This window comes from Symphalangus syndactylus, chromosome 11, assembly GCF_028878055.3.
Source record: "Symphalangus syndactylus isolate Jambi chromosome 11, NHGRI_mSymSyn1-v2.1_pri, whole genome shotgun sequence".
Classification (NCBI taxonomy): Eukaryota; Metazoa; Chordata; class Mammalia; order Primates; family Hylobatidae; genus Symphalangus; species Symphalangus syndactylus.
This window is the reverse complement of record NC_072433.2, coordinates 32,585,556-32,729,734: the sequence shown is the minus strand read 5'-3', so window position 1 is coordinate 32,729,734 and position 144,179 is coordinate 32,585,556.

Below are 144,179 nucleotides of genomic sequence, written 5' to 3'. Positions count from 1 at the left end.
TCCATCACATCTCCATCTTCTACCTTACTTGACACCATTACCAGTCTATATAGTAGGCATTTATGAGTCATTGAACATTTACAACAAGTTACAAAGATGATTAAAGCTATTATTGAAGGAGATGAGAGTCCTAATTAGTCATACCCAAGCCCACAACCATCTGACTGGTACTTATATGGATTTTTATTTTTATGTGTATTTTCTCCACTAAATGAATACCATGGTAATTAGGCTTATGTCTTTTGCTGGCCATACTCTTCACTTTGCCAGACATACGTCTTGTTTTTGTTTCTGTTTTTTTCCCTTCCTTCTTACGTGCTTTCCTTCCACATTCATATTAAAACCATACCTGGCTTTGAAGGTCTCACACCATTGTCTTCCTTATCCACTTGCCTTACTTAATGCAGTCTTCCCTTTCCCCATGATTTATTATCATTTCAGATGTATTCATCTCAATTTATAAAACAAGAAATGCATGATAAAATGCTTTGAGGATTACCAGCTCTAGGATCACTTGGGTCCTATATAGCAAGTTACCAAAAATGGGTCTCATGGAATAAATCATGGCTGAAGACTTCAACATCACCATTGTACCAGAAGTGGAGAAGAGGGAAAACCTCTCAGAAACAAGGTGGCGAGATATCTGTATGGGAGCTCTGGAAAGTTTATCAGCTGTGCAAGATGTTTACACATTTCTGAATGCAAAAGGTAAAGTTGAAAAAGAGACATAGTTTTGTCTTTTGTCATTCAACAAACATTAGTTAAGCATTCACTATGTGCCAAACAGGTTGTTAGGCTCCAGTTTCTTGGAGGTCGGCAAAATATCTTAAATGTATTTTGAGGAGGCAAGCAAGAAAGTAGTAGTAGGACAATTTTAGACAATGGTAAATGATGCATAAAAAATAAAACTGAGTGATGTGTTCACGTCTGAGATTACATAGTCAGGGAAGATTTCACTGAGGAGATGATGGTTGAGTTAAGACCCTCATGACAAATAAAGGATAGCCCAAACCAGGACCGAGATTGTGGGAAGAGAGAGGGCAGTGTTCCCAGAAGAGGAAAGTGTATGTGCAAAGGCCTTGGGGTGACAACATGCTTGGTGTGTTTGAGGGTACGGAAGGAGAGCATGGGTATTCATGAGGATGCCCTGGAACTTTACAAAATATCATGTGAGAGGTAGGCTGAGGCTGCATGTCATGAAGTATTCACAGCCATAATGAAAACTAATTATGTTTTAACTCTAATGACAATGAGAAGCCACTAGAATATTAAACAAGTGTCTATTGTACATAATAGTTTTCTCTTTCTTTTTTTAAAAGTGACTTCTCTCCTCTCATTCTTATTCTCGAAGCTTCCCAGCATGGCCACAGATACTTTTTGGCAATAGATGTGACTCATCTTTTTTTTTTCTCTCTCTCCCTTTTCCTCTCCTCTGCATTATGTTTGTGTGTATATGCATACGTATAATATTTTATTTATGTCTTATGAGATACTTCCATGAACATGTTGCAGGTTCTACAAATATACAAACTAAAATATTTAAATATGTTCAAGCAGTAAAGTTTAGTTTATAGTCAGCTGAGATAATAATGAAACACCATCTAAATGGTGATAGATGTTGGTAGAATAAACACCAACACTATAGGTAACAATTCAAAACAAAGCAAAACAAACAAAAAAAAAGTCCCCAGAAATTGCAGTCTATGTCTTTTTCATTGTTGTTTTGTTTTGTTTTGTTAATGCTATGGTTTCAGTTCCTGGGAAAGAAGATTAGGCAGTGACACATTCTCAGCAAGACTCATATGATTCCTCGGGAGTTCTGAAGATGCAATGACCCTTTAGATCTGTGTCACGTTGGAACAAGAGGGTCTGGATTCTGTATCTCCACATGAACTAGTCATTGGATTGAGGCTACTTAGAAAAAGAGATAGACTTCTGGGCAAAGCAATTATCGAGGAGGGTTTACAGGTGGAAACTGCCTTTCAGCAACATCAGCTGCAGCTGAGAATACAAGCCCTTCATTCCCGAATGGGGATCTGGGTAATATATCACGGCCTTCACTCTACTCCACTTAATCTTCAAATATTTCTTAAACATTATAACTGATCTCCAAATTATTTCTGAAACTACCTAAGATTTCCAGGCGGTAAGCATGGAGAATGACCCACCAAAGATGTCCACATTCTAATCCTAGAGACCTATGTTAATTTATATGGCAAAAGGGAATTTACTAAAGTAATTAAGCTTAAAGATTATCCTGGATTATAAAGACAAAATTTCTTATATTTGGTTTCTTATATGACTGAAAGTGATACGGGTGACTTGAAATCAGAAAAAGAGATGTAACCACAGAAGCAGAGATCAGAATGATGCTATTACTGGCCTTGAAGATGGAAGGAGGCCATGAGCCAAGCAATGTAATTAGTCTCCAGGACCTCTAAAGGACAAGGGAATTGATTATTTCCTGGAAGCTCCAGAAGGGAATACAGCCCAGGCAACACTTTGGTTTTAGCTCTGTGAGACCCACTGTGGACCTTGGAACTCTAAGACAAGACACTTGTATTGACTTAGCCCACCAAATTTGTGGTAATTTGTTACAGCAACAATAGGAACCTAATACACACACCAAGACTAGCTTTTCATCTTTCGGGGCTCTGTTTTTCCATCATGTCCTACTTATTAAACTCTCATGCTTCACTCTTCCAATCTAATCATCCAATCTAAATCAATCCTGTTTACTCATGTTAGCAAAACACCCAGCTTCATCCTTGGGCCTTTGAAAAATAGGTGAGAGAAGGATAAGATATTTGGGGTAGTTTTGTCAAAATCACACAGCTTTTATGCAGGTATCTCACAAATGAAACAACATCCATAATATATATTGTTGGAGGGGTGGCAAATAAGGTGTTATTTAATACATTCATCCATTCAAGAGGAATTTGTTTTATCTATACTATATGCCAGGATCTATACCAGACAAAGAAGATACAAATTAGGCCAAATAGAAATATAATTACAGCTTTAGTATCTATTGGAGAAACCAAGAATCTTTTAAATGCCTGTCATAGTACAAGAATAACAAATGTTATATATAGAAGTAGATCATGCTGTGAATATCAATAACAAGGGAATTTGTCACAAAAAGCAGGACAGCTTGAAAGAGGAAGTGAGGATTAAACAAAGATCTGCCAGAAAATGAGGAGTTAGATAGGTAATGAAGTAATAAGAGAGTGTTCCAAGGAATAGGCATGTTAAAGATTCTGATCTTTATTCTAATGCTAATAAGAAAATACTGATGTCTTTAAAATAGGGAGGGGCATGATTATAGATGCCTTGTGAAAAGCTCATTCTAGTCTAGCTGGAGGGATCAGAATAACAACAGACTAATTAGGAAACAATTTTAAAAATCAAAAATTACATTATAATAGTTGTACTAGGATGGTGGTGGTATTCAGGAAGATAGGAGGAGGTTAGCGGTTGAATACAGGTATTTGCAATCTTTGGTGGTAGAGAGAAGACACCCAGCACTACGCTTGTTCCATTTCCTCCCTGGGATCCACTTCTCTGTCTTCTCTACCCTCCCCTCATCCATTACAGGCTGACCTGTGCAGATCACATCAATGACTCTCTTGTCTTTTGTTTCTGACTGAGTCCAGTTAATAGAAAGCATCAATAGGAAAACCAAGGATTTAAGATAATCAGGTATGGCTATTTATTCCTCTGATTACCACCCTGCAGAGTCACCTTGGAAGGCTGCATTCTCAACCAAAATTACTGCTCCTCTCAAGGCAGCAGATCTGCAAGACTGTCCATATGGATTCCCGAGACTCTTTTTGTGGTAGAGGTCATAAAGAGCCCAGAATACTATCTTGTTGCTCATGGTAGCCCTGTACCCTGTCCACCCCTCATAAAGACTCCCATAATCAATATATTTTAGAATTATTTTAAATATGAGTGCCATCTGTTTCCAGTTGGTAGCCTGACTAATTGAATGGATAAGGGACATTAAATATCAAGAATGACTCATAGCGTTCTGCCTATATAAGAGGATGGATAATTGTGTAATTCACTGAAATTAGAAATACAGAAAGATTAACGTTGAAGAGAAACATCATGACTGAATGAATGTATTCTGGAAATGTTGAGTTATGGCTTCCTTTTATACATCCAAGTGGATATGCTTAGTGAACCATTGGTTCAATTATAAGACCAAAGCTAGTCAAGAAAGCAGCATAGGACTTCCTGTTAACTATCAACCATGCCAAAAGTGGTCCAGAAAGGAAACGGAGGCAGAATGCTAGTAGGAAATGGGCTTAAATAACCCAATAAAACAATCTTTGCCTTCAAAGAGGTGATTATTCCTTCTGCTAAACTAAAGTTGAAGCTTTCTGTGGGACAGAAGTATGTCTATTTTTTCCTAGTGCTCATTTTTGAATTGTGTACATTTGCTGTATCCATGCAACTGATGACATAGAAGCAATCCCCTAACACCATGTCTAACATAAAGTAGTTGCTGTGTGTCATCTGAATAAATGAATTTTGTACTATGTGTGGATTTTAATTATCCACAATACAAGTGAACATGGAAAACATGGAGAAAGCATTCCAAATAACACCCAACAGACTTAGCAACAACTTTAAATGTGCCTTTAGTTTTCTCTTGGAGAACATTAGCTTGCTTTTTTGCCTACACTGCCATTCCAGTCAGAACAATCACATGAAGGCATTGAAACCTAGTCTAAGGTTTTAGTCCTCAGCTGAAACTTCTAAGTCTTTAAAGTTCAAATTTCCTAATTTCACATTAAGAAATTAAATAGCAGGGCCTTGAAGTGACTTGTCCACAGAAATGCAATGAGTTACCAGAAGAGGTAACATTAAGAATGTAAATCTCTGAACATTCAATCTAGGCAATCTTTTCACTTAAATGTATTCCTCTCTTCTTTTTTCTTCTTTAGTTATGTAATGTTATGTTTTCTTTTGATAAAATAGAAAGACCAAAAAATACAAAAATAAGTTTAAAATCATCCTTAAACACACTAAAAAACTCAACAAATTGTGAAAGACAGGATAATGCCCCTCCATGAAAGATGTTCATGACATAATCCTAGGGTCCTCTGCATATATTACCTTAGATGGCAGAAAGGACTTTAAAGATGTGATTAAAATTAAGGACTTTGAGATAGATAGTGCTGAATTATCAGGATGGGCTCAATAGAATAACAAGCATCATTTAAACTGGAAGAAACATGTGGAAGAGAAGCCAAGGTTAGAGAGAGATTTGAAGATCATAAGATGGTGGCTTTGAAATTTTCCTTCATGTTCCCATGACCCAGGAAGACAGATGGCCTTTGGAAGCTGAAAAAGGTGAAGAAACAGAATTTCCCACAGAGCCCTGAACAGGAAGGTAACCCTGCGGACACCTTGATTTCAGACTCCACACCTCCAGAATGGTCAGACAACTAATCTGTGCTGTTTTATGCCATGAAATCTGTAGTCATTTCTTATGGCAGCAACAAAAAAATATATAGTTATCCACAATGTAATCTAATCATACAAATATTTAAAAGTGGAGAAACTTTCCTGGCTGCAGAGAATCAGCAAGATGTTATAAGAAAGAGAAAAAATGCTACTGTTTAATTTCTTGGTGTATAGCTTTCTAGTCTTTTTAAATTAAAAAACATTTTTCAGAACTAGAAATATTTGTGAGTTTTAGTTTTATAAGAATTATTTATATATGTAAACCATTTATGTAACCATTACTTTTGTAATTTTTTTATTTAATTTGAATTTTATTCTATTTCTAGATTTATACATATTTTAGTTATTTATGCTAACATATAATACATTAAAATAATTTCTTGATTTTTCCAGTAAGTTTATAACCAAACCTAAATATCAAGTAAATATTTCCTTAAAGTGAGAAGAAATCTTTATTTGTGTTTTATCCTTTATTTAGGTAATCTTTTAAACCATCTGAAATGTACATAAAAGAGGCAAGATATTTGTTTTTCCAAATTTTCAGAAATATTTTCTTGTGTGTAATCTGTCCTTTCTTTATTAATTATAGTGCCACTTTTATAATATATTAAACAGATATACCTGGGTACATCGTAAAGAATTTATATTCTGCTCTATTAATATTTCTTTTTATATTTTGGACAGTGTTATATTATTTGCAAGTACTTATCTTCATTATGCCTTTTTACATTTGCCAATGTAACATTTAGCTTTCATGTACTTTTTTGTTCAAATTTTTGCTGTTCTCACATCTTTATGAATTTATATATACATGAATATATTATGCAACAGCAATAAAGACTTCAATGTATTATTTCAGAAATAAAAAATGATTTAGCTTAATTTAGAGAATTGTCATTTTAATAACATGGCACTTTCCTATTCATGAACTAGGAATATTTCTCCATTTATTTGTCTTTTATATCCCTTAATAATGCTTTGTACTTTTTTCAGAAAAAAAAATTGCACATTCCTTATTGAATTTATCCCAGGATATATTTTATTTTTAGATCTATTATGTATGGTAACTTATCCTCTCTGTTATGATAGTTATTACAGAATATAGACAATGTAATGATACTATATACTGACGAGTTAACAACTCCCCAGTTGAACTCTCTTGTTACTTCTAAAAATGTTCTGTTGGACATCATGGGTTTTGGCCATTATTCCAAATTTTTATGCAGATATGTTCATATCCTTTGCCTGGTCATAAGCAATTAAATATTTTGAAAATTGTACTTTTGGTGGCAAGAGGACCAGAATACCCTGACCTGTGATATTTGTCAGGCATCCATTGTAAGTATGGAATATTATTTTAGTCAATGAGTAATAAATGCTTGGTGTGTGACTAAATATATTCCACAGTTATTTCCAAGGTTATCTTATATGTTTTGGTACTGTAAACCATTTCCAAATTAAAGCAAGTGTTATTTCTGAATGCTAGACTAAATGTGAAGGCAAAATGTTGTCTTACATACAGTAATTTTGATTCACATCAACATATTTTTGCCTGCTGATTCATTTGTCAGTACTGTAATACGAGGTTCAATCAAGCTTAATGCTTGTAGAAGTCATAGAAACTAAAAGTAAGCAATAATTTTGTGTCTAAATCTGGAGTCATAAATACTGCCGAATCTCTTGTCACACTAGTAATGCTAGTATTTTTTATTTAAAATGATAGCAGTCTCCTCTAACTGACTTGTACAATAGAGCAGTATCAATAAGACAGATTTTTTATTTTTTTGGCAGCACAGATATCATATAATGCGTTACTAATCTAATTGCTACCTTAATTTGTTACAACTAGGTTTTAAGTGGGAATTTATATTAAATCACCCACGCACATGTACCTGTATTATTTCATCCACACAAGAATTTTTCACAGTTTCACATATGTAATTATGTACGTAATTTCAGCTTGCTTCTTTTCCTATTTTTATTAAACTCAGGTTTTGAAACTGTTGTCTATTACAGTCATATAATCAGGACCATAATATAGCATTTATCTGCCAGCTGTGATACTCTTTCTTTATTTACTCAAATACATTGTTTTTGGTCAATGTGGGCTTGGGAACAATGTGATGAACAAGAGAAGATGATGCTCTTTCTTTGAAATGTTGGTTGGTTGACAACCAAGCTTCTTAGCTTAAAACTGCATACAAGTTGGCACTATTAATATCAGATAGGGAAGACAGGAGGAGGAACATATGTTTCAGAGTTTCTTTAGTTCCTTTATATTTTTAGATAACTTGCCTTTTTGTTCACATTATATTATTTCATAGAAAAATGCATGTATGTGAATAAAAATGTTGACTAAATACAAATCACTTATGACACATTCAGATGATACATTGGCATGCTATGTCCATCTTTGAATGATTGTGAAGAGAAAATGCCAAATACTGGTGGGCTACTCCTTTTTCTGCCACCTAAACTGATGGCCTCACCTTACTGGTATGATTAAAGAATAGAAAGAAATATTTTCTTATAGTAGGAGCTGACCATATTTGCTAGAATCCCAATTTAATGCCAAACTTCAAACTCTACTACCATTGGTTTATTTCTGCAGGTCAGTGAGAAAGAAGAAAAACAAAAAAACAGGTTTGCAGACTCCCAGAACTTCTCAAGAACCTATCCTTGGACTTAAATACGTATTCCTACTGCATACTATTCTTATTTTTACTCACTTTTCTAACTTCATCAAGGTTTTCCAACCAGTCATTTTTCTATTAGGCTGTAGTACATTCCTAGTTAATCCTACAATACTTCCTACATCCATGTCAAAATTTAAGCTTGTATATCCATAATATTGTAAAATTATCTTATTATAATACACACAGTATTTTGTTGTCCTAAGTTGTTAGGTGTCAGAGAAAAATTTCTTTGGTGGTAATTTTAATACTAGTTGGTTAGCTTTTAAATGCAATCAAACTATATTATGTTTATGTGAACATTTTGCCAAGAGTCAGATGTTTACTTTTTGTGAGAGTTTATGCACACAAGTATGTATTGAAATAACCACTTTATTCTTTCTTCCTTGTACTTTTAATTTTATGTACAAGTGTATGAGTTTGTGTGTGTGCATGTGTGCTAAGACAAATTTTATTCAGCTATGCTTATTTATGAAAGTAGATTTAATGACACTTCTAAAATATGAAGAATTCCAGGACTTTATGTTCACAATTTTTATCCATTATGCATTTCTTCTATTGTTGCACAAATCAGTCATATGTAAAGAAGAATCTAGAGAGAAGCATGGGAAATTTTGATATGTATATTTGACCTGTCTCGAGCATCATTTCAGATTTTCTCATCCAACTCCTATCTTTCTTTCCTCTCCCTATCCTTCTCTCCCTCTTTCCTCTCTCTCTCAGGACTCTACACTCACACAGCACCTACATTCATTGGAAAAGCATCAGGGCATGGGATTTGGCCTCCTGATAAGCTGCTGAGTGGTTAGAGGCTATAACCTAGAGGAGTACAAATTTTAGTATCCAGTGGCGTGAGATATTGAGCAATAGAAAGCAGGAAATAAAATGAAGCTTGCTAGATTGAATCATATTTATTTCTACCATATTTGGATTGCTCTAAGATGGTACTGTTTCATGCAACTCTTTCGGGCGGAGTCCCAGGTGTTGAGCAAAAATGCCTACTATGTGCCTGTGCTCAGAGCTGGCTGGTGTGATGATGCATCCTATACCATCAAATTTGCATCTTGCCTTGCCTTGGTTCCCTTTTCAAATTTATCTTTACTGCCCTGGAATTTCACTACTGAAACACAGGGATAGCATTTTAATATTTGTCCAAGCCCTCTTCTTGGAAAGCTGAGTCTGATCAATGAAAGAGAAATACATAGAACAGAGCAAACAAGGTTTTCAGGAAAAGGTGCAGTGCTACGCTAATGATGAGGTAAGGCAAGAATCCATAAAGCCTAAATGACTAGGATGCAAAGGCCAGATGCAATAAACAAGACACTAGGATGAAAGGAAGGATCATAGGGAATAGGCAGGAGGAAACTGAGGGATAGAGAAGAGCCTGGGGCTTTGAGAGAAAATGGAGAGGACTTTAATGATATCATTTGGATTGAGAGGTTTGGAAAGAAAAGCTAATAGAAATCAGACTGAGGCTAAGTACATTATTATCAGTAGATTGGAGTAGAGGATAAATTACTGAGGACAGAGAAAGCAGAACTGTCAGATGGGAAACAATACAAATGTTTGAGGATAAGGTATAAAAACTTCAGGTAAGAGTTGCTGAGAAGTAGCTATATAGAAGCAAGGACAGGAAAAGTATCATACCTAAGACATGTCAGGTGAACAGAGTTAAAAGAGTAATAATAATGACAGCAAGGAAAAGAGGAGGAAAAGAAGAAGGAGAGGAGGAAGACAAGAAAGAAGAGAAAGCAAATGAGGAGATGAGAGAAGGAGAAGGAAATACTGCAGGTTTTTTTTTCTTTCTGGAAGTCTGACCTCTCCTTTGAAAATTGGAAAAGGGGTTATGACTTTCCATTGGAATGATAGCCCTCAGTCTCTTATCTTCCAAACTTAATTTTTTTGATTGTATAAGTTAAGCTACACTCTTTTTGTATGTCCATTTATCTTTCCCCTAGAAAAGCTATGCTCTATTAAACATGTGGATAACACACTGTGGATTTGGTTCTTCTGGCTACCTCGAGGGCCACGCTATACATTATGATAATTTTGAAACCTGGCTTCTGACAATTAGTCAGGTAAATACATCTAGTGTCTATATTTTTTTTTGTAGCTTCTCTTGTTCTGTTGGAATAGGTCATGACATTTTTCTGATAGCAACTTCTATTTTTCATCCTTGGCCTCGAAGAGTTTACCTCTAAGTTTTTCAATGATGCTGACACTTCAGTCTGTTGCTGATCACATAGTAAAGTATCTTCTAGGACCTTAATTCAGGAATCTGATGGGATTCCTTCCTTTATGTAGTATGTACTCTCTAGTGTATGTACTTCTCTGAGTCTTTTTTGTCTTTTATTTTCTGTCACAGCAGTTCTGGCAGTCCTTTTCTGTAAGCTAACAAGGCTTATCCTAGGAGCCTGTTAGGACCACCTTCCAGTGTCTTTGCCAGCATGTTCAACCCGGTATCATGCAAAAGTTTTCCCATCTTGCTAATGATATTTTATTTTAACTGGAATCCTCAGGATCTGGTACCCAATCATTTTTTTCAATCTTGGACAGTACATGTTGGGGAGTGGGGGGGGCGGTCCTGAAGAAATAGTGCATTTCTGCCTCAGTTATGTTGAGACTTAAGCTTAGTTAGTTGTCTCATGGCCTGGGTGGGTAGCAGTGGTAGATCCTAACGGAATATATGTCACTGTGTGTGGCAGAAGGTGCTTTATAACAAAAAAGCAAAGCCAGGAAGTAGGGGCTTCAAGATTTACAGCTAGAAGACCTCCATAGACCCAGAGGGTTCTGTGAAGTCTGGGGATTTTAAGACCTTTGGGTGCATTGATTGCATAGATTTGTGTATCCCCTTCTCAGCCTCAGAATCTCAGTTCTTCCTTATCAGGGCTCTGACTTTGGCATAGCAAACCTGCTGGGATTGAGAATTCAGCCTTCTCTGGAGCTCTGCTAATCCTATCATTAAGTTTTATACCTGATTCTCAACATTCATGAGACTCTGGCTGCAGGAAAGGAGCGTGTCTTTGTATGAAACCAAAGAAGTCCTCTGTAATTGACACTTAACCTTTATTTGTTGAATTTTCACCAACAATCTTTCATTGTTCTTCACCAGTTAATTGACTACTTCCAGAAATTTTCACCGAATTTATTCATTCTTAAATTACTGTTTTCCTTCTACTTCTACAACATCTGAATCATTGCACTTACCACTATATTTCCTTCTACTGGCAACCCATCTGAATGTGACCTGCTGAATGTTTTGATGGGTTTGCTGCTCCCACATGACAGAGGCTGACGGTACTCCTTCCACCTTCTAGCAAGGATTGCATTTTGGAGTGTCAGCCTGCCAGCCAGGGAGCCATCTTCAACATTTCATTTTAGACGCTGCTTCTCAAACCCTATGCAAATGTCAGGTATGAGAAAACAGGTTCTAAGACAAATATTTATATGGAGAAATTTTACTGGTGAATGGCTTTAGCATCGACATCTGTGGTGAGGTGAAGGAAAGAGGACTGTTGAGGGAAAAGCTGTACTCTTGTTGAAATGCTAAAAGAAACGCATCATGTAAACCCATAAGGAGCTCAAAAGCTGGGGAAACTTCAAATTATCCAAAAAGCTATTCAAGTCTTTATATTCTTGCATTGAGTAATTATTTCATATAGGTTGCCTTTGAACGAAGCATAGATGTGGGGTAAAGTGGCTCACTGGAAATTTCTAGAGAGTGACTTAAGCAATATATTTCATCAATAACCCAGAAGTTTGTGAGACTGAGTGATTTGTCCTGAGAAAGTGGATCTGGGAAATACCTTCATTTATATATTCAAGAAGTAAGGCAAATTCATTAAAATAAATTTTTAAGGTAAAGCCAGTATCACAAAATAGCCCTGCTTTTTTTGTTGCTGTTGAGCTGCAGTTTTTTCTTTCAGATTTTTACCAGCCTGAGTGGAGAGATGATGGTGATAAATAAAAAGATTAATATTATCCATAAAAGTAAAAACAAACCATGGCCAGCTCTCCTGGACATTAGAACCCAAGAAGAATTTTTTTCTGAGCTCTCATAAGTAGGACACTATGCAATTAATGTACAATATTTTAAATAACATCTTTATGATAAGCAATATGGAGTTTCATGTAAGCATATCTATAATATCTCACAATAAGAATCAGTATCTCAACTCATTCTTAAATCCATTAGAAGTCATCAGTCAGTATAAGCTATAATGAGAGCATGACTCTCAAATGACCTGGTTTTAGCTATTGATAAATTTTTGAGTACCTCAAACTGTGCATCCATCCAGTATTTCTCTCCAAGTATTGTTCTTCTCAGCATAGCCTACTTTTAAATACTCCGTAAACTAGGATAAACTTCATTGTTTTAAGAACAGAATTTCTGGTGTGTTTCCTTGTCAATCCAAATTAGGTACTCTTTTTCTTTTTCACACAGGTAGTATTGACTATATTTGTCACTAAGTAGAATGAAAAAGAAAATAAATTTCTATGAGAATATAAACAAGTACATTCCCATAGACACATGAATGCAAATACACACATAATGAGTTTACCTTAAAATCTCACATGTAACAAGTATTTACAAATTTACTGGGGTCAGGGAGAAGAGTAGACCATGTCAAACATTGGTCTGTGTCAATAATGTTTCTGATCCAAGAATTATTTTTCCACAATATATTAAAACTTGCAAAAAGAAACCTTATTTTATTTATAGGAACACAAAGAGATATTTATTTGAGAATACCAACTCATGCTTCACTAGTTAAAAATAAACATCCATGTAAATTTAAGTTAAAAATAAAATCAATGTAAATAAAGTATCATGTGTCCTTTTTTGCTTTTGCACACAGAAAACTTAGCTCTAGTCAGTAGCTCTTAGCTCCTCAAGGGATGTAACCACATCTTCCTTAATTGTTGTAGGAGTGTTTGGATGTATATGATTTCTTTGATGCTGGTACCAGATTAGATTTTACATAATTTCAAAAGTAGTTGGGAAAAGTTCCATCAGATACAGCAAACTGGATTTACCATTTGGTCTGAAAAAAACAAAAAAGACAAACAAAATAATATTTTTCTTGTATGCTTAATGAATAAACTTTATTGTTAGAACAGTATCAGGTTCACAGCAAAATTGAACAGAAAATACAAAGAGTTCCCATATACCTCCAGTCCTCCCCCACGCACATTACCTCCTCTACCATCCACATCCTATATTACAGTGGTACACTTATTACAATAGATGAACCTACGTTGGCATTATTATCACCCAAAGTCCATAGCTTACATTTAAGGTTTACCCTTGGTGTATATTCTATGGGTTTGGACAACTTTATTATTTCATACATCTACCATTACAGTATCCTAAATAATATTTTCCCTGACCTAAGATTTTCCTGTCTTCTATGTATTCATCCTTCTCTCCCTCCTAACCCCTTGCCAACCACTGATCTTTCTACTAGCTCATAGTTTTGCCTTCTCCAGAATGTTACATATTGGAATCATACAGTACATAGCCTTTTCATACTGCTTCTTTCAAGTAGTAGCAGGCATTTAAGTTTCTTCCATGTCTTTTCATGTTTTGCTAGCCCTATTTTTCTTTCCCTTCCCGTTTATTAAGGGTTTAATAATATTCTATTGTCTGTATGTGCCAAGTTTATTTATCCATTTACCTACTGAAGGTTATGTTGGTTGCTTTCAAGTTTGGGCCATTACGAATAAAGCTGCCACAAACATCCATGTATAAGTTTTATATGAACGTAAATTTTGATTTCATTTGTAAGAACACCAAGGAACATAATTTGGGGTTTTCCAGCTACCTTTCTACTACTGATTTCTAGTTTAATTCCATTGTGGTCTGAGAGCAGACACCATGTGATTTCTATTATTTTAAACATTTAATAAGATGTGTTTTATGGCCCAGAAAGTGGTGTATTTTAGTGACTAGTTCATGTAAACTTAAGAATGTGTATTCTGCTGTTGTTGGATGAAGTAGTCTATAGATGTCAATATCCCATTGATTAATAGCACTGTTGAGTTCAACTGTGTCCTTACTGATTTACTGCCTAGAGGATCTGTCCACCTCTGATAGAGAGGTATTAAAGTCCTCAATTATAAGTTTTATACGTTTGCCTTACAGATTTTGATCTTTTATTATTAGGCACACACATTAAGATTTTTTATGTCTTCTTGAAATATTAACCCCTTTATTATTATATGATGCTCATCTTTATCCCTGATAACTTTTCTTGCTCTGAAGTTTGCTATGTATACAATTAATATAGCTACTTCCATTTTCTTTTGATCAGTGTCACCATAGTATTTTTTTCTCCCTCTATTTACTTTTAATCTACATGTCTTTATATTTAAAGTGGCTATTTTGTAGACAATATAGATTTGAATTCTATGTTTTGCCTTATTCTAACAAACTTTTTTAATTGGAATATCTAAACCATTAAATGTTTAAAGTGATTATTGATATAGCTGGATTAACATATTTGTTACTGTTTTCTATTTGTTGATCTTGTTTTTATTTCTATTTTTGTCTTCTATACTTTTTTTGCCTTTTGTGGTTTTAATTGGGCAGCCTATATCCTTGTATTTTCCCTCCTTTCTTGGCATATCAACTATCTTTTTTTTTTTTTTTTTAGTTTTTGCACTACAGCTTGCATATTTTCAACTAATCTAAGTCCACTTCCAGGTAATACTACGGTAGTCCCCCCTCATTCGCAGGGGATATTTTTCAATACCCATAGGTATTGCCTGAAATCACAGATAGTACCAAACCCTGTATCAACTACGTGCAGCAGTCGATGCAATAACTGAGACAGAGTTTAAGGGAAAATAAGTGCCTGGTTAGGTGCCCTGGACAGCATGGATGTGCTTGATGTAAGGACAGTTCACATCCAGAGCAGCAAAGGGTAGAATGGTAGAAGATTTCATCATACTACTCAGAATAGAATGCAATTAAAAATTGGCCGGGCGCGGTGGCTCACGGCTGTAATCCCAGCACTTTGGGAGGCCGAGGCGGGCGGATCACGAGGTCAGGAGATGGAGACCATCCTGGCTAACACGGTGAAACCCCGTCTCTACTAAAAATACAAAAAATTAGCGGGGCAAGGTGGCGGGCGCCTGTAGTCCCAGCTACGCGGGAGGTTGAGGCAGGAGAATGGCGTGAACCCCGGGGGGCGGAGCCTGCAGTGAGCCAAGATCGCGCCACTGCACTCCAGCCTGGGTGAAAGAGCGAGACTCCGTCTCAAAAAAAAAAAAAAAAAAAAAAAAATGATGAATTGTTTACTTTTGGAATTCTCCTTTTAATATTTCCAGGCAGTGAATGACAGCAGGTAACTAACACTGTGTCCGAAATTGGTGGGTTCGTGGTCTCACTGACTTCAAAAATGAAGCCGTGGACCCTCACAGTGAGCGTTACAGTTCTTAAAGATGGCGTGTCCGGAGTTTGTTCCTTCTGATGTTCTGACGTGTTCAGAGTTTCTTCCTTCTGGTGGATTCGTGGTCTTGCTGGCTTCAGGAGTGAAGCTGCACACCTTCACCGTGAGTGTCATAGCGCTTAAGGCGGCTCGTCTGGAGTGGTTCGTTCGCCGGGGAGCAGGGGGCGGCGCCCGTCGGGGAGGCTCAGGCGCGCGGGAGCCCACGGGGGAGGGGTAGGGGGTGGGACGGGGGAGCTGGGGGGTGGTGGCTCGGGCGTGGCGGGCTGCAAGCCCCGAGCCCTGCCCCAGGGGTAGGCGGCGGAGACCCCGCGAGTATTTCAGCGTATTGTGGGCCGGCCAGCACTGCGTGGGGACCCGGCGCACCCTCCGCAGCTGTGGGCCCCGGTGCTGAGCCCCTCACTGCCGGGCGGGCGGCGCTGCGGGCCACTCGGAGTGCGGGGCCTGCTGAGCCAGCGCCCACCCAGAACTCGCGCTGGCCCGCGAGTGCAGCGCGCAGCCTCTGTTCCCGCCCGCACCTCTCCCTCCACATCTCCCCGCAAGCAGAGGGAGCCGGCTCCGGCCTCGGCCGGCCCAGAGAGTGGCTCCCATAGTGCAGCGGCGGGCTGAGGTGCTCCTCAAACACGGCCTGAGTGGACGCCGAGGCCGAGGAGGCGCCGAGAGTGAGCAAGGGCTAATAGCATGTTGTCACCTCAATACCGCAGAAATTGAAAACAGAGATAAAAGGTGACTACTGTATATCAGTTCAAGGTCAGTGTAATTACATTATAATAACAAAATACTCTTATTTTCTTTCTCTAATCCCTTACATAATTGATTCATTGGTCTCATTAATTTTATTTTTACATAAGAAAATGTATATGTGTAGGCCGGGCGCGGTGGCTCAAGCCTGTAATCCCAGCACTTTGGGAGGCCGAGGCGGGCGGATCACGAGGTCAGGAGATCGAGACCACGGTGAAACCCCGTCTCTACTAAAAATACAAAAAATTAGCCGGGCGTTGTGGCGGGCGCTTGTAGTCCCAGCTACTCGGGAGGCTGAGGCAGGAGAATGGCGTGAACCCGGGAGGCGGAGCTTGCAGTGAGCCGAGATCGCGCCACTGCACTCCAGCCTGGGGGACAGAGCGACACTCCGTCTCAAAAAAAAAAAAAAAAGAAAAAGAAAGAAAATAGATATGTGAAGTTTATATAAACATACATAATTGAACACATTGTTTCTACTATAATTTGAATATGATCTGGTAGATAAACTAAGAATAAGAAAAAATATGTTAAGATTTTATTTTACCTTCAGGTGTTCATTCTCTAATGCCCTTCCTTTCTTTATATAGATCTTATTTTCTGACCTATGTCATTTTCTCTGTGAAAAATTCCTTTCAACATTTCTAGCAAGACACATTTACCAGCAACAGATTCCCTCATATTTTTGTTTTTATGAGAAAGTCTTCATTTCTTCTTTACTTGTGATGGATAGTTTTGCAGACAAAATTTTAGTCTTGTGGGTTTCATTTTTATTTTTGTTGTTCTTTTTCTCTATGCTTTAATTAATTCTCTCTAATCTCATTTTGTTTGCATGGTTTGGGAGGATAGGTAAAATGTAAGTTTTATCGTTGTCCTTCTTCAGATAAGATTTTTTTTTTTCCCTTCTCTGGCTTCTTTCAAAATTTTGTTTTGTTTTTCATTAATATGATATGACTAGTTGTAGGTTGTTTATTTTGCATTTATCTCATTTGGTGTTCTCTGAGATTTCTGAATGTGTGAGAGTTGATATTAATTTTGGGAAAGTCATATTTACTTCAAATATTGCTTCCATTTATCTCTTCCTGTCTTCCTCTTCTGGTGTTGCAATTGTGTGTTAGGGTTTTCACGCTACACTTTTTGTAGTTGGCCCACAGTTCTTGGATATACTGTTCTGCATTTTCCAGTCTTTTTTTTCTCTTTGTCTTTCAATTTTGGATATTTCTATTGTCATATTTTCAATCTCAGAGATTTTTTTCATCAGCCATACCCTGTCTTCTAATTAGCTCATCAAAGGCATTCTTTGTTTCTATTACAATATTTTTGGTCCCTAGCATCTTTTTTATTTCATCTCCCTGCGTACATTTTCCACCTGTTTTTTCATGTTGTCTACTTTTTCCATTCGAGCATTTAGCATTTTAATTACAGTTGTTTTAAATTTCTGGCCTAATAATTCCAACATCATGGCCATTTCTTTTTCTGGCTTTGATTCTTTTTCAGTTTCTTCAAACTGTGTTTTTTTGCCTCTTATTATACCTTGTAATTTTTTCTTAAAATCTGAACATAATGGACTACATGAAAGAAATTTGAAAATAACCCTTTAATAATGTGGTATAAGGTATGGAAAGAGAAAAAGTGTTCTATATCCCTATAATTGTCTGAACATTTCAATGAGCCAATGTCCCTGGATTGTGAATGTTAATAGTGCTCCTCAGTCACCACCTACCTTTAGATGGGACAGAATGGCTAAAAGGGGCTGGAGTTGGGTATTATACTTACCACACATGGAGGGCTAGAGCCTGCTGTAGCTGGCTATTTCCCTTCACTCAGGTAGGTTAGGCTCTGATAAAACCCTAGCAGGTTTGACTCTGGAAAATAATTTCTCCTGAGGCCAGAGCTTGTTAAAAAGAACAGAATGCTCAGAAATATTTCAACATGATTAATTTACCTTTCTCCTGTTGAAACACGATTTTTTTTTTTCATATTCATTGTGAGGACCTAGTAGAGCTCCCACAGGTAAGGTAAAAACTTAAGAAATTGTGGGACCTCTCTGTGACTAGGGCTCATTGGAGGTTTAACTCAGATTTGTCGACATCGATCGCCTAGAAATTTGTTCATTACAGTTAGACATTCCCAGCTGTTTCCCATGGAACTTTCTGCTCATGGATTTCTGCTTCAGTAAGTTATGATTGTCTGTATCGGCACATACCTCTATCTAACAGTGGTTTGTCTTATGACCTTATTTCTCTAATGGATGTAAAGAAAGTTGCTACTTTTAAAAAAATTGTTCAGCATTTTCCTTGTTGGTAGGTTGGAGTGGTGACTTCTAAGTGCCTTTCCAGACCAGAAACTGAAAGCCCAATTATTTGAACAAACATTTCAATAAACTGGATACCAGGCAATAAAGGACTGTAATCCCTGAGAGACAAGAAACAATCAAATTGTGCTCTATGATTGCCCCAGCTTACTGTTTTAAGAGAGTTTACAGGCACTAGCAAAGAGGAGAAACCCGTGCAGATCTCAGTGGATTCCCTGAGGTGAGGGGACACAGCTGAGAGTTCAGAGTGATGAGGGTAGCTAGAGTTTTCGGGACTATTAGGTAGGAGAGAGCTGTGCACACATATACAGAGAGAGAACTCTTAAGAACTGCAGAGGAGAGTTAGGAAGTATTCAGCTGAGTTCAAGGGAATGCATGAGGCAACTACTTAAGGCTAAGAAAGAATCACCACCTGAAAGGATTAGAGGCAAAAATGCCAGGTACTCCAACAGGACCAAGATTAGTTCCTGTTTCCACCAGCTAAATTCGACAAACTCATGATTCGTATGTCACTAGATAGAGTATGAAAAGGATCTTGCCTAATTAATGTGAAATAATTAATCCTAGACTGAATGCTCTATTGGTTCTGGCTAAGGTATCTTAAAAGCAGACACAAAGGTATCAAGCTGTTTCCAAGTGACTTAACTGAATTCCCGAAGCTTAGAATATTTATTGTAATAAAAAATATTCACCACTCAACAAGGCAAAAACGTATAGTGCCTGGCATCCTTTCAAAAATTATCAGGCTTGAAGGCCGGGCATGATGGCTCCACGCTTGTAATCCCAGCATTTTGGGAGGCCGAGGCGGGCGGATCACGAGGTCAGGAGATTGAGACCACGGTGAAACCCCGTCTCTACTAAAAATACAAAAAAATTAGCCGGGCGTGGTGGCGGGTGCCTGTAGTCCCAGCTACTCGGAGAGGCTGAGGCAGGAGAATGGCGCGAACCCGGGAGGCGGAGCTTGCAGTGAGCTGAGATTGTGCCACTGCACTCCAGCCTGGGCTACAGAGCGAGACTCCGTCTCAAAACAAACAAACAAAAAAATTATCAGGTTTGAAAGAAGTAGTAAAATATGACTAATTATGAGGGGAAAATGTTAATTAATCAAAATCAACCAGCGCTCTCAAAATGTTAGAATTAACAGACCAAAACATTAAAATAGTTATTCCAACTGCATCCCATATGCTCAAAAAGCTAAGTAGAGATATGGGCTATATAGATAGATAATAGCCACCTAGCTAGATACATAGCTACATAGCAAGCTACACAGATATAGATATGCCACCTTAAAGTTCTAGATAAGAAATCCACAATATCTGTGAGGAAATACTCATTGGGTGGGAAGAAATGATGATTAGACATTGCAAAAGAAAAGCTTAGTGCATTTGAAAACATATTAATGAAAAGAATATTAAAACACAAAGTAAAAGAAAATTTTAAAAGTGGAAGACAAAAATGTTTGAAGAAATAATGGTAATTTTTAAAATTTGAAACTGTAAAGTCATATATCATAGAAACTTAAAGAACATGAAGCGTAATAAACATGAAAAAATTATATAGGACTGTCATAATCAAAATGTTCAAAAGCAATAAGGAAGATAAAAGCTTAATGTGAGCCAGAAAAAAAAGACATTATATACAAAAAGCAAAGATAAGGAAAATAGATTTCTTTTTAGAAACAAAGACAAGTGAAAAGATAGTGTAACATCTTTAAAGTACTGAAGTCTTTGCTTTTAAAATCAGTAATAAGACAAGGATGTCTGCTCTCATCACTTCTATTCAATTTGTACTAGATGTTCTAACTTGAACAATGAGGTGTAAAAAAGATATCTAAATGGGAAAGAGTGAATAAACTGTCTCAATTTTCAGACCTCATGATTATGTATGAAGAAAATTCAATTAGATCTACCAAAAAGCTACTATAGCAAATGAGTGAGTACAGCAAAGTTTCAAGATACAAGATGCATAAGTGAAATCAATTGCATTTCTACCTATTAATAATGAATATTGCAAATTTATAAATACCATTCAAAAGAGCATACAAATATATCATATAAGGTTGATTTTGACAAAAGATTTGAAAGTTGTTTATATATGTACACCAAAAATCTATGCAATATTGCTGAAAGAAATTAAAGACCTAAAATTATATATAAATATATATCATATGCATATACACACACACATACATGCACAGTATACATTTATATAGTATTCTTAAGTTGGAAGACTTAATAGTGTTGAGATATACTTCTAAAATTAATCTACAAATTAAATAAAATTCTAGTCAAAATCCAAACAGGCATTTTTTGTAGACATCAATAAACTGATTATAAATTAATATGGAAATTTGATGGACCTAGAATAGCCAAAACATTTTTGAAAAAAATATCAAAAAAATATCAAAGTTGTAGAGTTAATACTACCTGATTTCACATGTCATTGTAAGGCAACAATACTAAGAAAATGTGGTATTGTAGCAAATATAGATAAAAGATCAATGGAACGCAATGGAGAGCCTCAAATAATATTATGCATACATTTGAAGAACTAATTTTTTTGATGTAAGTGTAAAGGCGATTCAGTAGAGAAAGGATTGCTTTTGTAACAATTTGTCCTGTAAAATGAGGAATCATATATATAGACATTCCAAAAGAAAAGATTAGTGCACTTGAAGACATATTAGTAAAGGCAATTTGAAATTAAAACACAAAGTAAAAGGAAATTTAAAAAGTAGAAGAGACAGATATTTGGAGAAATAATTTTTTTTATTTGAAGCAAAGTATAAAGCTGTAGATTATTGAGGCTTAAAGAATATGAAGCACAATAAACATGAAAAAAATTATATAGGATTGTCATAATCAAAATGTTCAAAAGTAGTAAGATATATAGGTGACTTTATTAAATTCTTTGGATTCTGTGCAATTAACTCAAAATGGATTGTAGACTTAAACATAAAACTTAAAACAACTATAAAATTTCTGTTAGAAAGTATAGGTGAAAAATGATGACCTTGAGGTAGACAATGATTTCTTAGACATAAAACTACAAAAATAGTCCATGCACATGTATACCTGTATAACAAACCTGCATGTTCTGAGCATGTATCCCAGAACTTAAAGTAAAAAAAAAAAAAAGTCCATGAAAGAACAAATTGATAAAATGGACTCCATCAATATTAACAGCTTATCATCATTGAAAGACCCAGGTAAGACAAGAAAAGGCAAGCCATAGACTGAATGAAAATTTTGCAAAAATAATTATCTGGTAAAGGACTGATTTCCAGAATATGTAAAGTACATTTAAAAACTCCATAAGAAAAACAACCCAATTAAAAATGGACAAAGTATAGGAACAGACACTTTACCAAAGAAAATACGTGGATAGGACATAAGCACATGAAAAGATGCTTAGCATCACTGATCTTTAGGGAAATACAATTTGAAATCATAATGACATACCACTGCACACCTATCAGAATATCCAGAAAATAAAAACTGACCATACCAAGTTTTGGTGAGGATGTAGAGAAACTGAGATTCTGATACACTACTGGAAGGAATGTAAAGTGGTAGAATCAATTTAGAAAATATTTCAGCAGTTTTTTTAAAAGTTATACATACACCTACCAGATAATCCATCTATTTCACTCCTAGATACAGTTTACCCTTGAACAATGCTGGGCTAAATGGTGCCAACACCCTAAGCAGTCGAAAATTCATATATAATCTTTGACTCCCCCCAAAAACTTAACTATTAAAAGCCTACTTTTAACTGAAAGCCTTACCAATAAGTTAAGTGGTAAATTAACACATATTTTGTAAGTTTTATATATATATATATATATATATATGGTATACTGTACTCTTACAATAAACTAAGCTAGAGAAAAGAGCATATTATTAAGGAAATAATAAGGAAGAGAAAATCTGTTTCCTATTCATCAGGTAAAAGTAGCAAAGGTCTTCATCTTTGTCATCTTCACTTTGAGTAGGCTGAGTAAGCTGAAAAAGAGGAGAGAGGGAAAGGAGGGAGAGAAGGGATTAGTCTTGCTGTCTCAGAGCTAGCAGAGGCAGAAGAAAATCAATGTATAAGTAAACCTGCACCTTTCAAACTCATGCTGTTCAAGGGTCAACTGTATTTACCTAAGAGAAACCAAGGCACATGTTTATACAAAGAATTGCAGAAGAATGACTATAGTGGCTTTATTTGTAAAAGCCCCAGAGTGGAAGCAATATCAACAGGTGAATGGACAGACAACCTCTGGTGGATCTACACAATGGGACACTATTCAGCAATACAAATGGACAGACTATTGATATATACTACAAGACAAATTCATCCAGAATAATTATGCCAAGTGAAAGAAGACAGACCAGTAAAAGTACATACATGATTGTTCTATTTGTATTAAATTATGGAAAGTGAAAACTAATCCATTGTGATAGAAAACAAGTAAGTGGGAAGGATGAAGAGGAGGAATTAGTGAGCTGAGCTTAAAGTGGATTACAAAGAGACACCATCAAACTTTTGGAGTAATCAAAATGTTTATTATCTGAATTTGGTGATGGTTTCATGGGTATATACGTAAGGCAAACTTATTAAATGCCTTAAATGTGTGCAGGCTGGAAATCCAGCACCCTGGAAATCTGGAAGAATTGATGTTGCAGATTTGTTTTCACATATCAGTTGTATCATAATAACAATGTTAAAATATTTAAAAAGAGATGAGCATGTAAACCGTTTATAACAATAAATTTGAAAATATGAATTAAAAATTTTCTAGAAAAAAGATAATTTTAGTTACAGTGAAAATAACTGAGTTGTCAGTTTCTAACATGCACACAGACACATAAACTTTTATACAGATTTATGATAGGAAAGACAAACACTGTTTAATTGCTATTTTCTCTTTTTATAGATCAAGGAAACAGGGCAGAAGAAATATGGCGATGCAAATAGAGAAGTTAAAAATAATAAATAAATACATAAACAGCTTATTTTTTGTGATTTTTCTCATCTTGATCATAGTCCTAGGGAGAATGGATTGGCCTTCCTCTTTTGATTCATTATTTATTTAAGCATTTTATAATAGGTTTCTTCTTTTCCTTTATTCTTTTTCAGATTATTTTCTATGTCTATTACCAAAACATTTTTTAAGAAAATTGCACCAGGGAAAAAAAAACACAATAATAACAGCAACAACAACAACGCTTTCCTGAGATGTTTACTTGGGGTCTTTCAGCTCTGGTTCATCAATAAATGGAAGCACTTTTCTAAGGCAGAAAATAGAATAATAGGAAAAATGTTTCTGAATCAATGATAAGATGAAAGGAAACGTATTTAAAATTCAGTTTGAAAAGTGTAAGTTGGAAAAACCAGATTTGTGTTTTTCTTATGCTAATTGGCATCTCTGTTTTGATACCTACCTATATTTTAAATATAAGTCTCTAGAAGCTTGAACTTACCTTTTTCTCAAACCTTCTCTATTAATAGTACCTTATCTACTTAAGCAACCAATGACAAAATATTTAGATCATCATTTCTCTCCCTACTTACTCACCTAGAAATAATTGATCCTGTCTTCTAAGTACTTGTAATAAATGTATTAAAGAGGTAAACTTGTGGAAAGTGATCAAAATATAACTTTAATTTTGTATTGTACTACTCTTTAAAATGTATTCGTTACTGAAAAAAATCCCCTCTGTTATTGCATAAAATCTCTATGGCAGATTCCATAATTTCTCTGCTTGCTTTAGATGATAAAATATCTTATGTTCAATTTTTGCTGTAAACATCTTCATTGAGAAGTCATCAAATCCTACATTGATTAACATTTCAATATTCTATTAAGATCAACGTTTCTCCCACCTCTATGACTAGGACTGGCTTTGAATTTGGCACCTTCTTCTAGACAAAAGAGTGTAGCCAACTAGTTCTCTCTCGTTCATTTCTTCTCTCAGTAGCTCATGGCTATCAGTGACCTCTTAAGTACTGACACATGCAAGAAAAAAAAGAAGAAAAAAAACACGGCTTTACTGACAAGATGCTGTTTATATTACTCAGTGTTCTCCAGGGAAAGAGGACCTCTAAGATAGATAGATAGATAGATAGATAGATAGATAGATAGATAGATAGATAGATAGATAGATAGGCACACACACGTATGTGTGTATGTAGATATATGTGTGTATATATGTCCATAAATATATGTGTGTGTGTACACACATGCACACATGCATATATACAGTTGACAACATGGGTTTGAACTGTGTGAGTCTACTCATACATGGATTTTCCTCCACCTCTGACAACCTTGAGATAACAAGACCCCTCCTCTTCCTACTCCTCAGCCTCCTCAAATATGACAGTGAGGATAGAAACATTTATGATTATCTACTTTGACTTAATGAATAGTAAATATATTTTCTCTTTCTTGTAATTTTCTTTTCTCTAGCTTACTTTATTGTTAGAATGCCGTATACAATACATATAACATACAAAATATGTGTTAATACACTATTTGTGTTTTCAATAAGGCTTTGGGTCATCAGTAGGCTATCAGTAGTTGAGTTTAGGGGCATTCAAAAGTTATACACAGATTGTTTGACTGCATGGGCATCACCACCTCCAATGCATGCATTGTTCAAGGGTCAACTGTATATACATATAAGGAATTGGCTTATATGACTATGGAGACTGGGAAGTCCAAAATCTGCAGTGTGGTTTATCAGGTTTAAATCCAGAAGACTTGATGTTGCAGATTTGTTTCAAAGGTAGTTTCTGGAAAATTTCCTTTTGCTCAGAAAGGCCAGTCTTTTTGTTCTATTCAGGCCTTCAACTTACTAAATAATGCCCACGCACATTATGGAGGGGAATCTGCTTCAATGTGCATTAATTTAAATGTTAATCTCATCCAAAAAACACCACCAAAGTTGACACATAAAATTAACCGTCACACCATTATAAAGGGACTTTACTCCCACTGAGCTTAGCAGATGCTTAAAACTGATGTCTTATTTAATGATTTCTGTGGAGCCTTCCTTTGATAACTGATGTACTGTGTCCCTTTGCCTACATCTACCCATTCAGTCCCTAGATGTCTACAGATCATTTTTGTTCTTTCTTGGCTGTATTCCATTGTCCTTCCCACATGTGCAATGGGGCAGGAGTCAAGCAGTACTAGGGTACCTACCTTGTGACTCATTTCTGCACCCCCCCAAAAATCAAATATCCTGATATCCTGTGTCCTTGTCTCATATATTCAGAAACACTTGTAATCTAATAATTAAGTGAAGTTTCTAATAAAAGATGTTCATTTAAAAATTATAAAAGAAGCAAGGAAGGTACAATGTCAAGTAGAAGAAAGGAACAAAAACAGAAGTATGAACTGAGTTCTGGCTTCAAGGTATCTAGAATACCTTATTTAGAAAGAAATAGATGGGTAATAATCTTATGTTATTAGTGTAAATAACTTTGCAAGACCATCACCAAATAAGTTATTGCATACTATCTGTGTACAAGAATATGAACAACTTTCCACCAAGCCAGCAAAAACAATATTAGAGAATAAATAGCTTAACTTTTAAGAAATGTTAAAATCACTCAATTGTAGTGTAGTAAAATAAATGTGCTGTTTTAGTTCTAGTATAAGCATCAGGACTATCCTGAAATTACAGCAAGATCAAAAACATAAACCTGCATAATGTTCCTAGTGTCTAGTCGTGTGAATTTACTACAATGAAACTAGCAGAATTGGAAAAAATAAAATCAAGTATCACAAACCTGTTTAAATTCCCATCCCTGTTACATTTTGGAACAAGAAAAAAAAGGTATTAATCAGTGTCTGTATCTCACATGATTTTTATACTTTGCAGTCTTATGGAATAGTATGATTTTTTCCACTATGTTTTATAAGGTGATTTCCCTGAATGATACAACATAATTTTTCAATCTAAAATGAAAATCTTGAATCAAAGGCTGCAAGAAACACACACACACGTGCACACACACACACGTGCACACACTTCCCAAATGACAACATTGGATATAGGACAAAATGATGTTCATTTATTGATATAACATAAAACAATATTTTTTGTAATTTTTAATTTTTGTGGGTACATATTAAGTGCATATATTTGTAGGTACATGAAATATTTTGACACAGGCATACAATGTGAAATAATCACAGCAGGCTAAATAAGGAATCCATTCCCTCAGGCATTTATCCTTTGTGTTACAAACAATCCCATTATATTCTTTTAGTTGTTTTTAAATGCACAATTAAATTGTTACTATTGTCACCCTGCTATACTATCAAATACTGAACCTTATTTATTATTTGTAACTATTTTTGTCCCCATTAACCATTCCCACTTTCTCATCATCGCTCCATTACCCTTCTCAGCCTCTGGTAACTATCATTCTACTCTCTATCTCTATTAAACATTTAATTTTTAGCTCCCACAAATAAGTGAGAACATGCAAAATTTGTCCTTTTGTGCATGGCTTACTTCATTTGATATAATGACCTCCTGTTCCATCCATGTAGTTGCAAATGTTAGGATCTCATTCCTTTTTTAAAAAAAAAAATTTTTATTATACTATAAGTTCTAGGGTACATGTGTTATATATGTATATATGTGCCATGTTGGTGTGCTGCACCCATTAACTCGTCATTTACATTAGGTATATCTCCTAATGCTATCCCTCTCCCCTCCCCCCACCCCACAACAGGCCCCAATATGTGATGCTCCCCTTCCTGTGTCCATGTGTTCTCATTGTTCAATTCCCACCTATGAGTGAGAACATGTGGTGGTTGGTTTTTTGTCCTTGTGATAGTTTGCTGAGAATGATGGCTTCCAGCTTCATCCATGTCCCTGCAGAGGACATGAACGCATCCTTTTTTATGGCTGCATAGTATTCCATGGTGTGTATGTGCCACATTTTCTTAATCCAGTCTATCATTGTTGGACATTTGGGTTGGTTCCAAGTCTTTGCTATTGTGAATGGTACCGCAATAAACATACGTGTGCATATAGCTGAATAGTACTTCATTGTATATATGTGCCACAGTTTCTTTATCCATTCCTCTGTTGGACACTTAGGTTCAAATCTCGACTATTGTAACTCGTGCTGCAATAATCATGGGAGTCAAGATATCTCTTTGAAAACTGATTTCCTTTCTTTTGGATATATACCCAGCAGTGGGATTGCTGGATCATATGGCAGGTCTGTTTTTAGTATTTGAGGAAACTCCAAACTGTTCTTCATAGTGGTTATACTAATTGACATTTCTGTCAACAGTGTGCAAGGGTTCCTTTTTCTCCAGATCCTTGCTAGCATTGGTTCCATAGTCTTTTAGATAAAAGTCATTGTATCCGGGGTGACATGATAGATACCTCATGTTGTGATTTGTATTTCTGTGATGGCCAGTGATGTTGAGCACCTTTCCATATACCTACTTGCAACTTGTAGTCTTCCTTTGAGAAATATCTATTCAGGTCTTTAGCCCACTTTTTAATTAGATTATTAGATTTAGTCCTATGGAGTGGTTTAAGCTCCTTGTATATTATGATTATTAATCTCTTGTGAGATGGATAGTTTGCAAATATTTTCTCCCATTCTATGGATTGTCTCTTCACATTGTTGATTGTTTTCTTTGCTGTGAAGGAGCTTGTTAACTTATGTGATCCTATTTGTTCATTTTTGTTTTGGGCACCTGTGTTTATGGGGTATTATTCAATAAATCTTTGCCTAGTTTAATGTCCTAGGATGTTCCTCCAGTGTTTACTTTTAGTAGTTTCACTGTTTGAGGTCTTAGGTTTAAGTCTTTAATCTATTTTGATTTCATTTTTGTATAGATGAGAGATGGGGTCTAGTTTTATTCTTTTGTATATGAATATCCAGTTTATTTTCAGCACCAGTTGTTGAAGAGGCTGACCTTTCCTCAATGTATGTTCGTGGCATCTTTGTCAAAAATCAGCTTATTGTATATACATGGATTTGTTTCTGGGTACTCTAATCTGTTCCAGTGGTCTATGTATCTGTTTTTATGCCAGTAACATACTGTTCAGTTTACTATAGCTCTGTAATACAATTTGAAGTCAGATAATGTGATTTCTCCAGTTTTGTTCTTTTTGCTCAGGATAGCTTTGGCTATTGTGGGTCTTTTGTGGGTCCATACAAATTTTAGGATTATTTTTTCTATTTCTGAATAGAAATACTATTGGTATTTTGATCTGAATTGCACTGAATCTGTTGAATGCTTTGGATAATATAGACATTTTAACAATATTAATTCTTTCAATCCGTGAACATGGAATATCTTCCCATTTTTTCTGTCCTCTTCTGTTTCTTTCAACTTTTTATAGTTTTCATTGTAGAGATCTTTCAATTTTTTGCTTAATGCCTATGTATTTCATTTTATTTGTAGCCATTATAAATGGGATTACTTTTTTCATTGCTTTTTTAGATTGTTTCCTGCTGGCATATAGAAATGCTACTTAAAAAAAAAAAAAAACAAACTTAGTATCCTACAAATTTACCGTATTTGTTTAGCACCTTTAATAGTTTTTTGGTGAATCTTTAGGTTTTTCCAAATATAAGATCATGTTATCTGGGAGCTAGGGCTTAGAATGGGTGCCTCAGGACCCAGCCTGGTGCCCTGCTGTGGATGAGCTGGCATCCAAATTTCAAGACAAAGTCTTCTTTACTCTTCCCTCTCCTCTCCTCCATTCGAAGGAAGGAGTCTCTTTTGAAACTCTGAGCTGTGCGAAAGGAGTGTCACAAGCACTCTCTTGGCCATCCTGGCTAGTGTCTCACTAGGTCATATGCTCCCCACGTCCACTGGCTCCCAGAACAACATAGCACTAGGAGTTGCCTAGGAGTTACAGTCCTTGTGGCCTAGACTGCCTTTCAAGTTTATTTATGAGCCCGGAGCCCTTTAGCCCACAGTGTCAAGGCTTGTCAAAACTCAACTTCTAATTGCTTGGATATACTATGGCTAAGACTGATCTAAATGCTCTCTTCATGGGTACTGGCTGAGTTCTGCCTGTTGTTTCTTTCCATTGTAACAGGTCAGCACTGAGTTTTAATGCAAAGTCCCACAATCTCTGCATTCTCCCTCCCCCTTGCCAACAGATTCTCCCTGTCACGTGGCCACTGCTGGGGAATGGAGGAGGAGTGACATTGGCAATTCAAGACTGTCTTTCCTATTCTCTTTAGTGTTTCATTCAGTGATATGAAGTTAAAGCCAGGTACTGTGATCACTCACCTGATTTTTCATTTTTGGAAATGTGCTTTCTTGTGTAGATAGTGTGTTCCTGCAGGGAGGATGATCAGTGGAAACTTCTATTCAGCCATTTTGCTCTTCCTCCTCCAATGATATTTTAATTTGATGTTTTTGAACTGTGCATTTGAGCAGTGACTATTACCTAGTGTCAATAAGCTAAATGTTTTACATATGTCATATCATTTAATTCTTGTAAGCACCCAGTGAGGTAGGTGCAAAGATTGGACTCCATAGGAAGCAGACTATGAGATGGAGATTAGCATGCAGAATGCTATTAAAGAAACCTTAAGGTTAAAACCCCTGAAAGGAGATGAAGAAGATGGTATTGGCAGAGAGATAAGTTGAGGTGTGATACAGGCCTAACCTACAACAACAGAACTAGAACTACGGCCAACCTTACCAAGGGCTCTAGAGTTATAATGACTTTTCATATTTTTCTTTAGGCTAAGATTGGCAAGTCTTTATTATCATGTATCAGTTATTGGATGGGAGTCAGCTCTGAAAGGGTTATGAACTTGCCAAGACCTTTTGATTCTCAGTGGCTGAGGCAATCCCTGAAGCTGCTGATGGTTGATAGCCATCAGCAGACAGCAGCCCCAGCAGTAGGAACAAAAGTTTTCAATTGGTTGAGGTCTTCATGGTAAAACAGGGTAAACTCAGAGTGCAATCACAGTCCTCCCTTTGGTCATTTGAAACTACTTTTTAATATAAATTCTAGGATCAGGACTTCTAGAAGTCTGGTGGCTCTATCTTACTAGGGAAAACTTAGAAGAGGAAGGTTTTTGGATTGACCAGAGTTACTGAGTGTGATCTTTGAGCCACAGATAATTATTGCCATCTCTCTTCCCCACTATTGATATGAGATTTTCTTCACCCTTCTCTAGCACCTCTTCTCTGCTCAGTGGCTTGATCCAGTGGCATGGCCACACCTTTATCAATCATCAACGTCAGGGATTCTTGCCTTTGTTTATTTCTATCAAAATTAAGTAAAGGACTACCAAAACACACCCAGTTGGATTACTTGGCTATCAAACATACTCCTCTCTTCCTCCATTTGTAACATCAGCCCTACCCCCTCCTAATAATGAGAGTTAAATGCATTTCCCCGAAGTGGTAAGTTCCATTCTTGCTGGCTAGTTCCTTAGAACAAGGCACTATTAGTTTGCTGGAAATGCAGCAACAAAGTAGCACAAAATGGGTGCTTGAAATAATAGAAATTTATTGTCTAAATTCTAGAAGTTAGAATTTCAAGATCAAGGTGTTAGCAGTATTAGCTTATTCTAGGACTAGTGGTAAAGAATTTGTTCTATGCCTTTCCCTTACCTTCTCATGGTTTATTGGTCATCCTTGACATTCCATGGCTTGTAGATGCATCACCCAGATCTCTGTCTTCATTTTCAAATGTCCCTTCTGTTTCCATATATGTGTCCAAATTTACCCTTTTTAGAAGGGCACTGGTTGTATTGGATTAGGGCCCACCGCAGTGATCTCGTATTAACTTGATTTTCTCTGGAAAAACAAAACCAAACCTATCTCCAAGTAAAGTCACATTCTAAGATACCAGGGGTTAGGAGCTCAACATATTAATTTGAGTAGGGACTTAAACACATAATAGAGTCCAAAGTGCCCAGGGAGTATTCATATGAGGCTCTCTATCTTGTGGTATTATCTCAATGGGAACTCCAAAACGGCAGAACCTAGATTATAAGAGACAGAAAATACATATTCCACAAATGGGTCACTGGAAATGATAATAATGTGGTCATTTGCTTCAATCCCTTAGTTTCAGGACCAATGCATTTTTCTTAATATTGACAGAACATCATATAAAGGGATTTGCTTCATAGTTTATATTGCATCCTGGAGAATGATTATATTCTCTTGAAGTATTGCCTCTAAGCTCTCTATCTGTACTTTACAGCCCATTCTAAGGCTGGCTGCTTATGGATGGTGAGGCATGTGATACAGTGAACCCTAGGCAGAATTTCTCACTCTCATACCATTTTTTTCTGTTAAGTGGTTCCCCTGTTATGTGGCTTCCCTGTCATGTCACATTCTGTGCTGTGAATCAAGCACTCTGTAATACATGCATATTAGTGCTTTCTGAGGTTCTTTAGGAAGGAAAGAAAAACTAATACCTAGACAATGAGTCTATTCCTGTAAATAGAAGGTAAAAACATAAGAAAACATCGTCAACCACAAAAATAGAAAACAGCAACAAAACTGACTCTCCCAAGTAGAATAAATTCATTGTACTACACTAGTTGACAGTGGCTGAGTGAGGGGTGGTACAATATTAAAGACTCCATGCTGTCCTTTGGGTTCACAGTTTGGATATTAGGTGGCAGCAGTAGGTAGATTATCCCTGGCATTGGATCCTCCATTACTTCCACTTTGGCTATAATGTTTATGAATTAATTGTGCCAGTTTAGGGTTGGATTACACAAGACCCTGGCTAATTTCAGTAGGCTGAGTCATTTATATTTGGTTGTTTAATTTTTTTTTTACATGGCATGTGCTCTCTGAAGGTGATTAACATGTAATGTGAAGTTCTTCATAATTTGTGCCCACTAATTTACCCATTCACAAGTTGCTACTCTAGTTCTCTGTGTTCCAAATTTCCAATATTATTCTTCAAGGAACCTGACCAAACAACTAAGCCTTTTGCCATTGCCCAGGAGTTCATATATTTCTTGAACTCGAGTTCATTCTCATTAAAGATAAAGAAGGTAACCCAGGTGCCCTTAGAGAAAATTGTTTCTTGTCACTGGTGCATCTGCCTTCCATTTATGGCTTCTATTCATGTACCAGGCTGACCAGTTAATTCATTAACGAAGTTTGGAGTTCTTTTTCTTATCAACAAGTCATAATGAATCCACATGCACCCATAAGTTTGAGCTGAAAGAGAGCGGTACTGACACTATAGCAGTAGATGACCTAGGAGTTTGAATTACTTGATTGTTCCCCTAGTCCTACTTGTACTTGATTCGTCTTTCAATGAGTTGTTGCTGGGTCCACCCAGCCTCATGATCTGACATTTGATAGAACCCAGCTAATGAAAGGCAATTTTAGCTACATGGTTACTTGACATTTGATGGTTGGGTATTCCATCTCTACCAGGACTGCTGAGAGTTATTTGTTAAAATGTGTTTAAATCTCAGATAGAGATGGCATCATTTTAATAGAAACCCCTAAGGTTCTCTGTTGTGATTGTCTTAGTGGAGCTTACTATAAACTACATACCACGTATTTTCCCACCACTGATACCTCTAATACTGTAGAGTTTGATGAATTATCTAGTGAAAGTGGGAGGATGACTTGTTCCAAAGACTGGATGGTTTGATCTTTTTCCTGCTTTTGTCTCCATTCTAAACAAAACATTTAGAACATCCCCCTCTCTTTACAGACAGTTAATTCAAGTAGATTGTCCTGGTTCATTTGGGGAAGTACTGTGGGGATCAATATTATGTAACTTATTAACATTCTGTAGATCAGCTCCACACTTCCATGGCCAACTGGATCTTACCATGTATTATTATAATTGGTCTCACCTAAATTCTGAAGCTGCCTGAACTTTTTTGGGGGGATCCTATTATGCGTGATGGTATCAGTGTCCTCATTTTATAATGGCCCTTCCTACCATGTTTTTTTTTTTTTTTTTCCAAAGGTATGTTGTCTCAACTGCTAATAAGATTTGACAATGGGACCTTATTCCACAGGGCATCTGTGCTTTACCAACAACCAGTGATAAATTTCTTATTGCCAAATACATGGCAAATTATGCACCTTCTGATTTTGCCTTGTCACCTTCTGAATCAGACCATGTCTAATACCAACTGTCACAGATTTGGTTCTTTAAAAAGCAGCCTCTGAGTTACATTTGGCACGCAATATGGTCATTAATGAGTGCTGCTCTAAGGATCAGCACCTGTGGAAAGGAGGGGAAGATAAAACAGAAGCAAAGGCACAGGAGGTCAAGTTTCAATGCAAGCACAATAATAGCTTCAGCTTACCCTACAGGAGTTCCTGAGTCATAAGAGTCTCTAGAGCTTTCCCAGTTGGGCCAAGATTTAATCTGGTGTTTATCTGCAGAGGCTGCACATTTAATCTCTGTGCAATAAGTCTCTAACATATGTATAATTTCTTTAAATCATCTTAAAATGTTCTACCTACTTTAAATTACTTATTACTATCATATTTAGTTTTAAATAATTAGTCATTCCTTGGTGATAATTATTGTTTTTTTTTGTTTTTTTTTATAGTTTTTTTTTTATTATTATACTTTAGGTTTTAGGGTACATGTGCACAATGTGCAGGTTTGTTACATATGTATCCATGTGCCATGTTGATTTCCTGCACCCATTAACTCGTCATTTAGCATTAGGTATATCTCCTAATGCTGTCCCTCCCCCCTCCCCCAACCCCACAATAGTCCCTGGAGTGTGATGTTCCCCTTCCTGTGTCCATGAGTTCTCATTGTTCAATTCCCACCTATGAGTGAGAACATGCGGTGTTTGGTTTTTTGTCCTTGTGATAGTTTACTGAGAATGATGTTTTCCAGTTTCATCCATGTCCCTACAAAGGACATGAACTCATCATTTTTTATGGCTGCATAGTATTCCATGGTGTATATGTGCCACATTTTCTTAATCCAGTCTATCGTTGTTGGACATTTGGGTTGGTTCCAACTCTTTGCTATTGTGAATAGTGCCACAATAAACATACGTGTGCATATGTCTTTATAGCAGCATGATTTATAGTCCTTTAGGTATATACCCAGGAATGGGATGGCTGGGTCAAATGGTATTTCTAGTTCGAGATCCCTGAGGAATCGCCACACTGACTTCCACAATGGTTGAATTAGTTTGCAGTCCCACCAATAGTGTAAAAGTGTTCCTATTTCTCCACATTCTCTCCAGCATCTGTTGTTTCCTGATTTTTTAATGATGGCCATTCTAACTGGTGTGAGATGGTATCTCACTGTGGTTTTGATTTGCATCAGAAATGATGCCGCATATCTACAACTATCTGATCTTTGACAAACCTGACAAAAACAAGAAATGGGGAAAGGATTCCCTATTTAATAAATGGTGCTGGGAAAACTGGCTAGCCATATGTAGAAAGCTGCAGCTGGATCCCTTCCTTACACCTTATACAAAAATTAATTCAAGATGGATTAAAGACTTAAATGTTAGACCTAAAACCATTAAAATCCTACAAGAAAACCTAGGCAATACCATTCAGGACATAGGCATGGGCAAGGACTTCATGTCTAAAACACCAAAAGCAATGGCAACAAAAGCCAAAATTGACAAATGAGATCTAATTAAACTAAAGAGCTTCTGCACAGCAAAAGAAACTACCATCAGACTGAACAGGCAACCTACAGAATGGGAGAAAATTTTTGCAACCTACTCATCTGACAAAGGGCTAATATCCAGAATCTACAATGAACTCAAACAAATTTACAAGAAAAAAACAAACAACCCCATCAAAAAGTGGGCAAAGGACATGAACAGACACTTCTCAGAAGAAGACATTTATGCAGCCAATTATTGTTTTTAAATAAATGTTTGTTGTTAATAAGTTTGTTTAATTTTTTTAATTACTTATTTTTTCTTTTAGGTTCAGGGGTACATGTGCAGGTTTGTTACATGAATAAATCGTATGTTGTAGGGATTTGGTGTACAGATTATTTCCTCTCCCAGGTAATAAGCACAGTACCCAACAGGTAGCTTTTTGATCCTTTACCTGTTCCCACACTCCACTCTCAAGTAGGTCCTGGTGTCTAGCATTTTCTTCTTTATGTCTGTGTGTACTCAATGTTTAGCACCTATTTATAAGTGAGAACGTGCAGTATTTTGTTTTCTGTGCCTGCCTTAATTCACTTAGGATAATTGCCTCCAGCCCTATCCATGTTGCTGCAAAGTACATAATTTTATTCTTTTATATGACAATAGTATTCCATGATGTATATGTACCAAATTTTCTTCATCCCATCCACTGTTGATGAGCACCTAGGTAGGTTGAGTTTATGTCTTTACTATTGTGAACGGCACTGCAATGAACATACAAATACATGTGTCTTTTTGATAGAACAATTTATTTTCCTTTGTATATATACCCAGTAATGGATTTCTGGGTTGAATGGTAGTTCTGTTTTAAGTTCTTTGAGAAATCTCCAAACTGCTTTCCACAGTTCACAGTGGCTGAACTAATTCACATTCCCACCAACAGTGTGTAAGCATTTCCTTTTCTCTACAACCTAGCCAGCATCTGTTACTTTTTGACTCTTTAACAATACTCATTCTTACTGGTGTGAGATGGCATTTCATCGTGGTTTTGATTTGCATTTCTGTAATCATTAGTGGTGCTGAGCATTTTTTCATATGCTTGTTGACTGCATGTGTGGTTTGTTTTTTGTTTATTGTTTTTTTTTTTTTTGAGAAGTCTCTTGTTATGTCCTTAAGCAAATTTTTAATGTGGTTGTTTGTTTTCTGATTGTTAATTTAAGTTCCCTAAGGATGCTGGATATTGGACCTTTGTCAGATGCATAGTTTGCAAATATTTTTTCCTATTCTGTAGGTTGTCTGTTTACTCTATTGATAGTTTCTTTTGCTATGCAAAATCTCTTTAGTCTAATTAGATTTCACTTGTCCATTTTTGTTGCAATTGCTTTTGGAGTGTTCGTTATGAAATCTTTGCCAGGGTCAGTGTTCAGATGGTATTTCCTATTTTTAGGTTTTACTTTTAAGTCTTTAATTCATACTGAGTTTATTTTTTTACATGGTGAATAATAGGGGTCCAGTTTCATTCTTCTGCATATGTCTAGCCAGTTATCTCAGCACCATTTACTAATGAGTTACTTTTTCATTGCTTGTTATTGTCAGCTTTGTTGAGGAGCAGATAGTTGTAGGTGTGTGGCATTATTTCTGGGCTATCTATTCTGTTCCATTGGTCTATGTGTCTATTTTGATACCAGTACCATGTTCTTTTGGTTACTGTAAACTTGTAATATAGTTTGAAGTTGGGTAGTGTGATGCCTCTGGCTTTGTTATTTTGTGTGGCATTGCTTTGGCGATTTGAGCTCTTTTTCAGTTCTGTATAAATTTTGGAATAGTTTCTTGCCCTCCCTCCCTTTGCAGTGAGTAACAGATTTGGTCTCTATATAATCTCGTATTTCTTGGAGGTTTTGTTCATTATTTAAAATACTGTTTTTCTTTATTTTTGTCTGAATTGATTCTGGTCTTCAAACTCTGATATTCCATCCTCAGCTTAGTTTATTCTGCTGTTAGTACTTCCAATTATATTATAAAATTTTTGTAGTGAGTTTTCTAGCGCTAACAGATCACTTTGTTTCGTTCTTAAAATGGCTAGTCATTCAGTTCTTGTATCATTTTATCAATTTCCTTATATTCCTTGGATTCAATTTTAACTTTCTCCTGAATCTTGATTATCTTCATTGTCATTCAGGTTCTGAAATTCCTGTCGGTCATTTCAGCCACTTCAGTCTGGTGAAGAACCATTGCTGGGGAGCTAGCGGGGTTGTTGAGAAGTAAGAAGACACTCTGGCTTTTAGAGTTGCTAGAGTTCTTGCACTGGTTCTTTCTTATCTTTGTGGGCTGATGTTCCTTTTACTGTGGCCTAATTTGAGTATGATCAGTTGGCTTCATTTCTGGATGTTTTCAAAGGGCCAAGGTTTTGTGCAGTGTCTGTATGTGTGGCTGAATTCTTGCCCTTGATTTCACAGAGGGATATATTAGCAAAGTATTTTTGGTGTTGTAGTTTGGGCTGAAATCCAGTAGATGGTGCTTGAGAGTAATGGCTGGTAGATAGGCTCTTAATCAGCCACGTGACTCCCTTGTGTTTCTTCACGTTTGCAGGCCATGCTCCCTTTCAGTGCTCTGAGGGTGTGGGTTCTTCTCCAACTCAAGTTCTGGTCAAAGATCGTGGCTTGGCACTACCAGGCTGCACACTGCATCCCTGGAGCAAGCTCAGGCTTTTTGTTCCCTCCCTAGCTTGGGGACAGCATGGGCAGAGACCTTGGCAGTGGCAATGACATAGGGCCTGGCACTTGCCTCTAGGAGCTCCACCCCAGAGAAACACAGAGCCACTGCTAAGTGGAATGATCAGCTGTGGGTGGAGTGGCTGTGTTGTAGGCTCAAGGTGGGGTCCCTGCCTGGTGAAAAGCAGGTGGCTCAGGAGGAAGACAGTCTGACCCCCTCTCTGGAGGGCAGCTGTGGCATGCTGGACGTGTAAAGCACCCAAGCTCTTTTTTCTTTCCCCAGCCTAGTGGCAGCAAGGGCAGGTACCATAGCTATGGTAGTGGTACAGGGACTGTAATTTGTCGCTGGGAGCTCTACCCCAGAGAAATGCAGAGCCACTACCAATGGAATGTTCAGCCAGCAGTGGGGTGGCTGTGCTACAGGCTCAAGCCGGGACCCTGCCTGATGAAGAGCAGCAAGTAGTGGGGCTCAGGGAAAAGACAGTTTTGCCTCTCTGTCGGGTGGTTGTGGCATGCTGGAGGTGTGAGGAGAGCAATCAGCGTCTTTGTTTTCTCCCTAGCCCGGGAACAGCAAGGGCAGGTATCACTGTAGCAGCAATAGCAGAGAGCTGGTCAGTTATCTCCAGGAACCTCACCCTAGAGAAATGCAGAGCTGCCACCCACTGAAGTGAACAGACAGAGGTAGGGTGGCTGCACTTGGGGCCCAGGATGGGAGGCCCTTCCCTGTGAGGACGACTAGCAGGGACAAGGAACACTGTGGAAAATATTTTGGTCACTTTTCCTTCTGGTAGCCGCGGTTTGCTGTAGGCCTAAGACAGTTCTTGGGCTCTTTGATCCCTCTGCAGCCTGAGGACAGTAGGGGACAAGAGGAGGGGAGGGGATGAGGAGAGGAGATGTCACTGCAGCAGCAATCATAGCAGGCCTATCAGTTACCTCTTGCAGCTCCGCCCCAGAAAAATAAACAGCCATGACCAGCAAGTGTTCAGGTGGTTCAGGCTGGCTCCGCTGGGGTCCCAGGCCAGTGGGCTTTGCCTGATGAGGTACAGCAGAAGCAAGGCCTGCAGTTCATCTTCTCCTCAGCACTGTGGATGTGGCCCCTATCCTGGGGGCATGTAAGAGACTCCTGCCTCCCTAGGTGATGTGGTTATGGCAGCTGACACCAAGGTTCTCAGGAAGTCAAGGATCTTGGGGCTCCATGGGGGCCGGAGCAGCAGCTTTGGAGCCTCAGTCTCGATGGAGGCTACGGGGGACGGGGGCTCAGAGAGGATCTCCCATGCCCAGGATTGCAAAGGTCAATGGCAGAAGTGTGGGGCCCTGGGGACTCTTGATCACTCGCTGTTTCCCTGCAGTGGGGTCTCCCTTCATTTTGGACCAATCCCTGGTGGACGGCTGTTTTGCCCTGCTCCTCTCTGCTCTCCTTGTTTCATCATTTGCTTCCTTGATGCAAATTCATCATTGCTTCCTGGATGAATCCCAATGTGCCCTCCTGGACAATCCACTTGAAGACCTGTTTTTATTCACCAGTCTATCTCCTCTCCATGATAGCCACGCAAACTAGCTACTTTTAGTCAACCGTCTTGGTGCCAAGCCCAGTAAATTTTTTAAATGAACTCCTGGCTCTGTTCTTTTAGAAACAGATAGGATTATAAAACAATACATGTAAATATTTACATATTTATTATTTATTATTCGATAAGATATAGTATGCTGTTATCAATTATAATTTTTTAGTGAACAACTAATTAAGCCTTTAATCATCAGCCATCCATTTTTTTCCTCTACTGGACATTGATTTGGTTATTCTTCAACATTTATGAACTTACCTGCATGGACCGTAATAGTAAAAATGAGCCTCACCAGTTTTTTAAGTGTTACATTTTCAATCCTGCACATTTGAGTGCTTACTAGAAAATATTTTTAGTGCTTGTTGTGTATTAATACCTTTGCCCATCACTGATGATCCAAAGCTGAAGAGAGCAAATTCTAGTCCTTGATACTAATAATGTTATTATATTCTGGGGGAGAAACAGATGAGTAACTCATTGATAATAATGCACTGTGATCACTGTTATGGTTTAATAATATTCATTCCAGATAATTAAATATATGATATATTTAATATTTAAATTTATAATAAATAAATATGTTTGATATAAATATGTAAAGTTATATGTATTTATGCATGTAAAATGTATGACTATATGTAACCCTATATAATATAATTAAATATATATGTATTTAATATCTATTTAATTATAGACATATTTTATTTATAGTTCCTTAATTCAAAGTGACATAGGGGTAATTCCATCTTTGAAGCAAGTTCACTGTGCACTGGTTACCAACTTATCTGAGTCTAGTGATAGAGAACACATAGGCAGCAAGTTACATGAAACAAATGTATTTCTTCCGGATACACAGCAAGAGACAACAGAAGCAGAGGATTCAGGACAAACTGGTTCTCCAAGGCTAGGGAAGCTGCTTGAGGCATTTGGAGGCTTGATTGAATGTGCCTTACTTGGATCACAGATGAGGAACCCTGAAAGTGCAGCCTACTTGGGTTATATACCTCAGGCAAAACATGAAACACTGGACCAAACACTGAAGGACATTCTGTTGCTGGAGGGCCCTGAAGCAGAGCTAGGGCTGTTCCAGCAAGTTACCCTCCTATCTCAAGACATTACATTCTCAGTGCATTCTACATTTATCCTTGAGAATTACAAGTGAGAAAGAGGAGAGAATGAGTCTGTTCAAGGCCTCCTGGAGAAGTTTCCTGAACCATCTGATTTGCTTAAAATAAAGATTCTCTAATCTTTAAATATTCAATCAATTGTTCTAAAATTGTGTTTCTTATATATGATTTTGGAGGCTGTGTGTATTTGTCTTAGTGTTTATTAAGAAGAAAATCAGAAAATTGGGTCTCATTTTAATTCCCACATTTGCCTACCTTTCAACAATGTTGAAGTGCTAATAAATATACTATTATATATATTGTAATGCTAAATGAAGGAGAAATTTTTTTATACAGATGTGGTTTCTTAAAAACATGAAGAATGCAGGCTTTTTTCCAAACTCAAAAAAGTAATTTCTCAGATTTAAATATCCAGGTATTCAATATTACTATTTTATTGCTCAATTGTTTATTTTTATTAATGTATTTGGCTATGAAATATCTGTGTCAATTGAAGAAAAATAATAATAATGCAACTGTTTTAATATGTATTTTAAACATCAACAGAACATTATAGGAAAATCAATGCAATATGGAACTGAGAATTAAGACTTGTTTCTATGTATATTTAAGTCACTTATTTGTAGACATAAAAAATACAATTTTTATAACTATGATTGAAATTGAATCAGGTCTCACAAACTTTACCATAAAGATATCTAGAGAATGTCAGGTTTAGAGTGATTTGGAGACCAAAGTATACAACTCTACTTGGTTCTAAATTAGAACCCGAATTGTCAACAAGGCTTTTACTAATGTAAAATAGACTCTATGGGGAACAAAATGAAAGATAGTGATTTTATCTTGATTAGCAAATCTTCAGATTGTCACCTAGAAATGTGTTGGATAGCGTCAAAATACCCAGAACAAAACAATTTTGACTAGAACAAACAAATAAAAATCTCTGCAAAATTGTTTATTTTGACTGACTTTATAGTTATATAGGAATCTCAATTGGATTAAACATGTGCTTTTTTCTGAAACCAAATGTAAGTTTGACTCATAAATATTAGTTATGGTATCTATCGTAGCACTTATATTAACGCTTAAGAAGAAATTAGTTTCTGGAGCATAATCAGTGAAAAATCATGGAGAATGCATTTTAAATCGAAATACAATGTGCTCCTCTAGGAATAAACATTCCCATTTCTTTCAAAGATAAGACATTTCCCAGTTTCGAATTCTCCAGCTCAGTTAACAGTTTCTACTTTGTACATGCTATCTCAATTCTCATCATTTAAATTTCCGTATCTCTGAAATCTACTCATTCTTTGCTATAGCCCTTTTCTTGGTTCAGACCCTCATAAATTCTCCCTTGGATTGCTGCAATAGACTCTGAACTGATCTCCCTGACTGTTTTGGCCCCTACATCAGTAGGTACTCCACATGGCAGTACATATCAGACCATACACTGCTATGCATGATACCTTTCAGAAACTTCTGTGATCTAAAGGTTAACATCCTTACATTTGTATGTAACTTATTTCATAATCTGTTGCATTTCCAATAACTTTTCTATATGAGTCCTAAAGTGGAGCCACTCACAGCCTGAGTTCTTATCCCTTTTCCCCACTCATCAGTGATGTGATTTTGAAAAAGTTACCTAGTATGTTTGTGCCTCAGTTTTCTCACTTGTGAAATGATTATCAAATGTTTTTGACACACAGTATTTTGGGGGAAGATTAAGTAAATACTACTACAACTTACATGATGATAATGATAGCAGTAAAAAATATTTAGTAAGGAATGACTTACTGCCTGGTACAGTTCAAAGCATTTTATATGCCTTTTATGTGGAGTTCCTCAAGTATTCGTTTGTCTCTGTCAAATCTTGATACCTTTCTACAGGTTGTATTTTCTCTATGAGGTGATTTTTCTTTTTTTTTTTTATTATACTTTAAGTTCTAGGGTACATGTGCATAATGTGCAGGTTTGTTACATATGTATACATGTGCCATGTTGCTGTGCTGCAGCCATTAACTCATCATTTACATTAGGTATATCTCCTAATGCTATCCCTCCCCACTCCCCCCACCCCATGACAGGCCCCAGTGTGTGATGTTCCCCTTCCTGTGTCCAAGTGTTCTCATTGTTCAATTCCCACCTATGAGTGAGAACATGCGGTGTTTGGTTTTCTTGTCCTTGCAATAGTTTGCTGAGAATGATGGCTTGTTCTTTTGCTTAGGATTGTCTTGGCAATGCAGGCTCTGTTTTGGTTCCATATAAAGTTTAAAGTAGTTTTCTTCCAATTCTGTGAAGAAAGTCATTGGTAGCTTGATGGAGATGGCATTGAATCTATAAATTACCTTGAGTAGTATGGCCATTTTTATGATACTGATTCTTCATATCCATGAGCATGGAATGTTCTTCCATTTGTTTGTGTCCTTTTTTATTTCGTTGAGCAGTGGTTTGTAGTTCTCCTTGAAGAGGTCCTTCACATCACTTGTAAGTTGGATTCCTAGGTATTTTATTCTCTTTGAATGGGAGTTCACTCATGATTTGGCTCTCTGTTAGTCTGTTATTGGTGTATAAGAATGCTTGTGATTTTTGCACATTGATTTTGCATCCTGAGACTTTGCTGAAGTGGCTTATCAGCTTAAGGAGATTTTGGGCTGAGACAATGGGGTTTTCTAAATATACAATCATGTCTTCTGCAAACAGGGACAGTTTGACTTCCTCTTTTCCTAATTGAATACCCTTTATTTCTTTCTCCTGCCTGATTGCCCTGGCCAGAACTTCCAACACTACGTTGAATAGGAGTGGTGAGAGAGGGCATCCCTGTCTTGTGCCAGTTTTCAAAGGGAATGCTTCCAGTTTTTACCCATTCAGTATGATATTGGCTGTGGGTTTGTCATAAATAGCTCTTACCATTTTGAGATACGTCCCATCAATACCTAATTTATTGAGAGTTTTTAGTATGAAGGGCTGTTGAGTTTTGTCAAAGGTCTTTTCTGCATCTATTGAGATAATCATGTGGTTTTTGTCTTTGGTTCTGTTTATATGCTGGATTACGTTTATTGATTTGTGTATGTTGAACCAGCGTTGCATCCCAGGGATGAAGCCCACTTGATCATGGTGGATAAGCTTTTTGATGTCCTGCTGGATTCGGTTTGCCAGTATTTTATTGAGGATTTTTGCATCAAAGTTCATCAAGGATATTGGTCTAAAATTCTCTTTTTTTATTATGTCTCTGCCCGGCTTTGGTATCAGGATGATGCTGGCCTCATAAAATGAGTTAGGGAGGATTCCCTCTTTTTTTGTTGATTGGAATAGTTTCAGAAGGAATGTTACCAGCTCCTCCTTGTACCTCTGGCAGAATTCGGCTGTGAATCCATCTGGTCCCAGACTTTTTATGGTTGGTAGGCTATTAATTATTGCCTCAATTTCGGAGCCTGTTGTTGGTCTGTTCAGGGATTCAACTTCTTCCTGGTTTAGTCTTGGGAGGGTGTATGTGTCCAAGAGTTTATCCATTTCTTCTAGATTTTCTAGTTTATTTGCATAGAGGTGTTTATAGTATTCTCTGATGGTAGTTTGTATTTCTGTGGGATCGGTGGTGACATCCCCTTTATCATTTTTTATTGCGTCTATTTGATTCTTCTCTGTTTTCTTCTTTATTAGTCTTGCTAGCGGTCTATCAATTTTGTTGATCTTTTAAAAAAACCGGCTCCTGGATTCATTGACTTTTTGAAGGGTTTTTGATTTTTCTACCCTTATCTAACTGGATAATTCTAATACATCCTTTGCCTGATGCCTTGTGAGGCAGAGTGAGAGTCCTTTTTCTCTGATTTCATCATCTAAACTTTCTACTCGTTGTCTTGAAGCTACTTTGGTTAAGAAATATACTATGCACTCCTAAGCAGTGAAGATGTTCTCTTTTCTCTGAGTTCTCAATATTTAGTATAGTTTAGAATCGATAATGACTATAACATAAATTATTAACTGAATAAATAAATAAATGATACAAATCCTAATCTTTAGCAAATGTAAACATTTTCTGAATTTCATATTATATTGAAATTAAGAGAAAGAAAAGAAAGGTCAATTTTATTCAACAGCTATACCTTAGCTTTCATTTTTAAAAAAATCTTAGGTATACCCTATTATGATGCATGTTCTTAGTATGCACAAGGTAATAATTCAGAACATTTCGAGGATAATTCAGAACATTTCGAGGAAATCTTACTAAACAAGGAATTATAACGTCACACCCCTAACAACAAATACAAAATAATTTCACACATAATCACAACTTAATTTAGATCTCTTTAATGGACTCTTTCCATCCTAAAGGCTGTGTGTGAATATGATAATTTATTTATTATGGTATAAAATTTAACATATAGAGACCAAAACTATGTGGCACACTAGATGGCAGATTTGTGGTCTGTGCTGTTTCTCTTCTCTAAAATATGTCCAGATTTTGTCAAAGAAATTTTGAAAGTTGCTCAAACGTTTTAGCAGCAGTGCAATTGGCAAAATAACAATAATAATTAAACAAATTGAAGTCAAGTTAGATATATTCAACATTTTAAACATACTTACCTGTTTATTAGTACATTCCAATTCTGTGAATCCCACTACTACAGAAATAGTTGCTATAGCACATTAGCACATAAGGATATATTTATAAATATATATATGAAAGTATTTTTTGGGAAAACTACCTGAGGCAACCTAAAGGTACATTAGATTGGAGACTCTTTAATGAAAGTTTTCTTTCGTGTTATTTTGTTTATATCACACTTAGCAAATGCTGCCTATGATCCTCTTACTTCAGTAATAAACATTATTAAGAAAATAAATCCAAGGGTAAATGTATAAAATGAAGTAAGTTTCTCCATGAAATCTTGAGCAAAGTCCTAGTAATGCTCATATTCTTAGGTATTTCCAGAGCAAAATCTCTGATGAGCAGGAGGCAGATCCAGACACATCTTATTGCATAAAGCAATGCCTAGAGAGAAGCAACCCCCAAATCCAAACATTACATTGACAATTCAGGAGAGAAGGGAAAAGAGAAAGTAAAAGAAAGAGAGATGGGGAGACAGAGACTGAGTTAGTTCTCCCCACTCACACCAAAAGCTCCATCTTCTATACTTGTGTTTCATTTTTATTCATGCCCCACAATTAGCATTCTTCTTTAGAGAAGAATAAAGTAGGAGAGATGGAGAAGGTGAGTGTAATTTCCTTACTGAGGCCAATACACTTGCCACTCATTGTTGGTATTAGCATGGAGGTTGAACCTAGGAGATTCAGGCTCCTCTCCTTTCCAACATTATAAATTTCCATTCTTAGTACTAAAAACAATAAATTTTGAAAAAAGTGTAATAAAAAAATTAACACACGTAAAAATAATTTAAATTCTACTTTATTTCTATTAACCACTGTAATCTTCTCACATTCTAGCTCAAACTTCCTTCACTTAGAATTTTCTGTAGATGGGGTCCTTATTAAAATTTAAGACTAGATTGAATCTTGACAACCACAGATCATCACAGTGAAATGAATTCCATAATAATTAAGCCCCTTTGCATTTATCACATTTACTTTATCAAATACAAATGAGGGGAATCATTACCTAGCAAAACAGAAAAATCTGGAAGTAATTCATACACGTTTAAGGCTGGATTTGGAAAAGTAAGGGTTTCTCAAGGAAACTTCTATTACATTAAATCATACAATTGATCCTGAAAAAATAAATATTAATGTCATTATATTTTATCACAAAATCTATATTGTTATGGAAATTATTGTGATCAGTGGTAATTTGCTTTTTTCTGGTATTTACTCACAAGTTACATTACTGTCACTGCCAAAGGGATGTTAGATTTGGTTAGTAGCTCCTTATCTTACTAGGCTTTACCTATAATAGACATTTAAAAAGGAAAGAAATATACAACAAATATGTACCTATAAAAATCCAAAACAATTTAAAAATAGGAAGGAAATATAAATTTAAGCTAGTTATTTTTAAGCCGTGGCTTGTATCTAAATAAGGACACATCTTCAAATGTCCTAATGAGTTTTTTAAGAGCTGAGTTATTTGCAATGTAATAAAAACAGTCTCCTAAATCTTGTCTTTTCTCAAAACTTTCAAATCTATGGATTCCATTAAAAAAGAAATACGAAAAGAGTAGGTAAGACTTTACATTATGTTAATTAATTAATTAATTAATTGTATAATAGGGGTTGGGGACTATATAATGTGAGGCCAAACGATTTGAATTTCTTTAATTCTTTTTTGAAAGTTCCCCAATATGACTATAAAAGTAATGAAGCTCTGATGAAATGTGCATTACTATAATCTCTTGACTAAATCCAAGTTAATATTCTGTCCATGTTATGTTTTCAAACTTGCCTTTTCACTTTAGTGAAGAAAGCCTGAATGACATATTTGAAGAAAAAATGAAAATGAGCTGATAGTACCATAGAAGTGTTGAGTTCAAATCTGGGGTTCATTGTTTCCTTACTGTGTGACATTGGGAAAGATTAAATAATATTTCCAAAACTAATATCTTTTTACATGGTATTTAATTTATCTCGCTGAATGAAAAGATGCAGATGCCTGTTTCAATGTCTGCTATATAGTAGATAATCATTAAATATTTGTGCGTCTCCCAATGGATACATTCATCTTATGTCAATATTCTTAACACTTTTGTTTTTATTCATATGAATGCCTGCCAGCATTCAACCTTGCAATGTAATAAGATTTTCTTTAGCACCATTTTTAGACTTATCAAAATTTCAAATTTTGTATCCTTTTAAGAGTTGTTAATTGTGTGAGCTCTCATAGTGAATGACACACAATTACTTTATTAACATATTAGGACAGTATCCCTGCAATGATATAAATTCACTAATTTATATTACTTAGAAATTACTTTTTAAAGTTAATTCATTTAAATTTTATTGCTAAGTTTACCCAGACAATCTAAGTAGACAGTTCCTCAATTGAAAAAAAGTGTTCCATACTGTATTTTTTCTGAAAATGCATCTTTGAGTGTATATTCCTGAAATTTTGAAAGTGATTCTCCTCTAAAGTTCTTTATAGAAAATTGAGTGACTGCTTTAGATAGATCATATTTAAATTAATTAGTATTAGTTGATAAAAGAAAATGTATACCTGTGATAGTGATCTGTAGCTCTAATTCCAAAACCATGTTACTCTGTATTGAGAGCTTCACTGAGAATGACAAATTGTTAAAGTGTATTTGCCTCTTTTTTTAACACATAAATCCAAAATGAATTTGCTCATTTTATTAGAACTTAATTTTGTTCCTCAAAATTTTCTATGCATTTACAAAATATAAGTTGCATGTGGAATATATAAAGTATGACATGTTGATATGTGTAATGTTATAAAACAGATTAAATAGTTTCGAGATGTATAGTATTGACTTGGAGTTAGATATCAGTGGGTTTTCTTCTAAAAAATAACTCCAGAAACAAAATTAAGTTGACCATATCTGTCAATTTGATAAAAAACTATAGTGACGGACTTAAAAAAAACTATTTTATTTTAGCCAACCCTGAAATTAAGGCACTTGCTTTTGATAATTCTGTCTTAAAATAAGTTTGCAGTCAGAAAAATTTAAAACTCAAAAACAAGTTTTCATTTTATGTGCCTTGTTTGTTGTTTCTAATAGTTCGTACCTGTTATTTGATAAATAGTAAATAAATTATTCTTTGTCATAACCTAGAATTCATTCTACAAATCAATTAGAGTGAAATATTGTTTATTATTTTACAATTTAATTAATTTTTAAACATGTTTTATACCATGTTAGGTATTTGTTTTTCTGAAAATTTTGTTGTGTTTAGTTTTGGTATTTTCTTAACTAATTTTCTTATAATAAAATTGAATAATATAGTCTTATCATGTTAGAAACAGAAATGTAAATACCTTACAATTTTCCCTAAGTGATACCATTTATGTTCCTATGAGAACTCTTTTACTTATAAGGCTGCCATATTTAGGAATGTGTGGGGTGTGTGTGTGTGAAAATATGTGTATTGTGTGCACTGTGGATGTGGTTAGAGGTGGAGTTAGAGCAGTAATCCTGATTTTCACCTTAAAAACTTCTCTTTTTTATAAAACTACATGAACACACATATACACACATACACACACATAAAGACACATGAGTAAATGTAACTGAGGTAACTGGTACCTGCAGAGGTAAACATATTGACATTGCATAACAATATCAATTTTGTCTCCCAATTCTATACCTTTAAATATATTTAACTTTGAAATAATGTTGGAAATATGGTCTTTGAGGATCTTGATCAATAGTTCTCAGCCTGGTGATGTGATAATAGTATTAGTAGTAGAAATAAATATAGAAAATGAAGAAAGGATTTGGAGATAAGATAACTGGTTTTAGATGTGGTATAGTGGAAATAGCCCTGCTTTCGAATGCTGAAAATTTTTATTTCGTTCTTGTTCATGCTGCTGACTAGTTTTTGACTTTGGCAATGTCACTTCTGTGTTCTGTCTCAGTTTTTTTATATATATGTAACAGTATTAAAATATACCTCTATAGATCTTCAAAATTTTATAAGTCAATGATTTATCATTGGTCAGTAATTATATTTAATAGGCACATGGGTGCATTGTTTTCCATTTGTCTCCAACCACTTGTTAACTATGAGTCAGTTGCATTGGCATGGCTAAATTCTGAAGGATAAGCAATAATAAGTGAAAATTGTTAATGAATCTACCATATAGCCCATTAGGTATTTTGCTGATGCAACAATGTTTAAATATTATGATTAATAATATTCTTTTAGTATCAGGAGATGTGATGAAGTAAGCAGTACTCATCATTAACAACCATCTCAAATTAGGTAGCTCCCATTTTATATATATATAGAATATCAAGGAAATAGAAAAATTGAAAGCAACTTGTTATTCCACTTTGCTTTCTGAATTCAAATACAAATCCAGGATTAGAGCATTGGTGAGCTTAATCTGAAGTAGTTTTGTGATCCTGAAATATTTCCTTCTCGCTCAGCACTTTGGTTATGCACAATGTTAGTGCTCAGTACATGTATTCTTCATAAATGATGAGTCAGAAACTTTGAACTTTTTACCTAGTATCCAGTCTTCCTTTCATCTATATCAACTTTACCTAGATTTTACTTAGGGGAGCAAAGTCCCTCACTAAAAAGGTCTCCACATTCTCTTCCAGCTGGGGTTGATCATGCAGCGTAGCCAGAAGAATGTATAAATAAGTCATGAGGTAGGGGTCAAGTAAAGCTCTTCAAAGGAACATAATCAGTTCACATGAGGCTTTTTGCCATACACACCTGTCTTCGTGTTGGTCTATATAATGATGGTCCCCACGTGGTCACAATGTTTTGGCCTTAGTATCTAATCTTAATATTCTTGAGCTATTGAATCAAAACAACCACTGCTTAACTCCAAAATTATTACCTGAGAAGAACACAGATTTCTACTTCATTAAGCCGATGGAAATTGTTTTCTTTTGTGTCATGCAGAACCAATTTTTAAAATTATGACTACATGGGTAGTTGGGAGATGTATTTAATGAAGAAATAGAAGAGTACAATATCTAAAAAACTTTGGAAATACAAAAAGTTACGCATTTGATTCTAGATTTTGAATATATTGCAAACATTTTACAAACCCAAAAACTCTCAAGTCCAGGAGAAAGACTAAGGCAAGAATTAATCATATGTCATTTTGTAGCATAAAATTACTTGTTTCAAAAGTTCCATTCTGCCTTCAAATATAAGGTGTTAAGAAAGAGTTACAATAGAAAGGAAACAAGGACAAATTATACTTAATTGCAATTATGTTTCCCTAGCCACACTTGGGACTAGAACACAAAGAACATGATCAAAAACACCAAATTCTGCCAAATTAGAAGACAAACTTCTAATGTAATTAGCACTCAGTGAATTTGATAAATATTCACAGCTATAACATTATAGTATGAATAATAAAGAAAAATGCTTTTATTATTTATTTATTCAACAAATGTTTTTCAAATGCTTCTAATTTGCTTGATAAGGGCCTTAGAATTCGACTGAATATACTTCTTTCCAAATTCCCTTAGCGTTATATTATAAACCATCTATCAGGTTAGCATAAGTGCAGGAGGATTTCTTTCCTAGAATTATAAGAGTAACAGGGCAGATACCTCAACATTTGGAATCTAGTCCTGCCTGTTCAAGAACTAGCTGGCTGATTTGGGGCCAGCTGTTTGCTCTTTCTGAACTTTGCTTTCTTTAAAATGAAAATAATAATACAAATTCATGAGGTTGCTTTATGATTAAATGTTTTAACATCATACGTAATTTTTCTGAATAAGCTGACGAATGAATATTATATAGAATAGTGAGAAAGAGAAAAGTTATTTAGTATTTATTAAGCACTGGTAAGGACCCCAAATACATTATTATTGCCATTCTCAGCACCTAACTAAAGACCATGCCATCTTGTTACCCCTTCAAGCATCTAGAAATCTAACTTAATAATATTGGAAAAGGAAACATCAGAGGATTCCCACTGGAAAGATTATGAAAGTTCATTCTTTTATATTTAGAATCACTGATTTATGGTCATTTTTGTTTCCATGTAACTCAGTTTATTTTTTTTAATTTTTTTGAGACAGAGTCTCGCTGTCGCCCAGGCTGGAGTGCAGTGGCGCGATCTCGGCTCACTGCAGGCTCCGCCCCCCTGGTTCACGCCATTCTCCTGCCTCAGCCTCCTGAGTAGCTGGGACTACAGGCGCCCGCCACCTCGCCCGGCTAATTTTTTGTATTTTTAGTAGAGACGGGGTTTCACCGTGTTAGCCAGGATGGTCTCGATCTCCTGACCTCGTGATCCACCCGCCTTGGCCTCCTAAAGTGCTGGGATTACAGATGTGAGCCACCGTGAGCGGCCAACTCAGTTTATTTCAATCATATCATAACATTAAGGTGGGCCAGGCGCGGTGGCTCATGCCTATAATCCCATCACTTTGGGAGGCCGAGGTGGGCAGATCACAGGGTCAAGAGATCAAGACTATCCTGGCCAACATGGTGAAACCCACCCCCCTACTAAAAATACAAAAATTAGCTGGGCCTGGTGATGTGCACCTGTAGTCCCAGCTACTCGGGAGGCTGAGGCAGGAGAATTGCTTGAACCCCGGAGGCGGAAGTTGCAGTGAGCCAAGATCATGCCACTGCACTCCAGCCTGGCAATAGAGCGAGACTCAGTCTCAAAAAACAAAGCAAAACAAAACAAAACAACAACAACAACAACAACAACAACAAAATTAAGCTGGGTGTTAGAAACAGCTGAGTAAATTAAATTCTTGACTAGTGGATTTTCTTTATTCTTTCTTTTTTTTTTTTTTTGAGACTAAATCTCCCTCTGTTGCCCAGGCTGGAAGGCAGTGGCTGGATCTCAGTTCATTGTAGCCTCCACCTCTCAGGTTCAAGTGATTCTTGTGGCTCAGCCTCTCAAGTAGCTAGGATTACAGGCATGTGCCACCATGTCCAGCTAATTTTTGTATTTTTTAGTAGAGATGGGGTTTTATCCTGTTGGCCAGGCTGGTCTCAAACTCCTGGCCTCAAGTGACCCACCTGCCTCAAAGTCTCCCAAAGTGCTGGGATTGCAGGTGTGAGACACCATTTTTGATTGTTGATATTTAGACTATAAAGTTGTTTCTTTTTTTTCCCCTCCTTGTCCTGTTCCTTTGTGTCTTTGTATAATGTGGTTTGAGGCATATAATTATCATTCAATCTGTGATATAAGAATTAAAATATTAAGCATTTTGAAATTTTAGAAATTAGTTGTAGATTTACGAATTTACTATGTAAGACATTCTATAAGACATCTATCCTGTGTTCTTTAGAAAAAGTCATTATCATAAGAAACAAGCAAGCAACCATGAAAAAAAGACAGGGTTTTTATTCTGTTAAACTGAAGAGGCAGATACACACACACGCACACACGCACACAAATGCAGTGTGTGATCCTGGCATCAGCAAGATGGTGAAATAAAATCTCTTGGCATCACTTACCCCACAAACATACAATGAGAAGTTATTCAAAGATAATAATACCACTCAGGTATGTTGGCTCATGCCTGTAATCCCAGCACTTTGGGAGGCCGAGGCAGTCTGAGGTGGGAGAATTGCTTGAACCTGGGAGAGGGAGGTTACAGTGAGCCGAGATCCTGCCACTGTACTCCAGCCTGGGCGACAGAGCGAGACTGTATCTCAAAAAAACAAAAACAAAAACAAAAACAAATAACAATAATACCACTCTGAATTCAGCAGAACTTGGGGCAAAAGTAGAGAAATTCTAGGATTACAAAATCAAGACAAGTCACAAATAAGATAAACAGTCATTTCAAAGTGTGCCACCCCCTCCTACAAGCCAGCATAATGCTACTCACAAGGAATTTCCCTAGACTTATGTTTTGCAAGGTGAGAGGAAAGAATTGAAAGTGGACATTCAATCTGTGGACTGGTTTGGAAATCTTCACGGAAAGCCCACTTTGGTCTCCTTCCAAAATAACCATTAGGAGTCCAGGAGGACTGAAGTACCTAGAATGAATTGGGAATAAAGATTGGGATGCTGACTGCAGTGACTAGCATGTAGATATTGGTGACTGCTCTGCACTAGGATCAGCAGGGATGCCACATTGAAGAGACTGGCCTGCACCATAGTGCTGCAAGGAACATGATCCACAGGAAGATCCAAATCTCTGGCCAGATTTTCTGCAAAGCCCGGATGTTTTACTTGGAGTGTTCCCCTGGCCCAGAAACAACTAAAAGGTCAAGATTAAGTTCAGGTGCCTTTAACTTTGTTTCCAGACTGGGAAACAATGACAGGGTAACAATATAGTTTGAGGGCAACATTTAAGTTCCAGTGTTCATTATAGGTCTTCCTCAGAATGGGAAACAAGGAAGCGCAACAATTTAGTTTCAGAACAGTGTGTAAATTCTGATATTCACTATAATCTTTACCACATTGGGAAACAGTGGGAAGACAATGAGTTCATTCCAGCACAGTGTTTCAGCTCTGGTGCTCGTTGTAATTATTCCCTGGAATTGTGACCAACAATGGACCAGCATTTAAGTTCTGAATTTAGTAAATGTCTAACAACACCAAGAAACCTCTGTAAAAATTGGAAGAGGTGACTGTCTTCTCAAATGCACAGGCATCAATGTAAAGACACATGAACAGAGAAAACTTGATTAAATTTGACAACACCAAAAGAAACCAACACAGTTCCAGAAATGGACCCAGTAGAACTGAAGTTCTAGAAAATATCTGATAAAGAATTAAGAATAATCTTCTTAAAGAAGTCCAGGGTATCATAAGAAAATACGAATAGAAAACGAAATAATTTTCTAAATTCCAGGAATAAAATAAAAAATTCAAAAAAGAAATAGAAACATTAAAAAAAGAAAACCTACAAACAAGAAATACAATGACTGAAATAGACTGTAAAAAGCTTTGTTGATCAAAGAAAAGGATTAGCAAGCTTGAAGACAAAACATGTGAAATTATCCAATCAGACAACCGAAAAGGAAATTGCATAAACAAAGTGAAGAAGACATACGAGAATTATGAAACATCATCAACAAACTAACCTTTACCTTTTAGGAATTCCCAAAGGAGGTGAGAAAGAAAAAGCCCTAAAAAACATATTTAAGTGAATAGTGGCTGAAAATTTTTCAAATCTGGAGACACATGTCTGCATCCGGGTACAAGAAGCTCAGAAATCACCAATCGATTCAACTCAAAGAGGAATTCCCCAAGGCATGTCATAATCAAATAAGCAAAGATCAAACACACAAATATTCAAAGCAGTAAGAAAAAAAAAAAATCGCTATCTTCTGAGTCACAATATGGCTTTCAGCAGGTTTCTCAGCAGAAACCCTGACGATCAAGAGAGAGTGAGATGTTATATTTGAAGTGCTGAACGAAAAAAATATTTTCAATCAAGAATACCCAGCAAAGCTAACCTCCAAACATGAAAGAAAAAGACTTTCTGAGACAAACAAAAGCTGAGGAAATTCATCAACACCAGACATGTCTTACAAGAAATGATAAAGGGAGTTCTTTAATCTAAAATAAATGGACACTAGACCTAACAAGAAACCATCTGAAGGTATTGACCTCCCAGGTAAAAGAAAGCAAATAGACAAACTTAAAATACTATAATACTGTAATCAGGATAAGTAAATCATATATCTTATGTATGAAGACTAAAAGACAAAAATGTTAAAAATAACAACTGCAGGAAAGATGCAGTGGCTCACGCCAGTAATCCCAGCACTTTGGGAGGTTGAGGCAGGCAGATCACGAGATCAAGAGATTGAGACCAGCCTGGCCAACATGGTGAAACCCCATCTCTACTAAAAATACAAAAATCAGCTGGGTATGGTGGCGCACGCCTGTAATCCCAGCTACTCAGGAGGCTGAGGCAGGAGAATCGCTTGAACCCAGGAGGTGGAGTTTGTAGTGAGCCAAGGTCACACCACTGCACTCCAGCCTGGCGAGAGAGGGAGACTCAGTCTCAAAAAACAAACAAACAACAACAACAAAAAACTACAACAATTAGTTAAGAGATAGGCAATATAAAAAGATGTCAACTGGGATATGAAAAGTAAAAATCTGGGGGGTGGTATGGAAGTATAGAGATGGTGTTTGTTACTTTTTCTTTATGGTAAAAGTTATGTCATTATCAGTTTAAAATAAATGTTGTAACTGTAAGATGGTTTTATGGCCAGGTGTGGTGGCTCAAGCCCGTAATCCCAGCACTTTGGGAGGCTGAGACAGGCGGATCACGAGGTCAGGAGATCGAGACCATCCCGGCTAACACGGTGAAACCCCGTCTCTACTAAAAATGCAAAAAAAAAAAAAAAAACTAGCCGGGCATAGTGGTGAGCGCCTGTAATCCCAGCTACTCGGGAGGCTGAGGCAGGAGAATGGTGTGAACCCGGGAGGCAGAACCCGCAGTGAGCCGAGATCGTGCCACTGCACTCCACCCTGGGCTACTGAGTGAGACTCTGTCTCAAAAAAAAAAAAAAAAAAAGATGGTTTTATGTAATGCCTCATGATAATCACAAATCAAAAACCTATAATAGATACACTGGAAAAAAATAGCACAAAATCAAATATACTACTAAAGAAAAATTGCTTAACCACAAAGGAAAACAGCAAAAGAGAGAAAAAAAGGACGTAAAGGTTTCCAAAAAACCAAAAAACAAGTAGCACAATGGCAGTAGTAAACCCTTATCTGTCAATAATAGCCTTGAATGTAAATGAATTAAATTTTCTAATTAAAAAACATACAGTGGTTAAATGGATTTTTTAAAAGACTGAGCTATATGCCGTGTACAAAAAAATTCACTTTACTCATAAAGGCACACACATATTGAAAGGGAAAAATAGAAAAAGATACTCTCTTTAAATGAAAACCAAAAGAACAGGAGTAGCTATGCTTATATTTTATAAAAATAGACTTTAATAATAGTAAAGAAAGAGAACGCTGTTATATAATGATAAAGGAGTCAATACAGCAAGAGGTTTTAACAGTTGTAAATATATATGAATTCAATGCTGGAGCACCCAAACGTATAAAACAAATCTTAAAAGACCTAAGGGAGAGACTGACTGTAATACAATAATAATAATAAATTTCAACGTCTTACTTGCAGCAATGGACAGATCATCCAGAGAGAAAATCAACAATAACAAAAAAATCAGAGTTAAACTTCATCTAAACTGAATGAAACTAATGGACATTTACAGAACATTCTATTCAACAGATAAAGAATACAAATTTTTCTCAACAGCATATGGAGCAGTCTCCAGAATAGACCACGTGTTATGTTACAAAACAAGTCTTAACACATTTTTTAAAAATCAAAATCACATCAAGTATCTTTCTGATGACAATGAATTAAAACTAGAAATCAATAACAGAAAGATCTTTGGAAACTGCACAAATTCATAAAAATTAAACAGCATTCTCCTGAACAACAAACAGAGCAATGAAGAAATCAAAAAGGAAATTAAAAATGTCTTGACAAAAAATGAACACAACATACTAAAATCTAAGGAATACAGCAAAAACAATTCTAAAAGGAAGGCTTATAGCAATAAATGCCTACATTGAAAAAGTGGAAATAATTCAAATAAACAACCTGATTATGTCCATAAAGGAATCAGAAAGGCAAGAACAAACCAAACTCGGAATTAATAGAAAAAAAGAACTAAGAAAGATCAGAGTAGAAATAAGCAAAATCGAAACAAAAAATGGACAAAACATTAATAAAACCAAAGACTGGTTTTCTGAAAAGATAAACAGATCAATAAACCTTTAGTTAGATGAAGAGAAAGAGAGGTAAGACTGAAATAAATAATATTAGAGATTAAAAAGAAGACATTAAAATTGGTACCACATAAATACAAAGTATCATTAAAGTATGTTATGAACAACTATATCCCAACAATTTGGAAAACCTAGAAGAAATGGGAAAATTCCTGCACACATACAGCCTACCAAGATTGAACCATGAAGAGATAGAAAACCTGAACAGACCAATAACGTGTAATGATATTGAAGCAGTAATACAAAGTCCCTCATCAAAGAAAGGCCCAGGACCTGATGGCTTCACTGCTGAAATCTACCAAATATTTAAAGAAGCACCAATACGTATTCTACTTAAACTAATCCGAAAACTCGAAAAGGGGAGAATATTTCAAAACTTGCTTTACAAGGTCAGCATTACCCTTACACCCAAACTAGACAAGGATACAACCACAAAGGAAAACTATAGGCCAACATATCTGATGAGCACAGATGCAAAAATTCTCAACAAAATACTAACAAATTAAATTCGACAATAAATTTAAAATGTAATTCATTATGATTGTGTTAGTCCATTCTCATGCTGCTATGAAGAAATATCCGAGACTGCACAATTTATAAAGGAAAAAGGCTTAATTGAATTACAGTTCTGCATGACTGGGGAGGCCTCAGGAAATTTACAATCATGGCAGAAGGCATCTCTGCACAGTGCGGCAAGAAAGAGAATGAGAGCCGAGCAAAGGGGGAAAAGCCTTTACAAATTCAGATCCTGTGAGAACTAATTCACTATCATGAGAGCAGGATGGAGGAAACTCCCTTATGATTCAATTTTCTTCACCTGGTCCCTTCCATGATACCTGGGGATTATGGGAACTACAATTCAATATGAGAGTTGGGTGGGACACAGCCAAACCGTATCAATGATCAAGTGGGATTCATCCCAGGGATGCAAGAATGGTTCAGCAAACACAAATCAATGCTGAAAAAGCATTGATTAAAATGCTTTCAATAAATTCATTGATTGATTTAAAAAGCATTTAATCAACACTGCAAAATTTAACATCCCTTCATGATAAAAACCCTCAGCAAACTGGGTATAGAAACAACATACTTCAAAACAATAAAGATCATGTGGTACAGACTTACAGCTAACATTATACTGAATGAGAAAAAAATGGAAAGTCTTTCTTCTGCAGTATCTGAAACAAGAGAAGGATGCCCACTTTCACCACTTCTGTTCAACAGTACTAGAAGTCCTAGCTAGAGCAATTAGGCAAGAGAAATAAAAAAGAGTTATCTAAATTGTAGAGGAATAGATCAAATTAGCTTTGTTGCAGACAACAAGATCGTATATTTAGAAAAATCTAAAGACTCCACCAAATTCTCTTAGAACTGATAAATAAATTTAGTAAAGTTGCAGGATACAAATTCAACGTACAAAACTCAGTAGTGTTTCTGTACACTAACAGTGATCAATCAATTATTTTTCAAATAAATCAAGAAAGCAGTCCACGTATAATAATTACAAAAAATATACCTAAAGAATACAGTTAACCAAAGAAGTAAAAGATTTCTACAATTAAAACTATAAAACACTGATTAAATAAAGAGAACACAGAATATAGAGAGATATTCCGTGCTCATAGTTTGAAAGAACCAATATTGATAAAAGGTCTATACTACCCAAAGTGATCTACAAATTTAGTGCAATCTCTGTCAAAATACTAATAACAATCTTCAAAGAAATGTGAAAAAAAATCTGAAAATCTGTATGTTACCACAAAAGATCTGAATAGCTAAAGCAATCCTGAACAAAAAGAACAAAGCTGAAGATATTCCATTACCTGACTTCAAGATATACTACAAAGTTATGCTAGTCAAAACAGCATGGCACTGGCATGAAACTAAACACACAAGCCAATGGAACAGAATAGAGAACACAGAAATGTCCATATGCAGAAGAAAGAAGAAAGAAACTACACCCCTGTCGCTCTCCGTATACAAAACTCAAATAAAAATGGATTAAAGACTTAAATATAAGACTTGAAACTATGAAACAACTAGATAAAAACATGGAGGGAACACTTCAGGGTATTGGTCTGGGCAAATATTTTTTGAGTAAGATATAAAAATAGGCAACAAAAGTAAAATAAATGTTATATATAACATTTTATATAATCTTGTATATAATATTATATAATGTTAAAAAGTTTCCACAAAGAAAAAGAAACAATCAACAGAGTGAAGAGGCAACCTATATAATGGGAGAAATATTTGCAAACTATCCATCTGACAAGGGATAAATAACTTGAATATATAAGAAATTCAAACCAAACAACGTAGTGGCAAAAAAACACCCCATGAATAACCTCCAAAAAACATGAATTGCCCAAAAAAAAAAAATGGCAAAAGGTCTGAGCTGACATTTCTGAAAAGAAAACATAAAAATGGCCAAAAGGTATATTAAAAATGCTCATTATCGTTAATCATCAGTATAATGCAAATCAAAACCACAATGAGCTATTATCTTGCCCCAGTTATAATGACTATTATTAAAAAGACAAAAAGTAATAGATGCTGGTGAGGATGTGGAGAAAGGAAAATGCCAGTAAACTGTTGGTGAAATGTAAATTAATACAATACAGCCACTAGGGAAAACAATATAGTGATGTCTCCAAAAACCAAAAGTAGATCTAATATATAATTCAGGAATCCAACTGCTGGGTGTCAGTCCAAAAGAAGGGAAATCAGTGCATCAAAGAGACATTTGCACTCCCATTTTTATTGCAGCACTATTCCCAATAGCCAAGATTTGAAATCAACCTAAGTGTTGATCAGTGAATAAATGGGTAAAGAAACTATGGTATGTATGTATGTGTGTTTGTGTGTGCCTGTTTGTGTGTATATAGTTTCTTTTATGTATACATATAAAAGAAAATATTATTCAGCCATAAAAATGAATGAAACTCTCATTTGTAGCAGCACGGAGGGAACCGGAGGCCATTATGTTAAGTGAAATAAGCTAGACACAGGAAGACAAAAATTGCATATTCTCAGTCATATGTGAGAGCTAAAAAAAAAAAAAGGTTTATCTCATGGAGGTAAAGAGTAGAATGGTGATTATCAAAGTCTTGGAAGAGTAGAGGGGTGGAGGTGATGAAGAAAGGTTGTTTATAGGTACAAAGACATAGTCACATTGAAGGAGTACATTCTAGTGTTTGATAGCAAAGTAGAGTGACTATAATTCTATTTTACTTTGTATTTTAAAAGAACTAAAAATGATTTGGAATGTTCCCAAAACAAAGAAATGATAAATGTTCAAGGTAATAAATATTCTAATTACCCTGATTTTGTCATTACACATTGTTTCACGTATCAAAATATCAAATGTACCCCAAAAATGTGTGCAATTATGTATCAATAAAAAAGTAAAAATGCAATTTGTGATCCTTGGTAGGATCCTAGATTTTTAAAAATGTGCTAAGGATATTTTAGAGACAGTTGTGGAAAGTGAAATGTAGGCTATTAATTAGGATATACTCTGAAATTATTATTGATTTTTTAGGTATGATGGTGATATTGTGTCCGGAATTGGTGGGTTCTTGGTCTCACTGACTTCAAGAATGAAGCCACGGACCCTCGCGGTGAGTGTTACCGTTCTAAAGGTGGCATGTCCGGAGTTTGTTCCTTCTGATGTTCAGATGTGTTTGGAGTTTCTTCCTTCTGCTGGGTTCATGGTCTCGCTGGCTCAGGAGTGAAGCTGCAGACCTTCACGGTGAGTGTTACAGCTCTTAAGGCAGCCCGTCTGGAGTTGTTCGTTCCTCCTGGTGGGCTCGTTGTCTCGCTGGCTTCAGGAGTGAAGCTGCAGACCTTCGCGGTGAGTGTTACAGCTCATAAAAGCAATGTGGACCCAAAGAGTGAGCAGTAGCAAGTTTTATTGCAAAGAGCAAAAGAACAAAGCTTCCACAGTGTGGAAGGGGACCCGAGCGGGTTGCCTCTGCTGGCTCGGGCAGCCTGTTTTTATTCTCTTATCTGGCCCCACCCACGTCCTGCTGATTGGTAGAGCCGAGTGGTCTGTTTGGACAGGGCGCTGATTGGTGCGTTTACCATCCCTGAGCTAGACATAAAAGTTCTCCACGTCCCCATCAGATCAGCTAGATACAGAGTATTGACACAAAGGCTCTCCAAGGCCCCACCAGAGCAGCCAGAGTGTCGATTGGTGCATCCACAAACCTCGAGCTAGACACAGGGTGCTGATTGGTGTGTTTACAATCCCTGAGCTAGACATAAAGGTTCTCCACATCTCCACCAGACTCAGGAGCCCAGCTGGCTTCACCCAGTGGATCCCGCACTGGGGCTGCAGGTGGAGCTGCCTGCCAGTCCCGCACGGTGCGCTCGCACTCCTCAGCCCTTGGGTGGTCGATGGGACTGGGCACCGTGGAGCAGGGGGTGGCGCTCGTCGTGGAGGCTCGGGCCGCACAGGAGCCCATGGAGGGGGTGGGAGGCTCAGGCATGGCGGGCTGCAGGTCCTGAGCCCTGCCCTGTGGGAAGGCAGCTAAGGCCCGGTGAGAAATCGAGCGCAGTGCTGGTGGGCTGGCACTGCTGGGGGACCCAGTACACCCTCCGCAGCCGCTGGCCCGGGTGCCAAGCCCCTCATTGCCCGGGGCGGCAGGGCCAGCCGGCTGCTCCGAGTGCGGGCCCCCCAAGCCCACGCCCACCCGAAACTCCAGCTGGCCCACAAGCGCCGCATGCAGCCCCGGTTCTCGCTGGCACCTCTCCCGCCACACCTCCCCGCAAGCCGAGGGAGCCAGCTCCCGCCTTGGCCAGCCCAGAAAGGGGCTCCCACAGTGCAGCGGTGGGCTGAAGGGCTCCTCAAGTGCCACCAAAGTGGGAGCCCAGGCAGAGGAGGCGCCGAGAGCGAGCGAGGGCTGTGAGGACTGCCAGCATGCTGTTACCTCTCAATATTATGTTGTGTATGAGACTGTCCTTATTTTAGGAGATGCATGCTAAAGTATTTAGGATTTTTATGGTGATATCAACTTAATTTTAAATAATTCAACCAAAAAATTGGTTAATTAAAATAAAATTATACACATATAGAAATACTGATAATGCGGCAAGATTTTAATATCTAGGGAAACTAGATAAGGTGCGTATGGGTGATTATTTTATTGTTTTTTAAACCTAAAACAATCATCTAAAATATAAACTTTGGAGAACCAATGTTTAAGTGAACACACATCTCCTAAGCATTAGCTCTATAGAGGGATATTGAAGAAGTAAGACTATAGAGGTAAATGAAACAGGACATACCCCATAAAATTAGTGTTCCTCCATAGTTTTTTTAATAAAATGAAATATGAGTTAGAACACTTATCTACTGATGCTATTAGAGAATAAAACTTTGTGGAGTCTGAGAGAAGAACTTGTTGAATGAATAAAAGACTAAATTATGTGAATATTCTTTGCAGGGATTGATAATTATCCCATACCATTTGCTAAGGGATAAAATGTTTTAACCCCGTAATTGTATTTATATTAATAGTACTTTATTTGCTCGTTGTATTAAAGGAACTAAGCATATTCTCTTCCATTTCCTTCACCCTATCCTTCTCTTTCCTTTTCACTTGTCCCAAGCCCACCCCAGGAGATCAGGAGATTGGCTTAAACCAACTATTCATATTGCCCTCTGCCTTTCAATTGGAATCAGGTAAAGAGTACTGACAGCAGATTGGAGAGAACAAGGAACATGAGGCAAGGGCACCGATCTTCACAGCTGCCTCTTGGAGGAGTTCCAATAACATAAATTTACAGGTCCAGAGCCCCAACTATCCACCCAGCTTTCTGTTTGCTGATTCCCTCTCCTCCTCTGTTCAGGACTAGGGACTATAAAGGTGCTTCATTGGCACTCCACTGTTACCCAAGATACTTCACTATCCTTGTAGATTTCACAAATCTCACTCACACTTTTGTAAGTAGCCCCTTTGTTCAACTCTGAGACCCTCATTAATATAGAGAAACATAGAATGCAAAAAGACATTTTTCTAAAAAAAAAAGTAAACATAAATACTAACAAAATTCTTTTTTGTTGTTCTGGTTGAAACCTACATTTACTTTTGTGGCAAACTAAAATCTTGTTTCCTAAAAACAACAATAACTAAAATGTAAATATGATGGGAAAGAACTAAACGTCTTCTTATCACTGCTTTATTCTTCTTAAATTATAAAAAGTAGTAGTCCAAAATAATTTCAAACAATAAAAGTGTCCAATGTAACAGCAGAATTCTAAACACAGTTTCATACATCCAGAGAATACAACTTTACACAATTTTCAAAAATTGTTATTGATATTCTTTGGCTGTGTTCCCACCCAAATCTCATCTTGAATTGTAGCTCCCATAATCCTCACATATGGAGGGAGGGACCCAGTGGGAGGTAATTAAATCACAGGAGTGGATTTTCCTGTACTGTTCTCATGATAGTAAGTAAGTCTCACGAGATCTGATGGTTTTATGAAGGGTAGTTCCCCTGCACATGAGCTGTTGCCTGCTACCATGTAAGACATGCCTTTGCTCCTCCTTTGCCTTCTGCCATGATTGTGAGCCTTCCCAGATATGTGTAACTGTGAGACCATTAAGCCTCTTTCCTTTTTAAATTACCCAGTCTTGGGTATGTGTTTATTAGCAGCATGAGAACAGACTAATAGAGTATATTTATATTCAATAATATGAAAACAGGGTTATGATATAAGGTAAAGTATGGGAGATGGGGACAAAAGTAGGTTAGGCCAGTTTTTAAATTATATACATTTATAAATACATAGAAAACATTTGGAAAGGCATAGATCCGAATATTATGAGTAGTTATTTCAACCACCACTTGCAGTATTTATGTAGTTGCCTTTGTCAATGTGGCCTCTGCAGATACTTTCACAAAAGACAAGGCCTCTATCACCTTTTTGTGGGCAAGTGGCGTCGATGCCATGACCTGAGATTGAGATTGTAGGATGATTGACCCATACGTACTTTTATATGCAGCTTTAGTTTCACCAGCATGGTCTCTCCCTGTTAGTGGAACACCTTTCCAAGAAGCTACAATTAACAAGAGAAGCAAAAACATTGAAAACTCAGTCTTGAGGCTGCTTTCTTATATTGCTTACAAATTAAGCTTCCTGCCTCACTTAGAAAGCAAGACACTTCCTGCTCTCAGTACTTTTAATTAGTAGTTGGTGATTCTGTCTTCCTGGTTGGTCAGACATCCAAAGCAAACAAGAATTCTAGAGATATCGCTTCTCTGCCCCTAGAAAGTTAGAATAACAGATTTGTCCTCATGTCTGTTTTTCCTCACAGATGGTTTCCTTTTTCCAGATTCTTTTCCTATTTCTTGCGGAGTCATTTAATTAGTTCCTGGGGCTTCATCTACCATGCTTATGTAAAAGTCTTCAAAATTTATGTCCCCACCCTTATTTCTTCTTCTGGACTTGCATCTTTGCACTTACTGCTACTTCTAATTCATTTCATTCAAATATGAAACTTATCCTTCCCTGAACAATCAACTTCTCAATTTCAGATTTTCTTATTAATAAGTTAATGATTTCTTCATCATCTCTGGTTAGAAACATTGCAGTTCGTAATATTCTCTACAGTGGCACCACATACAAATTCTAGCAAACATCCATCAGTATAATTTTCCTAAAGCAACATAGTTAAAGGTTCCTGGTATGATTAATCTGTCCACAGCGTGAATCAGCTCAACACTCTCTCTCCATCCTTTTCTTCATCTTCTCTATCACTGTTCTCCCTCCAAACAAACTAGCTGGCCCCAGGTTTTTGTCTTAGGCTCTGCATTTGGAGGAATTTTAACCAGGATAGGACACATTTTGATTAACTGAAAATAGTCCCAGAGTATGTCTGTTGTCACCAAGTCATTATAAATAGCATTTTCATTCATTCTGTCAGTTTTTTTTTTTTGATTTGGGACATAAATGGTTTACTGATGTTCATTATTCTTTGAGTACATGTTAGTAATACATATTTATAGGCTCGACCTCAGATTTAATAAATCTGAATATTTAGGTGGATCGGAAAATCTGCATGTTTAATAGGTATATCTGGTTGTTCCAATATCCATTAAAGTTACAGAGCCATTGTCCTAGAACACATCTGAGGCTAAACTTTCCACCTAAAATACCTATAAATGTTTCATTTTACTGCATTATATCTAAATCCCTTGTATGTGACAGTAAGCCTTTATGGAGTTCCAAATTGCCTCTCTGTTTTCATTCTCTAACCACTTTCCTGATGGATATATGCTCATGAACATCACAGTAATTGCCATTGCCCCACTGTCTCATAGCCCTCATGTTTATTAACAACACTGCCTAAACAGGGAGTCAATTTCCTTACACATTTTCATATGTTAAAATCCTTCCCATCTTTTTAATCCCTAGATCAAATATTATCTTCTCAAATACTTTAATTTCCAGTCATTTTTCAGCTCTTCTTTACTTTTCTTTCATGATATTTTGCATTAATCATTTTTAGTTTTTTCAAAATTATGTGCTCCCTTTATAATGACTTTGTGATCCCACAAAAGCAGTGACTACTTCTAACTTAACTGAATGGCCCTCACAATACGTCTAATACAGCCTTGCAAATAACATTTGCTAAGTAAATACTTATGTAATAAATTAACTTTAGTGGTATGGGATCATCAACTTTGGTTTACATTGCACAGTTAAAATTAAAGATGACTTATTATCCAAGAGCAGATTCAGGCATGACTTATGTATATGCCCATATGATATTTCAAAGAAGTCCACTTCTCCGTGCAGTCATTATTTCTATCTTCTTCTGTTATTGGTTTTTTTTTTTTTTTTTTGGTCATATTACAAGAGGTGATACCAAGGAGCCCTACATTTGTATCTGAACTTCCTACAGTTATGGAAAAATCAGGAACCCTTTCTTCTGAATAGTTCTCCAAAGTGCTTGATTTGAGGAGTATTGTTGCTAATATAACTATATGCCCATATCTAACCCAATCCTTGTAGCCAAGGAGATATGATGATTCATTCTGTAACCACTTTCCTGATGGATGTATTTTCATGAACATCACAATAATTTCCATTGCCCCACTATCTCATAGCCCTCATGTTTATTTAACAACCTGTCCAACAATAATGGAAAACTGAGTTGCTTTATTTTCCTTTGAACCCAAAGTGGAGTTTGTTCTTTGCCAACCATAAGAACTCAGAACTAGGGAACAGAAGTACATTAAAAAAAAATCAGAATGAATAAGTACTATTTAGGCCAAAAGAGTAGATATCTGCTAAAGCTGAGTTATGAAGGTTTAACACAATGGAAAAGGACATTCCTGAAGAAGAGTGGCACGTGTATAAATTCTGATATGTAAAAGAGCAATAAATACGAACTACAAATATCTCAGTTGGTAAGACCAAAAAGCACATCTTTGGGAACAACAGAGAACAAGGTTATGGAAGACTAACTGGTCTCATGTTCCATAGGAAGATCTTCTTTTGTGACTTTTTCTGTTGAAGAGCATGCATTAATGGTTTCAAGCAGTGTGCGTTAATTATCTATTGATTCACAGTAGTTTACTTAAAACTCAGTGGCTTAAAATAACAAAAATGTATTAGTGTTTTTGTGGTTCATGAGTCTGAACATTGCCCAGCTTTTATACGACTTCTCTATAAAAGCTCTCCCAAGGCTGTAATCGAAATGTCAACCAAGCTTCAGTTTTTTGAATTCTAAGTGCTTTTTGAAGCTTAATTGGTTGTTGGTAGTGTTCTGTTTCTTTCGTCACATTTGTAGAGCTGAGGTCACCATTCTCTTACTGTAGTGGGATTATTCTCATTTCCTAGAAACTTTTGCAGTTCCCTGCCACCTGCTCTTGCCACATACCTCTTACAACATATTTGCTGATTTTGGATAATCCCTCTTAAGGCTTTCACTTAAGTCAGGCCCACCCAGTATTACCTAGCTTTTGATGAACTCAAAATCAACTGACTTCCAGCCTTAATTATACTTGTAAAATCCGTCCACCTTTGCCATATTATATTGGTTTGAAGCAAGTCAGTTCCAGCCACACTCAAGGGGAGAAGATAACACAAGTGTGTGACTCACTGGGAGTCATCTCAATTCTAGTGTCCACTAGACAGTGCAATGTGACAGTGCAGTGGGATGCTTTCCAACCAGGAATCCATTGATTGACATTTCCTATTAAGCATTTCTTTTCCTTTAAAAAAAAAAATAAAAAGAAGATGGCAGGTTTTTGTGAACATTAATGCTCTTTTTAACCATCATCTCCCTTCCGAGACAGTCTCATTAATTTCAAAACCTGCCAAAATAGATATATATTATGTAACCTCATTCCACCTGAAAGTGAGCTAAGAGTCATTTAAAACTAGGTCCCCAACTGAAAATAGATACTCTTTCTCAGAAAATTATTGCTACACTCTTTGACCTCACTCAAAACATCCCATTTTAAAGAGTTTTGTTTTTTTCAAATGTATATTTCTTCTGATTGAATAAAAATTGTTTTGCGAAAAATCCAGTTATTTTACTCAAGCTATCTCAATCAGCAGGTGATTTGCTGAATATTTTATCATAATTATAATAATCACTAGCTCAAACAACCAAATGAAATCTGTGGTAATTGTTACGTCCCAAAAGATTATGATTTAGAGAACTTGACATTTTCCCCACTTTTCATCCTACATTTGCACTAACTCGTTGCAATTAAGGGTATGGGTCAAACAAATGAAAACTACTAATGAGGCAAAAGAGGAAAGTCTTGTCCTATTTTGTGGGCTGTGTTGATTGTACTCCCTAGATAATTGTAGTTCCTTAAAGCTTCTCTTAAATATTTTCATTAAAATCGTCATTGAAGTCTATTATTATCTCTGTCTACTGTAGTTCTTTTTTTTTTTTCAAAGTGAGGTTCTGGGTTACTAGGAGGTTTTGAATGTGAAAAATCATAGGCCCCCAATTTATTTTAAAAAGTTAAATAACGATATTTCAAAGATATGGTAAGGTATCAAAATAATGGATTTTGTACCGTAAAAAACCTTAGGTTTAACTCTCAAGTCTGCCTTTGGTACTTACACGATCTTGGTAAAGTAACAAAACCTCTTCAAAGTAAACTTCCTGCCACTTAGCTCTGAAAATTTTTTCTCAAGCAATACTTCTTGAGGGCTCATGCAGAGGCATGTGAAGTTGGTGTGTTTGGCAACAACTCTCCAGTAAATTCCAAAGCAGATTTTCTAGAGCGGATTCGTGTGAGTGCTGAAAGTGGGTTGCATATCACTAAATCTCCATTCAGTGAAAGGCATTCAACAGAAGGTATGCAGTTTCTAATGAACTAGTGTACATCAGATTAAAAGCGTATCAGCCAGCACCCAGGTTCTCCAACTTCAGGGCATTATCATAGTTACCCAAAGTGCTTGTTACACTGACAGATCCCCAGGCCAAAGCATCAGTGATTTGATTCAGTATTTTGCGGGTATGACCTAGAAATCTGCAGGTTGAATAATAACCTAGGTGATTCTGAAGCAGGTGGTACAAGGAATAATCACTCTTTTAAGAATGTGTGTGTGTGTGTCTGTTTTCTACATAAAATACTAGACAGATAATCTGGACCAAAAAATATCAAATAAACTTAAATTTGAAAACCCTATAAAACAGTTCATTATCCTGAAAGGACATATTAAACCGTAGTATATTAAAGGACCTAATGTGTTCTTCACTAAAGAAATAAATTTATCTTCATTCAACTTAATGTTACATAGACATATTTGTCCACCAAGCCAGTTAGCAACCAATAACTATGAATGCCTCTTGCAGACACTGCTGATGCCCTCCCTGACACTCTGTGCAGCTGGTGTCTCCAACCCCCAGCTTCTGGGAGTGTTTACTACAAAGATTCACACTTGTAGAAGGCTCCTCTCAGAAATGTGTAGTAGGTTACAGCCAGTAATGTGCTGGATTCAGCTCACACCAGTTCAGGAGAGCCAAAAGTGCTCTTCCCAACTCGGCATCTAGTGATATCAAATGGTGACTTGACATTGATCACACGGGAGTATTTGTACCATGAAAATCGGCAAACTCTGCAAGTCAGGATTTTTTGTTGTTAGCTGATTGTTAATCATTTGCCAATGACTGACTGCTACAGAGGGTGCAAAACTACAACTTTCGGGCCTAAAGTTGTTCACACTTTCTGGTGCCTTTCACAGTCCAGGGCTTCTTTTGAGATCAATTTGAGAGGCTAGATGTCAGAAAAACCATGCCCTTCCTTTGCTTTGCCCCCTGACCTCTCCTGTTTCCCTCACTTCCTTATCCGTACAGAGTTGTTCTGAGATCATTACCCCAGGAAATCACTTCTTGAAAATCCCAGTCTCAGGATCTGCTTGTGGGAACCTGACAAGACACAATCTCCTATTGGACCCAGTATTCCACAAAGCACACTTTAAGGAAAACGAAAACAGAAGAATCGAAGTTCTATATCTGTGACACCCAGTCCTCCACGAATATTACTTATTTCAATCACACCTTTGCTTATCTGAATAAGTGTTGAGAAGCATATGTGTCTCATTTACCTGTGGATATCTTCAGTTTAGAAACTTAGCCTCATTCACTCTTTCTATATCCTTTAAGGTCCTCATGAGCATTGTGAATGCCTAAAATGTTTTCTCAAACTGTTTTGCCAGTGTCTGGCATGGGCACCCTATTAGGCAGTATAGTGTGTTATTATGGAGCACAGGTTCTGGTTCATAAAGCCTGGGTTCAGAGTTTGTTTTACATTTAATTGACCCAGGGCAAATAAGTTTGCCTGTTTGCAAAACAGATATAACATGCTTATATCAAATGTCTGTTTTGAGGATTATTTTTCTTTCCAAACTGGAGTAAATATATTCAGCTCAAATATTTGTTATGAGTCCTCAATGTGATAAATAATATTTAGCTTGATAACTGGTACCAAGTTCCCTATTATTTACAAGGCATTACTATCTACTATTACAATGTATCTGGCATGTTATAGGCACTCAATAAAGTTTCTTTACTACAAATACTCTTAAATATTTAGATAATAAACTACTTTCTATATATTTTAGAGAGACAATTCAACCTAGAGTTGAATTATTTCCTTTTTCTAAATAAACCAAAAGCTACCTCAAATCCCCTGTGGAAAAATGTAAAACACTTAATAGCAATAAACAGATATCCACAGGTAATTAACATTTTTGGTGGTTTAGATGGCCTAAGACATAGTAGAAAAGGATACAAGCAAATCCAAACACAGAAACCAGTACCGAAGGACAATGTTGTTAATTCCATGAGAAAATATGAGATAAAAATGATGATATTATTCCAATGTTTACCTGTATCTAACAGGGAATATAGCAACTTTTGCTTATTTGGTGTATGCCAAGATATGCCTGGGGAAATGTTATGTGGGCAGTGAGAAATTGAATCACACACACTCACACACACATGTAAACACACTTTCCTTATGTTCATAGATGGTTTGAAATGCTTGAAAGCAGGTTGATAACGTCAAGTCAGGTAGAGAGAGTGTATTTTTCTGAAGATTGAGAGGAACAGCAATTTACCTGTCAGATAAGACAATCTCATCCTGAGAGGTATTTAGCAAAGCTACTTGAAAGGGAGGTAGAAGCTGCTTTCTGTTGCTTTTAAACAGAGTTTTTACAGGTAATTGATGAGTGAGATGAAAAAAGAGAGAACGAAAGTGAGACAGAGAGTATTACCCTTCTCAGTGCTTTCAAATTTCAAGTTTATTACCAATGAAAAGCACACCAGGGCAGTCCTGGTTCCTGGGGGCTGGTTTGTATATTACTACTAATCGAACGACACTAAAAGGAAACCAGACCTCCCTCCTGTCTCCCACTGCTCCAATATTCCTCCCATTCTTGGAGCAAAAAAATGCCCCACTGTCTTTAACTGTCTACTGTTCTAAGTAACTCTCTTGTGAATGTAACCACCCACTTTACCCTGAATGTCTGTGCTCTGCAGATCCCAGATCCTGTCTGTGCAATTAGTCGTGGCTACAGGGCTTTTATCCTGTGGTGAGAGAAGATACTGTCATCCCTAGCTTCCTCTTGCAGCTGGGCTTAGAAGATGCCTTGAGTTATACATATATTTTTCTCCTTTGCATAAGCAGTGCATTCAAAATCTAGCCAGCCCACCAAGAATGTGCTAGGTTCAGATTTCGAGTCTTCATAGCAGTTTTATGAAGGAACTTGTTCCATATCAGTCAGGTATTTGGATTGCCTCTCTTACTTTCTCTCTCATGTCTTCCTCTTAACAAAGATTCTTTCTGCAGTAACTACTTAATTGTATTGCCATAATGTAAGTAGTTTTCCCTTTGGCCTCTGAAGGTTTGCTGAAAATCACTGACAGAAGGCAGATTAATGGGAGAGAAGGCAGACAAATGTATTTGGTCATAGTTTGACATGACTTGGGAGCCTTCAGAATGAAGACCCAAGGATACAGAGGAAACTGTTGGTTTTTATGCTTGGTTCAACATAGTATGGACAACCATGTAGAATATGATTGGACAAAAAGGGTATGATCTAATGCTAATAGACTGAGTGGGAAAACCCAGAAAAGCTTGCCTGTTTTGATTCATCTTGGCATCTCTGTGAAGCCTGCCTTCCTTATGGGTATGAAGCAAGACCCTGTCTGGATGGGGAGGTCTTATGACCTACACTTAAACAAAGTAGGTCAGAAAATTTCTTTATGGCCAGTTTTTATACGAAAAGTGGGAGGGGGGAATTAAAGTAATATTTTTAGGTTTTATGACTTGCTTTGGGTAAAAGCGGTTCTAGTTTTTATGACCCACTGTGAGGAAGAGGGATTCTAGTTTATATGGCTAGCCTGTGGAGAGAATGAGGCGCCAGAGACAGGAAGGTGGAGGAAGCTCAGAGAGAAATTTTTGCTTCTGAGGCCTTTATTTTGGGATATCATTTTCTGAGCCCCGACAATAGTTAAGTCACCCAAATTTTCTACGTTTTATTTCATCTGAAACAGGATAGAAATAGCAACAACCTTCTTTAAAGGGGAAAATGCCATTAGAGGACTGTGAAAAATATATGCCCATTAATGGTAGGTATTTTTGATTTTCTTCAACCGGCTCCCTTCACTCAGTCCCAGACATCATTGAGGCACACAGTTTGGGTGGAGAATGAGGTGAGGATTGAATTTCAGTGTCTGGACTGCCTACTTGGAGATTAAGCCTGATCAGACTCACTGAGTCTGCAAGTGCTATTTGAACACTTATGTGGTCAAAGAACTTGCCATATGTATTCATATTTAAGCATCAATAGTGTCATGTCTTAGACATGTCAAAACTGAGGCAGGGATTTAAGTAAACTATGTCATTTTGCTTCTAAAAATCAGATCCTGAGTTCCAGCTCAGGGTCTGTCTGTCTGTGTTAATGCCAGATATGCATTATTTTTTCTCAAACCCGTGGTTGCCAGACTACCTAGTGAGTCTCCAAAACTACCATTAGATGTGAATTCACATAGATGTTTACTATCATCGAAGGGCATTAGCACTTACTTCAACCAGGTAAGATCCATTGTTTGTTATAGTCAGCCCATGGAGCCCAGGGGCTTTTTGTTTGTTTGATTTTTCCAAAAGCAATGTGCTTTTTTTGGTTGCCATCTTGTCAATTTATAACTTTCATTGAGAAAAAAATGGAAAGATAGGCAAATCAGTTATGTCACTTAACCTGTGTGAGCCTTTTTTTCCCAACTTATTTCTTAGAGGAAAGTGTTTTAGCACTCACTTCTTATTTTAAAATATGGAATGTTTAAGTAACTTGATTAAGATAATACAAATAAGTAGAAGGCCAAAGGCTTGATTCATGACCTCATCCTACCTCTTTCTGATGATATTTGCATTATTGAATGTTTCTCTCAATTATTCTGCAGCATTTTTTCTTGGGAAATATAGTACCCAGTGATCATGTCACCCTGATGGATTTTATAGGTAGAGTTTATGCACATGTTGTAAGTCTAATATGGCAAGAAAGTACTCTCCTTTGAAAAAGAAATTACTGAGTTACTAATTTGAAATTTTATGATCTGCTGCCAGAGCTATAATAACACTGAAATTTTCAGGCTAAAGCAAAATCATGAGGGCAATAATTGTGTCATTTTCAAGATAGTAGGATATTTCAAAAGCCTCAAGCCACATGTACTTTACTTTGATCACATAAATGTTGAAAAGTTTTACCCTGTTATGCACCAGCACAACCATTTGCTATCTCAAGCCTTATCTGTGCCCCTCTTTTTATTTTAGAAACTGAGCTTTAGGTGATATTTAATGTTTCCATAAATAGGGCTCTGTGTTGTCTTTGTTTGTCATGTGCCTTTTTGCCTAGGAGTCTACCACTCAACCCCTCCTTCATTCGTTAAGCAGATGTGTTTGTTTTAACTAGTTTTGTTTTGTTTTTTGTTTTTTAGATGCAATGCAACTGTAACCAAACTCTAAAAGTATTTAAAAACAATAGGATTTATTTCTTATAAATAATAAGTCTGGAGGTAATCAGGATCCAGGGTTAATTAAAATGAGTTGATTCAATGGATAGTCTCAAGGAGTCAGTTTTATACCCCTTTCCATTATACCTACAGAGAATATACTAAAGATAGAAAAATATTTTCAGGGTCCCAAAATGGCAATCCTAGTTGCAAGTGCTATATGCTATGAATAAGGAATTATTACTTTGTTGTTGTTACACTAAAGGAGTAAGAAAAACGTTTTACAAAAGTCCCTCAGCAACCTCTCAATTATGTCTTATTATCCAGAATCATGTTACATGCTCAGACCTAAATCTGTCATTGATCAAGGAAATGACCCCACCATGATTGACTTAGAGAAAATCTAATTTACCAGCTGGAACTGGGGCTGGAGCTGGAACTCTCTCTCCTGAACACTTTGAACCAATGGTACTTCAAACAAGAAAGAAGGTGAGGTAGAATGGGGGTTGTGGATAGTTATTTGGGTAGGTAACCAAACTTCTTTGCCACTGCATTCTCCAAATTTAAATGAAGATGTTAAATTTTCTGTGAAGTCTTCTCTGGTCAGGCCAGAGAAGGTTAATAATTTCCCTTTCTGCATTACATCTGAACCTTGTACGTACTTTATTTTAATTATCCTATTACATTGCACAAAATAAAATTAAATGGGAGTCTCCCCTAGCATTAGCAAACTCCTTATGAAAAAGAGAAGTGTTTTATTCATCTTCATAGCTATAACATCTAACAATGATTGGCTCATAATTGGTTTTCAATGAATGTTTATTAAGTATAATTGGAAAGTAAATTCTGTTCATAAACATAATCATTTCTAAATTCAATACATCATTTACGATAACATTTAAAAATAATATTTTACTTTGCTTACAAGAAAGAATCAGCGCTAGGCAAACATAAATGATAGTTAAGAAATTGAAGCTACATGGAAAAACTACAAAGTGAAAAGAGAAAAATAATTATATGTTAGAACCTATAGTAGAAAGATGCATAGATGTGCTAATACAAGCATAATAAAGTATTAATAGAATTCAGGTGGTAGGTTCAAGTATGTTCACTGTAAAATTTTTTCACCTTTTCTTTGACATTTTTCATAATAAAATCTTAGAAAATAAAATTATTGAAACTGTTCCTTGGTTATAATTGTGTTAACTATTTTGGGAAAATGTTAAAATAAAACAAGAAAATATAGAAAAGATAAATGAAGTCAATTGAGGAGATAATAGGGTTTTATTTTTTCTTTTCCTTGCAATGATTGTTACAATGTGCTTTGGACAAGGCAATTTTATATTGGAAAAATAGAGACCACATTGAAGTGGAGTTGTAATAGAATCTGGAAATAAAAAATATATTATGGTTAAAACTAATATCTACATAAAAGTCTACATTTTAGATTGTATATTTAGTGACACATAATAATGTAATACATTAATCATATAGAGAAACACCAAATCACATTTATAAACCAAGACATAACATCTGAGTCTAATCATTTTATATTAAAACAAAAAGCCATGAGTATGAGAAAATATAAGAACAAAGTGGGTGTGGAATATGCTCAACATTTCCAGTGTGTTTTTTATTCCGAATTCAGCTTTTATTATATGAAACACTCAAAGTATTTTTATTTCATAACTATCATGTAGTGTATTCCAGTCACTATGCCCTTCTAACTTTGAACTGTGTCAAAAATTCTCCATCTGCTGGTAACCAAGGAAAGAATGAAATTATTCAATAAGGTTGAGCAGTGTAAATTCTCCTCTATTACTACTTTTTTATCTTTTCTAATATGAGACTGACATCCAGCCAGTATCAACTCTATTTAATTCTCTCCAGTCTATTTATTCACTGATGACATGTATAACTTTGCACCTAAGAGCCAAGTATAGAATTTACTGACACCTGGAAAGCAGATGTGTCCAGCTAATGGAGTCTCCCTTCTGCTGACCATGACCTCTCCCTTATGAAGGACACATTTCTGCAGCTGAGACTCACCTTGAAGGTGAAAGGAAGCCCCTTCTGTGAAGGAAATAAGACTGATAATGAGTAAGTGACACCACCATAAAATTAGTGCCCCAATTAACAGATTAATGACAGTGTTGTAGGATTTGGCTTACTGAGAAAACTTAATACAAAGAGAAGAGTAAATTCATTCGGAATCAAGATTGTCCATAACACCAAAGAAAATACTTTCCATTTTGCTTTATAATTTAACTGTCTCTTATTCATTTGGATATGTATGTCTTTCCATCAGTGTGTTTGCAATTATAAATATGCACTTATAACAGCACACACGTATATGTTTATATGAGGGGAGAGTGAGACAGAGTGTTGTTGCTGTTGTTGGTAATGAGGATGATTACAGTATGTTCCTGTTACTGATGTGAAGATTACCACAAATTTCATGTTCTAAAACAGTGTACATGTAGTATTTTAGGTTCTGGAATTCAGAAGTATGAAATGGGCCTTTGGCTAAAATCAAGGCTGTCCTTGATGTTAGCAGGGCAGTGTTCCTTCTACAGGCTCTAGGAAAAAAATCCTTTTGCCTGTCTTTCTCAGTTTCTAGAGGCTGCCCTCAGCCCTTGGTTCGTAGCCTCCTTCCATCTTCAAAGTCAACAATGGCTCAGAGAGTTTGTCAACATTGTATCACTCAGACACTTACTTTTCTGCTTCCGAATTCCACATTTTAAAAAAACATTTAAAGACCCAATTTTGATTACATTGGGCCTAACCCAGATGAACCAGGATAGTCTTTCTGCTTTAAAGTCAGATCTTTAATGTATTAGTCTTTTTTGTATTGCTATAAAGGAATACTGGAGACTGGGTAATTTATAAAGAAAACAGGTTTATTTGGGCTCATAGTTCTGCAGACTATAAAAGCAGCATAGTGCTAGCTAGCATCTGCTTCTGGTGAGGGTCTCAAGAAGCTTACAATCATGGTGGAAGGCAAAGGCGGAGTGGGCATGTCATATGGTGAAAGAGGGAGCAAGGAAAAGTGGGGACAGGGTGCCAGGTTCCTTTAAGCAATCAGCTCTTTCATGAACTAATAGAATGAGAACTCACTCATTACCATGTGGGGGTCACCAAGCCATCTTTGAGGGAGCTGATTTGCCTCTATGAGCTAAACACTCCCCCAAGGCCCCACCTCCAACATTGTGGACCACATTTCAACATGAGATTTGCAGAAGACAAACATCCAAAATATGTCAATTAGCAAATTCACTTACCCTTTTCTATGTAACATGACATATTCACAGGTTCCAGAGGTTAAGATGTGTACATGAGGGAAAAGGAGGCCATTATTCTTTCTACTCCAGTGATTGATACAGATTATTAGTTTGTATCTTACTCTTCTTTCCTTCTCTCCAGGGAATGTGATTTGCTAATTATTGACTGTGAGACTGTGTGTCAGGTAATTTACTGAGTGCTGGACCTATAGTTACTTCTCTACCATATTCTCTTTCATGAGATAAATAATTTTAAAATATAACTTACCCCTTCAACAAATAAGAAAACTGAGATCCTGAGGGCTAGAATATTTCCAGTGACAGAATGATGATTTTTATTTAAATCTCTTTAACTGTAAAACCATCCCATATGCTGGAATCATGACATCCTACCCCTACTAGCCTAGAGAAAAAAAAATGATTTCCCAAATCTTGTGAACTCTGAGATTTGAAAAGAATAAGAAAAACAATGCAAACACTTATGGACATCTTCAGCAATCACAGAGATAATGAAATCTCTGGAACACATTTATATGAAAAAGATAGCCTCTGATTAGTAGACAGCCAAGTTGAAAATGCTTTTTGTCTCCTTTAATGCTGCTGTCGGGAAATTTCTGCAGTTGAACTAGTATCCCAATTATTAATTCATTCAACAGTGTTTATTAAGCTTAACTATGCATCAAGCACAGCACCAGTGTGTAGGAACAAAATGGTGGGCCAAAACTTGTCTGGTCTCTGTCTTTGTAGAGCCAATGATTGAATTGGGAAAACAAAAATTATTTAAATAGCCTAATACATAGACATTAAGTTCCAACTCTGATAAATGACATAAAAGAGCTAGATGTGAAAGCACAATAAATAGAGGATTCATCAAATTATGTGGTGGAGCAGATAAAGAAAGATGTCCATAACATGAATTGTAAGGCTAGGGAGGAGGTAATCAGGCTAAGACAGGAAGGTAGAGCTTTACACCTGAGAGAACAGAGTGGACAAAAGGTCCTGGTGGCGAAAGGAATTTGATATTATCAATTTAGGAAACCAATGTGGGTGGAGGACATAAAAAAGTGTCAGGGGACGGGGAAGGTAGGCATGAAGTATGTCGTGCAAGCTATACCACTGTTCCCTCCCTAGGAAACACAATTTAGTACCAGAGAGGCAGGTTTGCACTCAGCACAAAGGTGTTTAAGGGTAGGAGGAGGGTCGTGAGCATTTCACCGCAAGGTGATTTTACTTCCAAAACAGTGTTTGAGGAAAATCTACGCTGCTCTCTGTGCTAGGTGAGACCCAACCTTTCACTGGTAACTATCTGGTATACCAGATTCAGAGCAAGACTCTCATCATTTTAGATCATTCTATTAAGTGAAACCTGAAAAACATGTGCTCCATCCCATGATGCTGAGCTCTGTGTTTGACATGGTTGCTCTCCAGGGAGAGTGGGCCTACAGGGGCATCAGAAGAGGCCATATTAATCACTTAGGTAATTTACAGCTGTTGTAACATAATGGAACCCCAGAGCCTTACAGAGTTAGCTTTCAGCACATTTAAGGAGGAAAATGGTGGTAATTAAAAATGGCGTTTCTAATTAGGAAGAGGTTAATTAGTGAGAGGCTGGAAGGACTGAAGAGCCGAGGTCTCCCATTTCCAAATCTGTGGCTCCCTTGCAACTGACTTTAGTGCTGTCTACTTCTCTCTTGCCTACAGGGTAGCGATGGACTTGGGGGCACACTTGCTTCTTCAATGTGTAGAGCAGCAATATAACATTTGATAAGGAAAGCATCTGATGTCTTAAAATCTGTCACAGTGTTTGATATAAAAAGCATAAGAATATGAATGAATGAACTCGGTCAACTCTGGGTAAACACATTTACAAGACCCAGGAAAGTAAGAAAAATAGGCTTTTGAGGATCCAAAATTGCTGATGCACTTTACTCCACTTCTCAGCCTCTCTCAGAACCTATTTATGCACATTTTATAGACAACCAAAACTGTTGTGATTATATTGAGTGGCAACATAAAAGTGACACCAGATTAGCAAGGGAGATAAATGACTACTACCAGATACTCTGACAGTTGGGAGAAGTGAGAGTGACAGACAAAAATAATTAAGAATAAGTATACAAAAATCAAAATAGAAACTAAAATTGAAAAGTAAAAACAAAAAAGTAAAAATTAAAGTAGAATGAAAACTTATTTTTATGCCAATAAGGCAGACAGTGAATATGCATATACCTTTTGGCACATAGTTACACTAATAATCTATGCCTAACTTTGTCTTCTCAAGATGATTCAAGATTATCATTACATGTATTTTCATCTATTTAATTATACATACTTGACTGCCTTCCTCGTCCTCCTCCTCCTCTTCTTCTTCTCCTCCTCCTTCTCCTTCTCCTCCTTCTTCTCCTTCTTCTCCTTCTTCCCCTTCTCCTTTTTTTTCTTTCCCTTCTTCCCTTTCTTCCCCTTCTTCCCCTTCTTCCTCTTCTTCCTCTTCTTCTTCTTTTAATTGAGACAGAGTCTTGCTGTCACCCAGGCTAGAAGGCAGTTGCACGATCTTGGCTCAGTGCAACCTTTAGCTCCCAGGTTCAAGTGATCCTCCTGCTTCAGCCACCCTGGGATTACAGGTGTGAGCCCTCACGCCAGGCTAATTTTTTGTATTTTTAATAGAGATAGGGTTTCACCATGTTGGCCAGGGTGGGCTCAAACTTCTGATCTCAAATGATCCACCCACCTTTGCCTCCTGAAGTGCTGCAATTATAGGAATGAGCCACTGACCCTGGTCACTTGGCTATCTTCTTAATCTTCAAAAGTTTAATACATCAAAAGACTATGCATTTTTGTGTGTGTGTTCCATGTGTGTGCAATGTGACATATCACTGCATGTTCTCTTAAATATCAAAATTTGTCAAAATAGAAGACTAATTCCCAAGCATTCCCCTTTCTTCTGATGAGTAAATTTTAGGTAGCATAAGTTGCTTTATGCTATCTAAGGCATCTTTAATTCTCCAAAAGATATACTTTACAAATTTAAGAAATCATAATATTACAGTTCAATGAACATTTATGCTACTTTACTTAGAAAGAGTTTTTTATTTTTTAAATATTGCACAGAGCCCTGTAGAAGTAACTCGAGGGCCCATTGAGGAATTTGGTGGGGAGGAAAGAAAGTCCCCATTTACTTGTGAACCAAAACAGTTCTGACCATATCTGTTTATGTAATCACCCTCTATGTAATATCTAATTGAGAAAAAGAGTTCCAATAATTGTTTTGAAAAGTATTTGAGCCATTGTTTAAGAGAAATAAAATCTGTCATAGATTTTAAAACATGTTATGTGTCGGCTGCTTTATATCCATTATCTTAGGTAACGATTACTACAATCTTTGCCAGGAATGACAATCTATTTTACAGATGAAGAAACTGAGGCATAGAGATTAAATGTTTTGTTGAATGTTAGTCTACTCTATCAGGTGGAGCTACAATAGAGAATTTATCATTTATATCCTTTTGAGTCCCAAACCATTCTTAGTGATTAAGTTTATAAATGCCTTCATGTATGTTTAGTAAAGAGAAACTAAGAAGGAAGGAGTCAAGTGAATTCAAATTTCATGCAGTGACTCCATGCTATCAAAGAATGGGGTCTTTTTATGACAGTAGTAGTCCAAGCTTAGGTATGATTCTCATGCTTAGACTGATTGCCAAGAAATACCAAGAATGCTGCATGACCTACAAACACCACTTCCTCAAGCAAATATGTTCAAAACAGGAAAAAAAGAGAAGAGGTGTTTTAAGTGGTCATTTTCCACATATGTGTTTTGCTTGCCAACTTGAAAAATTTCTTCCAGAAATCCTCGTAGAATATACTACCTTCATTATATGAACCCAAACTGTGTCATTAGGCCACCCCTATCTGTAAGAAAGAATAGTAAAGGAGACTAAGATTGCTATGTCATACTTACACCCATTATGATTTATTCTTACTTTCATGGAACATTTTTCAAATTAGTGCCTGATTCATATCGGATTATGTTGTCAAGAAATAAGGAGGGAAATGGCTGTTGAGTAGGCAGCCAATAGCATCTGCCACAAGGACATATTCTGCATTAGACTTGTATTTTTCAAGGTTACTATGGAAGCAAAGTGAGTATGTCTCAGTTACCTAATATCGGTTACTGTGCAGGATGCAGGCATTCACAAAACAATTAATGCAATTCTAATTTGCACTCTAATAAGGTGTCCTGTTGCTCTAGAAGAGTTAGCTGCAATAACATAAAACATTCCAACATAACGTTCCATCGTATGATATAGGATAATGCCATGTGTTACAATAATGATTATTATAAAACTTATTAAACCATTTAATCATTTAGACATATATAGAGAGGGAGATGATACACTGATATATACTTTTCACCTTGCCCTCCATAGTCCAATCAAGATCTCCATTTCTTATATAACCAACTCTCATATAATTGAACTAAAGCTTGAAATAAAACTGATATATTCACTGCATCTTAATAGACTCTTAAATTTTCTTAGGTACGATAGAAAAACTAGTTGTATCTGCTGTCCTAAATTAATGAATTTTCAGCATTCTAGAAGAAGGCAGTCTAGAGTAGTTATGGGGAGCTTTGTACAGTTAGAATGCCAGGCTCCAACCCTTGGATTCACCACCTAATGACTGTTCACATGGTCAAGATGTTACACCTCTCTGAGCCTTAGTTTTTGGCTATAAATTGGAAATAGTAATAATGATACTTAGTCTCATTTTATGGTGATTAAATGAGATACACCTATAATGCTTTTAGCAGAATGTCTTCAAGGAAAGTAGGTTCTCACCACATACAAGTTACATGTTCTAAAATATAAAACACTTGCAATTACAAGATGACTGTCAATGTGATATTGGGAGACAGGAGACAGTGCAGTAGTATGATTATGAGTGAAAATCTTGAGTTTAAGTAGCTATAGATTCCATCACTCTCTCTGCTACTGTTAATTCAGTAGGGTTCATTAATTTACTCAGATTTTCTAAGACTCAGTTTTCAAATTTGTGGAATGGGCAAAATGACCATACCTAGTTCATAAGATTATTGTAAAGATTAAATTAGTGATTTTATGCAGCGTACTTAATTAAAACGATCCTAATGTAGAAAAAGCACTCAGTATTTGTTGCTATTATCTACATTAGTGAAAAATAGAAGTTATAAAGAACATTTTATTAGAGAAAGTTAATAAAGTGTTCTTCTGTCTTCTAGGCCAAGTGACAGTCTTCTAAGAAAAACTCACAGAACTGGAATTTGGGAGGCAAGTTATGGTATCTCAAACATGTGTGAATAAAAACAAACTAAAAATGAGAAACTAACAAACTAAGTAGTAGTAGAACAAAAGCGGGGTATTGAGAGTAAGCTCCACTATAGACTTTGCTTCACTGTAGGTGGGTTTTGTGTGAGCCTGATCCATCTCACCTTGAAATGGATCCAGCCCAAGGGTGCTATGTAAATAACCAAGGTGACTGAGCCTGGGAGTCTATAAGAGAGATTAATAAGCAGCCATCTGGGGAACTGCAGTTGGGGTCCAGCATATGGTCTAGGGAAATGCTAAGGAACCAAAAAATAATAATTCACCATAGAAAGAATCAGTGAGTGTTTGCCAAGTGAAGAAGTTTTTAATGTAAATTATAAATGCTCACATAAGAATGTGTTGGCCCCTTTCTTCCCCATCTCTCAGTTCTAGCATAGAAATAATCAACTGCCTAAAAATGAGGGTGGGAGAAGGGAGTGAAAAAGCAAAACAAGGTAAAATAACAGCTTTTAAAGAAAGAAAGAAAGAGGAAACAATAAAAAAGCCCCCAAACTGTGCTATTTTTAGCCTCCTCCCCAGTGGCAGACTCTGACTTTGGGGCAAAATTTGCAAAAGTAGAAAAAATAGATAGGCAATATGAGTTTAAATAATAAAATTTTGATTTTTAAAGAAGTATTAGCAAAAAATTATAAAATATTGAACATGACAACATGGAATAGATCCACAAAGTAAGTTAATCAAACACATCTGTGGGGCACCTTGGTCTGTGAGGTTGCAACTTCTGAATTAATATTTTAGGTTTTGTGTTGACTTTCAGTGCTGAGGTACACAGGTGTTTCCTTGCAAATTCTTTGTTAAACTAGTGACTTTCTGATTGTGAGAGACTCTGATACTGATAAATGGAATAGAAGGGCACAGGGGTTATGCTCCCTTGACTACTATATTCTCTCAGATATTCTGAATTATCCTCCAATTTAAAACCAGTTCTAAATTTTAATAGGCAGTAGAACTATTTGCTTGATTTATCTTTTTAAAATTGCAGTGGCATTTTTACTCTTTTACAGAATCATTTTATTTTGCCCTTGGGTGCCAACACAATGTGTCCTTCAGATATATAAATTTGATGAACTGGTTGAATAGAACCTTTCTTTTTCCATAAAATAATGACTTCTATATTAAACACTTAAGCCTCCAGGCGAGTAACAGATCTTCATTCTTTATAAATAATATGAGACTTTTTTCTGGCAGATAAATGTCAAGTATCAAACATCCATTGTCAACAAACCTCCTTGTAGTGGGGAAGTCAGATGTCCAACGATAGCAATATTTCTACTTTTCTCCCTTTGGACTACTTGGAAACCAGGGAAATTTTATTTTGCAAGAGAGAGAGACAAGTAAGAACATTTGCAACAGTCATAAACTTTTTCTGAAGTTACTAGAGCACAAAGAGGAAAGCTAAAAGAACACTAGTTTAGACATCAATCACTTTTGAGTTTGAATACAACATTCAGCATTGAGAAGCTTTGTGACTATTGACAAGTAACTTACCTTCTCTGAGTTTGTTTGTCCACTGGATAATCACACATGCACACACACACACACACACACACACACACACACACACCCTAGTGTTCCAAGTTTTAGCCACTAGCAAAAGTTATGATTATAACCAATTTGTAAGTTTCTCTTCATTTATATTTAACCTTCATTATAACAAAACAGAAACATCAGATTCAAAGGTTTTTTAAAAAGGAAATCAACTGCAATTTAAAAATACTCTTTGAAAAATTAGGTTTCTTTTTGCTATCTATTGAGTTTGCCCATTCCTATAATCCCTTTAATCTTAAAAGTTCAAGAAATATTTACTAATCTAATATTTGGGAAGGAACATAGCATAGGTGAATGGATATGAGATTTGTGTTTGTATTCAGCTGTGTAAGCATGAGTTATTTTGAACTCATGGTTTCTTAATTTGTAATACTAAAATAAATATGTCAAATAGTACTTTTACAACGATTAAATAATATATAAAAGCAAGGTGGCTGAAGCACAGAACAAATAATAATAATAATAATTCCCATTGTTAAATTCCAGGTAGTGTGCTGTAAGTTGTGAGCATTATAAATGGCTATTAATTTTGGTACCTGACAAGAAGTTTAAAGTAAAGTAAGAACACAATTAAGGTAGAGAGTTACAATAAAATAAAGCTGAAGCTTGGCTTTATTGTGACTGAGTCATAGCTGTACTCTAATTACATTGTTCTTATGGTCATTAACTTTGCTGAGTTCCCATGTCCTCACCTATCAAAGAGCATAATAGAAGCATACACATTGATAGACATACATATTGAGTAGGATTCAATAAAAATGTTTATTAAATACATTTTAATATAATTATTCCTAATATGTATTGTTTCATATATTCATGAGGTAAAGTCACAACTCTTGATTTATCTAATAAGATGAACCCCTAATTTATTAGCAAGAAATCTAGTTTCCTTCTTTTGACACTCCTCTCCTTCAGGCTGTCCCCAAACTCCTAAGAGTTGCTTTGTCCAAAATTAGAATCTATTCTCTTTTAATAGCAGGTTATAGAGAAAACCCAATTCTGTTCAGTTAATTACTGTCAACACTGTTTGCTATTACGCAGGGTCACAATTGAATGATGGTCCTGCACACTCTGATAGATGATCCTTGTCTATTTACTGGCCCAGATCCCTGTGCAGATCATGATGAATTCTTAAGAGACAATGATAGCATGCCTTCAGCACTAAGATGGCCCAAATGTGTCCCAAGTAGCATGGCATGCCAAGGTTATAACTCTTTGCAACTCCCCTCTTTCCCCTTTTTTCCATATACATAGCAACTTCTAGGAACCATGAGGTCAAAGTAAGTGCTATCATTGTATCTTCATATTTCCAGCGACTTTCTCCTTCCAAGGAATAAGAGGGCCTCTCAAAATACAACAGAAATTACTATACTCTTCTCTCAAGCAATGACAGCCTACATGCTTTAGCTTTGCATAAATAGAAAAAAAAGAAAGAAAAAATAACTATTCTAGGTAATATAGTGACATATTCTCTCTACTGCTATATAAATATTAAGCCATCATTTTAAGCAGCCCACCAAAGCGCATTGGACTTAAGCTTTACTTTGGCAGACATGCTATGCAATAAGAAGGCATTGCAATGAGGTACAAATCAAATTAAAAACCACGGTCTTCCACTACCTTTCAGAGTAGAGCTCAGCACAAGAGGACCATGCATCCCTCATTTTTTAAAGGTACTGGTGCACAGACGTTAAGAATATGTGCTTTATAGGCACTCCTGTGTTTGAACCTATTCTAATAAATTAACTACTGGGTGATCAAAATGGAGAAGAAACAAAGGACTGAATATCATGGTCTGAAGACCAAATTATACCATATCTTCAGTGGAGACTCAAGGAAGATGTTTTAAGCTGGGAAAGTCCATGATAGTATCTGTGCTTTAGGAAGCTCATTCTGGAAGTTAAATAGAAAACAATACCTCTGCTTAAAGGCTGTTTTCAGATCAGAAATCAGAAAAGCATTTAATATAAAGCTTTATAATTTCTTATAGAAAATAGAGAAATTTAAAATAATTTGGGGAAAATGTGAATTATCTCTGATATGGTTTGTCTGTGTCCCTACCCAAATCTCATCTCGAATTATAACTCCCACAGTTCCCACATGTCATGGGAGGAACCCAGTGGGAGGTAATTGAATCAAGTAGGCGGGTCTTTCCCAAGCTGTTCTCATGAGAGTGAATAAGTCTCACAAGATGTGATGGTTTTAAAAACGGGATTTTCCCTGCACAAGCTCTTCTTTTCTTGTCTGCCACCATGTGAGATGTGCCTTTCACCTGTCATGATTGTGAGGCTTCCACAGCTACGTGGAACTGTAAGTCCATTAAATCTCTGTCTTTTGGGTATGTCTTTATTGGCAGCATGAAAACAGACTAATACAGTACATTGGTACCAGTAGAGTGGGGTGATACTGAAGATACCCAAAAATGTGGAAGCAACTTTGGAACTGGGTAACAGGCAGAGATTGGAGCAATTTGGAAGGCTCAGAAGAAGATGGATAAATGTGGGAAAATTTGGAAATTCCTGGAGACTTGTTGAATGGCTTTGCCCAAAATGCTGATAATAATATGAACAATAAAGTCTAGGCTGAGGTGGTCTCTGATAGAAATGAGGAACTTGTTGGGAACTGGAGCAAAGGTGACTATCATTATGTTTTAGTAAGGAGACTGGCAGCATTTTGCTCCTGCCCTAGAGATTTCTGGAACTTTGAACTTGAAAGAGATGGTTTAAGGTATCTGGCGGAAGGCAAGGAGGAGCAAGTCACATCTTACGTCGATGGCAGCAGGCAAAGTGAGGGTACCTGGCGGAAGAAATTTATAAGCAGCAAAGCATTCAAGAGGTGATTTGGGTGCTGTTAAAGGCGTTCAGTTTTAAAAGGGAAACAGAGTGTAAAAGTTTGGAAAATTTGCAGCCTGACAATTCAATAGAAAAGAAAATCCCATTTTCTGAGGAGAAATTCAAGCTGGCTGCAGAAATTTGCATAAGTAACGAGGAAACAAATGTTAATCACCAAGACAATGGCGAAAATGTAAGTTTGGGAGGAAAAAATGGTTTCACAGGCCAGGTCCAGGGTCCCTCTGTTGTGTGCAGTCTAGGGACTTGGTACCCTGTGTCCCCACTGCTCCAGCCATGACTACAAGCATCCAAGATACAGCTCGGGCTGTTGCTTCAGAGGATGGAAGCCTCAAGCTTTAGCAGTGGTGTTGAGCCTGCATGTGCACAGGAGTCAAGAATTGAGGTTTGGGAACCTCCTTCCAGATTTCAGAGGATGTGTGGAAATGCCTGGATGCCCAAGCAAAAGTTTGCTTTAGGGGCACTGGGGGAGCCCTCATAAAGAACCTCTGCTAGGGCAGTGCAGATGGAAAATGTGGATCAGAGCTGTCACTCAGAGTCCCTACTGGGACATCATTTAGTGGAGCTGTGAGAGGAGGGCCACAGTTCTCCAGACCTTGATGCTAGATCCACCAACAGCTGGCACCGTGTCCCTGGAAAAGCCACAGACACTCAATGCCAGCCCATGAAAGCAGCCAGGAGTGGTGGATACTCCGCAAAGCCACCAGAGTGGAGCTGCCCAAGACCATGGGAACCCACCTCTTGCTTCAGCGTGACCCGGATGTTAGACATGGCGTCAAAGGAGATCATTTTGGAGCTTTAAGATTTGGCTTCCCTGCTGGATTTTGGACTTGCATAGGCCCTGTAGCCCGTTTGTTTTGACCAATTTCTCCCATTTGGAATGGCTGTATTTACCCAATACCTGTACCTCCATTGTATCTAGTAAGTAACTAACTTGCTTTTGATTTTACAGGTTCATATGCAGAAGGGGCTTGCCTTGTCTCAGATGAGACTTTGGACTGTGAACTTTTGAGTTAATGCTGAAATGGGTTAAGACTTTGGGGGATTGTTGGGAACGCATGATTGGTTTTTAAATGTGAGGACATGAGATTTGGGAGGGGCCGGGACAGAACGATATGGTTTGGTTGTGTCCCCACCCAAATCTCATCTTGAATTGTAACTCCGACAATTCCCATATGTCATGAGAGGAAGCCAGTGGGAGGTAATTGAATCACGGGGGAGGGCCTTTCCCATGCTGTTCTTGTGATAGTGAATAAGTCTAACAAGATGTGATGTCTTTAAACATGGAAGTTTCCCTGCACAAGCTGTTCTTCTCTTGTCTGCCACCATGTGAGATGTGCCTTTCACCTTTTTTTTGTGATTGTAAGGCCTCCCCAGACACATGGAACTGTAAGGCTATTAAACCTCTCTCTTTTGTAAATTGCCCAGTCTCAGGTATGTCTTTATCAGCAGTGTGAAAACGAACTAATACAATCTCTGACATTAAAATAATAAAAGCAATTTTGAAATATTCTAAAATCAATCTACAAGTATAATCAATGAAATATACAATTCAGTATGAGTTTGCCATCCAGAATTTGAAACTTAAAATATGGCTATTATATGTAAAGTAGTGTAGCATTGGCAGAGGGAGAGAGAGACTCATGGCAGATTAAATAAAGTATGCAACACAGACAAAGGTATTTTAGTATTTTAAACCATTAAAGAGGGACCAATTCAATACACTGTTTTGTGAAATTGGCCAACTATTTGAAAGAAGTATAATGGTAGATTATTATTTCACACAATATATGTAAGAGTATCAATATGAGATAAATATTTTAAAACTAAAATGAAGACTAACATTATTTGAAATAATGCATAAATATTTATGTAATTTTTGTACAAAAGGGATTTTTGAACAAGATACCTGATATAGTTTGGCTCTGTCCCCACCCAAATCTCATCTTGAATTGTAGCTTCCCCAATTCCCACATGTCATGGGAGGGACCTGGTGGGAGGTAATTGGACCAAAGGGGTGGGTCTTTCTCATGCTATTCTCATGATAATGAATAAGTCTCATGAGATCTGATGGATTTATAGAGAGAGGTTCCTCTGCACAAGTCCTCTCTCCTTTGCCTGCTGCCATGTAAGAAGTCCCTTTGCTCTTCCTTTGTCTTCCACCATGATTGTGAGTCCTCCCTAGCTGTGTGGAACTATGAGTTCATTAAATCTCTTTTTCTTTATAAAATACCCAGTCTCAAGTATGTCTTTATTAGCAGTGTGAGAATGGACTAACACAATATCAAAATCAGAAAGTACATGAGAAAAGTTGATAAAAATTTAAAAATATTTGTAAAGATGTATTTGTGTATAAATATGTATAACATACAAAAATTAAACACTAACACATTTCATGTGTATAAATCTCTTTTAAATAAATGAAAACAAGGTAAACATCCCAATAGCAAAATAGACATAAAACAAATAATTCACAAAAGACAAATGAATTAATGCAAACAGTTAATAAACGTGTAAAGCAAATTGAATTTTTTTAGTACATCCAGAGATTTGAGGATAAGAATAGGGATTATCACATTTCCCTTTAAAATCTTTAAAATGAAATTTTCCATTGTAAGAATAGGTGCAGGGATATAATTTTATAAAATTTTGGTAGGAACATAAGTAGAATTCCTTCTCCAAAGGCAATTACTGCTAAGAAATATTTAGAAATATGTATTAACTTCTAAATTGGGAGAACAGGAGATGGGGAGAGAGAGAGAGGGGGGGGGGAGAGAGAATAATCCAGGCAAGTAATAAAAGGTGGTTGAACTAAAATAATGAACTATGAAATTTAGCAGAGGAGACAGATTTGAGTCCTAATTTCAATAACAGGTGTAATAGGACATTGTCAGATGTTCACGGGAGCCATTGCTCAATCTGCACCTACCTAGAAGAAAGTCTTTCAACTTCCCAACCACCAAAAGCAGATCTAATTCTATCAGACCATGAGGAATCTCAAGTTTACTACACATTTCATTAAAAAAGGAGGGCTTTACAAAGCAGCCACTTAATAAAAGTCATCCAATTGAATAGTTCCCTTCTCTTCTACTCCCACTCCTAAAGTTTTCCAAAATTTTCCAGGATCAAGAATTTCATTTTACTTTCTCATAAGTCCTTTGACAATCCCAGCATTACTTATGGCAGTGTAGCAGTGATTGAATGTCTGTAAGAAAATTGAAGCTTGAACCTCCTTAGAAAAGCATGTCTTCCTAAAGATTTTAACCTTAATGGCTTATCAAATGCTTCATTTAAAAAGGCAAGTCTTTCCATTGATAGAATGCGAAGAGGTTCTACTCTCAAAGGACATAACATTTTTTAATTTATGAACTTATTTTGTTACCTTCAAATTTATTTTAAGAGAACAACCCTGGATGTGAGTATTTCTCTATAAGAGTCTCCAAATGTTTTCTAGAATAGCATGGAATTGTATTCTAGAAAACCATAATAAGATATAAAACATACAAATTATAGTAGAAGCATATGATAAAATTATATGCTGCCATTACAAGTAATATTTTAGAAAATATTTTATGTATACAGATTAAAGGAGGAAAACTGCAAAAATTACTATTTTGTTATTGTTTTTTATGTTATCTGTGAATGGAAATTTCAAGTCAATTTTCTTTACTTCTGTATCAAAGAATTGAGAGTGGACAACTTATGTCCTCAAATCCCAAACCAAAAAAAAAAAAAAAAATCAATTGCATTTAAATTATTCTTGACTTGAAGAACACTGGGTTCCTATATTCACCAGTATATATTATGAATACCTTGCTGCTATCATTGGCAACTTTTCTTCTATAGTCAATTGTAAAAATGCCTAGAAAGATCAATAATGTATTAACATTTTGGTCATTTAGATTTCTTTTCAGTATGAATTACATTGGTACTTTCTTTCCAATGACAACTGGTTCTTAGGGTTTTTTTTCCCCTTTTTAGAATTAAAAAAAGATAACATATAATATACATGCAAGCTACTATATTTGTTTCATGCTTTGATTTTTGTGGAAACTTTGAAATACAGTTCAAGCAGGTATTTATGTTGCCTTTAAATCAATCTAACTGTCAAGATTATTCTCTGTGACTTATAATGAAATCCCGCTTAAAGTAGGTAAATGCATTCAAGAAGATTGCAAACACATGTGAACTTACAGATTCCTATTGCTCCATTTATGACTAGAATGAGTGAGACCAGAGAAACAGAGTGGCAGTATTTAGGAGAGATTCCAGGGGCACTGGTTTCCAGTCCAGTGTTTTGTACAGCACACTTCCCCAAATGTTCTCAAATTCCCCCACACATTTGCTGAAGAAACTGGAGAAAAAGGCACATCAGAGGAGGTAACTAACCCCAGGCCCATAGGCTGTATTTTCATTGTTTAACTTGACATAGTTTATGGGCTCATTTATCTCTGACCATCATCGTCTCCTTATTAGCTTTTCTGTAAAAGTGCTTTTTAAGGCATTCAACAAAATTTGTGGAACATATACATAAATGAGAATAGTAAAAGTAAATAAAAGACTAAATGAGATTTTACTTTAAAAATCAGTCATTCGGCCTGCAGATATAATATATCAATAATAATTCAATTTAAAAGTTTCTAACTCCTTAACCTCAGGTGTCTAAAACGAAAAAAGTATTAAGACTAGCAAATTTTAGTGGTATTTTTTTTTTAATTTGTTTACCCATGGCAATTTTGTCTTTTAGATGAATGATAGAAATGTTTCAAAAAGATTCAGTTCTTTCCCAACGTCTTTTTTTGAAGAATTGTATTTGTTTTTTAGATTAATCTGGGAAGAACTGCCATGTCTCACATTTAGAATTGCACACTGTCTCTCCAATTACTAAAATGACCTTTTATATTGCACCATAGAGTATTGCTTTATTTTATAGAACCAGATCATTAATTTTAATTGTACATATTACTAAGGTTTATACATTTTGAGCCTTTTATAATTTATGCATTAAATTGAAATCTTAGTCTATTTATTTTTAATATTAAAATGTTCTATTTTTAAACAAACTTTCTTATTAGCTTTAATAGACTTTTGCCAGTGGGATAGCTGTGTTTATTTGGTAAATAATCATATCATTAGCAAGCCATGTAATTATTGTTTCTACCTTTCTAATATCTACGTTAATTCTTATCTAGTCTCTCATGCAACACAGAGTTAGTGAGCTCTACTCCGCCAAGGAAGTCATACTTTTTTAATGTTTCTGAAGTTACAATCCTGAAAAAGAAGATATCTTTCTTTTTTGTATCCAAAGCCTTCTCAGTCAAGTGAATATTAATAAGGTTTTACTATATCACCTGCAAGCTCATCCATCTACTGAACACTTCACCCTAGTGTAAAACTTCTTCCACTGCTAAAGCAGAAGGTAAATATTAATAGCTTCCAAGGAAAATAGTTGAGTGTCCAAAATAATCTCCATTGAATCAAGAACACATGCAAATTTATGCATTCATTTGCTACACTATGTAAGGCAGATACTGTGCAAACAGAATAGCAGCTATATATCATACAAAGACAAAAACAAAATGCCTTACATATCTTCAAGTTGTTCCCACATGTTGAATAGTGCCTTGGAACAATGATCTATAACAGGGGTTCTCAACATAGCTGTACAGAAGAATCATCCAAAAATATTTTAAATAATACCTACTGATGCTTGGACTCCACCCTTCTAATTTTTTTTTTTTTTCGAGACGGAGTTTTGCTCTTGTTGCCCAGGCTGGAGTGCAATGGCACGATCTTGGCTCACCACAACCTCTGCTTCCGGGGTTCAAGCAATTCTCCTGCCTCAGCCTCCCGAGTTGCTGGGATTACAGGCATGTGCTTCCACACCCAACTAATTTTGTATTTTTAGTAGAGATGGAGTTTTTCCATGTTGGTTAGGGTGGTCTCAAACTCCCGACCTCAGGTGATCGGCCTGCCTCGGCCTTTGAAAGTGCTGGGATTACAGGCATGAGCCACTGTGCCTGGCCTCCAAAAATTATGTTTTAAGTGCTCTGACTTATGGTCAGGATATCCTGAGATTCATTACCTTTTAAAAATGATAATTAATAGACTTTATGTTTTGAACCGTATTGGGCTCACAGGAAAATTGAGTGGAAATTACAAAGAGTTCCCGCACCCCTCACAGTCACCACCACCCTCCCCATCCAGATTAATTATCTTGTTAGGGGATTGTAGTCATCATTAAATTTGAGCTTCTTCACTTAAAACTGAACATTCCAGGAAGTTCTTTACATATGAAATGTAAACCTCTAGAAAAAAAGGATATGATTATTCAATACCATTGTCATGTCCTTACACATGAAACATCTTGGGATCTTGGGAGACTAAAGGAGGAGTTAATGAGACTCTAGAATTATTTTATTTCCTCTTTTCACGGCATACCAGGGAGAAAATATGTCAAGAGACTAGCGCTGAGAATTTAGAACATAAAAATAAGGTTACTGGTTGTGTTCCTCCTCACTTTTCTATTTTTAAGAACCTTATGCTGTTGAAAATACTTATGTTACTTGGCACTTGTTAAAGAAAGTCACTTAATGTTAAAATAGCTAATAGATGTAGTTTAACATGAAAGAAATATTGTTTAATTTGCTATCTTATACTATTTAACAGATTCTTCATTAATTTTTTGTATCCAATAACCATTGTAGGAAGACAGTGCAAGTGGTAACTATTGTATATAAATTTTATGACCTATGTGAGGATAAAAAAGAAATCAAGAACAGAGGTAGAAAAAAAAAGAAATAACCTCTGTTGATTTTATGGACAAATAATTCTTACATTTTTACATTATGCTATGCCAATATACTGACAGATTATTAAATTTAGGATCAGAAGTAAGGGCTACACTCACTTTCTACAATTGTGTCTATATTCATTTCCTAGGTTTGCTATAACAAACCACAAACTAGGTGGCTTGAAGCAAAAATAATGTACTGTCTCACAGTTGTGGAGGCTAGAAGTCTGAAATCAAGTTATTGGCAGGACCATGATCCCTCTAAAGGCCCTAGGGGAACAATCTGTTTTGTGTCTTTCTCTTAGTTTCTGATGTTTGCTGGAAATACTTTGCTAGTAGATGCGTCATTTTAACGTCTTCTTCATTTTTATGTGTGGTTCTCTGTGTATGTCTGCCTCTGTATCTCTTCCCCTCTTCTAGTAAGGCCACAAGTCATTGGATTAGGGACCCATCATCCAGTATAACCTCATCTTAACTAATCACATCTGCACAATCCTATATCAAAATAAGGTCGTAGTCTGAGGTTCCAGGAAGGACATAAATTTTGGATGGACTTTTTTTTTTTTTCTTGGAGAGTCTCGCTCTGTCACCCAGGCTGGAGTGCAGTGGCATGATCTTGGCTCACTGCAACCTCCTTCTCCCGGGTTCAAGAGACACTATTGAACCCAGCAGAGTGATTTGAGGCAAATCTCTTACAATTGCATGTAATGTTACGGACTGAATGTTTGCATCCCCTGAAATTTATGTGTTGAAACCCTAACCCCCAATGCACATTTGAAACTGGAGCCATCAGGAGGCAATTGGGGTTAGATGAATTCATGAGGGTAGGGTCCTCATGATGGAAATAGTGTCCCTATAAGAAGAGGAAGAGATACATCTCTCAACACTCACATACTAAGGAAAGAATACGTAAGCACACAGGGAAAAGGCATCTGTCTGCAAACCAGGAAGAGTGCCCTCACCAGAAGCTGTCTCAGACTTCAATTCTCCCTAAGTCTAAGAAAATTAAATTTGTTTTTTGAGCCACATAATCTATGGTATTTGTTATGAAAGTCTGAATTGACTAAGACAGATTTTGTTACTGAGAAGTGGGGTGCTGCTATAACAAATACCTAAACATGTAAAAGCAGCTTTAGAACTGGATATGAGTACAGGCTGGAAGAGTTTTAAGGTGCATGCTGAAAATATGAATGATACAGGCATCCTGATGAGGTATCAGACAGAAAATGAGAAACATGTTACTGGAAGCTGGAGAAAAGGTTGTTCTTGTTATAAAGAGGAAAAGAACTGTGTTCTAATGTTTTGGGGAAGTTACAACTAGTGTGCAATGAAATTGGATAGTTAGATGAGGAGATTCCTAAGCAAAGTGTTGAAAGTGTGCCTTGATTCCTCCTGACTGCTTATAGTAAAAATGTGAAAGAAGAGAGATAATTTGAAGGAGAAATTGTTATGCAAAATGGATCTAAGTCTTAAAAATTTGAAAGGTTCTCAGCCTGTTCATATTGGGAAACATCAGAAAGCATATTTAGAAGATAAAACCAAGGGTGTGGTAAATTATGACTTGGAAAAAAGCTTGAGATTATATAAGCGAGAATACTTTAAGTTTGAAGTAACAGAGATGAAGACAAGACTTCACTATGGATCCATGGGTGGGGGACTACCACACAGGGCCAGTGAAGCAAAGACACCTAGAGCCTTGAAACTGTGACTTCCATCAGACAGAACCACAGGGGCAAGACATGGCCCAGAGCCATGAGGGTGATGCTATTGTCCCACTGAGCCTGGAGGACAGAGAATCAACCAAGAAGGCTAATCTCGAACATTACAATCTCTAGAATTCCCCTTGCTTGGTTTTGCACTGGCATGGGACTCATTACTCTTTTCTTTTTTCCTATTTCTTTCTTTTGGAATGAGAATGCCTATTCTTTGCTTGTGTCCGCATTGTATTTTGGAAGTACATAACTTGCCTGGTTTCACAAGTTCACAGCTGGAGAGGAATTTTGCCTCAGGAAGCATCGTACCTCAGTTTTCATGCATTTCTGATTTTGATGATATTTTGAATTTTGGAATCAAGAGTTGATGCTTGTATGAGTTAAATATTTTGGGGCTGTTGGGATGGAATGATTGTATTTTGCATGCCCTAGGACATGAATGTTGAGGGGTCAGATGTAAAGCTACAGACTGAATGTTTGTGCTCCCCAAAATTCGCATGTTAAAGTCCTAACCCACAATGTGATGCTATTTGGAGATGGGGCCTTTAGGAGATAATTGGATTTAGATGAGTCATGCCAGTGAGATGCTTATGATGAGATTAGTACTTTTATAAGAAGACGAAAAGAGAGATTTCTCTCTGTCTGCCCTCCCTTTGTTTCTCTCTTTTGTTTCCCTCTCTCACTCTCTCTTGCTCTCTCTCTCTCTCTCTCTCTCACACACACACATACACACACACACACTCTCACACACTGAGGAAAAGCCATGCATGCACACAGCAATAAGGCATTAACCTGCAAGTGAGAAGGAGCCCTTCCCAGAACCCGACCATGCTTGTTCCCTGATTTCAAGACTTCCAGGCTTCAGAACTCTGAGAAAATAAATCTCTGTTGTTTAAGACACTGAATCTATGATATTTTGTTATGACAGCCCAAGCTGATGAAGACATATCTTATTTATGTTTTGTATATAAGAAAGTAACCCTACTTACCCGAAGGGTTGTTTGAGATCATATGAAATAAACACGTTTATTAAACTGAATCTTCAAAAATATTGAGGGATTATTATATAACTAGCTCTATCTAGGGTATGTTCTAAGCATCTAAAAACAGTGAAAAAAAGAATGCTGCATTTAAAGTTTTTGAAGTTTAATGTGCATTACTTCCCTAACCTTTAGTTTTTTTCATATTAAAAAACGACACTGTGAATTGTCCCAAAGAGAACTAGTGAGCATTAAAGAGATGGTACATTACAGGCTACCTATCACACAGCAGGTGCTTCATTGATGCTAATCTCCTCTCCCTTTCCAATATTAATACTATTAATTTCATATTAATATAGATTTTTTGCTTTATATATAATTTGTGTTTTTTGAGTCTACATTCCATGTATACACTAACATGTAACATGTTTATGGTCTTAGTTCCTGAGTTTCAGAAAACAATGTCCAGTCTGGTGATGTTAAATGTCATCCCATTGTCTACAGATTCAAGTTCAAAGCATTTATTCTGGCATTTAAGATACACAATAACCCCAAAGTAAATTTTACAGCTCATTTATTAAAATTTTTTTCTTCAGAATACCTGGAATTCCTATTATGCCTTCAGCACATTCTATAACTCTTCTAAAGCCATACCTTTTACTATGTCCTCACCTCTACCTGAAATGCTTCCCATTGGTGACATTTGTAATCTGGAATTTAGGATTCAATGCTAGGCAAGGCAACCTCTGTTCCTTTCTGAGTTTATTGAGAAACTGAAATAAGTAAATAAGGAACTACAGTATAATGTCATGAAACCAGGATAGGAGAAGTGAAGTCCCTGGGACTCAGAATGGAGCATCTAATGAAGGCTTCATGGAAACTGTATTTGATCTCTGATCTCAGGAAGGAAGAAGTAATGGAGGATGGAGAGAAGAATGACAATAATCTGTGCAAAGAGTATAGAGTGTTTAAAGTCTTGTAGGCAAAAAGACAGTTTGACTTTTTCATGAAACTGAAAGAAATTTATTCTGACTGGAGCATGGAGTTCGGAGGAGAAAAAGTGGTGTAGTCATAAGTGATGAAGCAGGGGAGCAAATGAACAGCTAGATCATAAAAGGCACAGTGAGAGAAATTAAGGACTCTGTATTTTAGGTCAATGAGGAGCTATTTTTTCTCTGACTGATTATCATACAACAAAGCCAGGGTCCTTCTTATTGAGGCTACCACTAATTCATACTCTTTCTCCCAAACTTCTGCTCTGTCTGATTTCTACATTACTCAATAAATACTTGCTGAATTGTGGTGTAATGTGAATGAAGGGCAGACTTATTCCAAAAAGGAACAATCAACTCCATCTCCTTGAAGTCATTCACTTGATTATCATTCTCCAAAGGCTTAGGTGAGAAAAAAAACTTGAAGTCAGCATATCCTCTCTACTGCAAGCAAAAAATGATCTTTTAAGAATTTGAATAGTGTTTTTTGAACTCGCTAAATATGTCAGTCTTCTCACTAAGGCAAAGCAGTTAAAAAGTTGGAACCGTCAAACACTGGCAAGCAATAATTTGAGTTCTCTCTGTTCACTTTTCAATTAAAATTTCAATTTAATAAATGGAAACACATTATCTGATTTTCAAATAAAAGAAATAAATAAATCTCTATGATACGGATAACCAGTGAGTCAACTCTGAGAAAATGGTTTGTATAAATTGGCTAATATCTAAATAGGGCTCCAATAATATTTTTAATAGAAAGATGAACCTAAACAAACAAAAACATAGATAAGAGATAAAATGTAATTTCACTCTTCTCAGAAAAAAGGGAAAAATAATAAACCAAATTAAAAAAGGATATGATTGAGGGTTTGTGTTAGAATTAATAAAAGGAAAACACCAATATCCAAAGTTGTATATGCCATCATAAACTTCTTTATATCTGTGGTACTTAGATTTTATTTGCTCTCTATGCCTGCATTCTTCCTAAGATATTTTCCCTGAGTTCAGTTGTATTGGAAAGTAAGATTACATTGCTATTGAGTTCATTTTCCTAGTATATAATACCAAACTGGGTTGCAATATCTGACAGATTTATGACTATTTGCTGAGACGTATTTTATAAAATGGCAGAATAGAAGGCATTTTTTTCCATCTGCTCTTTGTAGCAAACCTTCACAGAAAAAAAAGACAGTTTTTAAGAAGGAAGAGATTACAATTTTTTCAGTCTTTTTTGTCTGTATCAAAGGATATTTCTGAATAATATGTTGTAAAATAGCATATTACAGATGAAACACACAATTCATTGCTTATCCTATAGAGAAAGACGTCTTCCTGTCTCTGCTAAATGTGTGAGTTCATGGGTATATAAAAATAGAATGCAGTTGGCAATGAAAGTTACAGGCTGATGGATGACACCCCATTGTCAAACAATTGATAGCTAGTGAGGAATTATAGTGACCTTGTAGTGCAGCACAAATAATTCAGCAGCCCCTGAAGTATGCTAAGCAGACTAGCTTCTCTTTTAGGGGTGCCTGGGTCACTTAAGTAGGGGAAATGTATATCTTTAATTTCCTTTAGAAACACTGTAATCACCTCTAGGCAAGTAAGAGAGTGGGTAATTTCAAGGCAATTCCTTAGGATACCTTTAAAACATTATTTCATCAGCAATGGTTAGATATAGCCCAGATCACCCTAGGAAATTGATCAGAAAGACACTGGAATAGAAGTACATGTATTTAAATGTTATCTTCCTAATCAAAAAACAGTGGTACATAATAGATTATATCAGCTATGATCTCAGCCAGACTTGAGAACAAAGATGGGTTTACCACTTGCTAGCTGAAGGAGCTTAGGCACACTTCAGTTTTCTCATTGATAAGGGAATAAAAGGCATCTTTCAAAGATTTATTGTAAGGATTGGACATAATAATGTGTATGTGGGACCACTCCCACGTACACTCCCACATGAGAGATAAGATAACTTATCTCATAGCACTGACATACACTCAGGAGGTGGAACCACCAGGAATCTGGAACAAAAAAGGGTGGGGACCACATGGGAAAGAGCCATCTAGAATCATTAAAAGACACAGGGCTTTGTTATTTGTTGCTACCCTTAAAAAATGTTTTATATAAAATGAAAGAAGTATTTTTAACTCTTTTGACCATTTTGGGTGAAGACTCTTCTTTGGTAAACGCTGAATTTGGAGATGGATTTAATGCATATATGTGATTACTGTTTAGGAGAAGAAAGTAAGGGGTAGGAAGAAAAAGATGTGAGTCATCAGCTTCTACATGGAAAAGAAAACCATAGGTGTCCTTAAAATCATTCTGAGTGAGAGAGGAGATGCTATGAGAGATAAGCTGAGTCAGAGGTCATTAAAGGGAATGAACTATGGCTGAAAGCAGATGATTTTGTACATGAAGATCCCAGGTTCTCACTGGTGCTCAGTAGACCTTTGGCTGTCCCCTTTTAAGCAAAAGTCACTGAGAGACATGTGGATATTATCACATGGATACCCAGGGAATACAAGATGAGAGGCATCAAGCTGTCCATTCATACTCACAGGCAAAGCAAACCATTGGTAGGGAATGAGTAGGGCACCCACAATGGAACAGATTATTAGAAAAAATCTCCGTTTTGACCAGATATAGTTTGTGCCTAAAAATAAGCTATTCCAGATACGATAATTGTATTTTTTGAGTGTTCACTTGGACATTGGATTGTGAGTTTTACATTCTCAAGAGGCTCACCTTCTAGAAGTTCTCACCACAATAGACTGTGTAATCGGAAAGAATTGATCACACCAATTCAGAAAGGAAAAGTGGAGACCAGGTTGGAGCTCAATGTTGAAAATTTTTGGGCCTTCAGGCCAGTTTGGCCCACATGAGTTATGACATGGAGGTGGAAGAAAACTATTTTAGTCCTAGTCATTCATTCTATTTAATGGAAGACATTTACTCAGCATGTAAAATATGGTAAGAACTCTGCCGGCTCTGCAAATATAGAGTCTGATACGGTTTTCTTTAAAAGATAAAGAAATATGAAGCAACAACAACAAAATTCTTAAGGAGTATGTAAGAGAATCTCAGGGGATTCCTACAAACGTAACAATTTTTATCTTTTTAAAGGCTGTTACACAATCCATCTGAATGTATCTGAGTACCAGTCAGCTCTCTAAGACCTACGAGGTTTCTGTTATTCTCTGATGCCCCCTCATTTAGCAAATGGTGTGTACAATGTATACTTTCAATAAAACTAAACAAAGATCAACACATACTCTGGCAGCAACCCTACCACCAACAAAATTGAAAGGCAAAAGGCAGTTTGCCGTAAAGATATTTGCTTAAAAAAATAAATCCCATTGACATCTCAAAAGTACTCTTCAGAGAAAATAGTTTACATGCCTGTTTTTTTTTTCTAAGTAGTTTGTCATCTCTTTCACAGATAAAATGATACTTTATTTTTCTTTTTTCCCAGGTAAAATTTTTTCAAGAATTCTGCCAAATCCTTTGCATCTGTATCACAATGATTGTTCAGTCAATGGTGGCACATTTCTTTTAATTTCATTGTAATCAGAAATACATGTTTTACTGAAAAAGCAGTAAGTAGGAGCACAAAACCTTCTGCTAATTAATATAATAATTATTATAATAGCACTTGTTGAGCACTTACATAGCCCTGGACCTTTGTTCTGTGTTGTTTGTGCAGTGTCCTTGGTTGGTTCCTTTAGGGTTGGAAAGAGATTTAATTATTATCTCTATTTCACAGAGATGGTGGAGACTAAAAATGAATACATGACTTTCCCATAAACCTTAACCTTGCAAATGGGGAGTCTTGAACTTTCTTTAGTATCAAATCTCTTTTTCATTACACTATAGCAAATCCCACTTATAAATAAACTTACTTAGTAAATTTCATAATTTTTATCAGACGATTTTTGTTGATAGCATACACCTTTCTTTGGCTGCCTATTTTGAAAGGTTAGTATTGACTGCAATGCTTTTTTTTTATAGAAATGTCTTTCAAATATTTCCGTTTTGTTGTGCCAAATATTATTTTCAGAGTCTGTGGTTTACAAAGAATAAGTAAGTATCCCAGGGGTTTGGGAAACACCATTTCTGAACCATTATTTTCTCATGTATAAAAAGGAGGTAAGACTAGGGTCCATTTCTTGTGACTGTACCTGGGATTAAGTGAATTGACAAATATGAAGCCCTTAGCACAGTGCCAGGGATACAGTATATGCCCAACAGTGTTGGGTTTGTTATTTTTTCATGCAACAGGAGATAAAAGGAGTAGATAAGTAACCTAATTAATATCAAACAATTACTTGGCTGTATGGTCACAGATTATTTAATGAGTGTTTACTGCAAGTTATCCTATCTCGTACTCACAGAAACCAATTTGGGTAGAAATATAGTTCTATTTGGTAAGAAGTTGAGGATCCATTTAGGTTAACCCCGGATCCCATGGCTAGTGTCTGCCAGAGCTGGCGTATGAATTTCAATTCTGCAAACATGTCAATTAGTTTACATTTTGTATCAAATAATAAAAATCCAAATCAATGGGCTTAAACCATCAGGAAATGTATCAGCAGTACACATCACCGGAATTCTGGGGGTAGGCCAGTTTCTGCTTCTCACCTAATCTAGGTGTTGTGACTCCATTTATTCATTTATCCATTTATCTACACATTACCCATCTTGCCTGTCTTTTTGGTATCAGCAACATGTTGATCAGAAAGTTGTGTGACTCAAGAATTTCAAGGCTTCATCTGGATGTGACAATATGCAAAGGAAGAAAACATGCTTCTCCCAGCCTTTCAAGCAATAGTTCACCAAAATTCAATTTATTGATCACCTGTCAGTCCCTGTACAATGATTTTATCCAGGAAAATGGAATTTTCTGATAGGCTTAGGACTTATAATGTGCATATCCACACACACACACAAAGCAAGTAGATGAAAATCATAAGATATTAAAATGTTTTCTGAGAAAATATATTTCATTTCCTTCTAACATGGGTTTTAAACAGTAAGCAACCAAACTAATCTATTCAGTGCTTATTCTATTATCCTCTGCGAGTCCTTGGTCCAGACTCTTGCATTAGAAAAGTAAAACAGGGAGACAGGTCATTCACAGGACATTCACCGAGTGAACACAATTTTTTAGCTAGCTGGACTTTGCCCCCATAGCTTACCGATTGCATGACTTTAGTGAAACGGCTTAACATCTTTCAGCCTCTGTTTCTTCATCCATAAAATAGGTTTCTGTGAGGATTGATTTAGACAATCAAGCTGCTTGACAAATTTGCATTGTTGTCAGGGAGCCGAAGTAAAACTCAGGTAGAGAGAAGGCTGTGAAATCTGTTGGACTGGGATCACATCTAGGCTTGCACATATTCCTAAGATTCTGTGTAATCTAAAAACAAAACAAAAAAAACACTAAAAAAAAACACAAACAAAAGCAGCATCACATTTGTTGCGAAGACACAATAAGATAATACACAAAAAGTGTTTAATCCATCATGTCTCTCAGAATAAGCAGTCCATGGATATTTTTGTTATTAATATTACTACAGAAGTGCAGTTTCTTTCATCAAAGAGTTTACTGTCCAGTAGGAAAAAGAGAAGAGTAACAAATAAAATATATTACAAGGATTTTATAGGCATGAAATTGTGTAATTTTGCAAGTCCACAAGAAGTAGCATTGTCTCCTTGAGGGGTCAGACACTTCACAGAAGAGGTGAAAGTAAGTTGAGCAAGTATTTATTGCAAGGTCTTTCTTACATGCAGAAACATGCAGGAACCCTTGGGGGTGTGGGGAAACAATACGCTTAAGTTAGACAACTCATAGCACGGATGAGAACACCGGCTTTCATAGCAAGTCTGCACCATCTTATCCAAAGTAAAGATGTTCTGATGCAGACCTAGCTGAGAAAGAAAAAGTGACAGAGAAAACAGATTTCCTCCTTATAATGTGTCAGGGAACTTGGAGTAGATTAAATCCCTGTAGGAAGGCAATAGAGAGGAGCAGCAGCTACTTTGACAGAGCTGAAATAGAGCCAGGAGCCCATTACTTTAATACTCAGGGAAACCAGACTGATTGGCATCAAAGCCATTCAGGAAAGGTGCGTAGATTGATGACATGGTCCCAGGTGACATTTTGGAGCAACAGCAGGCTTTCAATCCTGGGCACACTTCCAACTGACACCCAAGTTATCTTCAGATACTACAAATTCCTTAAGTTCCTACCAATGTATGTAGTGACAAAAGGTAGCTACACAGTAGGCACTCAATCCTACTTGTTTACTAACTTATTTTGTAAACATAACCCAAGATTTGTTGTTGATTTATGTTGGGATTTGAGGACTGGAATATTATGTGTTTGATGTAGTACAATATTTCCTAGGCAAATTTATAAGCTGGCTCCAGATTACCTGGCTTCCATTCTATCCTTTCTTTTCCACTCATCTCAACAGTAATAGAATAGACAAAGATGCAGGAAATTTCATCTAAAAAGACAAAAATCTTAGGGCCAAGGAAGTGAGGTGGAATTTGAGTAATGGTAAAGATGGACAACATCCAGACACCTATATGAAGCGTTAGCAAGAAAGCTGATGCTGTGCTCTGAAATTTCAAAACGTAACCATCACGATCACAAAAAGGCTGCCATTAGCAAACAGAAGAGACCTTGGCTGAAATGGAAGATTGCCCATCCCACCCCATTCATATGACAGGAAAATAGAAGCCCGCTCAAAATAGTTAAAAATTTATTGGAAGAATATAATTTTTCAAAATACAAACGTGCCAATGCCATTCCCTGTTTAAATTACTAGTGACTGCAATGGCCTTCAGGATGAAAATCTATATTCTTCAGCAAGACATATAAATCTTTACAACGTGTTCTTCTCATCTGTTTTCTTAGGAGCACTCTGCTCACCCCTCAGCGCACACGCACACTGTATCCTCTGCTCCAGTCGTCCTGAAGTATTTCCAGTTCTCAGAAGAATCGTGTGGTTTTACGCTTCCCTAACCTTGAACATGCTACTGCACCTGGAATATCATTTCTCTTCTCCACCTGTCTATTCTTTGCCTAGATCTCTCAGAATCATTCTAACTTCTTTCTCACATCAGCTTTGAAAATTTTTCCTGTTGGAAGAAGGTTGCTGAGATACTTATTTCTTGTTTTATTTCACTCATTGATAGCCTTATTTACTAATTCCCTGGTCCATTGGTCAACAAATAATTGCCAGTCACGGTCCTACATCTAGGTGAGAGAGTGTTTACTAAGTCACATATTGTCTTGCAGTCTGGTATTTTCTGATTTACTCCCTATCACACTTATCAATTAGCATCTTAATTGGCTATTGGCATTGGGGAAAAAAAACATTAATGAAGAATCCTGGAGGATAGGGGCCCTGTGGTGTTCATTTTGGTACACACAAAGCTGTATGCCTGAATTATAGAAGTGGAATCCATAACTGTGTGTTAAGGGAATAAATGTATGAATTAATAAATGAAAACAGGCTGTATTAGGTTCCCAGGGCTGTCATATAAAAGACTCCCAAACTGGGTGGTTTAAAACCTTTCTGGTTGAAAAAGAAATATATTGTCTCATAGTTTCGGAAGGTTTAAATCCAAAATTAAGAGATTAAGAAGGTCTTGCTGTCTCTGAATGCTCTAGGGAAAAATCTCTTCTATGTCTTTCTCTTAATTTCTAGTGTTTGCTGGCAATCCTTTGCAGTCCTTGACTTGTAGTTACCTCCAACCTTTGCCTCTAAGTTTACATGGCATTTCCTCCTGTGTGTCTGTCTCTGGCTCTCTTCTTTTCTTTTAAGGACACCAGCTATAATGGCATAAGGGCCCACCCCACTCCAGTATGGCCTCGTCTTAACTAATTATATCTGTAATAAAATTATTTCCAAATAAGGTCATATTCTGAAGTTCTAAGGAGAACAGGGAATTGTAGATATGTTATTCAATGCAATACAGAGGTCATTGTCAAAAGATACTCGGTAAAGATGGAGAAATAAAAAGCTTTCAGTTCCTTATGTTAAGCTGAATTATTTTCAGAAAAAATAAATAAATATATAACAAAATAAGTAATCTAACTTTAAAATTATTCTAACATGTAGAGTTATTAAAATTGGTAGTCATTGTCCTGCATTTAAGATGATCTATACCTGGGCAAGAAAAATGGATCTGGATGAAGTGGTTTAGAACAAAAAATGTAAGTGACGTTCACCTATCTCACATATGCACATATCAACAATTGTGTATAAAAGTTCTTCTCTGAGATACTTTAACAAAGGCTGCGTACTTTATGTATTTATACGTACATAATACATATGCATATGCCTGTGTGTATGCATGAACATAAATATATTATCATAAAGAGGAAGTGAGTTGTAATTAGTGGAAAAAAACTTAGAGTTGATTCACTGTTCTGTTAAGGTCACACAAACGTGAATTACAATTTCTCTCCAAAAACACAGCAATATTCCAAGAGAACTATTGCGGCCCAGGAGTAACTTAGGTAACAGGGCAGCATGATCCAATATACTTAATTCAAGCATTTTCAAGGTACAGTTTGAAATCAATATACATTAAATACTTTTATCAGGTGCTAACGTTCTCCAATAATATTCTAATTCATAGCAGCTCATGATGAAGAATATGAAAGGGCACCCTTAAGCTGTGTTCAGGGCTAAATTATATTGCTTGTTATTATAGAATCAACACCTAAATATAACCCAAGTAGAGATGATATTGTTTATTCTAATGATGAACAAGAAAGACATCATTTGGAAATGTTTTTTAAGTTCAGATTCAAGTTTAACAATTTTTGCCTTGCATTCAACTGGTTTGAAACATGAAAAAAATGCTCACTTTTGATTTTATCTGACAAAACTAGAGAAGAAAGTTTTCTATACACACAACGAAGGACAGATACTGTATTTAATACAGGAAAAAAATATGCTGAAGCAATGGTCATTAACAAATACGTCATTTTTTTCCATTTTTGACCTTATGATTTTTGTCTGTAATGCCAATTGTTCTTTCAAATAAAGGATCCTCGAAATGTGGAGTCAAATCTCTGGGTATTAATGCAAAATAATTCACTGAAACTTTTCTGAATAATCGATATTATACCCTCATTATTCTGAATTTCTTTATTGCCTTGCATTTCTGCTCATTCAATCACAAGTTGTGCTTTAAAAATATATATGTATATCGTTTGGGGATAATGAGAAAACTTTGCTCCTACCAGCTGGACTGAAAATTTTTAAAACACAGATACAAAAGTTTATTACTCAGTTCATAAAAACCTCTCTAATGAGACAGATGAAAATATGAATTGCTTCTAATGAGCTCAGAATTGCATATACTTTCCTTGGTTTAATTTTCTAAGTGTTCATAGATATTTGTTGTTGTGCTTATTATGAAACAAGAAGTGGCCACTAGGCTGTGATAAACCAATTTGTGAGATTAAAGTGCTGAACTTGAACAGTTTCATTAAATTCTAAGTCATGAGTTGAAATCGGAATTTTAAAAGCCTCTTTTTCTTATTTACACAAGACCCACAGCATTTATGCAGGCAGAAAGTAGTGCCAATTAATGCTGACTCTGTTGATGAGGTCTAGAAGAGCTCCTTAAAAATGCTGTCTTTTTACCTTATCTCCCCTTCATCTTTACACGCACCCTTGCCCCTAAAAATGCAAAGCTTGAGCTTTAATGACATTAAATCTCAACACCCCATAATACTCCAAGCCTATTTCCTGACTAGTTCTCATTTACACATGTTTAAAAATAAGTTCTTTTTTTTTTTTTTTTTTTGAGATGGAGTCTCACTCTGTCGCCCAGGCTGGAGTGCAGTGGCGCAATCTCGGCTCACTGCAAGCTCTGCCTCCCGGGTTCAAGCCATTCTCCTGCCTCAGCCTTCCGAGTACCCGGGACTACAGGCACCCACCACCATGCCCGGCTAATTTTTTGTATTTTTAGTAGAGACGGGGTTTCACTGTGTTAGCCAGGATGGTCTCGATCTCCTGACCTCGTGATCTGCCCGCCTCGGCCTCCCAAAGTGCTGGGATTACAGGCGTGAGCCACCACGCCTGGCTAAAAATAAGTTCTTATATGCCTTATTTAATATGTTACACCTGGGAACTACAGAAAACCAGTTTATCAATTGAAGGGGAATTGATCGTTACAATGTGCTATTTCTTATATAAAGATGAACAGAATTACAGTAACTATTATTTGTATGCAAACGACAGCATCTAGTTAATTAGTGATGCTACTTAGAAATTATGGGTTTCTCAAAAAACTGCAGGATGTAATAAAATAGAATAAAAGATCATTAGCTTTCAGTAGTGAAGTTCAAGGAAAATGAGCACCGCCTTTCTTTATCCTGCTGAAGCCAAATTAAAATATCTAATCTGAATATAAGCATATACCATTTAATTTATTTTAAATGTAATGTAAATTTCAGTACATATTGAAACACATGAATATATTTAAATTTCTATCAGACATCATCAAAATATCTTGGCATTCTTAATTTGATCTATTCCCATACTTACAATAGGTGGCTACCAGGATGTTAAGGGGACAATTATTCATATGACTAGAAATATTGAACTGTCTTGACATACTATTTATCATTACTCCTGTAGGCCTGTTTTATTACTATTCTTTTTACATATATAATTTTACATATGTTTATGTACGTGTAATATCTATATGTATATGTGTGTGTATAACTTGCGTATATCAGTGACAGCCTCTCCATAGGAAAAAAGGAACATTGATTTGGGGCCTTTCTTTATGATTTTGAAGTCTGCTCATTTCCATAATCGTTTTTCAGACAAAAAAAACCTTTAAAGTATTACATGCCAATAGTTTGTGACACAACTGTCAATATTTACATGATGAGGGTTTTGCTGTGTTTATTGTTCTTTAACCCCAATGCTAACTTACATTAGGTGTGTAACCCTGGATCACGTGAATTAATTTCAATACGGCTCAGTTGTCTCACCTCCAAGATGAGATTCCTACAGCACAGAAATGAAGTGAGGATATAATTAAATGGGGAAATCAGAGTAATTAGTACAGAGCCTAAAAAGTTATAGGCATGAGATAAATGTTCATCATCATCTGTTTCCTTTCTTAACCATGATGACATCTCACTCCTGCTTCACATTGTTGGCGAAAGTAATTTGTCCTTCAGTTGTGAGTACAGTTAAAAAGCCTCTAGTGTGCTCTAATGTATTGCACACTGCTAATTTTTCACAGAAATTTAAAATAAGAATTATCCTTAGGAACCTGGGCAACCCAAAGAAAGACCATGGTGGTATTAGTTTTAAGTTATTTTGTATTTCAAAGGCATATAGTGGTATTTGGGTCCCCAAGTATCCTTTAAATATACACTACAACATGTATTTTTGGAAAATGGTTCCAGAGGAGACACAAAGGGTTTAGAATGGCAAATGCACTCTCCGGGCAGGGGGCCACAACATTATGCCCAGCGCAAAATATCTGTGTGCCCTCCCTCCAGCTTCTGCCAGTGTTGCTAAGTCAAAGGCCCTTCACGTAATTTCGACACTTGAGGAATTACATTCGCACCTGGAGACCCACTAATAAGCAGGATAAAACACCAGAAAATGTATTTCCAAAGTCGACTCTGCAACACTCCATCAGATTATGTTATAATAATCTCCTGCTATCAAAACTGCTGCAATGGGAAAACACTTTCAGGGGGAAAATTTGGATGGCCTAGAGTGGCTTTCATGTGTGTGTGTGTGTGTGTGTATGTGTGTATGAAAATATATGGATACATATATACAGATTCACGTATATGAAGACTAGACAAATTAAGAAAAACAATTAAGAGAAGAAAAATAAAACACACAGATATTGTGCCTGAAATTATAACTGGAAACTGTAATGTAAAAACAGTTCATTTTTTTCCAATAAGCTTATAGAAAGCACAGAGTCATTTTACCTGAGAAAAAAATGACCCTTACAACATTAACCTATACGTCAGTCTGTGGAGCCAAGTAGAGGTTTCATTAATGCAAAGGAAAGGGCTGGAGGAGACAAGCAGAAATAGGCCATAGATTTGTACTCTTCTTCAATTTGCTTTTACATAGTTTGTTGTAATCTAAGAAACTGTTCCTCCTCCCAGAAGAAAATTTCTATATTCAACTTTGTTTAGTTTTTTTTTCTTTTTGTAATAATATCTTACTTGGGATTTCAATTAACCAATAGATTTCTGCCTCTTACACTAAATACTACATAAGCATGGCCTTTGACATTTTTGTAATTGAAGACTGTTAGCAGAACAATTAGCATTTAAAGCTAGAATGACCTTAGCTCTGTGCATCACTGTGATTAGTTTGGACTCTAATATCAGGTATATCACCAAGCTGCCTTAGATACCAAGATAAAAACCTTCTAGCTCTAGCCCAAAGGACATTGGGTAATAGTGTGATACTTGGGCAGTGAAACATAAAGGACAAACTAGTGTGATTATGTTTGATTTGTGTTGACTGAGAAACTGGGAAAAGTCCCTCAGACCTGAGAGTACCAGCAAATGAGGATAGAAATGGCCTGTCGGGTTTGTCTCCTTTGTAACTGCTATGTTATTTAAAAACCTAATTTCAGCACAGTCTTTCACCCTAGTGATATTCTCTTAAATTTTATCAGTTACAGGGCTCATTTATTAGCAATGGCAACAAAATAGAATGCAACGAAAGAAATAGTTGCTTTTGTTATTAAATAGGCTATTGTTGGCTTTAATTTAAAACATACATCATGAGGTTCCTAAGTTTTGCCAGGCCCTCTGCTTGTCGCTGGGAATACAAAGATGAAGAATATCTTCTGACTTTTGTATGTGGACCACACCGAATCAGAATACACCATAAACAGCCCATGCATTTGAACCTACCTGACATATTATCTACACACAATAGTACGTATTTCATGCTTTTGCTGGATTTCAAATCATATATTAAATCTTTTATAAAATCTCACATTTAGGAGAGTGAAACTGCTCTGTGTGATACAGTAGTGGCTACATATATTATAAATTTGTTCAAACCCACAGAATGTACTTCAGGAGTGAACCCTACTGTAAACTCGGGGCTTTGGATGATGATAAGTGCCTATGTAGCCTCATCAATTGTAACAACTGTACCACTCTTGTGGGGGTGTTGATGATGAGGGAGGCTGTACATGTTGGGGGAGGAGGGGTACATGGAGCATCTCTGTACATTTCTCTCACGCTGTGAACCTAAAACTCTAAGAAGTAAAATTTATCTTTAAAAAATTATATAAATGCTATAATCTGTACGTTTCTAGGTCTGCTTGCAATATGCTTTGAGATTTAACCATTTCAATACGTGTCTCATTCATATTAACTCCTATGTATGTGTTTACTGTTTGCCTCTTTATAAATATTTACTTTTTTCTTACTATTACTCACAATGTGGAGGTGAACACTTTGTGCATACCTTCTTGGGGACAATTCAGAGTGTCTTTAGAAGTAAAATTCTTGGATAATAACTAAGTATTCTTCAGCTTTACTAGAAATGACTCAGTTGTTCTAAAAATTGGTTATAAAATTTTTCACTCCCACCGGTAGTGTATAAGCACTTTATTTGCCCAAACATAATTATTAAGATTCTTAAATTTCGCCAGTATCAGGGTGTGAATGATGTCTCTGCTTTAATTTATATTTACCTGAATACAATGGGACGTCTTTTCATATATTAATTGGCCATCCTTGTTTCTATTTCTCTGACTTGCCTGTCAACACCTTTGCCCATTTTTCCTACTGGGTTTGTCTTTTTATTGTTGTTATTTGTAGGGTTTCTATTTACATATTTTAAAATTCTGGATATCAGTTTTTTTCTTGGATTTTTTTGTGTTGTAAATATTTTCTCCCAGTCTATAGTTTTGTAAGTTTTCCACTTGTGAATTACTGTGTTAGTCACAATGTTTTTAATATTTTAAATTGTCTTAATATTTTCCTCACTTAATATTTTCTCACGACTTCTCTACTTGTTCCTCATTTTTTTCAAAAGTGATAAAGTTTTGCTTTTGCACTTGCTTTTTAATTTAACTAGCAGTGTTTTTGTTTGTGGTGTGAGGTAGAGCTCTGGGTTCCTTTCTGTTTGTCATATAAGTGCCTACACATGTATGGGTGTCTTTCGAATGGCCAGTTCCCTTCCACTAATATCTTTTTCTAACCCTACTCTAAATACCAAACTCTGTTGCTTTAATGATACTTGATATTGGATATGGTGAGTCTCTCATCTAATTCTTCTTCAGGATTATTCCGACTCCTCTTGCACTGTGCAATTATCTGTAATTGTCTTACATATATTCTATTAAATTTATTCATACTTAATTGTTGTGTTCCCCACACCATGGAATACTATGCAGCCATAAAAAAGGATGTGTTCATGTCCTTTGTAGGGACATGGATGAAGCTGGGAACCATCATTCTCAGCAAACTATCACAAGGACAGAAAACCAAACACCACATATTCTCACTCATAGGTGGGAATTGAACAATGAGAACACTTGAACACAGGGTAGGGAACACCGCACACGGGACCTGTCGTGGGGTGGGGGGAGCGGGGAGGGACAGCATTAGGAAATATACCTAATGTAAATGACAAGTTAATGGGTGCAGCACACCAACATGGCACATGTATACATATGTAACAAACCTGCACGTTGTGCACATGTACCCTAGAACTTAAAGTATAATAAAAATAAAAAAAGAAAATAGCATTGCCCTTCTAGTGCATTAAAGATTGTTCTCTTATCTAACTGATTTATAGAAATGTTGGTTTTTAAGTTGATTTTGTATTTAGCAATTTGCTTAACTTTCTTAGAACTAAAAACTTATTTGTACAGCATGTTGGATTTTCTCATTAGAAAATCATGCTATTTGCTAATGAAATTGTCTTTCTTTCTTTGTAATTATTCCTTCTCCCTCTCCTTTCCTTCTACCTTCTGGTTTTCCTCCTCCTCTTCATTCTTATTATTCTCTTATCTCAGTGTCTAGACTACCTGACATAATGTTAAACAAAATTTGTGAGAGGGAATTCTTAATGTGTTCCTGAAATAATGGAAACGCTGCTAAAATTTTAGTATTCAGTATCTAGCTTTCTCTAGGTTACTGTATACCCCTTATTAGGTGACACAAGCTTGTTTGTATTTTTAGTTTGTTAAGTATTTTAATATGAATGAAGTTTGAATTTGAATTCTTGCACAGATATGGAATTGATCCTAACTTTTTTTCTCTCTCTCTTTAATCTGTCCATGTGCTCTGTGTAGCCTGGCTTTGCTGTCAAAGTCATAGAATGCACTTTGATTTATTTGTTGTTTGTTAACATTTTCTGAAGTAATATGTGTATGATAAAAATGAATTGATATTTGAAATTAGGTAAAACTTACCTAGAAAACGTTTCCTTCTGGTTACATTTTAGGGGAAAATTTTTATTGCGGTTTTAAATCCTTTAATGGAAATCCATTTCTTCAATCTTTTGTCTCTAGTCAAATTTGGTAGTTAATATTTTTCCAGAGAATAATATGTACATTCAAGCTTTCAAAATTATTGTTCAGTTGTTCATAGAATATGCTTAGTAGTTTTTTTTTTTGTTGTTGTTTTTGTTTTTTTGTTTGAGACAGAGTCTCACCATCGCCAGGCTGGAGTGCAGTGACGCGATCTCGGCTCACTACAACCTCCTGGGTTCGGGCGATTCTCATGCTTCAGCCGCCCGAATAGCTGGGATTACAGGCACATGCCACCACATCCAGCTAATTTTTGTATTTTTAGTAGAGATGGTATTTCACCATGTTGGCCAGGATGGCATCGATCTCCTGACCTCGTGATCTGCCTGCCTTGGCCTCCCAAAGTACTGGGATTACAGGTGTGAGCCACCACGCCAGGCCTGCTTAGTAGTTTTTAAATGTCAGTGTTTATGCAATGATAACCTTTAAATTTTAAATTATATTTGTTTCAATAATTTTTATCAGTCTTTTTACATTTGCATATTATGTAAGTATAATGTTTAAAGTTTCCGTTTTGGTAATAATTTCATTTTTTTTTATTTCATTAATTTACGCTCTTAGAGTTTTCTTTCTTTTACTTTATTTAACAAACAGTCTAAACTAAAACTAAAGTTTTAGTTTGAACATCCAAATTCATTTTGTGTGTTTTTTAAAATTTTAATACACCCATTTGTATGTGCAAATTTATATGCAAGTACAGCCTTAGCTGTGTTTCACACATTTTGTTATATGCCATGTACTGTTTCTCTTTTTAAATTTCAAATATTTCCTATGTAATTTCTTTAACCCATGAATCATCCAAGAATTAATTTTGAAAGTTTCAAACTCAGCATTTGTGTGAATTTAATTATCTTTTTATGTTGAATTCTAATCGAATTTCAAATTAGCAAAATATATATTGTTTTAATTTTTTATATTTTGTGATCATATTTTAAATGCTTCATATATTGAAAAAGATCTCTACATTCCTCCATATATATCTACAATTGTCCATTTTATAATAGATTTTCTATATGTTTCTTATACTTTGCAGCATTTGCTATCAATTTATGATAAAACAGTATAAAAATATCACACCTTTTTGGTTTTTTTCTCTATAATTCTACCAAGTTTTGCCATGATGTAATGTACATCTATATTGGAGACAGCTGTGTCTTCTAGGTTTATTTTATTAATGTATGCTGCCTATTTTATTCTTGTTAAAGTTTTTTCTTACGTTTTATTTTGTATTTTATTAATATGTCTATGGTAACTTTTTTGGTTATATTAGCAAACTAAATCTTTTCTTTCCATTTACATTCAAGTATTTTATATGGTTTTGTCATTTTGTTTTATCTTTTTTATAATAATCACAGGATGATGTATTTTGTCTTTTGGTGGATTTTTAATAATTGTGTATTTTGTGCTTGATATACACTATTGAAATTTCTCTACTATCTTACTGTCTTCTGTTAGATCTGTATTGTATTCCATGATCTCTCTTTCTCTTTTTCTTTCTGTGCTATTGCTGCTGATTTGAAAACTATAAATTTTTCGGGGGAGCAGTACATTATTATTAACACTATTATTGTTATACTTAAATATATGTATTTTAAAAATATTAAAGGGTCAATAAACAATCCTTGTTTTTCTCCTCCTTTTTTGGGTCTGAAAACACTTGAAATATAAATGCTGGAGTGAAAATATGTAGATATAGATAGTGACTGTATCACTGATAAAGCCATATGAGCAATGTAACTTAGCTGTATGGCCATACGGGTTGCAAATACCTCATCTTTCAATTAGACATACTTCTGCTCAGTCATTAGCATAGAGGGTCAACCTCAGGACTCCCTCCATAAGGTCCATGAGAACAGGACAATTGTTAATTAAAGTTGTCACGTAGCCTATCAATTTCCCTGAAGCTATTGTTTTTTTTGTTTTTTTTTTTTAATCCCACACCTGCCATTTGGATTCATTTCTTCCTGTCCTTTTGTATTCTGAAAGCCTGAAGTCAGCACTCATTTTTATTCTTAATTTCTGAAATCCTTCCGCAATTATTATTTCAAATACTTTTTCTCCTGCATTGTCTCTATTCTTCCCTCTACATTTGCTATTAAATTATATATTTAACCTCCTAAACTATTATGTATCTCTTCTTTGGTTTCTTGTATTTTTGCTGTTTCTTTATTTAACTGTGCTGCATTCTAAGTTTTATACCAATTCATTTAAATCTAGTAATTTTCTTTTTTTGTTTTCCGCTACACTAGAATTCATATAACCTATTTAGTGTTTTTTATCTTACAACGATATTTGTTTTTATTTCCATGATATGTATTTTAAGATGTTTAATATTTTTTATTTTCACATTTTCTTGTTTTATTCTGCCATGTTTTATTTTATAATTTTATTCTATTTTTAAATGGAAGTATTTCATGAATCATTTTAATCGGTTACTGAGGAACTAAAAGCTAACTATGTAGGGTTTTTCTGAACTCTACTAATCTGCAGGGTTGTGGGAGTCTTATAAGAAGCTTGTATAGGTAGGCAAAAAATAAATGGGGTGAGTAAATGGTCTCATCTGATTTCTTGGGCTAAATAAATAATTTATGTGTAAAACCACTGACCTATGATGATAAGGAAATGTTGCTGAATAGAAAAGGAGATAATTTCCAAGGTGTGATATGCCATGAATTTAATTAAGAATGACATTGATTTTGGATTCTCAAATTAAAGTGTGCATACACATCTCTTTAAGGAAAATTGACAATTTCAGTGAGAAATGATTATTTCAAATTTATGATTATCTGAATCACCCTAGAATTTATCCTAACCTAAGGGAAATATCTACTAATGATCAGATCAATGATTTTCATATGAAGAAACCATGAGAACAAGAAGTAAAATACTTAGCAAGCGAAAATAAGGTTTTTTATTTACCTTCATTAAAATTTTATGAATTTTGCAAATATTAGTTAGATTTCTTTTCTTGTCCAAATTTATGTAGTGGAAACTCACAATTACAGCCAGCTATGAAGTTAATGAACATTCTGCAAAATTCAAAATTAACAATGAGCCCAACTTGGAGATAATTCAACAGAAATTCAAACGGATGAAGTCAGCATAAATGGGTGTATTTCTTGACTGGTTTGTTCTGGGGATATTTTGGAGCATTTTGTGGTTTTAACTTGTTTTATTGAAATCTATTTTTGGCTGCTACTGACAAAAGATGGGAAAATATTACTTTAGGCCTTTTCCAAAAATGTTATCAAAGTTTCCAGCCACACATAATTTAACTATATTTGGGAGTCTAGGACCATATATAGTAGGCTTCAGGGGGCATATGGGGATAATATACAAATATGCAATATACTTTAATTTTAATAATAAAATTTGTATATTGAAACATTTTTTGAAACTGCAAAAACCACAAAAGATTGTCTTTGTAGGTTTCATGAGACTGTTGTTGGTGATATTAGTGATTATTTTTAAGATTGGGAAGGGGTAACATTATAAAATTAAGCGATAATGGCAATCACATTCAGGTCTATGGAATTTTCTACTAACAGCAAACTTTATTATTATCTAGTATAGGCATTTACCTAAGGTGTATTATTCTCTTCATTATTAAAATAAACAAATTGATGTCCTGGAGGGGTTAAGTAACCTGTTCAGAGCTACATAGCTGGTAACGAAGACATAATCAGTACAGAATCTGATTTGGAGTCTATGCATGCATTAGCTTCAGTATAAAATAAGGGTATTCTGTACTATCTCTATTTTATACTAAGGCAGATCAGGGAAAATCTTCCAGTGTATAGCTTTTTAATAGAAAAAAATGCCTTGCTTTGGAATAAAAATTGATGTAGAATGAATAAAATGGACATCATCAAAGATTTTGCATACATCTTAGAAAGTATAATTGATGAAAATAAAAGAAAGACAATGAATTCCTGGACTTCAGTGACTTCCTGGACATTTTCAATATTAAATCTTTCCACTCATTTCCTCCACACATAGAGTACTGTCTGAAATTTAAAAGAACACATATTGAGATAATTTAAATAGAAAGGTTTTTTTTTTAATGGAAGTTCTTGGAGAAACTATGAGTTGAATCCTTTTTATAACTAGATAGAAAGGCAGTGAAGCTTAACAAATGTAAATGATTTCTAAACTGTACATTTGGTAGGAGAGCAGCTTCAGGGGAGAGAGCAAGGCAGCAAATAGAAATGGACATCCCTTTTCCCTGGAAGCTTCATCCTCAAAGCTGGATGTCTTTCTGAATGAGCAGCCCAACATCAATGGCTAGCAAGTTAGAGATTCCTGTAGCTGCCCTCTAGCTTCTTGTTGCAAGGTCAGGTCATATGACCAGCAGGGCTCTCATATCTTTTGCAACACTTAGTAAATTCTGAAAGATATCAAGAAAAAGAAATTTTGTGGAAATGCAGAAATATTATAATTTCTTATGAAGAAAATTATTTGGTAGAGAGAGTAAAAAGAACATTGGAGTTAGACAATCCATAGATTTTTGCCTTTACCAGGCACTGACTGTACAGCATAGGCATTGACATGCATTTCAAAGAGAAATCTGGTATAACAAATGCTGTCAGTACTTCACTTATTTCCTTGGCCAATAGCATCTTCCTGTGATCACCTACTATTTTCTGCCTGAGGACCTTCACTAGGAGCATCCTAGAATGCTAAGGATTTAATGGCTTGGGAGCACTTTCCAACAATGACAAATGAAAGTTGGTTCATAACCACCAAACTTCCTGCTTCTAGGTATTATGTAAGACTCCCAGGTTCTCAGCAGGAGTTTACGGGGTCTCACAGAATAAGAACCACTTGTCTATAACAAATCTGTTTATTAACATACCTTATTTGGGTTTTCGTTCTTTCTCTATCTCATGTTCCTGACCACATGTGATACTTTCTGGAATCAACATCTGCATACCCTACTTAAACAGGAATCCTTTTCTCAGGCTTTGTTTCAGGTCAAGAACAAGCTAAGACACTTAGTTATTTCATTTCCAAAAATTTTCCTTGTGAGAGAGGTCCTAGTTTTAGCTCCAACATGTAAAAGGTTTGAAATTTGTTACTCCCAACCTTATACTAAGAGAAAAAAAGCTGAGCAAACTGTTTTATAACTGCTTTTCTTGGGTGTGTTGGAGAACAGAAGTCACATGGCAAACTGTTACCCTAATGCCTGGAGAGACAGGGACATTCATTGGATCTGGTTAACTGGAGCAGAAGATTCTGGAGCCATAACTGGTAAGAACATTAAAGTGTCAATTATGAAGAATGGCTGGAAACTGAATAAGGACTATCAGGAAATTGAGAAGCTCCTAGGAGCTGAGGTTTTAGGAAGGCCCCCACATATTGGTGAATCTTACCACCAGGGACCTCAATAGGCTGTGGCATTGAAGAACCAAGAAAGAGCCCATCATGGAAGGATGGAGAAGAGTAATCTAAATCAAATATGGCCAACTGTTCTCCATGACCATAACCTATGCTCTATGGGAAAGATTTCACCACAGTCATTCTATCTGGGAGAAAGGCATTTCTCTCCAACTCAGGTTAGGGGCAGAAACTACGAAACACTGTAAAGGTTACAGCCAGGGATACAAGCTCTCTAAAAGACACATAGAATGTTTCACCACCTCCATGCCTTACCACCACACCAATGAGGTTCTGGTGCCTTAGAATTGAAGGAGTTTTAAGACACAGACTCTCCCTGAAGATGAATAATTTGGGAAGCCAAAATTTAAGAATAGAGACAAAAACAAAGCTGTCAAAAGAAATTTAAGATGCTGGCACCTACAGTTACAACTGTATCAATCATCAATTTAAATGTAAATGTTCTAAATGCATGTTTTACAAAACAGAGATTATCAGACTGGATAAAAATTTACACATAAATAAATAAGACCCAACTGTACAAGAAAAAAAGTGAAATCCAACTTTAATATAAAGACTTACATAGGTTAGAAACAAAAAGAATGGAGAAAAAATACCATGCTAACATAAATCAAAAGAAAGCTCAAATAGCTGTTTTAATTTCAGACAAAGCAGGCTTTGGAACAAAGAAGATTATAAGGAATAAAGAGGGGCATACATAATGATAAAGGGATCAGTTCTCAGAGAGGATGAAATAATCCTAAATGTGTATGCACCTAACAATGCAAAGTAAAGATCACAGAAAGATAGCTGGAAAATCTACGAATATTTGAAGATTAAACAACATATTTCTGTGTAACACATGGGGCCAAGAAGGTGTCTCAAGTTACTTTAAAAGACATTTTGAATTTAATAAAAATTAAAATACAACTTAACAAAATTTGTGCAAGGCAATGAAAAGTGTTTAGAGGAAAGTATATAGCATAAATGCATATACAGTTGTAGGAAAAAAAGAGAGAAAGAACCAAAATTCAATAAATTAAGCTTCAACTTTAGGAAACTAGAAAAATAAGAGAAGTTTAAGCCTTAAGCAAGCAAAAGGAAGGATTTTTTTAAAAAGTTAAATCAGAAATTAATGAAATAGAGAATAGAAAATAGAGAAAAAAGAGTGAATTCAAAAGATTATTATTTGTAAAGATTAACAAAATTGACAAGCCTTTAGTTAAATTGACAGAAAAAAAATGAGAAACAATGCTCAAATTGCTAGGATGAGAAATTAGGTGATGTTACTATTGTTCTTGCACAAATGAAAAGGATTATAAAGGAATATGCTACTAAATTAGACACCTAACTTAAATTTGACAAATCTCTGTGAAGACACATACTACCAAAACTGACTCAAGAAGAAATAGACAATCTCCTCTGCAAAAGAATTCCAAGTAATTCATGTCAGTACCTCCAACAAGAAGGTGAAGCATGACTGTCTACTCTTTCAGTGTGCGTTGCTCATCATGACTTTCTTTCAAAGAGTACAATATCAAAGGTTGGGAATAGAGATGACGTTACATTCAGAAAACCTTGCAAATGATATCTAAATCAGACGATCAAGGTCAAAATCAACAGTGAGTAGTCATATTGACTGTATGTGCATTCAGTAAGATGTGGTGAAAATATAACTTCTGTGGTGTTCCTCCCCAAATCTCATACTCCAGTGTAATCATGAGAAAAGCATCAGGAAATTCTCAGTGGAGCAGGCTTCTACAAAATACCTAAGCAGTATTACTCAAAACTGCCAAGGTCGTGAAAAACAAGGAAAGTTTGAAAAACGTAGCACTCAAACAAGCCTGTGATGATATGGCAACTAAATGCACTATACTATTTTAAGGCATTATTAATAGGATAAACTGGCTGTGGAGTATATTGAGCTCTCTGCTCTGTTTTCACAATGTCACCATAAATCCAAACTGGCTTAAAATTTAAAAATGTATTTCCAGAATATTCTAATAATCCTACATTTGCAGACACGTTCACATATTATCTGTTTAATTCTTATAAGTCTCAAATGCTGTCCTCAAATTAAGTCCCTTAATTTCTTCACTGCTCCTTCACTCCTACTCTCCTTTTCTCCTTCATTTAGGACTAGAATTCACATTTCCAGAACAGTCTCTGGCCAATTAGAGTTTGACATTGGAGAAATCACATAGTATCTATTTTTTACTTGAAAAAAAAATTTGCTTTAGTTGACATGAAAATTTCTACACATTGTTGTTAGGAATGCCATTTAATATGACTATATAGAGCTAGCTATAAACAGAGAACTAGATAATCCAGGCCAGATTAGTTGATTTCTTTAGTCTCAAACATTTCTCTCTAATAAAGTTGATTTTTGTACTTTTTCAGTGAGAATGAATTATTTACTTTTAAATGGGCTTCAGATACTAGCTCTTTCAATAAGATGTAAGATAAAGTAATTCTGCACGTAGAGGAAAAGGACTAAATGATAATTCATATCAATTAAATACCTCAGATTTGTCAAGGGACATCTGAGGGCAGTAGTCATTATTATTTAATCTGTAATCACACTGTGCTTTGTGCTTTTCTGGGGGAGATGTACCAGAGTTTATTCAAAGTAGACATAGGCTCATTTGAGCCACTTGGGCGGATGGTAGCGCCATTCCTCTGTGAAGGCTTGGTGGGAAAAGGACCTTGTAGAGGCATGTAAGGCTGTTGTAAAAGTGGTCGTTGATTCCCCATGAGCATTCTGTCTCTCTGCTTCTCTCTTCTGATTAAAATGTGCTCTTTCCTCAAAGGAATCCGTCATAGAAACTATCTGTGCACATAAATTATCTGTGAACAGTTGTTCACCCTAGTGCAATGTATAACTACTGCATGAGAAATGGCTTTAGTAGCCCAAATGTAAGAAAGAATGTAACCAAGGAAAGGAAAGCAAAGTTTAGCTGCTCAATCATTGAGAATTCTATCTTATGCAGTCTCACGTTTCCTGGCAGAAAACTGAAGCCAGAATCCATGTGGGTTATTTCACAATGCTATTGGGGATGTCCGTTGTAAAGAAGGATTTGAAACTTCCTAGGAAAACAATAGATGCAACACAAAGGGGCCATGCTATTTTTGTTAACCCAGTCATCAGTAACTGAATAAATAAGCTGGAAATATTAAAATACAAACTATTTATGAATAAGATGTAAGTTACTTATGCAGATTGTTTTTATTGATGAGTAATAAAGTCAACTGTAACTTAGCATTATTTTCTAATATAAGCTATATTTGTAAATGTATTATAATGTTAGTAAATTTCAGGCAATGTATTCAGGTTACATAATTAGTTCTGGAGTTGGTTAAGTCATTTAAAGCTAAATGTAATATCACTGAATAGCACAAGAAAAAAAACAACCATCAGGCACAATAAAATTCTTAAGATTTTACCATCCTAAGGAAAATTCCTTTTAAAAGGGATCACAGAAAATTTAACTTTTTAGTTTTTCCGATTAAACAACATTATGCATATGCACTTGTTGTTTATGAAGCACATGTACTATTACTGAAATTGCTGCTTGAATTTAGGAAACTGATGAAAATTAAGCTCATAAAAATTTAATGCCATGGAACCCAAGTATGGAATATACAGTTAGGGGGTAGCTTTTCAGAGAAACCACATTAAGGCTTGAAAAAAGAAATTACATTAGATTTTACTCACTAATTTTGAATATGAACAGTTTCCTTTGAGCAAACATGCTTTTCCACGTTCAGAGCTGCAGTGAAATAATTCTGTTCTTAAAATATTGGGACAGGCTTAAGGTCACCAGGAGGGATGAGGTGAAAGATCTTGAGAGAATTGAGAGAACTAAGCAGTTTCCTCCACGGCAGTGCCATTGTGTAACCTCATTTGAATGTTCAATGTAGAGTCATGCAGAACCTGTAGAAAACTGACAGGATTTGGGGAATAGAATCTTTTGTGATGAAGTCGGCCTGGACAGTTTACTTTTGTAAAAGTGCTTTTATTTTTTTCCACACAAAATGTAAAATGCATGAGAAACAAAATTTTGCTATGCTTACTATTTTTCTAGTAAAATATGAATGGATAAATTGGTAACTCTACAACCAAGAGGGCACAGAGAGTTATGCAAAACATTATTTAGGTAATTATTAAGTACTGTTATATGGCTGTTCCATTCTATTGTATATTGGTTTGAAATGTTAAAATTACCAGATAAATGGTAAAATGACAATAATAATTTAAGAAATACCATGAGATTTTGGAGAACAAGATATTGTGCTAAGAAAAGAAGAAAAAAAGAAACATCCTGTAAAGACAAAATATTACCTTTGTCACGTACAAAGACAATTTTAATAATTAGAACAGTTTAAATGCATTCCTTTCCTGTGAAAGTGAAAGAGACATAACTTACTCAGTTTATACTATGGGCATGACACTAAGCTAAACAGATAATACACATGAGTTCATAAAATACTCACAAGAGCACTTATATAAAAATATTAATATTCCCATTTCTAAGGTTAGGGAAGTATTTGAAAAGGTTCTTTCATGTCCCAAAAGTTGCACCCAAAGTAAATGGAAGAAATAGCATTTTAAATATTTTTTTTTCCAATGCAGTCTCTTTGAACAGGTATATTCAACTTTACTAGGTCAATCAAGACAATGTGCAGTCATGGACTAAGAAAAAAACTAATTCTTCCTCTGGACAGAAAGTAAGATTTGTTGACATTCCAAGTTCCCTTAATATCAATTCTATTTGATTCTATGGCCACGGCATTTAATAAATGGATTTTAATACAAAATAGAACCTACTCTAGTGCTATTTCAAATTGTTTCCTTTCCAAAATGTGCTCTCCAGATACTCTGAACTTTCAGAGAGCTGGTCAACCTCTTAGATTTATATTCACAAGATGTAGCCCAATACCAAGCACACAGTAGATGCCCAAGACATACATTTCAGAAAGTCTCAATTAAAAAAAAAAAAAAGTATAAAATAGCACTGGCTTGAAAAGGCAACTCAGAACATCTTGCTGTTTTCTTTCTCTGTTTATGCTTCTCTTCCTCATTTTGTTCACCCAAATTATTCTCATTTACAGTTCAGAACTTTTTCTGGTTATCCCTTATTTGGTAAAGAATTCCCTGAGCGATCCTAGCTTTCTGTACTACTTTTATGTAACTTGCACGCGGTACAATTATCCCATGTGCCACACTGTATTTTAGATGTGAGGAGGATTACCCTGATGTTGAGAGCCTGGGCTCTGATGTCAGACATGCTTGCATTTGGATCCAGGCCATTGTTTCTTAGCTCAGTGACCTTGGGTAAATTGCTTTACTACTTTGAGCCTTGATCTCCTCATCCTTCATTATTTTCTTATATGGTTACTTCAATGACTAAACAATCTAGAATCTGCTGATAAGCAACTGGAAGTATTGGGAGCATCAGTAGCAGTAAGTTTAGTATCTTAACCCCAAGCCAAATCTGAATTAGGAACCTATGATACAGGCTGTCCAACAGACTGTTCTATCAAGATCGACATGTTCTACAACTGCCTTGCTCAGTTCAGTAAACACTAGCTAGTCGTGGCTAATGTACACTTTTAAATGTGACTGAGAAGACTGAGGAAGTGAATGTTTAATTTTATTTAATTGATGTATCTTCAAATAGCTCACATGGCTGCTGGCTTTGCTGGATAGCACATCTTTACAGTACAGGAAATATATATATGCTATTATATTATATTTAGAGTATAGGAAATATATACTTACATTAATTAATATAATAATGTAATATAATATATTTATATAACAATATATATTTCCTGTACTCTAAAGGTGTGCTATCCATGCAATATATACAATGTATTTTATTTCTGGTGCCCAGTACCATATTAATTGGTAGCAAAATGATCCTCTAGAATCTTCTGTGGACTGTGAAGAGAAAGAATGTGTGTGATGATAAAAACGTGTCATTGTTTACAACAAAACAGATTTCCATTATTTTTGTAAGAAGTCTCCTTAGTGGCCACAATATTCACTGAGTTTAAACTGCAATGAACATTAGCATCTTTCCTCACTGCATGTTTGCTGTAAGTATCCTTCTTTAAAAAACCTTTGCTGGCACACAAGCACATTTTATAAACTACACTGGCATACCATTATAATCTTAGAAAGTGGAAGACCCAGTATGGTTAGATTCCCAAGAGGAAAGAGTATGAAATACTTGTAATTTAGCTGTACTTGAATTAGAATTCAACTCAGGCACCATTTAGCTGAGTGGTCTTGGACAAATTACTTACTTAATGTGTCTGAATCTCAGTTTGTTCACCCATAACATAGACACCAATGCATTACCTACTATAAAGTATACTAGTGAGCATTAAATTATCTACATCCTCTAGTTGGAAGAACACAGCACAGGAGACAACTCATAGATGATGTCTTTCCGCTGAGTTTCATTATTTCCATCATACCACCCTCACTTAATAAAGGAATAAAATATTTATGTTTTACCATTCTTGTCTCTAATTGGCATCACCATTCCAATTCTCCCCATAACCAAGTGGTTTCCTCTCTCTCTTCATAGACACTTATTATATCTTCCTTGATGCAATACCCAATACGAAATTTCATGTTCTCCTCTGCTGTGTCCCTTGACTTTGGACTTTCATGTTTATTCTTTCCCCCCAAAATGATTCTCACAGGTAAGAAGTTTTTGCTATTTAAGTGAACTTCTCTGATTACCTTTTCCCCACTGCCAATTCTCTTTCCTTTGATATGTCTTTGTTTCTTTTCTGAGACGTGTTAACTCCTCCATATGGACAGAGAGAGGCAGAGAAGTAAGAGGACATACATCATTTTAGTTAAAATGGTGTATGTAATCTGTAAAATGCCAATTACGCTTCTCAACGACTGAACTCCCATTCAGAGCACAGGGAGCTGCGGCTTAGAGAAGTGGTGAAGTCATGCTGCCAAGGTACCACCGTCAGTGAGAAGCAAAGCTGGGATTTGAACCTCATCTGCTACTCCAGAGCCCATGGCGTTTTCCACTTAGATACGCTGCCTTTTGCCCTAAATCTCTCTGTAGCGGAGCCACCAGTCAAGCTCCCATTCAGAGTGATGCAGCTGCAGCAGTCAAGGGAAAGGAAAGGAAGAAAAGCCAAGCAGCTCAGCATGAAGAACGATAATAACCTGACTTAGATTTAAATAATGATAACCCCTCAGGGACAGGTTCCTAGCCTGGAGAGTGATTATGCAAATGAACCCTGTGTGTATTTCTGAAAGTAACATTTTGAATGGAAACCAAACACATTCACTGACTTCAGTGTTGATGACTATTTTAAGGTGGCTTCGCAAAAAAAGCATTCCATCGTGCCTGCTTTTCTGCCCTGTTTCAAAAACATACAGCCAAGGGGAAAGGGCAAGTGAGCTAGCATTTAATGAGTCCTCTAATGTGCCAAACACTGCCTTAGGCACTTTACAGATCCTATTTTATTTAAGCCTAACAAACGGCCTGAGCAGTAGGTTTTGCTAGCCTCATTCTTTTTTTTAAAGAAAATCAAGACAAAGGAAAATCATAAGGGCAACTGTTGAGTGCCTAGTAGGTATCAATTTTATGGTAACAATATTTAACATTTATGACAAGGTAATATAAATCAACATCATCTTAACACCGCAACTAACTGAAAGATAGTTGAAGCAAGAAAAATTATATAATCCCTTAGAAATATAGACACAAAATTTTCTTTAAGGTATCAAACCAGATCTATTGACTATTGATTTAAACGTCCTAATATATTATTATTAAGTAGTGTTTATTCCAAAAAATATACACGATTTAATTCAGTTAGAATACTAGTGTGATTCACCATACTGACCTATTGATGGGAAATGTAATCAATAGATTTAGAAATAATATTTGATTAATTTAAAGATGTGGTTATGATTTTAGGAATAGAAAAGCATATCTTTAACCTGGTAAATCTATGGAATAAATTCTTGTCGAATGATTAAAAATATTTTCTTTAATATTTGTAACAAATAAAAGATGCCACTTCACTGCTTCTGTACAGTGCTCTACTGGAAGTCATAGGCATCAATTTAAAATAAGACAAAGGAACATAATTTAAGAACTGGAAAGAACAAATAAAACTTAACTATACATAAACACACACACACAGAAGTTTCTAAAGCCTATTTGGTTCTCTTTGCCTTGAAAATTATTTATCATTTGATGAGGCTTTTAAAAAGAAATAATTTACTATATTTATACTACTATAAAGAGGTAGTTGTAGCAATCTGGTCCTAAATTATTGATCTCTATAGTAGTATAGAGGTAGTTGTAGCAACCTGACCCTAAATTATTGACCTAGATCAGAAACATTGCTGTATTGTTGAGCTAGTTCAGAAAGATTGCTGGATACAACAACATAAAACAATCATTTGAATTGCTTATTTAGTAACAAAAATATACTTTTAAAATATATTATTTGAAGTGTCAGCAAAAGAAATAATGAATGTAGGGAATCAACCCACAAGAGACAGTTGGATATTTTTGTACAATATTGTAACTCTTTTAATAAAAGTCATAAAGAAAACAAAATATATGAAAAAATATACCATGTTTATGGATGGGAAGACTTTGTGTCATATAGGCAGTGATACTCCCCAAACTATTCTAGACACTTGATTGTAATGCCAATCAGTACTTTAAAACAGGTCTTTATGTAGAAATTAGCAGATGGTTTCAGATGACAAACAACAGTGTAAACTAAAAATAAATTTCTAAGCCCCCCCCAACCAACTGAATGGAACCCTCTTCTTTGGCCAAAGCATCCTAAAATAAACGTGAAACACTAGTTCAGGACATTATAGGAATGGATGCTCAGACATGCCTCATTAAACCTTACTCCTTTTGGAAATGAGGCACAGCTGACCGGCATTTACATTGAAAAAGAGACCTCAAGACTGATAGAACAGACTCTTTAAATCTCATAAAAAACATTAACAGTCCAGTCTCTCTGAAGCCTGCTACTTGGAGACTTCATCTGTATAATGAGAACCTTGGTCTCCACAACTCATTATCTTAACCCAGACACTCCCTTCTATTGACTCCAATCTTTCGATAAACTCTTTTAACCAGTTACCTATCAGAGATTCTTTGAATTCACATAGAATCTGGAGGCCCCTGACAACCTGCACTCTGAATTGTCCCACCTTTCTGGACTGAAACCAATGTAAATCTTACATGTATTAATTGATATGTCTCTCTAAAATATATAAAACCAATCTGTTAGCCTGACCACCTTGGGCACATGTTCTCAAGATTTCCTGGAGCTATGTCACAGACAATGGTGACACATATTTGGCTAAGAATATATCTATTCAAACATTTTAGAGTTTACCTATTTCGTTGACAATAGCCAAGACACTTTAAAAGAATAAAAGGAAACATTACTTAACAGGTATCAAGAATTTCTATAAGCTAGGGTATCAGAATATAGGGATTTTGTCACAATAGTTAAAAAAAGAAAGGATACAGACACAGATCCAGGTACATTTGTAGTTTCATTAAAAGTCTAAAATTAAGTTTGGGGATGACTTATGGGACATCTCTGTACTGAGGACCTCTGGATCTCAACTTAAATTCCTGCCAGTAGAAGCACATTTCATGGTCCTGATATAGGAGTTGAGAAGAAATTATTTAGGCAGCTAGTGAGGTTTTCCTTTTAATGAAAAGCAGCCCCCAAGTAATTTTCTTTTCTAATAAAAAGCAGCCTGTAAAATCAAGCTGCAGACATAGATGAGCAAGCTGGAAGCTTCACAGGTGAATGCCGGCAGCTGTGCCAATAGGAAAAGGCTACCTGGGGGCTAGACATGTCCAACATGGGGGCTCCATCTTCCCTTCCCCTTTCCTTGTCAACCATGGGCACAGTAAGGAACAGGCAACATGCGCCAGCCAAGTAGAGACTCCATTTGCATAATAAAAGATTAGGGTGAAGTGGCCTGCTTCCTTAGGTGCTATGTAAACGTCACACCTGGTCCAACCGATCTTTGGGCCCTATATAAATCAGATACTGCCTCCTCAAGCCTATCTATAAAACCCTGTGTGCTCTGCTATGGTCCAGAAGTCCCACTCCAGAGCCTCTCTCTTTCAGAGGAGAGAGAGCTGTTCTCCTTTCTCCTTTTTTGCTGATTAAACCTCTGCTCCTAAACCCACTTCTTCCATCTGCATCCTTTATTTCCTTGGTGTGAGATGACAAACCTTAGGTATTTACCCCAGACAGCACCACCTCTTCAGTCCCAATGACATCAAATTGACGCTGGCTTATTCCTCATCCTGTGAATAAGATTCCTCATCCTGTGAATAAGATTCCTCATTAATCCTGCCCACTTTGGTCTCTGAAAAGAGGGAGGCTCCTATTTCAGCATAGAGTCACTGTTCGGCAGGTTCTGGGTTCTTGTCCCATGACCACGAGAAATCAGGAGAGTGAGCAAGGCAGAGAAGAATTTTATTGAGCGACAGAAAAGCTCTCAACAAAGCTCTTGAAAACAGTAAATTATCCTAGACTCCTGTTAATTTTTCCAAAGAAAACAGAAATCTTTAACAACTGAAACAATTTTTTTTTTCTGAAGAGGTCTACTTTTTTCTACTTTTATTTTTAGCAGTTAAATATTTCATAAAGCCCATGAGTTGAGAAATACATACATATACAACATATCCTTGTGATGGTCTCAATTCCTTGAATATCATCCCCTTTCCGAGACCTGGATTTCTCCTCGCTAGTTTGATATGGTATAATCATAAATATTCGGAAAGTATTTGTGAAGGAAAATAGCCTGAACTGCTGTTAGCCGATTAGCCTCATATTACTTCAATCACATCCAGGCTTTAAAAGTGCATTAGAAGACAAGTTCTTCATTCTTTTACCTTTCAAACTCATAATAAATTGACATATATTCTGCTAATTTTACACTGTCTTTTTTCTAATGAAAGAAAGCCAGGCCTCCTATTTATTTTATTTGTCTTTGTTTTAATAATGTGTATACTGTCATAAAACCTCCCAATGCTAGTTGAAGCATTCTCCATGCTTTCTAAGACTAAAGCAAATGTCTATACTAGAATAGAACCCAATTTCTGTACTTGAATAGAAAAAATTTATTTTTCTAAAAGTGATGGTTACAAAAGAATTGACCTTTTGGAGAGTGATCTTATATTTAGAAGGGATAATTTTATAAGCCTCCTTTAGTTGAGACCTCCAAAGCATGTGTGTGTGTGTCACCAAAATAATATCATTAATTTCTTGAGACAGTGGAAGGATTTTGTTAGTTGCACCAGAAATGTAAGAGAGAGCACAAACATCAAACTTATAGAAAGCATCATCTTCTGTCATCCATGTAACTGTTTCCTGATACAGTCTTCTAGTATTTTGTCAACTTGCCCGTAGTTTCAGAAAAATTACTAAAAGCATGACATGCTTAGCAAGAGTGTGTTAGAAAATAAATAAAATAATATTTATAAGATGACACTTTACACCAAATTGATAGTGGGAAATACTGAGGTTAAATCTAGGAGGAACCAGGTTTTACAGGAAGTTATATTTAATTAAATCTCTATTGGTAGAGGTGAAGATTCAGTGTACATGTTTGCCATATAACATAGCCAACTTGCATAAAAATTTGAAAATTTTTAGAAAAAAACCATATAATTATATGCATTATTAATTCTACTCTTCTAAAATAATTCCGTCACCATGTTATTAAATTTCTTCCTATCTTTTTCTTCCCTCTATATAAGTCTGTTTCTCACTGTAATCATAGTACCTATATAAATGTATATCTTCTTCCCTCAGTTAATAGTGTATTGCTTTTTCATTGTCTGTGAAATAATAATCTTCCTCTTATTATTTCAGTGGGTGCATAGAATTCCATTGAGTGACCCTACTATAATTTGTTAATCTAAAAGAATGAATTTGGGAAATACTTGTCTTCAATTTTTTTTGCACCTGTTATTTTAAGTAATTCAAGCTGAATAGCTCTGTAAACTAATATCATATTCATAATTATTTCTTTCAAATGGAATTTGTGTCCACATGTGTAAAATTAGAACAGTGTGCATATTTAAGGCCAATAATGTATTTTTAGATTATAAAAAATTATCAAATATGCATGTGCTATTTTCTTATACTTATTAAAAATAACTGAATTAGTTTGACATCTCAGTTGTCTGAACCAGAATGGTTAATAGTTATGTCCTTAAATTCTAGGAATATTAGTTAGCTTGTAATCATTATTTCACCTAAAGACCTTAGTCATAAAAGTGTCAAAATGAGGACAGCATAGGACCTCAATTCTCAACGGCCAATGTGAAAATAGATATATACAGAAATAGAGAAAGAATGGAGCATGAAGTAGAATATAGAGTGCACTGTCTTTCTCTATATATATTTAAAATACATGCACATATATTATGTGCATAGAGCTATTATTAGCAGAGATTAAATAAGATTGTACTTTTGGATACCAAGATATTTACAATATGATATTTACAATGAATTAACAACATGTTTCTAATTATAGAGTTCCTAGAATTTCAATCGCGATAGCCATAACATGATAGCTAATGTAAAACTTACTTTTTTTTTGAGACGGAGTCTTGCTCTGTCTTGCTCTGTTGACCAGGCTGGAGTGCAGTGGCCTGATCTCGGCTCACTGCAAGCCCCACCTCCCAGATTCACGCCATTCTCCTGCCTCAGCCTCCCGAGTAGCTGGGACTACAGGCGCCTGCCACCATGCCCGGCTAAGAAAAACTTACTTTTTGTTAGATCCTCTGCTAAGAGCATTATACACATTATCTCAAAGAACTGTGGAGGAAAAAAACATTTTCCGCTACCCATCTTAAGTTTATTGGCTGAAGCCCTGTAAATGAGACTGACAAAAGACAGATTCACAAGAGAAAAACAAGCAGAAGTTCATGAATGCAGGCATCATACACACATGGAAGCACTCAGTGATGAGTACAACTCACAAGCATGGCTCAAGCTTGGGCCCATAGAGCATCTTCACCAAAGAGCAATAATTTTGTAGAGAAGTGACAAGAAGAAATGACATAGGATTCTTTTGGTGCCACTTTGCCAGCTGGAAATCTCCACCGCTGGCAGTGCCCCTGCCTGTGCTTCACTCCCACCCATGGGGCTTGCTCTGCCCACTGGGCCTGACAGGCTGTGCTCTGCTCCTACTATGGCCTGGATTCTGCACCCACTGTGGCTCTGTGCTCAGCCTGCAGCTGGTCCTGAAGCCTACCGTGACCGGCTTCTGCCTTGGGTGTCAGCATCTGGACAAGGGGAATGTCCTGTACCTGAAAACTTGGAGATGCCAACAACTGTGGAGCCCCAAGGGGTGTTCTAGCTTTTGCTTGGGGAGTCCCAAGGTCTGAGCCCCCAGAAAGTGTTACAGCTGTCGTTTGTTCCTGCCACCTGCAGCTTTGGCAAGTGAGGGTGTGTCACAACTCGTTTGGTCCCTCGCTGGCAGCTCAGCAAATCGGGGTGTGTGGCGCCCAGCAGTTTTTTTCACTTCTGTAGCTCAGCAAGCAGGGGCACACATTCCAGCTCTTTTTGCAGCAGCCACTGTTTGGCAGGTTCTGGGTTCTCGTCCCACGATCAAGAGAAATCAGGAGAGTGAGCAAGGCGGAGAAGAATTTTATTGAGCCACAGAAAAGCTCTCAACAATGAGAGGGGGCCCAAAGTGGGTAGCCCTCTGAGAGGGGGTCCAAAAGCGGGTAGCCATCTGTGAGGCTGAGTCCGGGGGGTTTTAAAATAGGCTCAGAATGGGAGAGTGCATGCTGACTGGTCCACGCGTAGGCCTTGAAAAAACACCATTCGATTGGCTAAAAGGCATCGAGAAAGTTCTCACTCCAATAGTGAACTCCACCCAGAATAGGCCTCTGGTTTTCAGGTTTTAGGCTGTCTTTGGCTTGAAGGCTGGGTTTTACACAGCACCCATTTCTGTCTGCCTCGGAATTTGTCTGTCTCCTGCAACTATCAAAAGAAAAAATGCTGAGCTTCTAGGAGCAGTAAATTGTGAAAAGGCAAATGTTTGAGCAAACTAATGGTAGATAAGAACTAGTTAGTTACGTTGGCTTTTGGAGACTCTTTTGGTGCCATCCCATCACTTGTGACAAGGTTGTTATTCCCTTCCTGGTATGGGAAGTTGGGGGTCACCTTCACAAGGGAAGAAGTGTTCTGCTTTCAGGCAGATTGGTGGAGAGCAGAGAGCTCATCCTGTGTCTGCTTTTTCTCAATTGCCTTCACCTTAAAATAATCCTTATGCCACAGTGATGCATTCTGAGGTCACATGCTCTGAATATCCTCAGAATAGTTGCAAAAACTTTTGAGATAATTAAACTCATTATCATTTTATAGAGGAGATGTTAATCTCAAAATTATTTACCAAATGTAAATAAACTGGTTAGTGGTACTGACTGGATTCAAAACTTGGGATATCTGAATCTAGGCAACTCTTAACCACTTTTCTAAATGCCTAGGGGGTGTTTGCAGCTGCTTTGAGGGGATTCAGGTAATGAGAATATTTGTGTTTGCAGCTGCCTTGAGGGGATTCAGGTAATTAAAATATTTCACCTTTCCATCAGAAATTAAATATTCACTTCAATTTGGTCACACAAATTAACAAGCACATTAAATGTGTTTGCTCTGGGCTAGAATAATATCATCTCTGTGCAAAACAGTTATAAATTATACTAATCAGAGCTCATTGTCAAGTATACCTTTCTTTTGTTAATAAAACTATAGAGCACTTATCTCTTAAAAGATGAAGTCAGTGATCCCCAACTTTGTATCATCAAGGACACTTAAGCCTAATCACTGTATTTGTGGGGTATTTTTTCTTCCAAAGAATATAAGTTACTTCCTTGTCCAGTTAATGCAGATATTTCAGAATGTAAGAATAAGACATGAAGCTGTTCTTTCTGAAACAGAATTTAACTCAGAATCCCAAGCTCACACGGACTAAAGGGTCCAGTGCTTTCCCTTTGAATTTAAGTTGCTTCTGGGCATTTTTCTACCCTTTGGCATTTCTCTCTCCAGCTTAATTGGATATCACATTTTAACACCCTCAGGTCTGTCTTAACACCACTGTTTTCTAATTATCTCATATTCACTGAGCTTCCAGCTTCCAGTTGTATTGGTTCAGATGCTTTCAGATTGATCCCTATGTTGTATCATCTGCAAATTTGATTGCTACACAGTTTATTCAAATCTATCAGATCATTAATAAAGGAAGAAAAAAAAAAAACACAGGCCTATACTGGTCCTGCCTCCCACTTCCAAACCCCCAACTCCCAGCCAATTCCCTTCAGGCCCAGACACAGTCATTTATCACCAGCCTATGTTTGTGTCCCAGGAGCCTACCTTGCTGTGTGGACAGGGCTGACATCCAAGTGTTCCTCTATTTGTCTTATGTAAGATCATAGGAAGAGCGATATTGGGCACTTCAGTTAATCCAGGAATAACAATCCCTCACAGTTTTATGGTACTTAAACTCAACTGTCATTTTACTTCACATGTGGGTTCTAAATATTCCAGAAACTACAATAGGCACCAAACTATAAGTTTTCTGAGGCTAGAAACTGTGGATATTTGTGAAGCTGAGCTGAATTTCCAGTGACCAGTCTAGGGCCTGAAGCATAGATTTATTTAACATCTAGTTTTTTATTAAGTTGGTGCAAAAGTGATTGTGGTCTTTGCCATAATTACTTTTGCACCAACCTCATACATTCATGCTACAAAAAAGGTCCCTGTCCTTCAATGGCTAAAACTCTAGTGGTAAAATTGACCTTTGTAAGCTAAATATTTTATGACAACAAATATTGCTTAATAAGCAATTAATTTTATAACCATCAGAAAGTAAAGCATTCCTTGGTTTTCCCATCTGTGAAATGGGTGAAAGTTGCTTGTTCACAATCATTCAGTAGTACACGTGTGCATATTTAAACATGCATGTCTTTGAAGTAGCCGAAAAGTGACCTCTTCCCTAAAGCCTTCCTGAACTCACTCTCCTCTAATAGCTTTGGCAGTTTTTTGGTCCATTCTCATAATATCTTGTGTATTTTTCCATTTTCACTCATAGAAAACGCACAATACACACACAAAGTAGAGTGTAATGTTTCTTCAGCCAGCTTGTGAATGTGAGCACAGAGTCAGCATGTTATTTCTTGGTATAATCTCCCTCCATGCCTGACACATCATCTGATTTATTTGTGTTATCCTCCAGATAAATCATTTAAGTTATTTAGCACTAGTATGAGAGCCAAACTTCAATCTGTAAGTTCAGGGCTGTCTCCACCATGTCATAATTGACATCTTATTTCCATTTTATTAGACTACAGCCCATGTTTACTTATATTCTTCCATGTTTCTTGGGTCCACTTCTATTTCATCATTATATGGTTAGAAATTGAACTGTGAAGCATGTTTTTATTGTTAACTATATTATAAATTTATTCTGAGATTAATTAGTACATGTTTGCTAAGCACTGTGTACTTCTGATGCTTTGATGCTACTCAATTAAAGAAACTTTTGTTTCTTTAATCAAACATGCTCTCATTTTTGAAAGCATTCGTGTTTATTAAGTCCATGTCATGGGTTCTGTCCTAGAAATATCCAGGCTTCCTAAAAATATCCAGTGTTCCTCACTCTTGTAGTCTGTCCCCAGGTTGTAGGAGATCAGTCAGGGTGGTGGGAAAAGTTTTAAGAAAAAGTTACAGGGAAAGATGCAAACCTTCTTGGAAGGCCCGGAGGTTTTGCAAATGCTTCAGTAAAGAATTATGGCTGAAGGCAGCCAAATTCTCCTATCTGGAGGCCAAGAGCAAAGGGTAGATAACAAGGGAATGTAAAGGAGATTATCTAGATAAATTTGTTTACTCTTTTCTCTGGAAATCAGCCTTTGATCGTTTGTATACGGGGCTGCTCTCTACTTAGGGGTCGACACTGTTTATTACACAAAAATTGTGTTTGCTCCAAGCCTTTGTCATTAAATCAGTACTAAATAAATGCGAGTGGGGCCAGCTTATGGGGACAGCACTCTCATCCTCTCATCGGTGGTGCTGAGCCGTGAGGTCCCCTACCTCCCCTGTCAGGCAAAATACCTGTGTCAGCATACTTCTTTCATCCATCACTCAGCCAGAGTCTGTAAGACAGATTCAGCACTAGGTCACATTTTGAAAGAGAAAATAGAGCTAAAAATCAGTTGGCTTTTCAAATTTGTTTTTAAATTATTGACAATAAACTATTATGTGACATATGTCACATACAAATATGTGACATATGTCACATACAAATATGTGACATATGTCACATACAAATATGTGACATATGTCACATACAAATATTATGTGACATATGTCACATACAAATATTATGTGACATATTAGAACATGAGATACTTTCACAAAATGATTTAGAATTTAATGACTGCCACATCAAGTAGAGATAATTTTTATCCACTGCAGGTATAGTCTGTTATGGAGTGATTACATTACTCAACACAGGACATTTTTTCCCCCAGTCATTAGTTGTCTGAATTTCAATAGTTTGCTTTATAGGTTAGCTCAGTTGATTAGACCCTCATGCTAAGGAATCCATGATTATTACACATTAAACTCAAAGTTATTACACATTAAACTCAAAGTTAGATGACTGTATTATTATACATTAAACTCAAAGTTAGATGACTGTATACCCGGGTAGAGAGATCATACTATGTATTCTCTAATCCACAATCCTTGAGATTCTGCATTTTAAAATACTTTCCAAATGGTTCTAATAGTCAGTATATCTGACACACGCCTAATCAACACTAATGTCCTTTAAGTGTAAATGAGAGTCTTCAGACTAAAAGGGCCAGGGTGGTTCATTCAGAGACATACTCTGAGACTCAGAGCTGAAAATAGATCAGTAGTTCCTGATTCTGAAGCACACGGAAAACAAAGAAAAACAAGAGTCAAAAGTCAAAGGTGATTCTAATTATCAGTGAGGATTGAGACTCAATGAATAAGATCTAAATCTGATTCCCATTCTAATACTCTCTGCACAAGTAATATATCTCTTATCTTCAGCTCCTTGTTTTTGGAATTTTTGGTCACCAAATTCTGCAGATAAAAATAAAATAGATAACAGACCTATATGTTTAACAGATCCAGAAGACAGGATTCCTCCATGGTAGTTTGTGAGATGATATTGATAAGACACAAATTGAAAATCAAGTAACATTGATAGAAACAGTAAGAAAGTCACTTTTCTTTTATTTTTTCAAATTTTTTTCTGATGTGTCAAAGATAAAGTCAGATAAAGTCCATTTGAAGTTACTGTGGTATTATTTTATTTACCAGTATCTTTTTACATGAAAGAGAATGAGGAGGCATTGGCAGAGGGTCAAGTATGTGTGAATTTGTGTGTCTTGCATTGTATTTACTTTCATAGTTCCCTTTACTTATAGAAAGTAACATGATAATAAAGTAAAATTTTCTTTTAAAATTAGCTTTCAGCAGTCTACTTTGGGAAATACATTTTAATGTTACTAATATTAAATATTAATTTTTTAAAATAGTGTCAGGCTTATGAGCATTCAGGAAATCATTGCAGGAATAATAATGACTGTTACTGAACATGCTTGTCCATGCAATCAAAGCCTTTTACACTGCATTCAAGAACTCTCTTGTCTGTTACATGAAGGATCGTGTCAAATATTCTTAAAGGGAATCTTCCATTCCAGTAATTTTTGTGATAATCCCAACATATGTTATATTTTGGAAAACTTGATAGAGGGATGAAAATATCAAAGTAGGCATATGTTTTTATGAAAGTTTCAGAAAAGTATGTTTATTTTGACTTATGTCTAAATTAGATTCCTAACAGCTGAATGAAATGTAAATTAGTTGTTTTGTTGCAGAAGATAGACATTCCATAAAACATGGTATCAGTCATCTTAGAAGTGCTTTATTTTGGTCTGTGAAGTGATGGCCGGCATGATCACTCTTACAGCTGATAAGAATGAACACCAATACGTGTTCAGACACTCAGGACATACATGGAAGTAGTCAGGTCGTGCATGTCCTTTCAATCTTCAGGGTTTTTGTACCTACCACTCTCTCTGAATAGAAATCTTTCTCTTCTTCCTTTCTCCTTTTTTCCTAACCTGCATTTCTGAAAAGCTCTTCAGGTAATTTTGATCATCAGGCAGGTGGGAGCGACTGATCTAGTTCAAACTTCTTCATCTATAAAAAATAAATTAACACCCACACAAAGCCTCCCTGATGCCACTATGTCAGATCTCTAGAGCATCTTGCATTCTTTTACTTTGATAGGATTGATAAAAATCACAACAAATCACAAAGTGGCTATGTGAGAACCTATTAAAGTATTTAAGATTACTTTTTTCACTTAAGTTCCTTGAGCACAAGACCATGTCTGTCTCAAGCATCCCTTTAACCCATTGCTTTCCTAGAATCGGGTGTGGTACATGGCAGATATACAATATATCAGTGGTCCCCATCCTTTCTGGAAGCAAGGACTGGCTTTGTGGAAGACATTTTTTTCTATGGATGTAGTGAAGGGGTGGTAGTTTCAGGATAAAACCGTTACACCTCAGGCATTAGATTTCCATAAGGAGCACACAATCTAGATCCCTTGCCTGCACAGTTCACATTAGAGTTTGTGCTCCTATGAGAATCTAATGCTACCGCTGTTCTGACAGGAGGCAGAGCTCAGACTGCAATGCCATTCATCTCCTGCTGTGCCCGCCCAGTTCCTAACAGGCCATGAACCACTCCTGGTCTGCCTCCTGGGGTTTGGGGACCCTTGCAATATGTGTCTTCTTAATAAATCTGCAAAAGCCTTTCTAATTCTATAGGGACCATGACCATAAACACACAATGTTATATTGGAAAGTGCTTTAGACTGTCCAGAGTGTTAGACGAATGTAAGGGAGGGGTGAAACTTTAACATAATTGCCAATATCATTTTCTTCTCACTGATTTACTCAGGAATATGGGTTACCTGACTCGTGGGTTACCTGACTCATGGGTTTCCTGCACTGGAAGACTTAAAGCACTACTTATGAACAATATAGAAAATGGACTAGATATATAAGTACCAAGGACCTAGCATAGAATACAGATTATTATTTAAAATTGTGAGCTAATCCAGAAGCTGCATCATGATAGTGCCTGAGGGAGTAGAAAAAGAGACAGCATAGGTTTTTATGATGGAATGGTTGCTAGATTTAGCAGATGAAAATTCAGGGCAACTAGTTGAATTTGAATTTCAGATAAATCACACACACACACAAACATATACATGTACACTTGGCCCTCCATATCTGTGAGGTTAACATCCATGAATTCAACAAACTGTGGATGGAAAATATTTGGGGACAAAAATGGATGATTGTATATGTACTGACATGTACAGACTTTTTTTTTCTTGTTATTATATCCTAGATAATATAGTAGGACTGCTATTTGCATAGCATTTATATTGTATTAGATATTATAAGTAATCTAGAGGCACTTTAAAGAAGACAGGAGGATGTACATAGGTTGTATGCAAATACTATACTATTTTATGTAAGGGACTTGAATATCTGGACATTTTAGTATTCATGAAAAGGGGATGTGTTCTGGAACCAATTCCCATGATGTTGAGGAATGACTGTATATAGTATATGTGTATCCTATATTTTTAAAAGCTCTATTCATTTTATAGCGAAAATTTACATTTAACCAGTATTAAAAATGAAACTTAGGCATACGTACTTGAGCACTCAGCAATCCATGAATCCGGCAGCACCAGACTGCAAGTGGTTGGGTGGTTGAACTCCACTGGGGAGTGCAAGGAAATAACTTTTATAAGGTGTTCATAGAAACAGGAAAACAATATTTGATTGGTTAAAGTGCAAAGTCCTTAGTTAGAGTTTAGTGGGCAGTTTTTGATTGGTGAAGTCTCTACTTAGGAGTTAGTTCATGGTTTTTGGATAGGTTCCACTTAGTTTTGTTTTGTTTTACGCTAGGGTATGAACATTCACTGTGAGTTGAGTTTCAGTTTGCTTGATTAGAAACTCAAGTTGCTGGAGCCCTCTCAGCCTAATGGCCTCCCAATTAATTATTTTAACACTAGGCATCTTACTTTTCATGTGGTACACCTGTACCATAGGGTAACAGTAACACAACAATAACAGTAAGATACTGTCTAGAGCATGATTTCACTCAGGAAGTTTTGGCCAAGCCTTAGAGTCAGGAATCCTCTTTGCTGGAGACTGACTAGAAACTGGAAAGAAGGAGAAGAGAGTGTTGAAAGAAGGGTCTTAAAATGGAGAGGTTAGTGAAGAAGGTATCTTAGTAATTTGTTTATCCTGTTGGTGAAAGTTCTAGCTGAGTTACAAATATTGGCAGGAGGAGCTTCCATAGAAGTCTCTGGTGTTTACAAAATAGCTGAGGGGAAGTAAGGAACATTCAGTGTTTCAGTTGCCTTGTAGTTTGTCTAGACACTAGGTCACTTGCTCCTGGGATTTGTAGGGATGAGTTGCACTGAGTTAATATGATCCTAGGGTGAAGCAGTTGGCCTGTTGAAGGGTAGAGAGGTGTTTAGAAAACAGCTTGAATTTAACAAAGCCAGAACAAATATCTTATTGGTCCTTGACCTGAGGTTAGGTTAATTTTTATAAAAAATAACAAGATTACAATCCATGCTGTGGATCATTTAGCTCAGATTTTAGAATTAATCATAGAGAACAAACTGAAAGATTGATAGACATAGTGGAAAACATAAATGAGCAATCAGGGTCAGGAACTTTGGCTAAGACCTATGCTGCATGCAAATTTAATATAATAGGTATAGCGAACATTTTGATGTTTACCCTGTGCCCAAACTGTTTCCAGAGCTTAAGTTCTATTTTCATGGTAATCCTTTTGCAGAAGGTATTACTGTTTTCTCTATTTTATTGATCAGTAAATTGAGATTTAAATAGGTTAAATAATTTACTGAGATTCCCTGGCCAGTAAATGACTGAGTCAGGATTTAAACCAGGTACTGGCACCACAGCTTCCGAGGGATAAACTATTGTTTTATTTTTTCTTGAGTCATACTATCTGATATGGTTTGGCTGTGTCCCCAGCCAAATTTCAACTTGAGTTGTATCTCCCAGAATTGCCACATGTTGTGGGAGGGACCCGGGGGGAGGTAATTGAATCATGGGGGCTGGTCTTTCTCATGCTATTCCTGTGATGGTAATTAAGTCACACGAGATCTGATGGGATCAGATAGTAAATTACTAGGGGTTTCCGGTTTTGCTTCTTCCTCATTTTCTCTTGCTGCGGCCATGTAAGAAGTGCCTTTTGCCTCCCTCCATGATTCTGAGGCCTCCCCAGTCATGTGGAACTGTAAGTCCCATTAAATCTCTTCTTCTCAATCTCTGGTATGTCTTTGTCAGCAGCATGAAAAAGGACTAATACACTACCCTGTAAAACTTTATTTAATTTTAACCTTTGATTGCAACATAGGCAAAATAACACCCTTCACGTTTCTCTCAATGCTACCTGAGAAATAAAAATAGTCCAAGAAGAGTGATAAATGGCAATCAACACTCTATCCAAATGTAGGGAGACACAAAGATCAGTAGGAATTATAGAACAGTGGCAACCCTTTCCTCATGAAAAAGAGCAGTTTCTACTCTTCTCCAGGAAATTATAGCCACGTATAAGTGAGGGCCAAATGGTGACAGAAATTGATATTTCAAGGGATTAAAGAAATTCAGATTAGTATTTAAAATCTCTTACTGAATCTCGACAAGAAGGCAAATGATTTCTGTTTTTGTTTTGTTTTGATTTTAATAGCATGAATCCAGCACGGTATAACACGCAACTCAGATCATGTATGAGTTGGCTTTGGTCCAAAAAGGACAGTATGAGACCTCAACACTCTGTTGTGCTAAGACCTGGATTGCTTTTTTCTCAACCTGCATAGAAATTCTGGAGTGACTCTACACCTCTTTTAGAGATGCTGTCCTAGGATGTGGCTGGTACAGGGCCCGCCTGGAAGCGGAAGAGCTAATCAGACTACAGTGTCACATTTATCTCCATTCCCTGATGTGGTGGATGGTGGTATTTTCATTTACAATTAAATATTTTTGTTTAATCAAAATCAACGAGGCCAAGTTGAATAGGCTCTTTGGCCAATGTTCTTTTAATGCAAAGTTAGTAAAGGACTTAACTAAGAATGAGGTCATTCAAAAGAGTCTATTTATTATGAATACCAAGTATTCTGTGGAAATACTTTCTAAACCTATGATGAAATTTCTACTTAAAATTACATTATTTAATTTTCTCTTTTCCTTATAGATACAAAAGTGCAGCCATTCTGTGATCCCTTTGAAAGAAGTTCTGTGCAAAAAATGAGACTTAGGCATTGGCACAGTTATTTCTATCATGGACTATCACCAATTCTAATGTACTTCACCTGGAAGATAAATATCAATTGGTTTTCAGGGGAGGGAGAAAAAGTTAAGTTGAGGCTGATGTATCCTTTGAGGGGAAAAGACAACAAAAAAGTCATGTAACAATGTAACAATTTTTTTTTTTTTTTTGATATGGAGTCTTGCTCTGTAGCCCAGGCTGCAGTGCAATGGCACCATCTCGGCGCACTGAAACCTTCACCTCCCGTGTTCAAACGATTCTCCTGTCTCAGCCTCCCAAGTGGCTGAGATTACAGGTGTACACTGCCACACCTGGCTAATTTTTTGTGCTTTAGTAGAGACAGGGTTTCACCATGTTGCCCAGGCTAATCTCGGACTCCTGAGCTCAAGCAGTCCACCCGCATCGGCCTCCCAAAGTGCTAGGATTACAGGCATGAGCCAGCATGCCCAGCCAACAAACAATTTTTTTTAGAAGTATTGCTCACTTTTATTTAGTACTCTTGATTCTTTTTTTTTTTTTTTTTTTTTTTGACAGAGTCTCACTCCGTTGCCCAGGCTGGAGTACAGTGGTGCTATTTTGGCTCACTGCAACCTCGGCCTCTTGGGTTCAAGTGATTCTCCTGCCTCAGCCTCCCGAGTAGCTAGGACTACAGGCACGTGCCACCGCACTTGGCTAACTTTTTTATTTTTAGTAGAGACAGAGTCTCACCATGTTGGCCAGGCTGGTCTTGAACTCCTGACCTTGTGATCCGCCTGCCTTGGCCTCCCAAAGTGCTGGGATTACAGGTATGAGCCACCATGCCCAGCCACTCTTGATTCTTGAGTAACTCAATTAAGTAAAATAATTTCTGATTTTAAGTGAAAAAAAAAATTAAAGCTCAGAGAGATTAAGTAACTTGCCTAATATTGCACAGCAAGCTAGTAGGAAAACTAAAATGCAAAGCCCTCTTTCTCTCACTGTGCTCCCTGCTTCCTCCCTGAACCCCATCACTAAATACATCAATCTTAACCTTAAAGAGGGCTGCAAGACACAAGGATTCACAAATACAGAATTGAGTAAAGAACTGATTTAGAATCAGAAAACTTGTCACAACAAAATATAAGTTTAAAAAGATAACAAAACATACAAACATCACAAAATACAAGAAGAAAGAAAAACACATAATCTTTGTATAAAATGACTGGTACACCTAAAGATACAACATTTTTTTTCACAAAAATTTTACTCTGCCTCTTTTAATGACAATTATTTTTGTGGATTCTTTTTTTTTTTTTTTTTTTTTGAGACTGAGTCTCACTGTCGCCCAGGCTGGAGTGCAATGGCGCGATCTCGGCTCACTGCGGGCTCCGCCCCCCGGGGTTCATGCCATTCTCCTGCCTCAGCCTCCCGAGTAGCTGGAACTACAGGTGCCCGCCACCTCGCCTGGCTAATTTTTTTGTATTTTTAGTAGAGACAGGGATTCACTGTGTTAGCCAGGATGCTCTCGATCTCCTGACCTCGTGATCCGCCCACCTCGGCCTCCCAAAGTGCTGGGATTACAGGCGTGAGCCACTGCGCCGGGATATTTTTTATTGGAGAGCGTAAAACAATTAAGTCAGTCTCTCCTCTAAAATAGTTTAAAAATTAAATTAATTTAAAAATTAAAGCTATTAAAAAATTGTCACTAACTTAGAACAGCCATTGTTGGTAATATCATGCAGATATTTAATATTGTTAAATTTGGGGAAAACTCTATCAAGTTCCTTTTACATAAGTTTAAATGCTTAGAGCATTTTGAATTTTTCCTATACAATAACTGGTTTTAAATACTCTGAATTGAATATGGCTGGTACATATGGAAATCTATAGGTTATGTGATTAGCCTACTTCTGATACCAGTGAACTTCCTTTTGACTAGATATTGATTAAGAACTGAATTCTTTGATTTTCACTGTGCATTGCTGATGATTGGGAAATGTTTCACAGGCTAGATTCTGCATCCAAATCATTCAGCATTGCTTCTCCTTCACTATATAACTCTGTTGCCTGGCACTGTTCAGTAGAACATGTTCATATAGTAATGGGACCTCTACACTTGCACTTTCCTACCACAACCCTTGCTGAGTTAACATGGCAGAGAGAAAGATAATTCCCAGAAGCCACTCTCACACCAGGGCAGCCAGCGTTAATTAAAGCTGATACAGAAGTAACTGAAAACCCCCTAATTATAAACTATTAAAACAAAATTGAATGCATTCCCAATTCAACTTCCCCTCAACCAGATTCTCATGTCAAATGCTAGCTCCCTAAAAACACCATCCAAAAAACTTGGTGTTTTTTTTTTTTTTGAGACAGTGTCTCACTCTGTCACCCAGGCTGGAGTGCAGTGGCTTGATCTCGGCTCACTGCAACCTCTGCCTCCTGAGTTCAAGCAACTCTCCTGCCTCAGCCTCCCGAGTAGGTGGGATTCCAGGTGCCTGCCACCACGCCTGGCTAAATTTTTGTATTTTTAGTAAAGATGGGTTTTGCCATGTTGGCCTGGCTGGTCTCGAACTCCTGACCTCAGGTGATCCACCCACCTTGACCTCTCAAAGTGCTGGCATTACAGGCATGAGCCACAGCACCGGTCCCAAAAAACTTTGTTAAT